The sequence below is a fragment of the Nylanderia fulva genome, unplaced genomic scaffold (genome assembly GCF_048542155.1).
Source record: "Nylanderia fulva isolate GAGA-0341 unplaced genomic scaffold, ASM4854215v1 Scaffold54, whole genome shotgun sequence".
NCBI lineage: Eukaryota > Metazoa > Arthropoda > Insecta > Hymenoptera > Formicidae > Nylanderia > Nylanderia fulva.
In genome coordinates, this window is record NW_028190632.1 from 301,575 (window position 1) to 403,293 (window position 101,719).

Genomic DNA, 101,719 nt, shown 5'->3' on the forward strand with positions numbered 1-101,719 from the left:
AATCTATCAATTGACAAAAATTTATGTTCTAAAATTAATATCTCTACAAAAAGTAATGTCCAATTATTGCGCGAATAAATAAACATTTTTATAAAAAATTAAAATTTAAAAACTTATGCAAATTTAAAATTAATATAAAATAAAAAGAAATAAAAAAATTTTAGTTAAAAAAACTGGGCGCGCTGCAATGAGTTTAAAAGTAACAATTTAATTTTAATATCATTAGAATATTATTTAGCAGCGCGCCCAGTTTTTTTAACTAAAATTTTTTTATTTCTTTTTATTTTATATTAATTTTAAATTTGCATAAGTTTTTAAATTTTAATTTTTTATAAAAATGTTTATTTATTCGCGCAATAATTGGACATTACTTTTTGTAGAGATATTAATTTTAGAACATAAATTTTTGTCAATTGATAGATTTTTTTACTTAAAAATACTTTTTTGTTTAACACTTTTTCACATGGCGCATGGACTTGGCATCTTGTTTATCTTTTTTTTTAAAAGATAAGTTTTTTATGGTACAATTTTACATTTGCAAATTTAAATTTTTATTGATTCATTATACGACTCTATATATGTCTGCAACTTTAATTTTCCACTGGTACAAGTTTCTACTTTCACTTGGCGCAATTTTTTTTTTATTTCATTACTTTTGTTACGATTGTACATTGGTTTATAATCGATAATTTTTCATACAATTCTATTGTACATGGGTTTGCAATGGATAATTTTTGTTAATGGTGTGCCCTTAACTGGTCGCCTTTTTTTACCTTTTTTTAAAGGTGAGTTTTTAGAGATTATATCATTCATTTTTGTATATGATAAGCATCTTTAAATAAATAAGCAAATTCAATTTTTCTGGCATTTTCTTATTTTAGGTACATATATATCCAATAATTAATATACAAAATTAAATATTATTCATCACACAATTTGTATCAAAATAATATATTTTTAAAAATTTATTTTAAATTTATTTAATCATTTTTATCATTGTGATTGTAGTGGCAAGGATTTTATTGCTCAGTGTCATTGCAAGCATCTGGCCTGTATATACCATAATATATTGTGTAATACATTGGCTAAGTATGACAATATGGATTTTGATAGATTCCCATGGAATATTGGAATTTTGTCGGACTTGCAGTCATCCACCACATATGCAGCCTACAATTAAAGAACGCATTTATTCCATATTATTTGCTTCCGTTATTGGCATAGTGCACATTTTTATATATCTCAATGCTGTAGATAGCAAAACATTTTGAAAACATCTATCTTTCTATGTTATCTGCTTTTTTGAAAATATTGCAGCAAATTTATTATGGCAATATGCTTGTCCTCCTGCAGTTAAAGAGGCTTAGTACTTTAATATAATCTTTATTATTTGTATCATATCCTTTTTCTTGGGAATTACAGCAATGCTTTTGTACTATATTGTCTTGCATCCCTCAAAAAGACAACATACTTCAAACGCACCAGTTCAACCAATGTAACTTTGATATTTATTTACTTTAAAAAATGAGAGATAAATTATACAATATGCAATTAACCTTATTTTATGACTTTTATAAATCTTATGATAAAATCTAACTCTCTCTTAATCTTTATTATGAAAAGAATCTCGGTATTATATGAAATAATTTCATTGTAATTAATAGTTTAACTTTCAAAAATTTTGCAAAATAAAATAACTCATACATTGTATTTCTACCATATATATAAAAAAAAGATAGGTAAATATAAATAAATAAATATATATTTATATTTATATATATATATATATATATATATATAAAATGTTGGATTTTTATTATATATATATAATTTTAAAAAATCTTTTTTATATGCTATTGAATTTTAATACATACAATTTTGATTATATGTATTTTAATTGATTATATTTATTAGTATTTTTATATTATCTTAAAAAGACTGCATATAATTATTTGTGCGACACTCTTATATGTATGTATAATTAATAGGGACCAACTACACATTTTTTTTTCCACTGAATAAAAACAATCTCAATATTAAAATTAAATTATAAAAAAGATACTGTGATATTTTATTGATGAGAAATGTACATTTATAATTGTATTAAATACAAAAATAAACATGCCATGAATTACTATATATACATATTTTCATAATTATCAACCTTAAAAATATAATATTGTTACCAAAGAAGAAAGCACTATTTAAAAACTCTAAAAGTTCATAATTTGTTAAATTAGTAATTAAATACTGCAGTTTGTATAATTTTTAAGCTTTATTCTTTTATTTTTCTTTATTTAATTGAATAGATATTAACATCCAATGTAGCATACAGATTAAATTAACAACCAAAGAAATAAATCTTAACTTTGAAATATATTTTTGTTTCTTTTAAATATCAATCAACTGGATTTTGTACTACTATTAATATGAATTCTTTATCTGGTGCCATCATAATTTTATGTTTTTTGCTACGTATGCGCAAGAAAGTTAAATCATTTGTTGGATTCAAGTCACGTACGACAGAACGAGCTTTATCTGACAATTGGCTTATCAAACTTGCGTATTGAACTGTTGTCGTATTATCTAATGTTGACTTTATAGGAATACCTAAAACAGATATAATTTTATAAATTTTTGTTTACAACTACAAGTAAATCATGTCAATGATCTCATGTAATACCTTCTGCATTCACCACTATTGTTCCAACTACCCTTTTATGAGACTGAATTTGTTTCATAGTTTCTTCAACCTCTTATAAATTATTTCATCGAAATTTATTAATAAAATTTTTATTTTAAATATTCCAATAACGGAAGCAAATCATATGGAATAAATGCGTTCTTTAATTGTAGGCTGCATATGTGGTGGATGACTGTAAGTCCGACAAAATTCCAATATTCCATGGGAATCTATCAAAATCTATATTGTCATACTTAGCCAATGTATTACACAATATATTATGGTATATACAGGCCAGATGCTTGCAATGACACTGAGCAATAAGATCCTTGCCACTACAATCACAATGATAAAAATGATTAAATAAATTTAAAATAAATTTTAAAAAATATATTATTTTGATACAAAGTGTGTGATGAATAATATTTAATTTTGTATATTAATTATTGGATATATATGTACCTGCAATAAGAAAATGCCAGAAAAATTGTAAAATAGTTCCTACAGCACTGATATTAGATTTATCTTGTTAAGCTAATCGAATGCTGCGATGATAACTAGCCATTGCCCAACCCATGCTCACAAGTGAGCTGATAATGCTACCTGCTTGATGTACAACTGAAAAAAATATAGAAGCTAATTAAGAAAATTATTAAAAATATATGCATACTCATACATAGGCATTTATATAATTGAAATATTATTGAAATAATAGCAAAATATCTGATTTTGTATCACAGACTGTAAATTTGCACATAAATTATTATGACAATAAATTTGCAAATAATAACATTAAAATTGAATGTAAAAATTGAAATTGAAAATATCTAACCCCGCACGCTGTCAATATAGCGGAGGGCAACTATTATTAAAAATATATGCATACTCATACATAGGCATTTATATAATTGAAATATTATTGAAATATTATGACCATAAATTTGCAAATAATAACATTAAAATTGAATGTAAAAATTGAAATTGAAAATATCTAACCCCGCACGTTGATTGATTGAAAATATCTAACCCCGCACGCTGTCAATATAGCGGAGGGCAACTATCGCCGTCTGTTGTAAAACGTGCGAGATGGACATTTCCAATACATGCATCTATTTATGTGTTGTGTACGTGTGATATATGTGTGCGCATGTGTTGTATACGTGTGAATACGTGTAGCACGATACTACTATGTTTGCGTGGTCGATGATGACAATGATGACGGGGACGTTTCTTAAAAGAAATTTTTCATATTTCGACTTTGCAATTATATATCTCTGCTTACAAATCACGTAGAGCAGAAATAAAGACACTTTTATTATATAATTCAAACTCAATCTATCGATTAAGTCTAGTATAAACTCGATTGCTTCAGCCGTTATTGAGAATTCGAAATATTATAAAGACTCAAATGTCCGACTCGCGTTAAGATACACGGTGTCTCGGCTACGCCCTTAACTGGTCGCGAGACACTACCGTGTCTCTTGATGTGATTATAAGAGAGATTAACGTGTGAGTAAAATTTTCAGAAAAAAATCGAAAAGATCTTTCCAAAATCGTCGAAATTGATATAATTTTAGTGAATTGCACTTGATGCTGCTGAAGGATGGCGAAATGGTCCCTGTGTTAATTTCATAATTGACATTCTCGTCGCGATAATTGAGTTTTAGAGTGTATATAGAAATAGACGTTTCAGAAATAAGTTAATTCATCGTAATTAGATAGCTTTCGATCATCGCATTTCATCTTTGCAGTTGAATTATTACGTATGTTTAAATAGAGGCTAAAAGGAATATTCTTGTAAGATGACATATAAGATTAAAAGCTGCTTTGATCTCGGGAAAAAAAAAATCTAATTTATTAATAAAGCCCTATATATTTTCAGCAAATTTTTGGTAAAATTTTCTTTAAAAATCACGATATTTCAATTTCGAGATCAAAGAGAGAAGCACAATTCGGTACTGATAGCAATGATCAGTCGGTCTGCTCGCGTGAGGTCTTAATAGAATGCGATTCTCCCGCACGTGGTGATAACTCTGCGGTACGACCGCATTAATCATGCACCTGCGTGCGACTCCCGCATCGATATTTCTCGAGGTCTGGCACTTCCTCTCGAGGTACTTAAACCGTCGTCTTTCTCGCCTATCGTCGATACGCTCCGTGCACTTTGTATATATGCCTGCCAGGCCATAGGAAAGGATGCACGGTTCTCTTTCTCTCGCGGTGATGCGGATAATCGCTTTGTCAGGCCATCAGCTACTTCCCGTCGAAGAAATACCCGCGCGTTGATTCCGGATTGATAACCGACAGCGGTTGCAATGGCGAATGCGAGACGATGAGGGGCGACGTAAACGACGACGACGTAGACGAGGATAAGGACGACGGCGGATCTACGAGGCGCGAGAGCGGCACGTATGCGAGGGAGAGCGCAGGATGAGTTTGCGATTAAACGCGATTATAATTAAGGATAATGGAGTTTCAGCTCGGGAGTTCCCGTCGACTCGAGTCCCTTATTTGCAGCTGGCACCGCTATATCGAGTTCCCGTCGTCAGCTATAGTATAGACGACTGTCTCTCCCTTCCTCTTTCTCGCTTCCTCTTCGTTACCATGAAATGCTTTTGGTCATCCAGAAATGCATATGCATATATGTTATATAATATATATATACACACACCGGTGCATACATTTATATGCATAAATGCTATGTGTTTTAGGAATGTGTGAGAGTGCGCATTTATTCATATATAGTGACGTGGGTGCAGTGGTATCCCATATAGCGACTTAGTCACTAATGAAGATCACCGTCACAGTTCCTTCCTCGAACAAAGCAATGGAAATCGGTCTTCTGGGACACACAGGCTTCCCCTTTCAGAGCACGTACGAGTGTGGTCGAGCGGTAACGTGTCCCGCGGGACAGCCGCTGGGATGGCCCAACGCGATTTTCAACTTGACGTAGCCCTCTCTCGCAAGATTTTTATGCACGGTAAGAGTTCGGCGAGTTTTCACGATATAAGTTTTTATCGAAGAGAATCGTGGTAGGATATTATTGTGTCCTTGTAACTAATAAAGTCAAATTGCGAATACAGAAAGAAGATTATGATCAAACTTGAGTTTTAATCTCTCTGTAGAATCAAGCTTCGATGTAATTTTACACATTAACACAAATTTTATATACAATTTCATACATACATATAAAATATTTCTGGAAATTTTCTAATTTTATAATGCGTGAAATAGAAGAAAATAATTTTATTTTTGATGCCTCCCTGTTTAGTTGTCTGTCAGCTCTTAAAAATTATTTACCTTTTTTAGAATTATCTCTGATTTGATAAAAAAAAATTTCGAAAATGTTATCTGAAATATTTTTATAGTTTTACTTATAGAAATAAGTTATTAAATATCTAGAATATTTATTTACAATTTGCTGCATTGATATTTTTTGCACTACTTTTCGAAAAATTTAATTTGTTAACTTTCTTACATACACACATATATATATCTTATATTAATAGTGAAATAAAAATTACAAGAATTCGTTCTAAATTGCTATTGCAAGTCATTCTTTGTAGTAATTGATTATAGAAGAAATCTGTTATTATCATGGAATAGATTTGAAATAATATTTGAAGATTATAGAAAAAATCCAGAAAATTATTGTTATAAATATGATGATTATTCATAGGTAATATTTATGACATTCATATGTAAAATAATTTCAAATTACTTTACCATTAATAAATTGATACGTTGTATATGAATATGTGTGTATGTGTGTATGTGTGTCAACAGCTTTCTACACAGAAATATAAAAATTTATTAGGCGCATTTAGTGTGATAAATGTAATTCAAATAATATTACATTATTCTATATTGTATATTGTCTGATTAACTCTATAAATAAGAACATTGGTTTCATTAATAATACAGAATAGAATTATGTCACTATATTTGTCACAGTTTGCTGACTAAAAAGATCGGATTGTACAGCATTAAGAAACATAGGAACACTATGCTGTCTTTGCAAATATTGCTCAATCAGACTGTTTAGGTTTGTGGAGAAGTCGGTTTCCAACATATCCACACCTTCTTCTCCTATATGGAAGAAAAGAAAATCATCCTGTGATTCTGCATATTGACTCAATAGCTTATAATAACCCTCTTTTGTTCGGTCCACTCTCCAACCAAATAATTGATAGCACGCTTGACGAAATTCCTGTGATGATGCCTTAAAAGCTTCCTTCAAGCGTGCTATCTTTATTTCGTGCGTTTGCTTCAATTCTACAATTTCTATATTGAAAAAAAGAAATAAATAGTTGCGCAAAGAATATTGTAAGTTAGATGTAAATATCGTTATTTACGTACCTTGCGTTTGCAACGATGATGTAGTCGCACCATAATTTCCTGATCCCACCTTGGTTCGAAGTTCCTCCACTTCTCGTAATAGAGCCGCTTGTTTTTCCTCGACTTGTCTCTCTGCTATTGCCGCGGGATTCATTGTGAAATGTAGAACTCGAGCGTTGCAATTGAAATCTCCCTTTAACGCTCGATGCTCGAGCTCGCCTCTCAATTGCTCGATTTCTTCTCTCAATTTATTACATTCGTTCTTCTGTGTGCCAACCTCGGCCGCTTCAAGATCTGTTTCCAACTTATTAACCAATTCCCTGAAATAATATTGAAAATATTTTTGTTATAAAATAACTTTTAATTTAATTAAATATTTGTGATATGTACTAGTATATGAGAGAATATACCTATATCCATCTATAGTGCGTTCTAAAGCCGGTATTCGTTCGGTCATCGCATTGTTGCTGTCTATCGTCATCTCCTTCTCATACAAGTCTAATTGTTGTCTGTAGCTGTCTCTCTCTCTGGTGACAAGAATCATCTTCTTTTGCAACCTGCTTACGAGCTTATTTAATTTTTCCTTTGATGATGTCACATCAGCAGCCAACTTCTTCGCATTCTCATAATTCTTTGCCAAATTCTGTGATTCTCGTAGCACCGCATCCAATCTTGATCTCAACTGACCTTCCTCTGCTCTCAAGTCCACCTCAGCCTGTTGAAGTCGATTCAGCTCTCGCTTTACCGCCATTGGTCCACCAATAATGCCAATTGTTTCGTATTCTTGCAAGCGAAGTGAAAGTTCGGATCGTTTTGCCTCCAATATCGCGACTTGTTGCTCCACTTTTTCAGTGTGCTCCAATCTATAATAAACCATGCATTGTTAAATAAATGTTAAATAACGTTTTCCAAATACATGAGAAATACCTTTTTGTCATATTGGCCATTTGCTCCTCCAAGAGTAATTTTTCTTTGACTGACTCTTTTAGAATTGTAACAGTCTTTTTCATCATATTCAATTCTTTCTCGAGATCATTCGCTCTTGCCGCTCTTCCTGCTAATAATTTGCCCTCTTCCCACAATGCTCTTTCTGACTCGACTTTTTCTAACTTAATTTTCATATTCTGCAGTTCCACATTTTGTAATTCATAGTCTTGTTGCATCTTGAGATAATCCTTCATCCTTTCCTCCAACATTGCTGCTTTAGTTTCTGCAGTTTCCAATTTCAATTGTAATTCATTTGATTCATTAGTATCTTGAAGAGGGGGAGATATTTCTTTTGCAGAAGTATTTCTCACATTCTCTGATAATCTTGCATTTTCAGTTAACAATGTTTCTATCTTCTTTTCTAAATTGTTTCTTGTCTAAAAAATGTAATCAAAAAATGTAAAAATATATTATGGAATAAAATATATATGAATTAATATGTAAGATTTATTAACATGTAATTACTTGGGACCATTCTTTTTCTGCAGTAGCTTGTGCTTCTCTTGCATCTTGGATTGTTCGCCGTGCAACATCTAATCGAACTTCTAACTGTTGAATGGTTTGCCTATCCTGTTCCACCTGGATATGTAAGAGACCTTTCTCCTTTTCAAAAATTTCTTCCATTTGTCTGCGTATATTGTGAAGCTGTTGCACAGTTGCCTCTTGGTGAGTCAATCTGGTCTTTAATGATATAATCTAAATGGAAATGTTTTTCATTAAATTACTTTATATTTTTATTCAGATTGTATCTATTTTATATAATTATATAGTGCACTTTATCATTTTTTAATATATGTATGTGCCATCTTACCTCTCCTTTCATACGTCGCCATTCCCAAGGACTACCTGGGATAGAATCAGATTGAGTTTTGTTAATTGTAGATGATTCAGATTCATCTAGTTTTTGTCGTTTTGGTGAGATAATGCTGTCATTACTATCACTGAATCTAGAACGTGTAAAGCTAGTTCCTGAAAATCGTGCCGATACTCCAGTACTTCTGCGATAGGATTCTGATCCAGAACATAGATCTTTTATTATATTAATAACACTTGTTGAATCCTGATCATCCATCTAGAAACAAATTACAAATTGCATTTTACAATAATATAACATTATTAACGTTTGATAACATTAAACAATATATTACAATTTCTATATATTAATAATACAATGAGTATAAAAATATAAAATTTGTTATTTTGTGATTAATAATTATTCTTATTTCTGTTTCTTAAGCTTTACACTATTTTCTTACACTTACCCTGTTCTTTTTTATATCTTTCACACGAATTAACAGAATATATATGACAATAATCAGATTATACCGGATAACATCAGCAATGTAATAACAACGTTCGAGCATAGATAATAAATTAAAGTGATACGATCAATCAAAAACAATTTGTTTGTTTGTCCATCTCTAGGGAATTTTTAGCCATATCCAATAGAAACCCGATGATGTCATCTCCTCGAGATCTGATTGGAGCATTTCAAGCGGACAAAATTTGCTCAGTGCTGCAACCTGTGAAAGAGATGAAGATGCATGTTTTGAATGCAGAATGAACTCTATATGAGTTCAATGATCTAAGCTCATTCAAGCTCGTTGCCAAAAATTAAAGGTGTCGACAGCGCGAAAGTGTGTCCATACTTGTTATATTTCTACGCTGCTATGTCTAAGAAGCACGACAAGGTGGACAACGGCATCGTCGCCGTGAAGAGCAAAGTGAGTAGAAAGATCGTTGATGAAGAATGACTTTTGTCGGATGTTCAATAGCGCATTGTTTAAATTGTTTTGCAGTTCGACGCCGACATCATCAGATTTTCCATCAATCGTAACGAGCCTGTGAGTTACGAGGAATTTGGCAAACTTTTGGCGCAACGGCATGATTTAGGGGCAGATTTTAACTTTTTAATTTGGTATACGGATACAGATGGTGATCTACTTCCCATCAATAATGATAACAATCTGGCTAGAGCTCTATTGGCCACCAGGTGTCTGCTCCGAATTTTTATACAGAGAAAAGGTAAAATTATTCACATATATACAGTGGTTTTGCATATATTTGGTGAATCTGTATGTATATGTTATATATTTAATTTAATTATTGTGGGGCAGGTGACGGAGCATGGGACAATGGATATGGGACAATAAAACCCAAAAATCTGATATCCAGTATCCTGGGTGGTACGCCAGGAAAGCCAAAATCTATTGCTATTTCAAATCCACATGATTTTAGGCAGGTAAGTTTACACTTTGTTGATTATTCTCTCATGTGCTTCGTAATATCAACTGACTTGGCATATAATTATTTTTGCAATCAGGTGTCCGCAATTATTGATGTCGACATACTGCCAGAAACTTGTCGACGTGTACGTCTTTTGAAACATGGTTCTGATAAGCCTCTAGGATTTTACATTAAAGATGGTGAAAGCTTTCGCATATTGCCATCGTCAGCTGGAGGGGGAATTGAGAAAGTTCCAGGTGTGTTTATCAGCAGATTGGTACCAGGTGGTTTAGCAGAGAGCACAGGACTTCTAGCTGTAAATGATGAGGTCCTGGAAGTGAATGGAATAGAGGTTGCAGGAAAAACACTTGATCAGGTAAATAATATTTTTTATAGAAATAATTTTTTATAAAAGCAATATATTAAATTATTAAATTACTAAATATAATTTGTTTTACAAAATGCATTTTAAAGCATATTTTTATGCTAATTTATGCAATTATATGCATTGTTGCTATTTGAGTAAAATAATTGGAGCACTCTTTGTAGCATATTTAAAACATTCTCTAAAATAATTAAAAATTGCCTTGTAAAAATGAAGTATAGGTAGTATAGGATATATTATAGTAATTCACCTATTTTTTATACGGTTATTTATGTATGGAATAGGTGACGGATATGATGATAGCGAATTCTTCCAATCTCATTATAACTGTCAAACCGGCAAATCAGAGGGCAGCGTTGGCTGCACCTCGCCGCGGTTCGTTCTCACGTAATAGTCAATTGTCTTCGGGAAGTCATCAGTCCACGCAAAGCGCTGGTAGCGATGAGGAGGCGGATGAGATTGTCGATCTTACAGGTTTGACAATGCAGGACGACGCCTCGGCGTCGTCTGCTCAACACCATCACTATCACCATCATCACCATCATCAAAATTACAGTCACGATCAGGGTGTTTTACATCTCTAGATTGATAATGATTAATTTCAAGGATTACCTTGGATAACGGATGGTCGCGCATAACGAAAGCTGAGTCACAATTTTGATCTATAGCAAAATTTACATATCCTAAATTAAAAATTTTTATGAATTATAATCTAGGATATATACATATATATTTATATATACGTGTCCCAAAGCATCCTTTACAACGCTTGTGAGTAGGTAGAGCATAGAAAACTGAACAGAAAAGTCTTATACTATTTTACGAAATTCACACTTTTTATTGAGTTAGTAATTAAAATATCTAAGCAAATAAGCGGGATGGCTTATACCTAAGCGGTATAAACAAATAAGCCATCCGACATGCCCACTTAGATATTTTAATTACTAACTCAATAAACATTGCGAATTTCGGAAAATGGTATAAGACTTTTCTGTTCAGTTTTCTGTGGCTCTATCTGCTCACGAGCGTTGTAAAGGATGCTTTGTATATACATATATATATATATATATATATAAAATTTTCAAATATTTTTCCTTAAGATACTACTATGCAATAATTAAAAATATTCAAACAATAAAAATTATTGATATTTTTGTATAATACACATAAAAAATTTTTTTTTTTGCACGAGTTTTATAAAACATTTTTAAGATAGGTCATAAGTGACTCAGAATTCGTTGACAGAGGGTTAAATTATGCTCAATTTAATAGCGTCCGCTAATGTTTGCTCGCGAGAGAAGTTGTCTAGGAATAAGGCTTTATACAGAAACACGTATACACGACAATAATCACGTTGATCCTGGAATTTTATGAAGTTTTTAGACAAGTTGATTAATGCGAGGAGTGTTTGTTCGTTAGTCAGTATAACAGTGTCTTCGACCTATAAAATCAATACTTTGGAATAACTAATGTTATTCTATGGCTTTGACTCTGAAAGATAAATATCATGCCTTGCATGTAAGAATCATAAAATCTAGCAGATCTAGTTATAAAGAATCGAGATAAGGTAAATGTACAGAAAAAAGTGCGATTGATTAAATCGATATTTCTGCAAATTCCAAAAAAAGAAATACGTGGGGAAGAACGTCGTATTTCTTATTATGAGAAACAGAGCAATTGTAGAATCATTGATCTTATACATTATTGTTATTCTAATGACGTTATATCTTATAGATGAGAGAGAAAGCAATGGATTATATCACATTGTATTTTTTTACAGTATATTTATACTCTAGTGCCTTTCACGATCGCATTGAATTTCTTCTCGATAGTTGAATGTATAGCTACATTGATCAAAATATTTTCTTTACATTTACGAATAACACTAATCAAGAGCAATTCAACATTATTAGTTTTAGAAGAAATTTGAAAAAAGGGTATTTTATTTCCTACATATAATCAAAGAATAATCATAAAAAAATTATATAAGTCTGAAATAATTAAATTCTCCTTTATTTTATAAAGTATTATTTATCTTACTTACTCGACAGATAATTTGATATCGACTGTATTATTCAAAGTATTATAATTTTTTCATTTAGTAATTAATTATTTGAAACTAATAATGTACTTAAAAAGATGGATGAAATGGATGATTTTTTATAATGGATATTTTTCAAATTGGGGTAATATTTACTGTTCATCTAGATGCTCATTAATGATACTTGATTGTACATAATGCACAGAAAAATGGGACTCAACAACTTTGTCTCGACTGAAAGGGGCCTTTATATTAATGTAAATAATGATCGATAATCTCATAGCAGAAAAATTGATATAAATTTTTTGTAGTCTGATATGATAACGTCTACAAAAAAAAGTGGCCTTACATTATACATCATTCCAGCTACTTTTAAAAATGATATAAGCATTCCTTTTTTTTATAATGCAGTCTATTCGTGTATCTACTTCGTCTACTCCCCACCTCATGCTTAGACTGTTGAAGTTTTTGAATTTTAATTTCATTTTTATCTATGTTATCTGTTATCCAATTGCAGACTGAGGAAATGCGTTTTAGGCGGGTAGGTATCGAATATAGAAATATCAGGAAAATAACGATCATATTTTCATGTGTAAAATATTGTTGTTTGTATATCTTGTGTGCCTTTATCAAAGTGGAATTAATGTTAGGAAACATTATTGAAATCTAATTATATGTATATTTACATCGTTGAAACGAGAAGAGAGCGAGAGTACCATTTTTAAGAAATCTATACTGCCTTCATAATTATGCGCGAATCTATTTTTATATGCACTCGATTCCACTTTTTCTACTTCTTAATTCGGAAAGACGTGTGTGAATGTGTGTATATATAAATATCTCCCCTAGATTATTCTCTATTGAGTGTCAGTTTATCGTAATCGCAAGATATCACTTGGACTTCCGCGATAAGCGCATTTTTAACAGGCCTATCGATTGCCAAATTATTAATCGCATAATTCCCTCGAATGTATCGCTAATATATATTTTGCATGTTTTTTTTCTTATTTCTCGAATGTTCTTATCTCTTAGCTCGGACATTCATATGTCACAGATCATGTATGATATTAAAAAGGGATGTCTTTCTTAGGGAAAATAGGTATGGTATGCGAGTTAGAGAGTGATTTTTCAACGAAAGAATGACTTAGAGAATTATCATAAGATGATCTTAGGTTTAATCTGTATGTATTTTGTTTCTCTAGACGAGAAATCATTTCTGTACTTAACCAAATAGAGTGCGAACTGGACACATTTGTAAGAAATTCTTTTTCATTCGTACTTAGTGCTTCATCGAACCGTAGTTGTTTACGTGGAGGGGTGTCAGTGCTAAATTAGATTTCATGAGATGGAATTAGATATATATTTTACGCAATAGTCGTGTAGTTCTTAGTATAAATAAGAGATACTTAATACATTACGAGGACGAAAGTACTTATTAACGCTGTAATTCTTAATGGCAGCTTACAAAATAAAGATATTTTATTGTATTTTCTAACTTACCCTCTTATTTATGCTTATAAAATTCCGTATAAAATTCCACGACATTTTCCACATGTTTCCTCTCATTATCCCGAGTATCGAGATGTCTCTTCTCGTTACTATGGTGTATAAATAAAATACAGTCAACACCAAAATTTGTAACCTTGCGTGGGTCATTTATTAAGCTTAAGGAAGAAACGAAAATCTTGTACATATCCGATCGTGAGAGGGATTTAAAATACCGGGGACAGATATGTCTTACGCCGAGCATGGACCGCGCATTTTTTTAGCGGGCAGACCAAGTAGTGGTGTACCCTTGACTTATGGGGATTATGTCTTGCCGAAAAAGAGATCGGAGGGTCGTTTGAAGTTGTACAATTCGTGCACGGATGTCCGAGCTTGGAGTCCAAACATCTTAGAGAGTACGCGTTACTTTCGCGAGCTCAACGAACATGATCCTGCGGTTTGTTTTCTTAATTATCGAATATTCTAATTTTCTTTCAGAATACACACCGCGACTTATTATTTATTAAAAATAAATATTTACATACTTTACAACGTATAAACACAGATATAACACATACATATATATATATATATATAATGTAATTATTTTTATATTAAAAAGTTCAGAAATTTTTTAATGAGCAATCTTGAAATATGGACCGTTATTGATTATGGAAAAAATAAGTGGAATGCTTATCATATTTATATTTCATGTTTATATCCCGTTCAGAAATTTAGCATGCATATTAATCAGCACATTATATCGTATTATTCAGCACGCACTTTTTATATACGTATTCATTAAATGAATTACATTAGCAAATAACAAAGATAGAATGCGTATTATACAGCCAGGAAGAGTGGTACCATTTAATGTGGTGATGGAAAATATGATAGGACTTACGGCTCAAGCCCAAAATGAGCTTCGCGTTGCGCGGCGAGAACTGCGAAAATATAAATCCCTGAAGCTTACTTCGGAACAACAGAAGTACCTGGAGAATTTCGTAAGTTTTCTTTTAAATAATGCGCATATTAAATCGCGCTAATCCTATACAGAGTCGGGTTTACAATAGTCCTCCGTTGCAGGACAAAGCTACCGTGGTAATTAATGAAGAAGAAATGAAGATCCAAGCTATAATAAGACCGCTCTCTCAGGAAGGATCGTTTAATGCAAATAAGATTGCTGCTTCACAACATTCCGACACGTATCTATCGATGTATTTTTGCCCTGATAGGAGATTTCGATACGGTAGAGGAATCCATAATTTTTTGCTAACTAATTCGTACGTTTCGAGAGAGAATCTGAACACAAAACCATTATCGGAAAATAATACTTACCTGATATCGCGCGTAACATCTTGCGATATATTAACCGAAGCGAGAGCCGCGCGAGGTAAAAAAAATTTAATTTCCAACATAAAAGTTATTTTACAAAGAATTTTCACTGGTCAAAAATTAAAATGAAATGTCAAACTAATTCTTTTTACGAAACAATTTTCTTCGGTCAGTTTTAAAAAGATGTTCAAGTATAATTTATATTGCATTTTGAGCTATAGTAAATTCTGCAGAGGACGGCAATCAAACGAGTGCTTGTATCGAGTACGTGGACGCATCTCATCAAGTGATGCAAGATGTTTGTGAAGTGGGTGTGCAAACAGACAAGTATAAAAATGATACCTACGATGAACAATCTGCCGACTCGTCGTCTAGTCAGTACTGTGAAAGTAGCGAAAGTGCATCTACGTCTGAAAGCGAGTTAAGGATGAACTTGGATTCCGAAGTCTGTGAAAAAAATCACAAGGGCGTAATTATTCAAAAAGACTCGGAAATTATCGTTTTGAAGAACGAACTCGGTGTACGAAATAATAATTGAATGGAATTTTTATCGAAACGAAATTTGCATGTAACAAATATATTTACACACAGCGAATGTTACTTTTTCATCTTCATTATTTAGATGAAGGAAGATGAGCTAGAAGAGCTACGAGAATTGAATAAGCATTTACAAACATTGTTAAAAGGAGAAAATGAGAATGCAAATATTTTAAGACATAATCTTAATGTAAATCGGTATTTATTATTAACTGCGTTAATTAAAAATTCGTGTAATTATTTAAATTTCATATCGTAGATCTTGCAAGAAAAGCTGAAAATAGTAAGCGATACCCGCAATATCGAGGTGGAAAATTTAAATACAAAAGTAAGACGTTTAATGTATTTCTGAAAAAGATGTATATATATAAATCATTTTTATATAATACATATTTTTTTAACTATGCTTTATACTATCCATTATTTAGCTTTCTTCTTCGGAGTGTCTGGTGGATCAGTTGAAGACAGAATTAAGTAGAAAATGTCAAGTTTGTTATTTCCAATCGCAAGAAATAGAAAAACTTAGGCAGGAGGTTAAAGATACAGAATTAATTTCCGTAGAAAACGAATCTCTTACGGTTAGTACACGAGATATAATATATCACGTAATATAATCGCTTAGAGAAATTGAATTTGACTTGAGTTTAATTAATTGCATATAATGCGCGTGATGAAACTGTGATAAATTAGCGGAAGGTGAAAGAGATGGAGCATTTATCGAAAGAGGCGGAAAGCTGCGGTATTGCTTTAGAGCAGGTGAAAAATGTCTGGCGGGAGCGGGATATACTTCAAGAGCAATATTGTGAACAAAGTTGCACGTTGGCGGATAGAGAAGACGAAATAAAACGACTATTGATGTTGATAAAGCAAATGTCTGTTACGGCCGACACTCGTGAGGTGCGTCATTTGGTCTAATCATGTCATATTCTCACAATTTTAATGTCAATTCAATTAGTAACAGGAAACAGATTTTTTTGTTTTTCTTTGAAAATGTCAGTACGTTGCTTTACTTTAAAGTAAAAGCTTTAAAAAAAGCTTAAGCTTTTAGCTATAAAATTATATATAATTAAATTTTATTAATTACAGACTTATTGATTATTGAAGCTATACAGAGAATTAGTTTTAAATGAAAAAAAAGATTATAGGAAAATGTAGAGACAATGTTTTAATGAAATACTTTCTTCTTTTTTTCGCAGGTGTAGAAAATAAATTTTACAAGTAATATATAAAATAATAAATATATAAAAGGGATTAATGTCAATTGCGCTTTGTAAAAAATGATTAGATATAAGATTGTGTCAATAAACTTGATGCCTATAGGTATACGGTAATCAGTTCTAATTCTAAACGTGAAATTGACTTACGGAGAAGTATACAAGGTGTATCTAAATAAGTACGAAAAATTTGATGATTCTTTGTCGAAAATTAAGAAAAGTTTCTTATATAAACATATACTTTTGTATTCCTTCCTAAGGAGGGATATTAAGTTTTTACTTTTTTTTAATGTAATAAATATCCTTTTTATTAGTACAAAATATGGACCAAGTTTTATTCTTTTTATTTGTCTATTTGAGAAAAAAAATAAAAACTTAATTTTTACTTCCCTTTTTAGAAAAGTGTAACTCAGAAAGGGATAGAGAGTATATATATTTGTATAAGAAACCCTCCTTAATTTTCGACAAAGAATTATCTAAAAGTTTTCGCACTTATTTAGACACACCCTGTATAAATAGATACATAGAGTAAAAATTGTGTTCAGGTAGAGATGAATGATGTAGTGGCCAACTTGAGAAATGAGATTCAGGTGAAAAACGAGAAGATCTCGCAGTGCGAAATGCAACTAATTTGCATGGAGCGGGAAGTCGGTAATCTGACTGACATGCTGACAAGTAGTCTGAACAATTTGGACGAGTCTAAGATAGCGTATGAGGGGATTTGCGAGTACAACAAGTGCGAGCACGACACTTGCTTAGACGTCCAGAGCACGTTGTCCGCTTTAAAAGCGTTCATAGCCGAGTTGGAGGAGTGTAAACTAGAACGACGCAATCGTCTGCGGGAGATAGCTAACTTAAAGGCTTATGTGGCATGTTACAGCCAAGAGTCCACCAGCGAGATTACAAACACAGATTTTGATACCGGACACGGATCGATCCAGCCGGCTGCAGGTATATTCCGAGGCATAAGTTTAAATAATAATGACGCGCATAGGAATTAATTCCACATTGGCGGATTGCATATTATTACATATGGATCGATATTACGAGTGCGTATTAATAGATGATCTGCGATGAGATACGTGCGCGCAACTATTGATTCTAATCAATTTCAATAATAATTGCAGAAGACTCCGCGTCGAGTAATTCCGGCGATTGTCATTCATCGAAAGAACTGGTTAACGTTCAAATTCAGTCGGATGATATTGACTCTAGCGCAATGTGCTCCGAAGAGTCGGAAAAGTTGGAATTGATCCAAGTAATTTCGTATGAGGAAATCGATCACGCCCTCGCTACGCATATCAAACATTCCATCAACAAGATACACGAGATATCCACGGTTCTTCAAGGTATAACATGTAAAGTATCTCGCGTACTTTCTTCATGACATCTCGATTGACAGTTTTTACCGATTAAGGCGCCGGGGATTATCACGTGCAAATTGTTAAGGGATACGCGAAGCAGCAGCAGGAGCTGCAAAAGAAGGATCTTGAGATTACGAAATTGAAACAAAAAGTTGCGGAGCATATGTTGCAGAGGGGAGAAGGAGATTGCATGATTCAAGAGCAAATAAGAAAGAGGATGCTGGAGAAAGAGAAGACGTTGGAAGCTGTAATAAATAAGAGAGACGCGGAGATTGAGAGACTGCACGAAGATCTTCTCGCGTTAGAAAATCAAAACGTTAATCTTTTCGATACAAACACCGCGCAAAACGAGGAATTAAAGACGCAGAGAGACCAGATGTGTAAGTTAAATCAACAGATGGATGAGCTACGGCAGACTATCAAAATTTTAAAAGAGGAATCGAATAATATCGACAATGTGAGGAAAGAGTTAGTAGCTTTGTTATCTTTACCATTAAAAATATTTGATCTGTATCTTTCTTAAATCGATATTTATTTCGGTTTGGTAGATTGATAGAGTTGCAGATGAAGAATAACGATCTTAAAAATAAGCTAACGCAGGCTAACGAGATTATCTCTAAGAACGCTGAAATAATAGCGGATCTGGAACGTAAGGACGAAAAGAATAAGATTGCTTTAACGCACGAAAGCATCAGGTACGACGCCATGATAACGCAAAAGCAGAGCGATATCGTGAAACTACAGGATGAGAATCAATCGTTGCAAGACCAGTTGAGCAAACTTGTAATTGAACTTGCCCGGAGCAACGACACGATTTCATTATTGAGAAGAGAGAGCGACAATATGGCCATGATAAATGTTCTGCAGGGGAATCTATCGGATTTAGACATGGACAAAGAGAAGCTACTGTCGAAAGTGGACTATCTGAAGAGCGAGATAGCGAGTTGTCAAAGTTCCACAGTGGACATCGAAAATGAACTGAGGACGATTTCACATAGAAATGAGATATTAAAAACGGATATAGACACTGTGAGAAATACTAACGATCAATTATTATACGTACACGAAGACACGAATAAATGGTCCTTGAAAGATACACTGTATACACTTCCTGAAAAAATTTATGAGAAAATTGTGCGCTTTCGAACGGAAATTAAAGAATACGATGAAGAGATGGAGAATTTACCTGAGCAACAGCAAAACGAAGAAATTTTTGACAATGAAAAAGAAGAGCAGCAGACGAAAGTGTACGTTGATGAGGTAAATATAATAATTTTACGAAATTTAGTGCTTTTATCGTAATGGCCAATTAGCATCACGAATATAATTTTAAATATAATGTTAACAATTTTTTTTCAAGTCTTGTCAACAAGATGAGAAATTTAATATGAATCAAAGTACGCATGATAAATTTGCTCCGATCACTCAAGAAGTAGATTGTAATACTGAGAATGCTGTGCACAAGTTAAGACTTCTTGAAGGACAATACGAGAGCAAACTGCATGAAATTAAAAATTTGATAGATGACGTAAAGCTGAGAGATTACGAAATAAAGAATCTTCAAGAGTGCATTACTTATCTGTTGCAGGAAAAGAACGATTTACAAACCAAAGTTAAAGTATATATCTTTTCTTTCTTTTGCAGCATTTTTCTTCCGAACAATTTTTCTTACAAATATTTTAATTTTCCGACAGTGCCAGGTGGAGGAATATCAGAGTAAATTAGCGTTGTTGAAGAAAAAATATGACAGTAGTTTGAACGCTTTTCGTAAGAGACATAACGAGAACGTTGAAAGATTGCAGACCCGATTCGAAGATATTATGAAAATCGAGAAAAGCCCGTTTGACTCGGAAAGCTGGTTACAGGTATGCGTGTGTACAAAAGGTAATCGATTAATACGCATTTTTTTTGTGCGTTGCACGATTCGTTATCAATAATTCCTTCTAGTCGCTGAACTTGAAGGAACTTACGGAACTACATAATCGAATCAATATTTTGAGCTCACACGCAGCTGAGAATACTGAATCAAACATTACGCACACCGAAACGAGGAATCATTACAGTCCTCGAAATAATTCCGAAGAACATAAGTTCTGTAATAAGTTCACTTTACATAATCAGTACAGGAGAGAGAATAAGTTTTTAAATAGAAAAGCAAGTAAAGATGAAATCATTTGCGAAAGTCTGAATACGGAAAATAATGATAAAATTGCTGTAACAGAATTATATTCTCGTGATTTAAGATTTAAACAGAAACATAGGTAATATATATATATATATATATATATTTATATTAATTTCGATAGAATATATGAGCCATTTATACTTTTTGCAATATATAAATGATTTAGATTTTTCGATGATGGAAGAAAACAAACGGAAAATATGGAATCGCCGAAACCTAAATCAGACGGAACCGTAAGTTTACAATAATTTCTAAATTATATAACATTACGTCCATTATTGCGTTAAAACGCACATGTGAAATGATACGTTGCAGCTTGATTGGCAGAGAGAAAAATTTATCTATCAATGTAGCATACATCACAAATTGAACAATGCTCGCTGATATCGGATAAAATGATATTTCATAATACAGAGATATTTTCAAACACAAATCGGATATAAAGCACGAAATATTTTATCACCCTTTTACCATTATTCTATTTCGTTATCCGCGCGCATAAATATATTAACTATGTATATTTTATAAAAAATCAGAGATTTAATTGACGATATTACTTTTTACTTATCTTTTTCTTCGTACGTATATATACTTATAACTTTTTTAATATTTTACCCATGCTGTTACTGTTTGTCTAATTAAAGTTATATCCATGTTATATTATTTGTAAAAAACGTATATATTAAAAAAATGAATTTTGTAATAAATGTACATTATATATATATAAAAGATGAGAGAAAGAATCGTTCTCTTTGTCTCTTCTTATATGCGAATCTTCACTAATATAATAATGTATTATATGATCAAACAACTTACAAGGATACATTTGTAACAAACATCTATTATTTATGATAATATATATCTTAGGAAGAGAAAGTAGAGCGAAATAACTCGACTTTACCCCAGTAACTTGGCTTGAAAGTTTCGCCATAAGGCAAATTTGCGGTGCACCTCATGATACCCTAGTTATGTTATGGGCACTGACAAAATGCCTCTTTGATCATTCCGAAAACAACTTAGCGTTGAAGAGAGAGCCAGAGAATATATGCAAACGCATTCGCGAAGATGCGGGTGGCGATGTGTATTTTGCTCCGTAAATCCGTAGATGGTAAATTACGTTCCTCCGTTCTCGCAATGCTGAGTTTGCCGTCGTTCCTAATGCACGAAGCGTCGGGTGCATATGCGCCTGTTGCGATATATTCCAGTGTTGCACCGACAACCCGATTATAACCAAAGGGGCGTATCTATAATTTCGCTTTGCCGGGAATAACGCTACTGTTTACGCGTTACTCCCATTACATAATTACGTTGCTTTGCGCCCGTCATTATTTCCTCTTCACTCGTATCACGCCTACATGTGCAACGCGCGGATTGATGCGCTTCAAACACTGGCAAAAGAAAGGATTAGTAATAACAATAGATTCTTTTCAGAACGAATTAAAACCTCAAGGATCAAGGCTCTGGCGAACTTTCTTTTATATTATATTGAAAATTAAAAAGTTGAGCTTCAGAGATGCGAATAAAAGACAAAATCTTCTTTTCTATTTAATTTTAAGTTGTCTTTACTTCATGCTTTTTTTTTAATAAGGAAACTCAGGTTACTCTCCTTTTAATAGCTCTCCTTTTAAAGAAAATTTATTGAATTTAAATATTTAACATTTTTTTCTCTATCAAACAAAAGGTAGGACTTTTAACGTATTATAAATATTTTTTCAGCGGCGTACAATAAATATGCAAAAAAAAAAAAAAGATCCCGCGATCGACTCCGGTGGATTAGCCGGGGTCACGGTTAATGTGGCTCTTGTCAGGGAACGATGCATTATTAATTTCACGGATAAGGGACACGAGCTTGCGAACTCTCCCTTCGCAACACTTTTGCCGCACACCCACGCACACATACGTAAATGCATACAGGGTTTGTCCGGAAAGTAATGCGTCGCATTTTTTTGTGACGCGACTATACATCGCAGAGCGATGGGACCGGTTGGGGAGGAAGGGGGGTACCCTTAGCTTTCCAACGGTAGGTCGCTCAATTGTTTCCATGCGCTTGGAGGGTTAGGACGGCTTATTCTGTGAACCTCTGCTTAGTGGTCGCGTCGAACTTGTGATGGAGAGAACGATAGAGCAACGCTATGCGATAAAGTTTGTTATTACGGCCTACCTGACCCGGATCGGTGTGGCAACGGTGCCGCAGCCGCCCTACAGTCCCGACTTGGCCCCGGCGGACTTTTTTTTATTTCCTCGGCTGAAAAGGGAGCTCAAAGGACAACAGCTCGAGTCGGTTGACAACGTACAAGCTACTTCGACGGCCTCCCTGAACAGCATCCCAGTCAAGGAGTTCCAGAAATCTTATGACGCATGGAAATCGCGTTGGCAAAAATGTATTGACGCAGAAGGGTCATACTTCGAACAATTTTAAGTTGTTTTACCTATGCGATCAATAAATTCTTTTTTAAAAAAATGCGACGCATTACTTTCCGGACAAACCCTGTATATAACGTATCATATATCTTGTTATATATTTTGTTATTCATTTTCTCTAATTTTCTTCCCTTAATTCATGCATTTCAAGACGTTTTAATTCCTACATGTTTCCTACTCCTCGAGGCGGTTCTCCAGCTCGAAAATAAACGCTTTCATTGTACAGCTTAGTCCTGGGTCATTGAGGATCCAAGGCGGCCTCTTGGCAAGGGCCAGGCAGGTACGCAGCCCAAGCACAGGTAGATCTCTCTCTCTCTCTCTCCCTCTTTCTCCTCTCTCTCTCTCTCTCTCTCTCTCTTTTCAGGGGTTGCGAGAAGGCAAAGCGCATACCAGGGGGAAAGGGTGAGTTTGCGAGCTTGCGCATTTGCGGGCCATCCGGCGCAGCCTCCGGGATCCTTCTGCGAGGCGGTGGACGCGCGCGTGTCGCTATACAAGCGGAGCTTGTCGGTCGTCTCCGCGCGTCAGGCACGTCGCAACCCCCAATACCGCAACATCGCAGGTCGCCCGCTGCGTCTTCCGACCATGAGAAGAGGAGCGTCGGGTGCCGTTACCGCCGGCCGTCAGCACGGGACGTCGTCTCCGCCGACATCGTTGCTCATATCAACGTCCCGGTTGTGCCTGAAATAAAAACCGGCTGGTTCGAAGCTTTTCGTCCGAATTTATCGTTTGTCTTCGCCGTCACGGAAAATCGTCAGCGAACGGAAGACTAGGATAGAAAAACCGGTGACACGCGCGCGCCGGTGGACCTTCCTTCTCCCTCGGTCGTAGGAAAGAGAAAAGAGAAGGGAAGAAGGAATATATATTTGTTACAATAGTTTGCTAGAGAGAGAGAGAGAGAGAGAGAGAGGGAAAGAGAGGGTAGTTATACGGCATGCGATCTTGAGAGTAGGCACGAACAGGTGGTGAGGCGAGATTACTCGCGGTGGATTTGGAGGAAGCTGGCGGAAAAGAGGGTGGATGAGAAGGAGGGAGAAGGCAAATGACGCGTGCGACGAGATACGCACGCAGGAGTAACAGGTATTGTGAAAAAGATATGAGAATATATTTGAACTTTCTTTCACCTTCTCTTCGTTTTCTTCTTTGGAAGTCGCTGATCATTTCTGCGGGAAAAGCAAAAATGATATCTCTCTTTTCTATATTCTCTCTGGAAAATTCGCCTTTCACAAGATTTTCTTTATTCTGTCACTTTTTCCCTTTTGTTATATTTCTCTTGCTAAATAATTGTTCTTTTTTCGTCTTCTTAGATTTTTGTCGATATAAAACTTTGGAAGAATCGACGATTTTTTTTCAGATATATATCGGGAAAAAGTTGTAATCCGTTTGCTAATGCAAATGGCAGGACAAAGTTTAAATTATGCAAAAGCACGAGTTGCATTTTTCTTTCTGACTTCGAAATTGAATGATTGACGCTTATTTTTTCCAATAACTTTGAAGTAAACGCAAAAGCATAATGCTTACAATTTTAGTGACAAATATCATGGAACAACAGAAACGGAGTAATTAAACTATAAAATTGGAAAACGCGGATATTTTTAAAATGATGCGTCTGGCGCGTGTTATAAAAAAATAGATCGTATCGCTAGGCGTATCGGAAAACTTCCAGAGCTACACGCGTGGCTTGCAAGCTTTAAATAAAAAGTTATCGTATAATGTGCAGCACACAAATATTTCCACTTGTAAACAGCTTGCAAATCTTTTCTCTATTTTAATCATATTAACTATATAAATGTACTTATAAACTTGTAAAACAATGACCAGGGTTTTTAATTAATTTGTCAAGCTCATATATTAATTATTGAATTTTCAGGAATGTTTTATTCATATTATAAATTATATAAAACGGGTAAAACGATAATATCGTAGAATATTTTTTTATTAATGCGTTCTAAAGCATTTCAGAGACCATATTTTTTGTCAAAAAACCGTAAATTAATTTTACTTTAACTTAATATAATTTAATTGACGAATTCATGCGCAGATTGATATCTCAAAATAAAAATTAATATGTAATATATTTATGTACGTACCCAAAGCAAAATTTAATTTGCAATCGACTTGATCGAGAGCAATCAGAATGGTAGACGGCTATCATTAGATTCGCACTTTCATTAAAGTTAATACTCGAGAATATCGATTTTAATCGTAAATAGTTTAATATCTTATTTCCGCGCGAGACTCTCGTGTGCCATCGCTTCAATTTTCTCCTTTTAATGCTCATGTTTTTGTGAACTTACAATAACTTACAAAATCAATAATCCTGAATAATCATATTAAAAAAAAAAAAAAAAAAACGTAAACCAATCAACAGATATTGGAAGCCAGCGACGTGATTTAGAATTAATGCGATCGTGATTAGGAAATTAGCTCTGATTATATGTCGTTTCGATTCAATTACCGTGAAACGACATTATGGTTAAACGCATCGATGCGTTTTAGCATATTTATGTAGACGCATCGCGGTATATGACAAACTTTCGTTGTGTATTTAGTAACGTGAATGATTTCGGTTATGTTGAATCGACTCGGTAACAATATTTACTCAATTAATGATTTATACGAGTTAACGTTATCAGAGCGTTTCACTGTTGAAACTCAATAACATATCATTGCCAGAATAAACAGCTGAATCGGACGTCAATATATTTTCATAACGATATATATATATATAAATACATATTACCAAATATTAGTATCTGTCAATAAGATTTATCTCTGTATAAATCGCGGACACACGTGGCCTGCTATTGTAAAAGCTGCAAACAATTTTGTTAATATATATAGAATTGTATAGATCCCCTCGAGCGATGCATTACTTATCGAAGAAATCTTCTTTCGTGTTCGCAGATGTTACGGCGCGGCTTTCGATAAATCCACGTAAAAGCTGGCGTCTTCGAAACCGATTGAGATACATCCTCGACACTTAACTTTAGCACACAAGGTGTTATTTTCTACACTATTGGAACCTAAACAAGGTAATCTGGACAATCATTCACTGCTGTGAAGATCAATGTTGGGGAAGCACCCTTCTGCTAACGACCTGTGATCATGCTCAGTCCCAAAATGCAAAAAACTGGTAAGACTTATTTCGTATTTTTTGTCACCTTTGCAGTTAACAAAATAATGGATAACGCGGTGTACGTAAGAGATTTGGAATTTCAAAGATAACATTTCTCGATTTTACGATAGCTATATTGTGCAATATTTATTTTAAATACGTATTAATTTGAAATGGAATTGAATCGCGGAAGAATATTATTTATAAATTTATGCATTTTCGTAAAAGATAATCTTGATCATCACTGCCGTATATTTATACAATAAATATGCGATGTTATTATAATGAAATATGATAAATGCAAACGCAATTTATAAATTAATATTTTAAATTTATTTATTTGTTATAAACAGTATAAAATTATGCGCTCTAAATGGAAAAATTAATCATAAGAAAATATTGTTCTCAATTATTATACTAAATTAAACAAGATTAATTTTTCGATGATATTTTTTCGTTTCAACAAACCGCAGTATTTACATTATACTAAAACCGAGCATATAAAAAAAAGTTTAATGTGTTCCCGATACTATATGGTATTTACGTTGAAAAAAGTTTGCCTCCTCTCATTGAAGTCTTCTCAATTGCGATAATGCTCGTTTTATGTAAATTCTTTGTTTGTTGGAAAATTTTTCATGCAATTTTCAAGATTAAAATTTTTTATCCGCATATTAGAAATATTAGATATATAGTTATAGCAAATAATCGGTTTCAATAACGGTTTTATCTTTTGCCCCATTTTATATACGCGCGTGATACGGGCAAGTATAGGAATTTCGTCGCCTATCCGCGGGAAACTTCGAGTTCGATTTGTTCGAGTGGAACAAAGTTTCCTAAACGCGCGGTATCTTTGCGCTAAAGTTAGCACATGATCATCAAAGTTTGCGAACCTATGAAAACGTTATAACCACGAATTGCGACGCGGCGACTTCTCGCAATTTACGTCATCACACACGTGTCGGTCGATCGAACCCGGGGACGACTTTTACGTTCGCACAGAAGCTGCAGTTAAGCCAAAGTTGCAACTGACTGAACTGAGGGAACCGCAGATCGTCACCGGAGATTGAAATCTCGGAAGTGACCCGAATGCAATGTATGCGCGTGAACGGCATCGCATCGTTATCACGCGATATATTGTACAAATATTAGGTTTGACAGATCAATCGCGATCGCGTTATAGAATTCTTTCCAATTTTGTAATTGCGAATTATTTATTTGCCCTTGCGAAATTTTTCTCTCTATTTTTCAAATAATCGGCCGTATGCTTTCAATTATAAGCTACCTCGTAATTTATTGGACGTTGATTCGCTGTATGAACAAACTGCGGCTCTGAACAGTATATTGTTTGCTAGCGAGCGCTTGTCGTCAGCGGATTATTAATATTTACATTCATATGATGCAGTAAACAAGATTCGCCTCGGTACTTTGGACGCTATTATTTTGGAATAGTGTGACAACTCAACGCATAATTACGATGTAGCGCATTACATTATGTGGTAAACGCATAGATATGTCCCGTATATAATTTTGCAATTCGAATATGTTTGCATGTGGTATATCAATTTGCTGTATAATGATTGTTGTGTACTTAGTAGATCTCTTCACGGGTAAATTTACCCAATTAAAATATTCTCGCCTAAAACTGCGACATGTGCAGCGTAAAACTAATAAACGTATACATATTTCAAATGCGCATACGTGATAAAGTGTAAACGATCAAATAATTTTGGTGAAAATATTTTGGCAAAATATTTTTTATAGGGAAAAAAGTTTCTCTCGTAAAAATTTACGAACAAATTTTGCTCTTCGTATTAATTTCATGTCGCAAAAGTGTTTGTGAAAATTCGCGCAATAACACACGTTGCATGTTTTTCGCGTTCCTTGCGTAGTTTATCCATTGCCTAAATCTGGGGGGACTGCTATGTATACATCGGTTTGAAGTGCTCTATTAACACGCGCTACGTGTCTATAATGTGTTACAGTGAGGGTAAATGACGCTCAGTTAGTCATGCTTTCGGAGAAAGCCCATTACGATCATTTGCTGTCAGGATATTTGCACAAGCGGACAGCTGATTCCACTAAATGGCAACAACGATGGTTCGTTCTCTACCAGGTCAGTGAATTGTTTACTAGGTTGTCGAAGATTGCACGCGATTTACTTTTTGCACTGCACTGCAGAAAAAGAAAGAGAGAGGAAAGAGCAGAATGATCTAATTTATGTGCTCGATATTTTTGAATCAGAATCTGAATTTAAATTTACCTACAATCTTCGGAGGATATAAATTACTTTTTTGATCTTTAATTAATTATAAAAAAATTGCTTTATAATTATAATCCATAGAGTGTGTGATTTTGCAATATTAAATTACTACGGTTTTTCTCAAGAAGTTTGCTCGACGGTGAATTGTTTGTTGGCATTATCTGAAAACGACATGATATTTTCAACTATTAATAGCCATTAAAATAAAATAACAATATCTAAGTTTGCGCGAACTTGCATAAAGCACGCTCCCTCCTCGCAATTTGCGGAAATTTCTTTACTGCTCACGGGGATATTGTTTCCTCGTGGTTGTTACAAACTTCGAAAATGAGGCTTCATTAACTTTCGCGGCGTTTCGGGCTAACCAACTAATACAATTAAGAAAAGAGGGCTCACGACATAGTTTGCGACAGATACTTCGTTATTCGACGGAGGCATTTATGCCAAGAATTTGGATCATCTCTTTCATCTCGCGCGCGTTTTCTTTTCCCTCCGTTCTCATATAATCCCTTAAGTCATAGGTAAATCGTCCCCGTTGTATAGTTTTTGTGATCATAAAGCCGCTCAATTATGACGACGACGATGATGGTGTACAGAGACGCGAAACTTGTAATTATTCTATTAAAGACACGAGAGTCGTGTCATCGCATCGCTAATGAAGTTTGAACTTTTTCAACAAAAGTTACGTTACCGTATCATCCAACCGTTTAACTAATTTTAGTTTCGAAGAAAAACAATCTACCGAGTATCCTGGGATTTCCACACTTACTTTTACCTTATAGAAGCCTCGGGGACAGCTTATATATACAAGAGAATAATGGATAGGATCGAATAAATACAGAAAATATCGCGGTATCTTTTTCCTTTCGATCAAAATAAATAAATATAAGAGGCAAAGTGAGATAATTAATAAAATCCGATACCTTAGTTGCTTTTGCAAAAGTTTGTCAAGTAAACGGAAATGCCGTCGCACGGTGAAATTAATTGTGCGTTTTGCTTGTTGCTTGTCGAAACTTTTACACAGATCGTGATAATCGAGTATCCTTTTCCTCGTGACGTTCCGAGTCAATAGAGGATAATAGAGATAGTTTGAGCTCTCTTGCGCCTTTAAACCGCCTTTAAAACGCGCTTGTTAAACTTATCGTCATCTATCTTGAATTACTCGAAGCTCAAAAAACTTCAATCTCGCTTGTAATCGATCTTTATGTGAGAAAATGCTTACATTCTTCTGAAAGAGCGCGAGTTTAAAAACTAGTAAAAGGAATGAAACTCTCGTCTCGTGCGCGCGATAAAAATGTACACGCCACTTCCGAGACAGAAGTTAAATTAATCTATAAGATTTGTGCTCCGGGGGTTTTTCTTCAAGAGTGTATATCTTCTCTCTCTCTCTCTCTCTCTCTCTCTCTCTCTCTCTCTTTCTCTCTCTTCTTATTTCACCGAGTTCGGTTTCATAAAACTTTATTGCGAAACGCGAGTGTCATCGTCACAAATTGCTTTTTATTTTATCGGCACGACGTACAGCACCTCATTTAATAATTTAGTTCGTACGTTTTCTGAAAAATTTACCGGCGCAGGTCGATTTAAAACTCGAATGCAATTGGTTGAGTGTTACACAAAATACGTACGAATGGAATTTCATGGTGTCAATGCTATTTAAAACGATGATCGGAACAATTTTATATATTGGTTGATAACGTCACGTTGTGACAATAGAAACATTGTTTTGGATTTGTATCACGTATCAAGAATGTGAATTTTACGCGGCGGATTATCTGGAATGTAACTAGCTTTATGAAATATGAGAGTATGTCGAATTACAATAGTCATCCATGAATTTTCTGTCGTGAAACACGAACGTAACTTAGAATTTAACGTAAACTAAATAATATTATTTTATACACTCATTTTATATAATATTAGCGAGTAAATATGTTGTAAATATTATATTTTATCACGTAGCTGAGCGTTATTTTCGCGTAGCTGAGCGTTATTTGACAACTTCTGTTTTTTACTCCTATAAATATTACAAGTTATTATTTCAAATGATAAATATAATTACATTTGAATTCAATTTTAAGTATTTAACAAACATTGCGGTTATAATTTATAATCATGATATACGACATAAATTTTGCGTCTACATGTCTGTACGTGCAGTTTTATAGAAATTAAAATTTAATTAGTTTCGAATATTTCTCGGAAAAAGTTCTTACTACACAGAAGATAGCTTATTTATATAACATTTTATCCTGCGCCCGAGCGAGGCGGTCTTTCAGTAGAAGCACTCTAGATGTGGTCAGACGTATTTCTGCTTTCTGCCGCTGAAGATTATGTCTGAAAAATTTAGTAGAAACTTTATCCGCATTTTTAAATTAAAACAGCTAAATTATATACGTATATTAAAATATTAATTTTAATATGCAAATTGTAGGAATGTAAATGTATAGCGCGGTTCAATTATGCCATGACATGAAATATCATCTTTCCAAGAAGAAAATATAAGAAACTCTGCAGCTGTTTATTTTTTCACATTTTTCCTCGCAAGGAGAGCAAGCTCATTCTAGATGGCTGTAATATCTGTTACAGAATTTGCTATTCTATTACGAAAGCGAAAACTGTTCACGACCCAGTGGCGTCGTTCTGCTGGAGGGCTGTTATTGCGATCGTCTAATCACCGCCAAAGGCAAAGAACCGGATAAACAGGTATGTGTCTTGGTATGTGCGCATGTAAACTCGCTAAGCAGCATACGCCTCCGTTATTTGCTGTTATAAAGTGCAAGAAATGTCCAATCCATATACGCGATAAAAACGTGAACATTAGCGAATTGAGTGCTCCACCTCCGCAAAGTCCGTCAAACTTGCTGCTTTTGAGCTTTTGCAGACGTAACATTTTACGTTGCCAAAGTTACATTTTAATCAAATCTGAGAAAAAAGAATTCCATATAATTGTCTGTTTAAAAGAAATTTTGATAAATTTTAATTCTATTTTTCCTTTGTTTCTTTTTTATATAGTTAATATTTATGAAAAAATTTTAAGAATATAATGTTACAAAAGATAATACTTAAAATGATGTAGTTTTCAGTCTTTTTCGTGTGATGATGCATTCAAATGTATAACGCATAATTCAAAAACGTTTATTTTATGATAATCTATTTAATGTCAAAGGCTAATGTGTCATTTGTAAGCACAAAGACACATGTTTAATTTTAAAAACTCATATGTTACCTTTAATAATCTACAGATGTTGATCCTGAGTCTTTTATTTTCCGTGCTATTTAATTTTTTGTATAGCCCAATGGTGTTTAAAAAACACGTTGCACGTTTTGTTATGAATGTGCATTTTTAGTGACACAATGTTCAATGTAAAAACTCCAACTTTTAACATAAAACTCTCGAACTATTATGATCCAAGATTCTCTTTACCAGGTAAATACAATAATTAACATCAAATGCGTTTAATTTTAAGTTAATATAAAAATACCATTAAAATTTAGAAAGTAAAAAATACACGAAATGTACAGTAATTCTTTTGAATGCAAGGATCAAAGAATAGTCGTTCTTCAAACTCTGGTAGATCCATAGTTATTATGGTGGATTTCCTATCAAATATTCGTGTACACAAACTTTAGGGGATACTAACTTTCTCGTTAAACGGATGAATCCGAAAATGCGCTGAGCAATTAAGGGGTTCATCGACGATATGTAGATGCGTGAGATGATAGGGATAAAGAGAGCGTATCGATTTCTGCAAAGGTCACGTGATTGCTCGTCGGCTTTTCCCACTTTTTCTAAAGATATATCGGCCGTTTAGTATTTTCTTTTGGTCTCGTAGACAAGGAGGAAGCTGTTTTTTTCCTTATTTCCACTTTCGTTGCGGCCGATAAATCGATCGCACGCGCCTGCTGCGAAAAATAATGCGAGGCTGCAACTTATTCAATCGCTTTAATAGCGCGCGACTTTGTTTAGCGCAATTATTGCAATTAATGCTGATGAAAATTGCAAAGCATACTGAATATTTCACTGATTCATAGGATTTATACGGTTTAGTTTTCGCTTTGGTTTGAAATCTGTTTTTAATGACGCTTTGACGTGAGATTCAACAAATGATTTCCATATAATGTCTTTTATTTCTAAAAATATTTTTCTAATTAAAATTTGTATAAGATAGAATGTTTTTACAATATATTATTATATGTGTCTGCAAATAAATAATGTACACTTGAGATAAACATTTTAATATTAAAATTAATATTATATTAAAATATGTTTACAAAAATACTCATACATACATACATACATATATATAAAAAGAAATTTAAGTTCAATTTCAGCTATACGTCCTTTTTAATTAGTTAAACTAGAAATGTTCAATTTTTTTGAGATTCAATGAATGGCGCGCAAACTGAAAATTGACTTGCAGTTTTACTTTCAGCGAGAGAGAAAGTACGAAATAAACATGAAAACCTTGTCGCGTCACGTAGTACTCGTCGCAAGGACGAGGACGTTGTTCTTCTCGTGTCCGAGTATATTCGTTCCATTTTACAACCCCCATTGTCACTGTGGCGTGGTGAGCCTCCTACTGGATGCAATGACGCGGGTCTGTTGTGCGTCTCTTTTCTAAAGACATGACGCGAAGATGCGCCTCTCCCTGCCGCCCATCTTTTTCACAGCTGGTGCAGCGGAAAATGTGTTTACTCGGCAAACGTAAATTATTTAAAGACCTAGTTGGCCGTTTACGAGCAAAGTGGCACACGTCGCGGGTCACAATAAAATGAAATTATCCAATACTTTGATACACTTGCGTGTTACTTCTTCATGATTTTCTCGTACTCGACTGGAAACTTATTCTGCCTTAAGAATCCAGTTTATTTATCTTCTGTGGATTATAATATACTTCTGAAAGTATAAATAAAGAATAATATATTTATTATGCGAGTTATACTTGAGCGACTTTTACATTAAATGCTCATTTATTGTCGCATTTGAATTGATACATACTTAATATCGACATAAATCTGGAACAATTAGCATCTGCTCCATTTAGCGCGGTTTAAATACACACAGCTGTCAAATTAATTATCAGAAATTAATGTCAGATGATAATACTCTTATTATATAAATAGTGTATGTACAAAAATTAAAGTACTATGATCTGGCATTAATTTCTGGTGATTAATTGAACAGCTGTCTGTACTTAAGCGCACTAATATATATATTTATATGTATATATATATATATATATACATAAACACACAGATATATATATATGGTTATGTTTATACATATGTACGTATGTAAAAATATTATTTTGATATTGTTTATATTTCATTTTACATACGGACAGTAGTGAACCGTATGAACCAAAGGGCAGCTATAGGGAGATTTTTTTACGTTATTCTACAAAATAGCGAAATTATTTTCGTTTGGTAAAATGTTGTTAGATTTGCCAGAAAACAATAGGATTCGAATAAATATACGCCGTGAATAATGGAGCCGCAAAAAATATGCATTTTTAAAATATATCGAATGCCGCAAATTGTAGAATGTGCTAATTCAAATGTATATTGTATTTTATTCGACAATCTATATTAATTGTATATTTAACCAGTTCTTCCCAAATTGTTTTACGCACAGTCCTACTGCATAATATTTTAATTTGTCAAATACAATGACAAATGATAATGCGGATCGTTAAATTAGTGTTTCGTGGATAAACGATTGGTATATGCAAATTATTCTGGCAATACACTCGCATTAAATGAGCTTTTCATTTCCACTTGGTTATTCTCGACGTAATGCGGCTGTTGGAATTAAGTTACGGGAAAATGAGAAAATTATGAAAGTACAAAGCACTAAGTTGAGCGAATAAATGGTCGATTCAGATGTATCGCGGTTTCAGTTGTGGACATTGAAGAATACGTTTCCACAATCTGTGAAACGCAATCTATCGCTTTAGGTTATCTAAATAGAATGTAAATCCTCTTCTTTTACAAAATAATTTTTTTCTATGTAGAAAAATGATCAACAACAAATTGTATTAATTATAATAGTGTTGGTTAAAAAATTATTGATTTATTCGTCTGTGACAAAAACAATCATCAATTCAATTTTAATGTCTCGAATATTAATCGCTTCTGAATAATTTTATTTAAAGCTATATGATTATTTTCCACACTTGAGAAATTTTTAAGGATTTTTCTATCGCAGGCTTTTTAAGTTTGCACTTTCTTGTGAGCTGTTGCGACCTTAGGGCGTGGACAAATGTGTGTCTTCTTATCTGGAAAACTACGTCCTGGAATATTCTGTCTTTGCCTGAGGTAATCGCTTTAGATTTTCTGCATTATCGAGCAATGTCGTTTCAATAAATGAGACATATTTTTCTTTTGTACAAATGACTCAGTTATTTTTTACCGAGCATTAAGCTCGGTCGACTTATATTTCCTGAGTGTCCCCCTTACATTAATGGATCTCGCGATTAGCTACCAATCAGAACGGTCATTTGGTAATAAGTTTGTAACACGATAAAGGGGAAAGTAATAGCGTTTTGATTAATTAATTCGTGCGCTCGCATTCGTGGGGCGCATCGAGCTCATTGTCAGCTTCGTTTTATTTCAAGCTCCATTTTTTGATTACCATGGTAGAATATCAAAGTTACACTCTGTGTAAGTATGAACACACACACACACACACACACATGTGCACAGTTGAAAAATAGCTTTTAATAAATTATATTTCCTACTGGCGCAGTGGTAACCGGAATGCTCTTTATTCGTTCATGCTTGCGAGGTCAAGGATGATGATGCTATATCGAGACAAGAAAGTTAAATCTGACGATTCTTAATCGAGCATTTTACATCTTTAAGTTTGTACACGCTTCTCCACAAAAATGCAGATTTATTTTGGTGTTATAACTGATCTTTAATTGCATAAGTAATGTTAAGTAGACGTTGTTTTATCATTTTCAAATCAATTTTTCACGCGACGCGTATATTTTATTACGATCCAAAAATATTTTATCCAATAGTTTATTAATAAAAGACAATTATATTTCTCTCATTTGTTTTGCATAGTTATAATATGTGATGTAATTTTGAAAAAATAAATAATTGAAAAAGCTTTAAGTATAATTAAATATATAAGAAATATAATGCATATATATACATAAAACATCCGCATACACACACAACGCACATAGACATTTTTTTTTCTCTCAAAATAGTTATGGTCATCACAAAAGAGATTTGTGGAAAAGTCTTTGTGTATTAAAAGAGAGTTAGAAAGATGAAAATAGAAAGCTTATATTTGATTAATTTTCCTTGTACAACTAAAACGTAAATCTTGCTTTCCACTTATTAAGTATGCCATCGGAAACTTATTATTGGATTTCTCTTTACTTCTCTCTAAAGGTTTCATTTCCTCCACTTACTCAGAATTTTTCAAACGCTTGCAAGATTTCCATAGTTTTGTCACAGAGTCAGTGTTATGCTTCTTAAGAAAAAAACTTTAGCATCAATTGGAATTTTTTCAACTTTTTCTGTTTATATTAAGCCAGAGCTTAATTTCTCGAAAGTTGTATTTATCTGAAAGTAGGTACTTGTCTATTATTCTGAAAATTTTGGTAATTTATATATGCGACGAATGCAATTTTGACCGACAATTAATCGCAATTATTTTATGCGCTTCCAATCCGCATGCATATTGTTCTCATTATACGTGCACCCTGTTTTAATTCTATGCTATAATATAATAAATTATTTCCTAACCATAATGCGTAGCAACACAAAGTTTGCTAATTAACATCGCAATGTAATTAATATCGGCGCGTTAACATTAATAACGATGTTGAACCCAGGATGAAGGATAATCGATATGCTGTAAAAGCGCAACGCGAAAAATTAACCCGGAATGACAATTTTGCCGTAATGTGCCAAGCGCAATAAAATTTTAAACTCGCCACATATTTGTGTCATTTTATTTTTCACTCGTCGCGACAATTTTTAGTCTCGTTAAGTGCTCGAAACTTGAAAATTTACTGTAAATTCAGCTTCTCTCGCGAAGTGACGAAATAATCGAAGGAGATGCGCTTGGCTTTAGAGAGAAAGTCAAACAAGCTGAAGAAAACCATTACATGGCCGGAAGACGATGAAAAATGAGAGAAATCTGTTGACGGCCGCACGTTTCTGTCGTGAGATTTTCACATATACATATGTTATCTAGGAATATACGAGTTAGAGAGAAGGCCTTCAACTTCTTCCCTTTATGGAATTGCAATTTCATGCGCGAAACTATCTCGGGAGGGTAGTTTCTCAGCCTTGAGGGGTTTTGAAAATATATTCAGCTCTTTGTAATTGTCCGTATTGTTAAAATATATACATCTGTGGAAGCAAAATTGTCCTGGGAAAAATCGGTTTTAGTTCAATATAAAACTATATTTTAGTATTCTAGAGCGAAATATTGTAATTTTCGATAACCAGACGATTCAAATACATTAACTCCTCCCCGGTTATCGAATCTCTCCGAATATAAAATAGGAAATAATTAATCTTAATCAAATACAATCGAATTTCTCTTCTGTCAATATTATCCGGTTAAAACCTCGCGTTATAAAACGTATATAAATCACTTAACGCGATTTATATGCATACCTATTTGACACAATGTAATCGCCGTGGCAGGTCGTGGCAAATTGTCCGTAAATTAATTTACGAAGAGAAGCTTCGCTACAACCGTCACGATGCTCCGTAGGATCCGAAAACCGATATGCGCGCTCATGATGTGCATGCAAAGCACGCGTCAGCGCAAATGTATTCGTTGCATTTGCGGCGCTTTAATTCGACGATTGCCATGCCAGGCGCGCGATGACAATTGAACAGGTGCCGCGGGAAAAGGCTCGAAGGGTCGCGTGTTGCGACACAGTCACTCTTTGCTCTCTCTCTCTCTCTCTCTCTCTCGGTCCCATCTGTTCTTATCGCGCTGATTCGCGCGCTGATAATACCACCATATTACCTCCATTCCTTCACCATCTCTTCCCTCGTCTCTCTGTGAAATTAAATCTAATCTAGTGAATATATAACGGGTTAAATTCAAGTCGCGCCGGCGTTGCAGAAAACTGACGCTCCCACGAGTGAGCGAGAGGTCAAGCGTGACTCGAATGCTTTTCGTTGCGCTTTTTCACGCGTCTCTGTGAAAAGTCAAAGAGCTCACGTTTCACGCACATAAATATTATTCCCCAGGTGCACAAATATTGGAATCATATTTGTTTATGCAGCCATTTTATTGTATGTATGTGATACATACACGAGAGACGCTTATATTTTTCTTGCATGTTTTATCGTTGGCATACAAGTTATTTCGTTTCATGAGATCGTCAAAACCGATCTAGCTGTAAGATGCATAAAAGAGAGGGCTGATTTTGCGAATTTGCTGATTTCCCGAACGAGGGATATTTCTATTTCATGAAAATATTTGACATTAAATATATTAAAGCTTTTGCACTTATCTCACGCGCCGATGATAGGGTTTCACATGTCAATTAACTTTTGCGAATTAACAATTGTTGAGGCCCGATACCTGATATCCGACGCGATGGAGTCACATCGAGCCCGCTAAGTATCGACAATCCGCACCAATGTATATCAGATCTATCAATTATGCTTCGCGATACTCTTGAATGAATCCATCACCAACCACGAAGATTAATGGACAACTATTCGAACGGCATTCACTGACCATCAATGCGCGACGATGTTGTTGAGCACTTCATCCAATCGATCGATACTGTTTGAGTTCGATCGACTTAATCCCAAACTGACACATCTCTTTCTCGTATGTGTGTGTGTTTGTACGTAAAATTAAATTTATATATCAATATAGAAAATTATGTTTGAATACTTGATATCTATACTAGACGATCGAAATTCAAATTTGTTTGCTTATATGTGTTATTTCTCATTTTTAAATTAATTCTAGGATTATCCAAAGTATTTGTATATATATGTCTTCGCAAGACAAAATTTATTTAATACAACTTTTTTAAAAACCAGTAATATTGCTCATCTACGCAGAAGTAATATGTAATTCATCAAAAATCTTCTTAGAAGTTTAATACGGTCGTAGCAATCGACAAGGTTCTGATTTGGGGTTTACAATCAAATCAGAACGAAGGGCGTACTCCGAAGAGCGGGATAAAACTCGCCGGATGTGCTGAATCGAAATACTAAATTTTACACCGGTCTTCCTGACTGTGCTGCTACATGAACACGAGCGGAATAGGGCCACCGGGTAGAAATGCCAGGATACACCGGCAAAAGGGGGTCAGGGGGGCATAACGTGCGAGAGAGATGGAGTGAAAGAGGGAGGATAGGAGAGAGGGAGAGAAAGAAAGAGAGAGAGAGAGAGGGAGAGAGAGAGAGCTTTATCTGAGAGACCGACTGTGGTCCGATCTCGCCTGTTGCTGCGCTTTAGTATGTATACAGATACACAAACACAAGTTGGTATATATATATATATATATATATATATACACATACCCGATGTTCCATCTGCTTCTTTCTATCTCTTCATCCTCTCTCTGTCTCCCTTTCTCCGTCCCTCTCTCTCTCTCTCTCTCTCTTGTTCTCCTTCTCTTTCGCATAAGCGTCAACCACCACCCTTCGTGTGTCCCTCCCACGGCCTTATTCTCACCCCGCCCTTCCTCCCTCTTTAGTTGCCGCGCTGCTTTGGGTTCGATGTTGCTGGTACCATCGTGGCAACTGGCATAGCATCAGAAGGGATGAATCGATTCTGTTTCCAGCTAAAAATAAGCTTCTCATGGGAGCTTACCTCGCGCAACATCCACGTCGCTTATCTCTTATCTTCGTTCGTCCCTTCTTCTTTACACTTCTCGTGCCTTCGCTAATTACATTTTTACAGATCTACCTGGAACTTAAAATCCAATTTACATACATTTTCTTGTGACATCTAGCATAACAACGTATATACGTAGCTAACGTCCTGTCATTTTCTCGCCGTGTCGTTAATTATATATGTCACAGGCCATTTTAACCATATTTTCTCGACATATCGTTAATTATACGTCACATACCATTTTAATCATATTTTATTAACTTTATTAATAGCTGGTTTCTTCCCTTGAAAGGTTATATGCATATTAGTTTATTTAGTTTCCCAATACTTAATTGATTATTATTTAATATTTAAATAACACTTCTAATTTATATCTGAAATTATTAGACAATTTTAGAAATTAATTTTTATTAATACACTGCAAATGCATTCCGATTTCTCTTATTCTTCTAATCCGTTCTAATTTTATGTGCCTATTAATACATACATTTTTTTTATTTGCTCTTTTAAGCCGTTTCTAGAATGATGATAAATTCTCTTAATTTTTTTTTAATCTCTTTCAATCTTCCTTTCATGACTCGATGAACAGTCGGATCAACTGCATCCGGCTTTTCCGAGAGGACACTAATTTGTGTTCAACATAGAAATAGATCTGACAGGACAGCGCTGGTGCATTGTGCAGAAATTGACAGAAAGTGCACAATGCCCGGCCATTTGGCAACGATATATCGAAGGTCCTTTGAGAGTTCAAACGCTCGTCAATTAAACGATTTTGACCAGCGAGAATGTCTCAGTGGCCACGAGATGTATTGTAGTTAAGATTAACGGCGGCTTGTAGAGAGAGATGTGGGTGAATGTCAGTTTCGCCCCGAGACGAAATAAATTGCGAATTTAAATAATGTCTTCAAACAGTCGACAGACTCTCGTGGAATTGCTCTTTTTCACATTCATGAAGCTTTATTCGTTATCATAGTTAATAGCGGTTCGCTATTAAGACATCTCTTTCATGGTTATATTAATATTGCCTATTATTTTACGAATGTTTAAAGAACATTTTTTGATGAATATCTCACTTCTTTCTTAGAAAAAAATATTCTGCAAAAAATATATCTTCTTTTCTAGACATTAAATATTTTTTCTACCTTATTGCATAATTAATAATATCAATAATTAATATAATGCGTATAATTGTGATAGAAATAGATTAAAATTGAATTGGTGCAGTTAAACCTAAAATTTTTTAAAGGCATTTGCAATTGCAAAATAATAATGTAGTGCAGAATAATTATACGCATAAAATCAAAATCACGAAATTAATTTTTCGCTTTAGCATTTATAAAATGCTAATTTTAGATTTCTAACTAAAAACACTAACAAGTAGAATATATAATAGCTATTTTAAGATGCATTGCAGAAATGTAATGTTATTATTACACACAAGAGTACCATATTACTGTACTTGTACTACAGTTATATGTGTATTTATAACATTTGCTACATGTGTGCGAGCAGAGTATTGCAGTTATAATTTAAATGACATACTATAATATACTAATGAACTAAAAAAGATTATATAAACTTTACTTAATATAATGCAAAATTAATACCTAATCAAAACATCACATACCAATGCTCAAGCTCGTATGACAATAAAAACAATGATAAATTATTAAATTAAGGCCATGTGTAACGAGCAATACGATATTATTTTATTATTGAGAAGAAAATTCTTAATTTGAAATAATAATTATACAAACGTTTAATTTATAATTTTTAACCTTTTTTTCACATACACATTAGTGGAATCCTATTATACAATTGAATAAATTCTTTAAATTCAGTTAACAAATATCAAATAATTTGGAGAGGATGAACATAATCATTGCCAGATCGAGGGACTTTCGTCAAATAACGATAAGTGGTTCATTTGGAGTAATGTATAAGTGTCACTCCAAGTTTTTATTAATAATTCTAATATATTTTATGAATAACCGGACGAATCATTCTGCTTCTAATTGGGTTCTTACTTTGTTGAACTATTTTAATAGTCTCAATTCATTGTAAATATATTTTGCGTTTTAACTATGACTCAACTATATAACTTATATTGACTATGTATTGCGGATTTTTTATTAGAATTTTATGTATTTATTTATTATCGTTATTTATTATCACTATTTTTTTGCGCACTGAAGAGGAGCAAGTAGAGCTCGAAACGTTTGTATAATTATTATTTCAAATTAAGAATTTTCTTCTCAATAATAAAATAATATCGTATTGCTCGTTACACATGGCCTTAATTTAATAATTTATCATTGTTTTTACTTAATATAATTTAATATTTTCAAAGTTTTGATTATGATACGGCTATATTATATTAATATTTGCTTTTATAATATGGATTACAATTGTAAAATATATTTGTCGTAATGATATTCTAAAAGGTAAAATAATTTTTTGTACTTTATCGATATAAAAAACTCTGGCATATTTAAATTGTAATCGTATTATAGATGCATAGATTTTATACTGCACAGATGTATTGTTCTACTATCTGTTTTTTATATGCGATTTATTTGTATCAAGCAAATAATAGAAAGATTATTTTATACAATTTATTTACATTTATATAAAAAATATATGTTATTTTAACCGTGAATTGGATAAATGTGGATAAATTTTTATTTTCATTTTTTTTTTAGATTTTATATTATTTAGAATAAAATATAAGATTTTTTCTTCAATCAAGATATGCACAGAATAATGTTACAGAAAACATTCTGTAACGTATACATTTTTGAAATGTACATTGAAATGTACAAACACAAACAATATGCATATTGGATATACTAGTTAAAGGAGCCCTTAATCGCTTAGCGTCAATTATAAATTGGTAGTAATACAACCATTTTGTTCAATTGATAACAATTGCATTGATTGATATTATATTTGCTTTTGAACAGCTAATTCTTTAACAGTGTTATTGACAATTTTATTTTTTATTTTTTTCAAATTTTCATCCGTTATATACACAACAATTTCAAATACCTTCATATTTGGTATATGTTTTTACCATTAAAAAAAATATATTTTTTTAAACGATTGTTATAATACGTTATTTGGTATATGAACGCGTAAATATCGCTAATTTATAGTGGAAATTTTTGTGCAAATTTAGGATATTTTGGCAAGAAAACGTTCGTCAACATGAAAGCACAGATGCGGGCGACCTGTATTTGATTTAATTAATTGAACGTTTAATGCAAACTGTTACAAGATTTCTCAATCCTTTACTATTTAGCAATGCATTTTTTATCGAATTTCTTGTTTTTCGCTTCGCGTTGAAAACATTTCATTAATTTTTTTGCGTATGTAAATACGAATTTATTAACTCGGTCAGAAATAATGTATACGCGACTACATATAATAGAATATTTCAGTATTTTTATTATTTTCACATTAATAAGTTCATGTATGCACGTACGTAATTTAATAACTCGCGAACGTTTTCACAAGCTGAAATTTTCATTATATTCAATACGAATATATAAATTAACAATATGAAAACGCTATCGGAGCTAATAATAATAATCAATCGCGTGTTTGATTGTTGTTTGCATTATTTTACGTATATCGCGTATATATTGGCTGATCGCATAAGCAGGGGCAACTTTGTGACCTAGAGAGAAAATATATTATTTTCCCCCTTTTTTTTCTGGTCAAATATTTGCCTGGGCATTCATCTCAATTTCTTTCTGACCGAGGGATCAAGAATGCCGGTGCGCGCAATTTACCTTTATTATGTGCGAAGCAAGAATGGTGAATTCGAAAAAGTTAATTAGGCGTTTCAGTATATTCTCGAAATGTGTACTTTTTGTCCACATTCATTTTTTTGCTCAATCTTCACTTTATATTAACATTAACAATTTTTACTTTGATTTGAGTGTTTTCATTAACGTAACTGAATTATATTATATCTTAAGCGGAAGCCTAAGTTGTCTAGTAATAGTAAAAGCAATTTCGAGCTTTCCCTGTCTCTCTCTCTCTCTCTTTCTCTCCCTCTTTCTCTTGCTAGCAGGAAACTATTGAATCTATTGAATCTATTGAATCTCTGATTGACGAGGTGAAATATATCGGAAAACAGTGTGTGGCTCGAATTGCAAGCACCTGCACGTCGACAGAGGCGAACGGCGGAAATATCGCGGGAGATATCGCAATATTCTGACGCGAATGATTTTATTGAGGACTCATCTCACGTGCGAAAATCTATAAAACAACACAAACATGTGCTGCAAATCACGCTTTGCGGTTTCGCGATAGTTTGAAACATTATATGCGAGAAATCCATTGAGCTTAGGGAATATAAGTTATATGATTCGTTATTAATAATTTCCAGTTTCACGTAGAAGTTCTTTCGTTTGAAAAACAAATAATTTACTTGTTACGTCAAGGGAGATTGTTAGACAATTCTTATTTTGTCATAGAATAATGCAAACAGTTTACGCGAGTTTTCAAAAAAGTAGAGTCTTTAATACAATCATCTACAAGCAGAAATTAGTTTTTGTAAGATTATTAAACGTGACGGAGTTGTAAAAAGCAAAGGGAATAGAAAATACTCGACTTGCAAACATTAAAATGTGTAAAGTTCATTATGCATTTTCTAATTTACAGTAGAACATTATTCATTCAAAGACACCGTTTTTCCCTTCGGCGTAATATCATCTTTTGTTTCTCTTGCTTAAATTTCAAAAACAGCAGTTATTTTCCGTGCATATTCCGCATACAATCTTTCCTTATTACGTTTTTGGTATATTCACCTTTCCTTTTGCGATAGCGGTCATTCGCCTACGTAGAAGTATCTTGTATATTCATTTTTTATTATTTTAAACTTGTTTTCGGTTTCTTATACGTGCGCAGCATATAAAAATTGCATTTAGACGGCTGGGCAATCCTCCAATGGCAGTTTTTACTTAAAAATTCAGAAGTGTTAGCACGAACCTTTCAACAGGGATTCGTACCAATGTAATATTTATGCTATACATTATACGCGCGAGGAAAAAACTTTCTATTCGTCAAAATGAAAATACAACCAATCGACAAATTATATTTGTAAAATTTACAAAAAAAATTATAAAATTTATTTTATGTTTTTAATTCACGAGTTGCCGTAATATCCTGAGGCTATTAAAAGTAGGTCAAATTTAATTCAGTTTGATACTTTTTGATACAAGGACCTTTCGCGTAAATATATATAATATTTTTAATAAATATATATAATATTTTTGGCAAGAAAGCATAATTATTTTTATAAATGTAAATATATACGTCAGTATAATGGAAAATAAATATAATATACCTTCTTTTTTTTAACTCTATTTTGACTATTTTATAATAAAATCATTTGTTTATATAATCTCTTTGGGCACTATATTAGTAAAACAATTCAATCGAGTTTTTTTTTATTTTGCTATATCAAATGTCTAAAGATCTGTATTTCACCTCTATTTGGGATATTTTATCAAAGAGAATTTGATCTTTTCATTTCGGTATATGTGATAATTTAACGAGGCCCAATAACTAATTATAGCATATTATTTGCAGACATTAAAATCTATCTGTATGCTTCGAGAATCGGGAAACTGAAGTTAATAAGGTGAAAGGGTTGAGATATATAGGAACGCAGAGAACGTTATTGTCTCTGTGCATTTCATCTGCCATTCGAAGCGAGACGAGCAAATGCCTGCTTATTAAACGAGTATTAAACTCTCAATAGAGATTACTATTAACGCGTTTGTGCAGTCTCTTTCAACAAGTAGGAGATAATTGGGAGCTAATGCGTATTTGCCATCGCATCCAGACTCAATTGAAGCGACAGATTTTATGATTCGTCGAAATTTACGTCATAATACGACTGTGAGGCCTCATGTAACGTTAGATTAAATCTAGACTTTGACATAAATCGAATGTATGGTATATGTTGAAGGTTCTCCGCTTGTGCAGAATGGCTGCATATTCCAATAATCTGCTCGTCGCTTATCGCTTGATTATTAGCAATTGATCATAAGAAGTAACGTAATAAAGATTCTCATCGACTAGAGGAAACTTTGGACGTGTAATATTCCAATGAAGATCAAATAAAATCTTTGTTCAATTTAGCTAGTTAGTTGGAATTTTTGATGCAAACAAAACCAGATAGAATCTATTACGCGCCGTCTAATAATCTAAACGCAAGTTGATACGAGTTTCATCTTGATAAGAGAGATAGATAGTAACTGGCAAGAGGATACTCTATGTCATCGTCGGATAAATTATCAGAGCAAGACGCGTTCTCTGTATAGGATCTCGACAGAAATTGTCCTTAAGTAACTGCGGATATGTGGCCGAGTAGAGTAAACTCCCCGTAATTTCTGACTCGCCGGTCGCATGATAAATCGCTAGCTTAGCGTTGGCTTATTGTGCATAGCCGAGCTGCGTAATTCGAACGACTTCTCTTTTAGTGTCAGCTATAATAATGCTAACGAATAATCCAAAAATTTATCAAATGTCCAGGATAGCTAAATGTTTGCGTGCGAGTAATTTTTACAAAATTTTAATATATAAATTATTAACATTTTTCTAAAAGCGATATCCTTTTATCCTGGAAAACGCGCACTAATTAATTATACTTTTTCCAATCTCCTTTATTTTTAACATTCGAAAAGTTTCTGAGATCTGTAATTCAACAAATAAAAACAGTTTTTTTGAATAGTATATTTGTTTGCAACTTCGAAATTAGTGTTTATAGCAATTTGTGGAATGCCCAAATAAAATACTATTAAAAAAACTGCCGGCACGTTCCATTAGAAAGTTCAAAACCGCATTGCGTAAACGTCAGTTATAGCCGAGTAAATTTCATTCGAATGAGTCACGCAGTCGTCAGAAACGCAGAGCTAAACTTTTCCTATGTGGTAGTCTCGAGAGCAAAGAGCTCGTCAAATACACGTGGGAATTACAGTACGTTTATGGCCTTACCGTTATTTTCGTGTTCTCAAGAGACCTTCCTTCAAACGCGCTCCTTTTTCCGGAGTTCTCGTATCACCATTAAATCCTCACGTCTTTTAAAAACGAGAGAAGAAAGTTACTCGAGCAAAGAGTCATATTGATCGATTACGACGTTCTTCTCGCAGGATGAGAGAGAAGGCGAATCACAATGACTGTTCAGTATCCATCTGCAATATTGTCATCTTTTATGTGATATTATTAAAGAGTAAATATAGTGCGTATTAATGTGTGCAAATTAAAAAGTTTGTATAATAAATTAGGCTTTTATACGATAAAAGAATATTGCGATAAACCTAAATACTGCAAACATTATAAATGTAATAGAAAATATAATTTATATAATTTATGACATTTTAATAAACTACTATAGATAATATCGATCTTGCGTCAAAAGTAGTTAAAAATTGCATTTTGGGTACTTGACTTCCTATTTAGGATATTTTTTATAATAAATTATTATAAACGATTGTCTATCCCGATACTAGACCCTCCCCATCACGTCAAGGTATATCCATTGGGGGATTATTTTATTATATATAATTTTATATATAATAAAATATATAATTATATAATTTTATAAGAATATAATTATATATAATTTTATAAGAAAGAGCATTAATTTACAAAAAGATACGGAGAATTTCAGTGGGATTTATGATCGCGTTCTTGAAGCTATTTAATATATTATATTGTCATATGTTACATATTTATTTATTTATTTGACTTTGTATTGACGTTTTAAAAATTGCGAAAGACACAGTACTCTGGTTTTCTATTTTCTCAACGCGTTAGTGACTAAGTTTTCTGCTAACAGTCAACATCTATTTTTTCGTGCTCACTTCTGTCAGTTATACATTGTTCATCAAAACAATGGTTAATTTTGTCGGGGGTTTGCTGTAAATTTGATTTATTGTATTAATCTGGTACGTAAACATATATATTTTTGTAAATTTATAATTATTTCTATGATTAAGCGCATTAAGAGTATATTTATATGTATATAATTGTTCATAGATTACTTGAAAAGGGCTGCAATGACAGCCGAAACGTTGTAATTTAACTAATTTTTTAAATAAATTATTGCCAGTCTGGTCGACTTTAAAATTGGAGGAGAGATTTTTATTATTTATTACTGGCGACTCTTAAGGATTATCATTTATAATTTTATATAATATTTAATACGTAATATGGATATACTATAACATATATGGAATCGTAAAATCGAAAGATTAGAATAAAGAAGAATCATGATAGGAATTGTTGGGTTAATAATTCATTTATGCTCGTATTATATCAAAACTTATATTAACAGATAAAATATATATTCAACTCCAAGCATTATTAAATAAATTATTCGCCAAAATCTAAAATCGAAGTATCAAAGTAGAAATAATAATTTATTATATTATTCTATATTATTTTTATACATTACATCATTTATTAGTATACATTATTTTTTAATTAATTAATTTTTTTATTTTAAATTTAGAAATTGTTTGTAAATGGAAGTAGGGTTAATATTAAAGTTCAAAATATTATAGTACATATATTATTTATTTTATTTTTTGTTGTAAAAAAACAAAATGGTGCGCGTAAAGCTCGCACGTGTTGTTTTAGTGTCTTAAAATGATGTTTCCTCCGGAATGCACACACACACACATATATATATTATATATATGTATATAATTCATAAATTGTAGTCTATAAGAAATCTCGTTCGGTGCTAGAAAGCCGACTTTACAGTTTATTATAAATTTTTATGATCAAATTCGAAATATATTCATAGATGCAAAAACGATGTTTAGAGTGCCTGATAATGCGGCGTTATATGCAAAAGCACTATCGCGAACGCAAAAAAAAAAAAAAACAATATAAGTCGGAAAATTAGAATATATGTATATTTTGCTAACTCTTTTCTACAATATTGTAAAATAGCGTTACAGTTAATTTCAGTTTAACGTAAAAAGTTTCAAGAAACATAAAATTTTTATATCGAATTTTAAAATAAATAATGTGCACAAATATGTGAATTTTTATTAATGTGGTCGATAATTTTGATGTATATCTTTGCGAGCGTAATTTCTTGTTATATTTTTATAAAATTTTCTTTTTACAGATCTTTTATTTCGAATAAGATATGTTATCTTTTTGATTGGATGTTAAATCGATAACAATCGACATGCAGCATGTTTAATTAAATTCTTATCTTTGTTTTCCTTCGCGTAATATCAGCAAAGTACTCAGTACGTGTGTGAGTAAGATATTCATTGCATAAATCTACATATGAAATAGGTTTTATTCCTATTTGTTTCGAATACTTGTAAGAAAACAGTAGAACAAGCGATTTCTGGCCAGCCCTGTTCGCTTTTATTGCGAAGAGACATTAGGTCAGTAATATAATAGCGAAAGATAGAATCACTCTTAATATTCATTTATATTTCCTGCTGGGAATGGATAAAATATTCCCCGTTTCGAATATATAATGGATTATCTGAATGACCGATATCTTTAGACATCGAAAATCGATAGTGCTAACTAATGGCGTTTCCATAATTGAAACTGTTCTCTGACTGTTCCGCGTTCAAAGTAATATCATAGAAACCACTTAGTCCGCTCGGACTTAGTCCTTCTCGGTTATATGGGTCATGAATATTCTCACTCGGATAGTCATTGTTATTACACCTGATTTCACTTACAATTGGCCCGTTGCTCATGTCGCGTGCGCATACGGACTGACAATGTATCGCGCGGAGCCTTTTGTCGCCAGTCACAATAGGATGTTACAATCAATGCAGACAAAATGTCCGCCCCACTGACCAGAGTTGTAGCGCAGAACCAGTTAACGAAGCTTAAGTAATATCAATGCGCTTTAATTAGCCACATCTCTCGTAAGCGCTCAGCATACATGCATGCCAATTATCCGTATGAGCTATTTGCTTTTTCAGCACTGTTACCAATTGTTTCAATATTTAGCTTCTCTTTCAAAAAACAAATCTTTCAGATACTGAAACTTTCACCAACATCAAGGCGCACTAATTGGAAAAGTTATATAATTTTGTAACATAATATATATAATTTATTTTATAACTGAGAGATTATTACCTATATCGCATTTTAATAATATAATTAATTCAATATACATATAAATTAATATTAAAGATAAGTAAATATTCGCGAATTACAATATTTAAAAGAATTTAATTAGATTTATTAATTATACAACAGATTTCGATTGAATTAATAATGCGATAAAAGAACAGGTATATACCGTAAGGAAGTAAGCAAAAAGAAAATTAATTCATTTTATCGTCACGAAATATAACTAAAGTTGTTATAAGATAACGGAATAAATTCTCTCTGCTTCTTGCATTTGAAATTAGTGATTATTAATTAAACGATTGATATATTACTACTTTTTATTATTTTAATACGTTTAATTTAATTACTTTAATTGATTTTACAATTTTGTATTTTATAACACAAACTCAATTTGAAATAATAAATTATATTCAGTTTGATGAAAAATTTGAAGCATCTAAACATAAGAAGAACATATGAAGATTCTAAACATAATTAGAAAAATAATTAATTAATCAGAGATTGTAAAGATAACTAAACAATTTTATATTTTTTTATAATTTTACAAATTATATTTTATAAATAGATTTTATAAATTATTATAATTTTTATATATACGTTTGATTTTTATGTGAAATTATAAATAATCGCACAGACTAAACATTTCGATAAAAATCTATTCATCGTTGCGATATAGTTTCGTATTATTTCTAAAAATTAATTAATTATTAATTATAATAATAGCAAATTATTTCTCAATACTTATTGCAATCTCGTTTAGAAAAGAAATGCAAGAATATACGGATCACAACTTTACTGCTCGAGCGAATAATAACAAGGCCATATAAACAATAACTTGCACGTTGTCAAGGCTGAATTCCATTTCATATGTATGTAGGTACTACTATAAAATTATATACATGATGTGCACTATGTCTTTTAAATTATATATTAAGTATTAATGAAACAATTAATTATTAATTAAATAATTAATATATATCACGTGACTTTTCATTACGTTAATCACTCGATATTTTTTTGTGCTTTGTGTCTTACCGCGCTCTTAATTAGTACATCGCGATACAGTACACATCGTTAACCAAAAGTTAATTAATCGTTAATTATTATAATCACAATGGATTATTTAAATAATTATTATACGCGATCTCGCGATCGCGTTTTGAAAAAGAATCCGACAATATACATATATAGAGAGTTCCAACAAGACAATAAAATAAAATGACAATAAAATAGCCGTGTCTCAATAATATACAATAAGAAAGATAGTCAAACCGTGTCACAATTAATTTGTTATCCTTTCAAAATGGTCAACATTTTTCATATAAATATTTCATATGACTTTTTGCATTTTAAATTAATTTTGATAATTAATTTAATATCGCATATGAAGAGTAACGCTTTACTTTAAAAAATATTATATAATTTATTTTAGTTTGATTAAAAAAACTATTTGTGTAAGTTAATTTAATATTATCATTTTATATATTCCGAATAATTTCCATATTCCAAGAAAATATTTCTCTCGTTAAATTTGAGATTTTTTTAAGTCGATGTTTATTATTGTAAATATGTGGGGCAAGAAAATAAATGACGAGCATGTGGCGCACGGTTTTTAATATTATTTTCTTAAATATTATACATATTTGCAAACTGAAACAACTGCAAATAAATAGATTTGATTATTATCAATAAAGTTAAAAAGATCGCTTTATTAAGTATTTAATTTGAATACGTTATTTATAAATTTTTCTAAATTCTCTCTAAACTTGTTAATTAATAAAATTGTCCAAGGCGTCAAGCAAACTGAGTATAATTAGTAATTTCTGATTGTGGCCTCATATGCGACGAACTCATGTTGGTACCGCAAATATTCAATCTGAACACTCTGTCGATCGAAACTGATGCATAATCCATTGCAGTTGCCCGGAGAAACCCGCCATCGTTATCGCATTCTAATGCGTCATGAGTATAATTAACGCTTCTATTTTACATCATCACCTCAAATTTTAATTAATTAACGGATTGGTTTTGTAAGCTGTTTCCAAAACCGGGGTATAAGCCGCAAACGAAAATTAGTTGATGCACCCGTTACGCACGAAAGAGGTGCTTTAATTTTAATTTTAACGTGAAATCTATCAGAATTTATTAATTTATTTTGCGCAAAATGTGGATTCAGAGAGCTTTATATTGTCCCGACGAATACAAAGAAAGTGACTGTAAATAAAATTTGAAAAAACTAAGTTAACGCTACTCAATGTAATTAAATTTATTCGCGTTTTAATAAACAGAAAAAATTAATAGGAAAAACTTGTAACTTCTCTCCGCTTTAATTAAACTTATATTTATGAAAACACACGAAAATAAATATATATAAAACGTATACTCTTTCATATTTAGTTATAATTTTCCAGCTGAATTAGTTTATATATATATATATATATATATATATATATATATATATACTATACAGGATCCTTAATATCGTTTTTCTTTCTAAAATGTTTGTAAATTTAAAATAAAATAATTTATCTTATTTACTTTGTGCATATACATACTAAAAGATAAAATTGCACGCATGACCGAAGTTAATGTGCAGTATCTATCTCTCGTTATATGTTATGAAAAGATGATTGGATATATTTTTCGTCTCGTTTCTTGAAAACGCGAATGCTTGTGGTATAAGAGAAAGAACATTTGCGTGGATGCGCTTTGCCAAACACGCTTCGTGAATAGATAAAAACGACCCGAGAATTTTCTTTGAGAATGTAAAGCGAGGTCCCCTCAGGAAAGACCTCGCTTCTGCGTGTTTCCCTCGTGGAATGTTGTCGGATACAAACGAGCAGACCCGGATAGAGGAAGCCGCTCGTAATGCACGCAACGTACGTTGTGCACATTCTAGCCTTTAAATAGTCATGTGAACTCTTTCACGAACCTGTAAATACTTATTTTTTTCCTTTCTCTACAACTCTTATTTTCCACACGAAGGAACAAAGATTGCATTTTTTTATTTGTCACTTCATGTTTTTCTCACGCCTTAGATACTCGAAATCATGTTGAATTTAGTGTTAAATTTATCCCCCGAGTATACATATATCTATACATCTGAAAACTGTCATGGAAGACCGCACACAAAATATATATACGGCCGGTGTTTGTGTTGCAGTAGTTTTGATTTACATGAGTTTCGCCACGTAGCTAAATGAAATCTTGATAAGGATTTGCATAGTTAATACTTCCGTATAAGAGAGCTATCGCGCAAATAAAATCCGCGGATGAAACAAATAATCCTATCGTATAGAATAAAAGCAGTTTGAAGTTTGAATAATGGCGGAATCGTGCTTTTTGCCGGCAATCCTCTCGTCATCCCTTCTACATCGGAGAGATAACTGAATTTTTCATCGTTCTTCTGTTACAGCATTGTTTCGCCATATCCTACAGAAGGGAGAACCAACGGCAATACGAGCTAAAAGCGGCCACAGAGACGGACTGCAAAACATGGATCGATGCAATACGAGAAGCTAGGTAACGAAGGTTCGCGGCCGAATCGAAGATTGGGCCGATTAAAACGACGCACGCGTCGCCCTGATTTATGGAAATTGCGAACTGCTCAAGCCTCGTAAATCGCCGTACGATTATTTCAATGACCGGGTGTGTAACAAGCCGCGTTTAAATTTCAAGCTCCAATTAAATTCGTCGCCGAATCTCTGCCACGCGACCGCTGATTACTTTTATATTCGCGAAAATCCGCGGAAAAACTTCACCACTGCACCACTGGCTTTTACAACGCGATAGTTACACACGCGAATTGACATCGACGTATACCTGAACATTCCGTGTGTTCCCCTTTCTCTCGTTAAATCTTTTTTTAGATTCAAATAAACTACACACGTGGCATAGAAAATATTCGATATTCGTTATCTATTTTCGAGCCGGCGCGAATTGAAATATCCTTGATAAAAATATGCACGATATAAAAGCATTGTGTATTTGATTAAATTATAAATGATTTGTACTTAATTTTCTGGTATATATTACATAACGAGAAAAAATTTTTCATTAATCCAGCCTATATATAAGAGCGAATGTACTTTCACGATTTTTTGTCTCTCAGTTTCACATATATATTTTTAATAGCTGTAATAAATTGTAGTCTTGAATCACGTGGTCGATTAATACGCGTTTATTTTATGGAACAAAAAGAAAAATGTACTTTCTTAAATTATTATAAATCAGTGAAAATGTCACTCATTAAGGCACTAACAAGATTCACCTAAAATCAGTAAGTATTGGGTTGACGGAGGACTAAAGCGTGACTATTTTCACTGATTTGCTTTTAGTGAAAACAGTCACGCTTTGCACTTCCATCTTATGTTTCACTGATTGACTCAATATTTTTTATATAATTAGCATTCAAATTTTAAATTATATACATATATATACACACTTCTTTAATTTTTAAGATGTCATATAAATTCATAAAGAATGAACAAGATTCTTAATTAAATTCAGATATTTCCTCAATCTCTTATATATATACATATATTACTAAAAATTTCTCTGAAAAATAATATAATGACAAGATATATTTTAAAATATCATAACTTGAAATAGATTTTATCGTTTGCAGCATACTTATAATTAAAACATTGCTAATAATAATACACTGATTTCATTTAAGTGAGTACAAGATAGGAATAACTCTGCAATGTATAATACAATTTGTGGCGCAATAATTAACTTTGTTTCTTAACATAACTCTATTTTAACCATACTTTACTGTAGACCTACACTTCGTCCATTATTCAGGAGAATTCTCTTAATCTCGTTGATGCGCTGATAAATACGTTTACGGACATCACATTAACATTGGATCGTTTCAGCTACTATCTCTCTATTAATCCCAGTCTTGTAATTTGCTTACATTAACGCCGAAATAATCTTCATCCTGCTATGAAACATGCTTTAAGAGACAGAAATAAACTGTAATAGCTGATTGCGGGGAAACAAATTTATTTCACCTTAATTGATACACGTTAATAATTAATATTAATTAAGAAAGATACAATCTGTTTAAAAAAAGCAATAAATTCCACAAAAATATAAAAACACTGTTATTTGAAAAAATTTCTATCTTTATTTTTCTTCTTTTTTCATAAAACAAAAAACTTTTCCCGCTGACAGTTTTGCAGTTATTTCACCTTTGCTTAGAGAAATGTGCATAGGTTACAAACAAGCCCATTTTTGCCGGTAATTTTTGTCGCAGGTGTTTCTCATGAAGAACGTGATCGTTCCATTGATGCTCGCAGATGCATCAAATGTCTCATCGTTGTGCTCCGCACGTGATAATATTACGCAAGAAAAAATGATCGCTGTTTTTACGTGACTCTCGAATTACTCTCGAATTCCTATCTATTATCAAATTAAATTTATACTTCATTCTTCATGTCCTTTCCGAATACCTTTCAGCTTTTTATTTTAATTGCTTTAATTGAAATTCGAAGAATTCTTTTTAATTTAATGAACAAGTTTTTAATTAATTAATTTATTATAGGATTTGAAACAAAAATTATTACATGTTATTATATTACACTATTTTTCAATTAAAATTTACAAATTTCTGACAAAAATCAAATTCAAATTATTTATTTCACTTTAAATATTATCATGATATAAAACATCGCAGACAATATGTTTACATGAAGATTGTTTCGTCTCTTGAATTATTTCACGATATAAAAGAAACTATATATTCTCTATACGATCTTCATTTTACGAGCTGGTTTATACATGTTCGCGGAAATATCTTCTCAGATTACTGTAACGTAAATTGCATAGATAATGATATCCGTGTTACTTCAGCAATTTTGCTGTATATTTGAAAATATAAGGTTGATACTTCTTCGAGTATCTCTTCTGTCACACAGAAAGGTCGATCGATAGCCATGATAACTTCTTCATGCAGCGTGGACCACGCTCGAGATTGCTTGTTTTGTGTAAACTCAAGCAGAGCTTCTCCAACACATTGCGAACTATGAATAAGTTTGTGCTATATTCTTACACGGCTTGTAGATTTACATGTACTGTTGATAAAATAATATTTAATTAAAATTTGAATCGGAGAGCATAAATATTAAGGTCTAAATTTTAAAAAAGAAATGATTGCAAAACTTATATTTTTATTGTATATAATATATGTATATGTAAAAAGAAATTGTACAAAATGTTCTCAAAAATGAAGTAATATACATTATAGATTAGAACATAGATTAGAATATAGATAACATTTTTTATATCATTGAATTCTAAATTTTTAGTAGTAATATCTTTAACATGAAAAATATATACCTGGTATATCAGCTTTCGTGATGTATCTTCTTGGAGAAGAGATATATGCCTTATTCCTTGCTTCGGATTTCATTACTCGTATCACTTTACTTTCGAAGTGATACGAATACTCGACTGAATAAAAATCCTGCACCCCCTTTTTAGTGAAAATTATGCTGACGTAGATGTAATATATGATGATAAGTTATACGAGTTAAGAAAAGAGAAATTTTAATGAAATTTGCACCAATCATCTGTTTGACGTAATAAAGTTTAGTAAAGATTTATTTGTTACAAGTTTAACTTTTTTAAAGAGAAAGAAAAATATTTGTGAAGGTATAAGCGTTATATATTTCTATATTCAATTTATATATTGAAATCTTTTAATGATTTAAAAATGTACTTTTTTCAAAGAAAAAGTTTAAAAAAATATAAAAAATATAGAATTATACTGTATAAACATGTATATTTTTGTTATTTTAGACCGTATAAAAAATATTTGAAAATTGCAATATTCTCGTTTTCAGTCGCTTCGTGACTACAAAAAAAGTCGTAATTTCGTTTCCGTGCAAAATTTCCGGAATGTGCACTTTATGCATTTTTCCAGGCCATGTACGATATGTAGCGCTTTATTTTTCTTTGTACAACGACGGGGCTGAGCTTAAATAACACTTTCAACCGTGACATACACGGAAATACAAACGCGCCGAATCGCTAACATGGTTTTCTTTTTCTTGGATATTGATTCTAGCTTCAACAAATTGTTGCTGCAAAAAGAGGAGCTTGAACAGAAGCACCTGCACCTGTTGCAAATTGTCGAGAGCGAGAAAACGGCTAAGTGGCAGTATACTCAGCAATGCGAAGAATTGGCATCGGAAATAAAAAAACTGCGAGCTGAGGTCAGTCATATTAGTCATATCTGTACTATTGTATATATTTGTGTGATGATATTTTTCGCTGATAATTTTAAATCCACTTATTTTTATTTCATTCACTGGTTACATTCTATTACTACTTCATAACGAGTAGATCAATTTTCTGAAAATCTTTTAATTGTCGGAAACATATACGAAACACTTTCATGTTCTAATAATTCGTATTTTAAAGTTTTATAATGTGTGTTGATAAAACTTTCGTATTATTTACTCAAAAAATAAGTAACTGAAGAATAATTTTAATATTCCTCACATGCAGCTTATACTATGCTTTTTAAAACACTTTTTTCCCTATATAAAATCTTCTGGAAATTAATAGAATTGCTTTTCATATTTCTGATTTGTCAGTTTTAATTTGTACTGACCTGATAATAAATATCGAAATACATTCAAGCGCATAAAAAAATTAAAATGTTATTGAAATTTTTATTTTAATTGGTGGAATGTTATTGGTTTCCAATCCTGTTATTAATTTTTCTAACATTTTAGTTTAATAATTAAAGTAATTATAATGTCTTAAAATTAGTTAAATTATCACTTTGTAAAAAATGTGGAAAAAATATTTGATACAAGTGTTCGTTCAATATTTAATCCAAGCTTTATTGAACTTTATCGCAGCTTGGTTTTCTCAAGAAATACAGGAAGATGTTTGTTCAGGATTATTTCCTCCATATGAGATTACGGATTTCGTTATGGTTATCGTTTCAGCTGTGCGCCATCAAAAAGGAACTGAGACCATCCATAGCGCCAGCATATCGTGCTCGACCGGCGGTTCAAAGAGCCATGTCTCAAGGTACCGGAAGTTTATACAGTGAAATTCAATCTTTCGGCGTTGTTCACGACCCCGCCGGATTTCCAATGGCAGATGCGCCCGGATTACATGGTATCTCAGAGGGTTCTGTTGAAATGCAGAAAATCAAGAAAGTCCAAAGCTTCTTCAGGGGCTGGCTGTGCCGTCGACGTTGGAAACAGATTGTTGAACAATATATCAAAAGTCCGCATGCCGAAAGTATGCGCAAGCGAAACAGGTATGTATATATATATATATGTAATTATCGCAACGTGATAACGTCCAACTTGTTCACAGGCTTCATTTTCCGATTAATGGTTTGTCATGTTTTTACGAATTTTATTACGCGAATTGAATTTCGCGGAACTGTACGCATGGCAACAACAAAGCGTGGAAATGAAAAGCAATATCGACAATTTCAAAGACATTTTAAACGACATAATTATTTTACGAGATAGAATTATGTGATTTGTCTGTTATATAATTTCGGGAAATATATTTTGTTTGTATAGAATTTTCGATTGTTCACTCCTGTCGTCAAAAGACTTTATTTTAATCGGGACGACCGGCATTCCTTTCATTCACAGCATAATAACGACATAATCACTAGTTATTGGTTTCATTTCATTTGTACTCTGCAACTGATATATATAGAATATATATATATGGTATTATATCATATTTCAGTCTGGTATTTCAAATGGTGGAGGTTGAGGAGGAGTACACAGAGCAGATGGAGGTTTTAGTAAGCTGTTTTCTGAGGCCTTTCAAGATGGCTGCCAGTTCAAAGAAACCCCCATGTAGTCACGAGGACGTGAATAGCATATTTTTGAATAGCGAGACCGTGCTGTTTCTTCATCAGATCTTCCTGAAGGGTCTCACTTCTCGTATGGAGAGCTGGCCCACTTTAGTTTTAGGTATGAATTTAAATATGAATCCATATATATATATAGTTGACGAGTCGTCTGTGTTTCTATAATATATTAAGCAATTCAAACAGAAAATAAAAATTCGTGATTTTCAATTTTTAGCTTTTTTTCTTTTTATTTTTGCAATATTAATTTATACCAGTATATTGTTGCATCAGTATTTTGTTAAGAGAATGCAACATTGTAAATGAGATGGCACACACTGATCTATCACGATATATCTTACACAGGTGACTTGTTCGACATGCTGCTACCGATGTTATCGATATATCAAGAGTACGTGCGTAATCACCACTATAGCCTTCAAGTGTTGACTGAGTGCAAGCAATCGTCACCCTCGTTCGTAGCATTGCTCAATAGGTTGGAGAACAAGACTGCCTGCCACGGACACTCCCTGGAGACCTATCTAACGTATCCTATGCATCAGGTAACATTTCTATAAAATTTCCATGTAAGAATACAATTTTCCTATATTCCGGGTAGAGAAAGAATTATATAAACATTCCTAAAAATCTAACATTGTATTACACTGCTGAGGAAGAAAGAGGAAAAGTATCGCTATTTAATTGTTTTATGCCACGTTCATTTTTTTGCGTTGTTATTCCCCTGAGAAATCAAATTTTTACAAAAAAAAACTATAAAAAATGAAGAGATTATCTCAGTGATACGAATACCTCTTCAGGATCGATCGATTATATGAAATAGTTTGAGAGCTTCCATGAATATTGCAGAAGGTCTGACGAGCTCGTAAAATAATAGGTTTCGATAGTGCAGAAAATATTCCATCGCGCCTTTCCGAAAATTCCGCATAACGCAGGAATTTCTTTCAGACTTTGATCGGAATAGAATACAATTTACGGCTACTTTAAATATATACGTAATGCGCATATGAGAATATTGTTATCACTGTAATCTAAATATTATATTTTACGCCGATAGTGAATTTTTAATTTCTATATTTTTCTGTGTCTCCCTCTCTCTTTCTTTTTCAGAAAATTGATAAAAATTGGTTTGACTTTTAAATGATGACTACTCTCTCCTAACTATTTTCTTTCTCTTTTTTGGATTTTAGTGGAACTTAAGCAGAAGTTCCTTAATCCAGCTACTTACTTTGCTTGTTTAGATTCCAAGATATATAATTACTTTGCACGAGTTATTGGCGCACACGCCATATGATCACGTGGAACGTAAGAGCCTCCAGAATGCCAGGCAACAGCTGGAGGATCTCTCGAGACAAATGCATGACGAGGTATTTGTCAATAGATTCTATATTAACATTGTCAGAAGACAATATTAGCTATATTAGCATTTGACAGAAATCTTAATTCTATTATTAATTAATTAAATGTATCTCGTCTCTTTTTGTTAGGTCAGCGAAACCGAAAATTTGAGGAAAAATCTGGCTGTGGAGCGAATGATCATCGAAGGATGCGATATTTTGCTGGACGTCAATCAAGTCTTCGTACGACAAGGCAAGTGCATTAATATTTTTTCTCCTTTATAAAAATTTATGTTTCAAAGACCTTTTTTAAAATAAAACTCATCTTAAGTTTTAAATTTTATTTAATTCATATATAGAGTCAAGCACAGTAAGTTTATTGAAAATAATCGAATCAATTTTATCTTTGTTCTATTTATCATAGAATACAATAAATTGTATTCAATGTCACAATAGAGAAAAATTGCTTTTATTTAAATATTATTTTTATATTATAAAAAAATAAGGTATCATAGATAGAAAAGTTTAATGTATCTTGTAGAAGTTGATAAAATTGAGACTGCTAGATAACTCACGCACGTTGAACGGCTTATCTTTGGCTGGGAAGCTCGAATCTAGACTTGATCGCTGTCGGTAAACCTTGTCGCCTTGCTATCGTTAAGAGTGCGGGAGGGCAAAAGCGGAAACGCAGGTTAAAGAGCGCAAACGCGTGGTTGCATTTTCGGAATCGATGACGCGACTTGGTGGCGTCGACATATTTTCGCACTCGGTTTCGCCTCGATCCTGCGCAATATGTTCTGCCAGGGCCGACGTACTGTTATACTACTGTCGGAATTTCGTTTGAGCAAACGTCCTTCATTAATTGTACGACTGGATAACAAACGATAGCAAAATATCATGCAGTTTCAGCTATTTCAAATTTGATCGGGATAAAGTCGCTCTTCTGACAATTGCAATTTAAAATATTGAAAAACAATCACAGTTTGATATAAAAAATTCTTTAAAAAAATACAAAAAATACTCGATAATAAGTAGAATTAAAACAAAACTCAAATCTGAGAATTGTTTATACCGTGTGATTAGAATTATTGTTAAAAAAAAATATTTAAAAAATAAAAAAATGTAAATATAAATTTAACATATATAAGATAGGCAATAAGAGCCAAATCGCGGATGACAGTGCGTTATTCTAAACGAAACTAAATTTTTTTCGTTAGAATTAAATACCTGTGCACAAGGCACCAAATTTTTACTTGGACCCGGCCAAGATATAAAATTGGAATAATCTCTACAAGAGATTTTTAATTCCATGTATCCCCTATTCCCCCTAAAGAAATAAAGTGCGAGAGAAAAATATAGATCCGAAAGTCGCAGAATCGGGAAACGAACCCGAGACCTTTCGCTTGCCGGGCGACTGCTCTTCCAACTGAGCTATTCAGATCCTTTCGATTCTATACTTTTCTCTGTTATATATATTAATGTTGGTAAATAAACGCCTTTAAGCCAGCGTGTATAAATTAAGAGTTTAACTAGGCTCTGTAATATAAATATAAATTTAACATATATAAGATAGGCAATAAGAGCCAAATCGCGGATGACAGTGCGTTATTCTAAACGAAACTAAATTTTTTTCGTTAGAATTAAATACCTGTGCACAAGGCACCAAATTTTTACTTGGACACGGCCAAGATATAAAATTGGAATAATCTCTACAAGAGATTTTTAGGGGGAATAGGGGGAATAGGGGATACATGGAATTAAAAATCTCTTGTAGAGATTATTCCAATTTTATATCTTGGCCGTGTCCAAGTAAAAATTTGGTGCCTTGTGCACAGGTATTTAATTCTAACGAAAAAATTTAGTTTCGTTTAGAATAACGCACTGTCATCCGCGATTTGGCTCTTATTGCCTATCTTATATATGTTAAATTTATATTTATATTACAGAGCCTAGTTAAACTCTTAAAAAAATGTAAGTTTAAATGAATAGAACATGATATTGACAGTATACGATATACTTTTCTTAAAAACACTTAAAGACGAAGTAACGCAAGATTATTTTAAATAGTAAAAGTCTCATATAAATCAGACGGGTAAACAGCTCGACACGACCCTGGCGCCCCTCGTGCTTGACGCCGCATCACATGGTTATCACGTAAACGTCTCTCGATCGCCAGCAGCAGAGTAGTCCCTCCCGCGAACGTAATCATCCCTTTCGGCCTTTCGTCGTGGCGACTAATCGGCCATCGCGCGACACCACGCTCCGTTCGAGGGCAATGAGCTAGGATTTCGTTCGGGATTTACCTGCGATGCGGGGGATGTTAGGCGGTTCGGCGGGACTGGGGGTCGACGAACGGACGAAAACAAGTGGCGGCCAATCCAAGCCGTTGCCATTTTGTCGATTCATCAATCCGGCGCATCGCGACGTGCGTGAGGATCACGGGTGTTTTGCGACGTGTTGCGCGAGTTCGATAATGTAGTTTCGATAGTGAGCAAGGAGGGACCAAGCAGTGTATGTGACGCTGGTACCAGGGACCAAGGGTAATCAGGAATATAAGAATAGCATTTTGCCTAACAATAAGTGCACATAGACACCGGCAAAGGATCATCAAATCGACTGTTAAAATAAGGTATGCGCGTGGCTTATCCCGTTCCTGGCGATATAGTGGCTCTGCACACGATCAAAACCGACTATATTGATTAGACAACCGTAAAATTGCTTTTCTCGAAAAATATCATGTACTTTGATTTATCTGTAGAATTATGAATATGTGGTATTTTAAAACAATAATTAAAAGCGAGGATGTTGTATAGATCTTAGGATCTGATCTCGATTATACCGATTTCACAATCCGTAGATAGATATCTTTCACTGCAGTGAAAAAAACTATATAGGGTCAGACAGCTTTTAAAATTATAAGGGTTTTAAAAAATGAATGTTACAGATGTAACAGTTCAGATTTCAGAGATGTTTAATTAATGATACAATAATTAATTGATGAAGGACATATATTTATATATAAATAATATAAAAAGATATATATACGAAATCTTGATTATTGTATTTAATTAGGCATTTGAAATAAACTGTTATGTGTTTGTAATATTAATTTTTTTTAAACCTTTATAATATCAAAAGCTGTCTGGCCTTATATGGTTTTTTTCACTTTAGTGAGAAACAAAACGATATCCATCTACAGATTGAAATCGGAATTGGGATCAGATCTCGACTTCGAAAATCTGCTTATATTTATAGCATCGAGAACTAAAAATGACGAGAAACGCTGATTTTAGCCTTTGTGGCAACGTCATTAATAACCTTGATGCTGCGGGCACAATATTGCGAATTTCGCATTCATCGCAGCAACACGTTCGCCGTGCTATTTTTAAACGCACGTCGGTGGCCTCCCCTAATTGTATCGATTATTTTGAGAAAGCGCGCGGGTCACCGGTATCAAAGCTGTCACGCGAGAGAAATGTAACTATTTTTATCGGCACGGCCGGTTGTTTCTTCGGGTTTCTTCGACGACATCAATAATAATCGCGAGCCGCATATTGAATCGCATGAATTTGATATATCGGCGTGTTTCAGGTTCGCTCGTACAACTCATAGACAAACCGCGCGATGCGCGAAGCAGATTAAGTGCTACTTTCGGCGGCAAATCCTCTGGCGACAAGGAAGTGCCTAGACAGTGCTTTCTCTTCTCGAATCATTTGCTGCTCACGACGCGTCAATCCGATGATGACGGCCGCTTAAATCTCGTCCCGCAGACTGGCAAGATACCTCTTTCCGATGCGGTGCTGATTGAAGATCCGAGCGAAGGTGCTGCAGATGACGATGGTGATTATTGATTTAATTAATGACCTGTTTCATTAACTTCCTTCAAGGTCTTTTCAAATTGTCAATGCACAAATGTTTTGTGCAATTCAAAATTAATGCCAATAAAAAAAATTACAAAAACTAAAAAGAGAGATGTACACAGAATTTGTTCATATAACTTCATAGGGCAAACGATCTTTCTTTATTTGACGTACTATTGCAATCTATTGCAATTTAAATGGTCTTTTATTATAAACTGTTGTCTGCGTGTTACGGAAAGGATTGTGAGAGTTTTATCGCGAGTCACGTCTTACTCAATTTATTCAGTGCTACTGGAGTAGCGAGCGTCAACTGATTTTAGGATTGTCAGTATGTTCGATGTCAAGCGGCATTAGCGAGAGCAGCGGAAGCGGCAGCGGTAGCGCGACTTCCCAATTGCAGAATCGCGACTTCAAGATTTTACTCGATGTAAAATCTGGTGGACCGCAGGTGACCGTTCATCTCGTGGCGTCTACTATGCAGGTAAATGTACATCTATCGAAAAAACTGCAAAAAAAAAATTAAAAATTATTTTGTCAAACGTTCTCTCGATCTTTTTGGCTATCATATAAGTGTTACATGATATATCGGCATGATGAAAAACAACTTCTTATAGGAAAAAGCAGCGTGGGTCAGCGATATTAGCCAGTGCATGGACAACGTTCGCTTTAACGATCTGCTCCACGGATCGTTATCGGACACCAGTTCCGTCACGATGCCGCAGTCCATCCGGAACGACCCGAAACTGTTCAAGGACGACGTGGACATCAGGTTCAGTCGTACTTTGAACTCTTGCAAGATACCGCAGATCCGTTCCGCGACGCCAGAACGTCTATTGCAGCGATTGACCGACCTCAGGTTCCTCAGTATCGATTTTCTCAACACATTCCTGCTGACGTACCGAGTGTTCACCGATGGCGTCACAGTACTAGAGGCCCTTAAGAAAGTTTTTTACGAAGCTGAGCCACCTGACGCGCAAATGCCCACTGGATCCCTCATGTAAATATGATGAATTGAGAAAAATTGTTGATTTAAAATTAATTTAGCTCTGCAACTGCAGTTCTTTCATGATTATTATCATTATTAATTGGAATTGTTTCCTAAAAAATATTTTTGCTACCAATTATTTTTGACGTTTTTATGTACATCATGTTTTATATTTATACTCTAGGTCTCTAGATGTATTAGGAGCAAATGCTAGCGAAATGCAATTGCACTCAGAAGAACGAAGAAGAAGTAGCTTTTCACCGAGACGAACTAGCGGTGCAAGTTCTGTATCAGGTGCATTGCTTTGTTAACAAAATTCAGTCAACAATTGATAATATATTAAAAGCACAATTTAAACTAGTTGCAATTTTCCAAATAATAATAGCATCTTATATTTTATATATACACAGGATACGGATCGGAAGTAAGCGATAGTCGTGACGCGAGGTCTCATGGCTCCTTTGACGCTAATATGAGTGGACATAATTCAAAGAGTCACTGGCGATCTGGTTACAAAAAGTGTAAGTATTTTCAGTCACATATCAGGTTTATAGTATACTATACAAAAGTTACGATAAACGTTTCGACTGTACGACAGTCTTTCTCAATATCTTAATAATATGTTAAAAAATTAATTTAGTCATTTCGACATCATAAATAAATACAACAATTATAAGATTATATGACGAACGCAGTACAAAATTCATGATTGTTGGCATGAGTTAGAGCGTCAGATGCTGTTATATTATGTAACGACACTGTGAACAAATTAATATATCCGCTCAAATATTACAATACATTTAGATTTTTAATAAATAGTATTAACTTACTTTTTTGTCAACGAACATAACACCTTTGTTAAAAAATCATTTCTTTTTACTTAACATAATCACAATGTGTACTTTTTTAAAAAACAAATCGATATCTGTATCTTACAATGTCGGCGCGCTGTATATATACCCAATTTTTAAGATGACGTAGACAATTTTTTTAGAATATCATAATAAGAACCGTCAAGACGCTCGGTGTCCTTTTTTAGGTTGATACTGTTGTTTTCTAAACATAATAATTTAATTAAAAAATTAAATTATGGAATAAAATCACCAAATAATTTATATAAAAAATGATTGCGTATTGAAATGGGGTTTGGATGAATTTTTCATATTTAGTGGATGAAGAACAAGCTCTCGGATTAATTTCCGAGGCGCCGGTTATAAAACGCAGTCCAACATCGCAAGCATCTAGTCCATCTAGCGCGCAATCTCCGGTCACGCCGCGAAAAGTCAGCATTCGCGTGGATAACAAGGATTCTGAAAACGACGGATGTCATCTGACGATACCGAAAGTAATAGCCGTGTCATCCAGCTCTGAAACACTTACAGGTATAGCTAAGAATTAATAAATTTATTAATGCTGCGCGCTCAGAATTTATGTATAATACTCGTATATATGTAATATGAGATTACATATTAACATAAAAAGTATGAATCCAAATAAAATACTTAGAGATATAAAGTTTTTGATAACTATAAGAAAAAAATATAAAAATTATACAAAAAATAATATTGAATTTTATACATATATAATATAAAAATATAAGAAATATCATAAAAAATATAAGATGGAATATAAGATGTTACAGTGATTAGTGCACCGTCTTCGCCCAGCAACTTGAGCTCTGTTACGCTAGTTGGTTCGACAGAATCCGGATCCGGATCAGATCCGAGTCCCCAAGAGGCAGGTACATATTCGCGTCGCGTCTCAGAAATCGATACACCTGTCGCAATGGAAGAGGATATAAGAGGTACAACCTCTTGAATTTTACAAAATTGTTGATCATTAGTAAGATTAAGAGACGTTTGTCTCTGTTTTGCTCTCTATTAAAAGATACTTTGATTAAATACGAATCGCGGTTGTAATTCAATTTTACAAGTTATTTAATTAAAATACACGTGATATATAAACATAAATTATAGAAGTACAATTTACTTACGACGACATACCACTACCATCGCAATCAGCCATGTCTGCCAAATTGGATACCCCGACGAAAATGCCTACTTCTCCGCCGAGCAAGGAAACGAAAACGGATAAAGAGGAACAATCTACGCCGAGCGACGACGAAAGTGTAAGCTCCTCTAAACAATCGCAGCAGAGTCAACAATATCCGGAACATAGGGCATCGATCGCTTCCGCTCCACCGTGTACCGGCCCAAGAAGCGGCTCGATCTCCACCATAACTTGCGTATGTGTGATACAAAATTTGTACATTTTTTTCAGAAATTTAATAAATTAAATTTAATAAATATTTCTTGAGCATTAATTATATATATGTTAAATATACGTTAAATTTTCAAAATGGCTCTAATTTTAATTTGTAAAAAAGTAATCGGAACGCTTTTTGCATGTAATTTAATAAACATTTGTAATTTTATGATTGTTTTGCAGAATTATTGGGCGAGCAGGCGATCGATGCACGAGGAAGTTTCTTCGCAGCACAGCAACTTTCAGCACGATGTTCAACAAGTGTCCAGCAAAGCTGGTGTGGTAATAACTAGCTTCCGCCAGAGTCATCGAAGGTTCGTTTTAATATTTTATTATGTACTGTATGCATTTGATCGTGTCTCTTATAATTTAAAGACGTTCGTATATCGATACAAATTATCTCTATTTCGTTTTAGCTGAATGTTGAGTGCCACAGACTTGAGTGGCGACTTCTGCTTTCTAACGCATGAAAGCTTCTTCTCGATATCATGTGTTTCATTTATCAGATTCACAGTTAAATTTATTTTTGGAGAGAGGAATTTAAAAAGAAATAGGAATAGTATATATAACATTTAATATTTTTTTGATAGTCTAATTAGTAAGAGAGATAGCAGATCATATTTTAACATAATTCCTCGCTCTGCAAAAATTTATTTCTCAAAACCCAATCTGAAAATTTCTAGCTATAATAAAATCATATCTATTTGTATGAAAAGAGTTGTAAATATATTGTAAATATGTTAAATTATGTCTGTCTCCTGTAAAAACCAATTTTATAATCTAAAACTCACTTTTATGCAATATATTTTTTTGATAATTTGTAAATATTTTAATGCCTTAATTTATTTTAATTCTTAATAAGTAAAATAATATGCTAATAATATATTCATAATACAAAAATTACCACCCCATTTTTTCCAAAAAATTATATTCTTATCACCATCTTCAAGATCGAATTAAAACGATCCCTTAAATTAGGAACATATTCCTGCTGTTTCTACTTAACTGTATTTCATGTATTGTTTTGTGTCATTCATAGCATTGGACCTGAACCTATCTGGTAAGTGGGCTCATTTTGAAAGCGTCATTATCCACTTGTTGCGTGTAGCATGGCTATATAATCTTCTGCTTGCTCTTAAAACAAGTCTGAAATGTCCACCTTGTGTTCTGTTCTATTATTATTTCTTATTATCAGAAATCTTTGCTTGAACTTTTAGAGCTATTAATTTCAAAGATCACGTAATCCTCACATGCATTGTTGTTTCCTTACGACTTAATTATTATTTAACATGAAACTGATGAAACTAACGCTCACACAACATCTCATCCGATCTTTGATTGTTTACGTTTATAGAATACATCCCTACAGAGCAAACGAGTGAATGGACCAAACGAAATAGAAATAGTTTTTACCCGATAGCCGCCTTGTGTCACTTGATATACGTGCTTTATAGTGCTAAATATTCCATAATGGGAATTGATAATTATTTCAGTGAATTTCGATTTCAATGCTATCTCTACATTTTTTTGTAACGTTGAACATGAACGACAACTGATGCATCTTGTTGATGCATTGCATTGCTCAATATCCAATAGCATCGAAATTTGAATTCACTTAAATCTTCAGTTGCAATACCTGTTACCAATACTTTATATAGCGGCACAATAGTGAAAATAGCAAATAAAAAAATCTGACACAACACCGCTGATTTGCCGATAGTAGAATTTTTTTTTTTTTACGAATATGCACATTGAATACTTATTATTCGCTTAGATCATTCACGACGTGTATTTTATATGAAACATAATTATAAATATAATTAAAAATGTATACAAAGATATAATGATCGCACGCTATGAACTCTTTCCTCGATTTTTCATCTTAATTTTTTCAACCCAACAGCGTGCTTGAGATGCATCGCGAATGACTTTTAAATTAAATTAAATTAAATTAAATTATTGAGACGAAGAACAATTCGTGAATGAGACTCGCGATATTTATTAATATTCATTATGGTTGCCGATACGTTGCTAAAATTGATCCCAAATTTAGGAGCAGCACGTCTACGGCGGCGACCGCATTCGCCATCGCGACCTCTGCTTCGAGTAATCCACCGGACAAAGGACCCATGACGGACGCGAATCGTAATCGGGACAAAAATAGGAGGAAGGAGTCGGTGATGTCGACCGCCGCGACGATGAGAGTGCTGAACGTCCTGAGACATTGGGTGTCCAAGCATGCTCAGGATTTCGAGATGGATCAGAAATTAAAGAATCTGACCATCGAGTTTTTGGAAGACATTAATTACAGCCCGAATTTGCTGCCGGCTGAACACAAGGCGGCCAGTCAACTGTTGAGATTAATTACCAAGGAAGAACCCGACACTAATAAGATCGATCTGAAGAAGCTGTTAACTCCGCCAGTGGTAAATAATGAGAAATCATGCATCCTTTTTTCTTTCTCCCTTTTTCGTCTAATATTGAATCTAATAATTATATATAATATATATTACATTATATATTCATTATTTGCGAAAAATAGTTTTGAAAAATGTTAAATTTATTAAAAATTTAATCGATTGTAATTTAATGTATCAATAATATGAATTAATTAGGGGAAAATATATGAATATTTTATTACAAATTATTTTCAGATTCAGAGCAAGGAAAGCATCGAGACTTTGTCTGCGCTCGAGATTGCGGAACAGATGACATATCTGGACTATCAAATTTTCGTCTCTATCACCAGCGAGTAAGTAGCAAATTACTCAATTGTATCGCTGCTGTTTCAACACATGATTTAATTTTCAGAGAATTTCTCGGACAAGCGTGGATGAAGACGGACAAAGCAACTCGGGCGCCTCATATCCTTCTTATGACGAAACGATTTAATGAGGTGTCGCAATTAGTCGTTTCCGAGATCATTCGTCGTTCCAACATGTCGTCCAGAGTTGCAGCTATCGAGAAATGGGCCGCAGTTGCAGATATCAACAGGGTTTTGCATAATTATAATGGCGTGCTGCAGATTTGCGCAGCGTTCACGAACAGTAGTGTGTACAGGCTAAAGAAAACCTGGGAGAAAGTTTCCAAAACGGTAAGCTAATATAATAATAAAATAATATGAAAATTTTTGAATAATTATTTCATTTTTCAAACAAGTAAAAGTTTGATAAGTGACTAAACAGATTTTTATATGTCGATGATAAAGATAAAACTAACTGTCACTGCAGTCGGATTATATATCTTAATTATAATAAATTTTCAGACAAAACAGACGATAGACAGATTACAACATATTGTCTCATCTGATGGTCGCTTCAGAAATTTACGGGATGCTTTACGCCGATGCGATCCACCCTGTATCCCTTACTTAGGTCTTTACCTCACTGATCTTTCATTTATCGAAGAAGGTACTCCAAACATTACCGACGATGGTCTTTTGAATTTTTCGAAAATGCGAATGGTAAGTGATATTTCTTTAAATTACTTTTTAAATCCTCGAATTTATTTTCCAATTTTTAAATCTTTTTGAGATTAGAAACAGAAATAAATAGAGAAAAAAAACAAAATTATTAAATAGAAAGAAGAATCTTAAATTTAAATTTAATTTAATGATGTCAATTATTTTATCTAAATAAATTTTATCTGAATAAAATGACATATTACATGTTTTTTGCAGATCTCTCACGTAATTCGCGAGATACGACATTTCCAACAAACCCCCTACAAGATCGAATTAATCACTAAGGTAACCAACTATCTGTTGGACACATCACTCCTATTGAACGAAAAAGACTTGTATCGCATGTCCTTGGATATCGAACCTAGAACGTCCAGGTTGAGTAGTTCCACTTTAGTCGGTCTGTCTCCTTCGGTCAGCCATTCGTCTACAAAGTGAATTTTGTCTCTCGTAAAGCATTTCAGCTGCATCTTTATTTTCTAATGAACGATCAAGAAATTCTGAAATTTTGAAAGGTTTAACTCTCTCTGTTACGCGAGCAGCCGATCCTTAGAACGATCGCAAATGCGACTCGTCGCGTTTTTCACAGCCCCGTCCATTATTTCTGTCCACTTCCGCTTATGACGTAATGTCCGACGTCCATTTTTGTTCTCATTTGCGTTTCACGTTTCGCAATATATTTGCATAAGCGTTAGATAAGTAAGCTCAACAATAATCTCTCGTCGTCGCACAGAATCGGCCTCTTTATTCGCGGAAGGGAACTTATCGCAATTGTTTGATAGGTATAGCAATTGCTACATAACAAATCTGATTAGATTTTGACGAAATATTCTATGTTACTAGAATTGCTATCTCTTCCATCTCTTTTAATTATTCTAATATTGATTTTTAAAGTTCTTAAGAGAGATGGTCCGGTCTCTCTCTCTCTCTCTCTCTCTCTCTCTCTCTCTCTCTCTCTCTCTCTCTCTCTGTTGTAATCCAAAATTTCCTATGAGGATATTAAAAAAGAAAATCGTAGATTTTAGTAAGAAGATTTAATAATAATAAAATATAATAGTAATACGAGAGTGTAGAGATTTCAGAAGATTGAATACGGCGGCGTAGCTGTAAAATCTGCTGATGATAACAGTACAAGATTAATAATGAGCGATGAAAGACATTTTCTTATAATTAAACCTAATTATGCTTAATGTTCTCTCTCTCTCTCTCTCTCTCTCTCTCTTTCTCTTTCCCCGTGTTGTTGATTCACGAAAAAAAATAATTCAAAGCGCTCAAAAATGTGATCAGTTTGATCTGTCCGCTAAATAACATATTTCAAAAAATATCCGAATTTATACACGTAGAAGCTGGCGTTGACATCGATCAAATTATCTCGGCAGAAGCAAATAGAAAAGCCGTCACAGATTTTAGTTTAACCCAGTTCAATCGAGCCAGTATTATTACGCGAGGCGTACATAAGCAGTTCAAACGAGTACCTTTAAGAAAACAGATGAGAAGCATGAGAGGTGAATGGAGATTGTATTTTGACAATCAATAGCATAAAGATATCGCTGCGTTTTCCGTTTCTAATTCTAATATTGTTGCTACGAGTATCAAAGCAAAAAAACAAACTCGCTTGTCAAGCATCTTGGAAACCAATTTTTCAAACATCGCAACTATTACTATTTTGAGAAAAAAATATATATTTTATTAATTATATTATAATCACATTTTTATTAATCAAAATTTGCATTACCAACGTTCTCTATAATTTTTGATATTTCGATTTTTGTATAAGCACTTCTTATCACTAAAATAATAGATTTATATAAATGCATCTCTATATAAAACTAACAAGAGTTTCCTCTGTTTGCCAAGCGAGGTAAATGTCTCGTATACACAGAGGGGTACACACATATCAACTATATAATATAATTCGAAATCAATGTCTCTCTCGCCCGCCTTTATATTTTTATTCGATATTTATATGTATAGCAAAGTACGACCAGGTAGTTTGGAAAGAAAACTGGCATTCTCTCCGTTAAGGTGCATTAAAAAGAAAAAAGGAGGCGAGGAATCTTAAGCGCAAAAAAATTTATATACATATATTATATATATACACACACATCTCTCTATATTTTTAACTTTACGTTTATTAAGAAACTTTTGGATGCGTTTCTGCATCAGCATACTTGACATTCCCGTCGTGCGAGGTGTATACGATCCTTTTGAAGCCCGAATACGGAAACCATATGTGTATGGTCCGCATGTGATATATATATATATATATATATATATATATATATATATATATATCACATGCGGACCATACACTTTTAATCAAGTGCATGATGAAAGGTTTCCTTCGAAGTGCCGCTCTTCGAAAAGGCGATGAGCAAAATATCCCAACTGCTCGCATTTACATCTCCAATATGCAAGTAGTGCAAATATATTTTAAGGCGACGTGCCATGCGGGTTGATGTTAGAACGCACGCACGGCACGTAAGCAACCAGAAGTTTATTCTCAAAGCATTCATAGTAAACCCTACAGATGCGATATACATGGCGATTGGGTGTCTTATTCATCGAAACGATAAAACTCGATATACCTAATGTCCTTTCGCGACTCCTTGTGTCATTGCCTTTACGCCTGCGCCGCTCGAAGACGACGTGCGACCAATTAATTGTAAATATATCGAACTCCTACCCGCGTTACTCTTGTCAAAAATGATTATCGTTAAAAGTCGATTCGACTATAATCTCCGGGTGTGATCCGCGGATCACGTGTGCATCTTATGCCTCCGGAAAATATATCACTTATGGTTTGCACACTCATCCTCATTTTTCAGTATGTGATACTATTATCTATAGAAACGTAGAATATACGGAAACGAGAGTAATTCTCAATTTGCATAATCGATCGATCTCCTAATAAGAAATTTTAATGAAACATTAAATTAGATTGACTAATGCAATTGATTATTTTAAATTTGACTAAAATTACATTTTTTTTTGTCGCGAGATTCTTTGATTGTTAAGTGGTCTAAGGACGGGTTAAACGTGCAAGTTGCGACTTACTTGCAGAATCTATCAATGATTTAATTGACGCAATTAAACGCATGTTGCGCAAGCGCAACATTAAATGTAACGGCGAAAATTATTTCAGGATCTTGTGTTCATGTGTAGATTCTTTTTGATAACTACAAAGCGTCCAATGAGAAGACAAGTATTATCCCTATTGAAAGTTCAAAGCTATGATAGAAAGGAGTGAAAGATAGAAAAACAGAATTCGCGAATCCGAATATTTGCGGATAATTTTACAATTAGACGGAGCATATCACTGTCACAATCAATATCGTAATTAATTATTAATGCCCTTTAAGATCCAAGTATTTCTGCGTGTGTGTTCGCTCAAGCGGCTATAAATTTCGAGATACTGCATGTGATACTTGCAGATCAATAGCTGATCTCATTCCATGATCATAAAATCGTGTTTAAAATGCATTATGAAAAAATTTGTGCAATTCAAATTATTTCACATAATTATGTAGATATTATTTCGGGACGAGTTTCTTCGATTTTATATGAATATAATTATATAAATTCGAAAAATATTTGACTCTTCACAATTCATCACTCTTTGACAATTCATCGACATGACACCGATATAACGTAACTGTATTTGAAATATTGAAATTTATGCAATTCGTGTTCTCGCGATTTCATTCCGACCGCGCATTGTCGCTATCTTCTCTGTGATTTTAATGCCAGTTCCTCTTACGACTGTGTTGTTGTGTCGTCGCGAACGATTCAAGCCAAGAGTGAGGAACGCAAAAGCCCCTTATATTGAACAAAAAGGCCCGTAAAACGAGAATATATCTATAGTAGTTATACTGGTTCAGTAAAATAAAAAATTAGATGGATGCTAGTGGTTTTTAATATATGAAATATAATAACTAACTATATGTTTTTTATGACATATGTTATATGTGAAAAAAATTGGAAACATTTTTTACAAATATTTTTATAATAGAATAGAATTATTTTATATCAAGAGACAGTTGAATTTCAATGAATTTGTAAAACAAAATTTTAAATTAGATTTCTGTATTAATTTCTATTCTAATTTTATGGAACGTTTGCATAATTTGCAAAATAAATATGGCTTCTAAAATTATTGGCCATTTGAAGAGATTGTCCATTTCTTATCAAAGTCTTGTGCCAATGTGAGGGAAAATTACGCGATAAGAGAGTCGACTGGATCGGCAATCTTTATTAGAACAACTTTAATAGCATTTCCATGTCTTTTTCAGATCATAGTCCGAATTATAGAGATAAAGAACAAATATTAAGATTATGCGAATAGCGCTAGCAGATGCCAATGCAACCAACTCTGAGATGTATAGTATGTTTGAAAGATTTATAAAATTCAGAATACTTCAACGTGTATCCGCGATTGTCGTAAATAATGCTGTAAAGCAGAGTTCTTGAATTTGCATTTCTCTTTTCCTCGTCTTCTACTTGCTCGCTCGCAAGACATCACAAGCTTTGTCGTATAACATGGAAGACTATTTTCTAATTCTAGAGTGTGAATAAAGTTATAGGCTACCGATCGGCTAACATTTTCTACGAATTGTTCCACGAATTATATTCTTGGTCTCATCTTCCAAATATAATTATTATATTCAAATATTATATATATATATATATATGCAAATATTTATTCTTTTTTTTCAGAATTATTTTGTTTCGTGAAATTTCTCATTTAAATATTTCTTAATGTTATTAAAGTAATTAACAAGCATCCATGTTATTCCAAAAAGATTTGCAACGATTTAAAGATAAATTGCTAGTTTAATTTTTAGATTAAATACAAATTTTAGATATAATTGATATTATATATTTATAACTGTAATTACTAATCTGTTATTATGCAGTTACATGACAGATACGTCTTTTTTACGTCATTCTTTTCTTGTCAAAGTGCCAACAAAGTTGTTAATTCCTCTGTTTCGGCAATCGTGCTTCGAGTACCTTCAAGCATTCTGAATGATCTCGTTTGGAGATAAAAATTGTGAATTTCATTAACGCGGTTTTGCACATACACTGTATACATATACATATTGTATATGCCATGTGTTTACGTGGCATACTGTGACACTCACGTGAACGCTATATATAGATATCGATATGTGTCACATACACTTCCTTGTATATAATTCTAGTTACATATTGAACATGCGTTGCACTAGGCAGCCATTATCGTTGTTGATAGATCTCACTATACGGAGAATGATGATTATCGATCGACGCAATTACTATTAATGTAATAAAACGCGCAGATGTAACATTGCATTATCGCGGACATACAAATAAGATATGTCATATTATTGTATCCAGTTAATGACGAGTGGGATATTAAGATCTCCGTTCTCGGAATCAGTGTAAAGATGCGGTACTTACAAGTACCTATCTAGTGTAATTTTGTGCCATTTCATCGCGTTAATGAAGCACATAGCGCGATATTCCTCTTATCTACGACTGTACTTTTAAGCTATCGAGAAATAAGCTATAATCGTAAGACAACAGCTTATCGAAAGAACGTCTCCTTGGAGACTTTTGTTTTGACCGTTGTAAAGATGTAGCAGAATTGACACTCATAATTGTCGACAAATTTGTAGAGTCTACTTAATTTTCCAGCAGGTGCAAATTCTCGAATAATAAAATTTCATTAACCGGCTAATCCGAACAGAATTCTCAAATTCTTCAATTTTACAGTATTCCAGTTTTGCGATTTATAATGCAAAAAGCAACAGCTTGATTCACATTTGATGACAGCTGCTTTGCATGGAAATGCGTTTGTTATATGCATGCAATTACAAAAATTACATTAATAATTGAAGGTATGATTCGGCGTTGAAGATAGAAAACTCTTATAAATTCTGCACGAATATTATAAAGAAGATACGCGAGAAATAAGTCCGAATAAAAAAATCACTTTAAATCTATTAACTCAGAAAAGAAATCTTTATATAATATGTACATTAATCTGAACGTAGAATTAGTCGAGCTATAAGCATTAAAGTAATACGCGGGAAGTATTTATTGTACTTTAGTCACACGATTTATGATGTTTCAACTTCCGTGAATGTAATTGTCGTTAAAACTAGGATATAATCATTACAACTAATTGCGGATACTGTAAAGGACCGTCTTAACCAAAGTTACCTCATTCCTTAATGTCGATGCGGCACTATATATATATATAATTGTCTACGCTGTTTTTATGTTATTTACTTCTTCTCGATTAGAATTATCTCGCGACGAGAACTAAACCGGTCTGAATCGCTAATTGCGATAGCACAGTTCAAATGTTCTACAGATATATGTCATAATATGTTTTAATACGATAAAATCTATAGATTTTGTTTTGCAAAACCAAAAGAATAAAACTCATCGGTAAACATAAGCGTAATACAGAAGAGAATAAGACTTGATAATCTTCCAAAATTTTTTTATTATGCACAAATTAATGACGGAAATGCAAATGCAAAGTTGAGCACATTAATCTTACAGAAATCTCTTAATTTTATAATTAATTTTGATCAAAAATATATTTCGATTATTTAATTATCAGTAATTTTTTTGTTAAAAATTTTTTATAATTAATTTAAATTTAGAGATAATATTTTAAAAATATCCTTTAGGAAACTTTAAGTAATCATCCTCGTACACGAATAAAATCGTGGATTTTGGAAGACTTTATATTACGTTCACATATATGTATATCTTGCGGGATTTTTTTTCGTTTACTTCCGATTGTACGGGTTAAGTGCTTACGAAAGCTTAGAGAAATTCACGACAGAAAGGATTTTCGGTAGGGAAATACCGTAAGAGTAAAAAGTTTTCTCCGTTCTATTTTTTTGAATAGTACTCAAAGTAGATGCGCGTATCGTTGAAAGAGAATGCGTAGGGTTTTAAAATCCATGATCTCCTTTCTTTTCCTACTTTAAATCTTCGCGTGCATATCTCTAGTCGTAACTCTTTAAGAGAATCTCTTGATATCCGCGGTATTTCATGTTGCGGATTTTCTTACTTTTCCTTGTTAGTGCAACGACGTGATTAAACGATAGATACAAATTATTTAAAAAATATGTATAATAAAATTTAAAAATTCTGGAAATTTATATTTGTAATTTTAATAATAATTACTTAAAAATAATTACTTGAAATTTACAATACTTTATGCAACGTGTTAAATTTTTAGACGTTTAAAAGTAAAAGATTTAAAGATTAAAAACAAACTTCCATACTTTTAATAACTGCGTATATATTTTCGATGCATTTCTTTTTTTTTTGTTTTTCCTTGCGCACAACTTTGCGGATTTATTTCCGATTTTCCTGACTGAAATCTTTATGTAGAAAAATGCTTGGTTTCTCTTTTCTGATTAGCAATTATTGTTAATATCTGTTTAAGAAAATGTCATTATCGTATAAGTGACTATGTAAAATGAGCGTGTAAGGATAAAATTGCGTGTGACGTGTACTTGTACGTGTGCAATGATGTTCCTTCGACTAAAGTAAGCCGAATACTAATCGATCACAAATCATCAGCTGGTTGTGAGTAAATGTTAACTAAGTATCAGTCATACCAATGTAGAGATTCAAGTGTGCGACGGTGACTGTTGAATAAGCTTGATTTTCGTACAAATGTAGATTACGCTAATTATTATAACTCTTCAAGATAATATGTCGATGAGTGTTTGCTCTTAAATATTGTACAAAAGTCTTTCGATATGTACATTTTATGTAGTTGAAGCCAGATTATGAATTGAGCTTTACATGAAATATCCGATAAAACAAAATTGTAAAAAAATCAATTTTGCGCAACAGTAACGTTCGCCACTTCCTCAGTACTTTTTTGACATATAGTGTAAGTAATTATTATTACGACTATATTATTATTAATCTTGTTCGGACAGAATCAAAAAGTCATTCGATTATTAAATCAAAGAAGAGAATAACAATATCATAAATAGAACGAAAGTTGGAACCTTAGCTGTTATAAATATAATATAATAAATAAAAAAATATATATATTATATATATTATACATATATAATATATATAAAATCTTGCTGTTGTCTTTAATTCAATCAGGATTTTAATGTTGTACATGTTTATAAGCATTATTGATAAACTAAATAGTTGATAATTTCGTTGTTCACAAGAAAGAGAGAGAGTAAAAAGGAAGGCTAATCTCTATTCTTGAATATTATACAGTAATCGTTAAAGCTGTCTATTGTCTATCAAATATTTTATATCTTCGATCTGTATACATTAAATAGAAAATATTCTTCTGTATATATTTCTCTCTTGTATTTCTTATTACTTGGTCTTATTATTCACATCCACACATTATACTCTATATTCCCTAAAACATAATATTTTACAAAATAATAATTATATAATATATTTTTATAAGAATATTCTCTTTCAATATCAAAAAATATATAATAACATTATATATATTTTTTTAAGAGCATAGTCCAACATGTACGTACAAATATGCATGCATATACATGTCACAAATATTTTACCTTTTTTTTATATATAAATTGATTTTTCATATATTATTTATTTTGTTAGCACGATGAACCAATATTTTTCCCGCAGAAACATCTTCGCGAATATTTTCAATGCACAGATAAATAATAAATCTTAGATAATAACAGTCTTAAATCGAGTAAGCACAATCGTATACTCTCATACTTCATTCGGATTGCCAGTGCTTTGGAACAAATTGCTACTTTGCTTACCGAATGTGCGGCGTAATCCGGCGTGTAATTGCGGCGACTAAGTGGATAACGAACCAAGAACCGTAACACTTAATTATCACAGCTGAACACGCGATATTGCAAAGTGGACCGTACACGGGACACTCGACTGCCATTAAACCGTGGTAAGCTCGCCCAACCGCTTCAGAAAGCGAAGAGTTCCTAAACTTGTGAAACTTGTCGTTCATATATGATTGCATTTATAATTGACAAAATAATCCTGTTTTTTTTCTAAACTTTGTTAAAAAATATATATAATGACATATATATTTGCATAGTTTTTTTATTTTAAATGACTTGTACTTTGCATTACTAAATTCTAGATATATTTTCAATCGTTGAATCGATCACTTTATTCGTATTTTTTAATTTTATTTTTCCATAACTTCAAAAAAGTCTGAGTTTTTTCTAAATAAATGCATCACTAAAATTTTATCAAAAATTGAACACGAAAAGCTTGTAAATATCTCTTATAAGAAGCTTTACGTTCTTATTATTCTAACATTCTTATTATTACATTTTACTTTCAGTTTACATATTGTAAGTGAAAAAGAAATACATGCCTGATTGTTTGCGCGGCTTGTTTGTGCAGCTTGCATCCCCTGGGATTTACTGAGAGAAAGTCGCACGAAGAAAATTGCGACGCATTAATTATCAAAGATTAATGGAGATTTTTCTGAGCGTGCATAGACAAAGTTTCATTCTTCGCGGGAGCGAACCTCGTCAATGAGATGGCTGTTTGGTTTCCTCTTTCTCGCAAGAGTGGCTTTCTCGCTCTCGCAGAAGCAACAAAACACCCTCCCTACCTCTCGGTTTTCCACGTTCACGCTTGTTTGCGTAAAACCATTTTACTCTGATGGCAACGCTTCGATGCGCGTCGCAGCTTTCAGAGTTATTAAAACAATCCATTTACATGCGGCTACACGATGGTTTTTTTCTTTTTTTTTTTTTTTGCCACAGCGACTTCCCTTCGCGGCGTATTCTACTCGGATCCGCGGTTACAGTCGCCCGTTCCAGCTGATTGCAGTGGCAATGCTCCCGCAGTAGTGACGCGACCGCTGACTGTCGTGAAAAGACATACCGTTTGTCTTGCGTCTTCTTGAGAAGCATGAGAGGAAATATGATCTTTCGCGCGTGTATCTCGTAAAAGGCGATATAAGTTGATAACTTTTGAGAGGAAAGTATAAAAATATTATACATATATCAAAGGTAAGTTTCTGTAACAGCGTAATGCGTAATGTGATGTAAATTATTAAAACGCACGAGTGAGCAATATAATTTCTACTTCCTCGCATAAACATTAACATTAGCATTTCGTGCGTTGTCTATATAACTCAAAGACGTGTATAATATATAAATTATAAAGTGTACAATTTCATTATAATCAGCTGAAGAGTATAAATGGAGTCGATGTCACATGTGTAAATTTCATTCCTCTACGCTCAAAGGATGAAATAGGACGTTTATGTCGTTACATAATTAGGTATAGTTGCTTTTACGTATTATACAAAATTTAATTTACAATATTAGTCTCTCTTTGACTGTGAGTCCAAACAACGCCATATATTTGACGCAAGCTGATTTGAAACGAGATAATGTTTCACGCGATGCCGTTTACATTTCTCTGACGTAACATAATAAAAGACGAATTGAATAAGGCGACATTCAACAATTGCGCGGATGAATATTAATTTTAAGAATCTCGCAAGAGAATCAAGCGTTCAGCAGAGACAAGACTGTACTTAATTAGGCAGATGTTAGGGTTTCCTCTGAAATGAACGTACCGAATTTATGATCCAGCTGTGTCTTCGTCACTCACCTCTCTACAGAATCTCCGCGAAATATTCACCAGAAATTCTCATAAAACTACAGATAATTCAGCTAAAACTATAATTCGTTAAAAATTTAATATTTTGATTTTAGATTGCTAATAAAGATGCAAAAAAATAATTATTGTATATATAACAAACTAATATTTATATAAATAATAGAATCTTATTGATTATATTGATATACATAAATTACAGATTGCATTATACGCGTGTGTGTGTGTGTGTAATTTGTAATTGATCACAAATTAAATATTATAAAAATAAGAATATAAAAATAATACTTGTATTCGATATTAAATCAAATGCTGATTTATTTCGACTGCAAATTGATATCGATTATCATTCGTTATCAGCAGCAAAATATTAATGATTCTCTTCATAGACTTCTCCATAACGAAATCAATGTCGCTGTTTTGTTCATTGCGGCATTTGAGAACGTGCGCCGCAATTGAATCAGCATATCATCGATGACATTGCGATTGTTCGTAAAAGAATACACGGTCTGTATTATATATAGTGACGAATCGATATAATATCGTTGATTATAACGAATCGTTCATTGCTCTATTATTTATAATCCCACTTTCATATTGCAATACGGCTTCATCGGTAATTATCAGCATGAGATTATCTCGCATGAATATAAACCGCCTATTGTATTGTTAACAATAGTCGATGGAAGTCCGCATTTTAATGTTATGTCAATATTATACTATGTCGACGCTCTCTTCCTCCCTCCTTCCATTCCCTTTTCCGTTGTTAACGATGATTCGCCGGTTTTCCAGTTTAGCAAATAGATACGCGTCCCTCTCGCGAATGTGCGCTAAGTACTTTCTTTCGTGCGTTAAATTACATTCATAGCCGGGAAATTTAACGAAGAAAATTTCGACAATTTAATCGAATTCCGTTGTCATTGAATTTCCGCGATATAGTCGACGAATCGTCATTGCCGGCTAAAAAACATTTCTATTCTAGGTGAAAAAGCACTTTTGTAAGTAGAATACGGTGAAAAAAAGGAACAGGAAGAGATTTTTCGTACAACATTTATGCGAACTCAGCGCGTTGTCATTGTAAAAGCGAAAGGAGTAAACTGTGTCGCTGGACCGCGCGTTGTCGGGTAACGAGAACAAATTGGACCATTATTAATTGCAGACTCGCGGCGGCGCACACTTTTAATTAATGCTCTTTTAATTAAGACCGTGATTATGATTCCGGTATAACGGGGACTCGTTCTGCACTCTCGTTTACATCGCGCAAGTATTTCGATGTATACACAACATGCCCTCATTTTCCGGTACCTCTTGTTTCAGTTTGATAAGCAATTACATATAGGCGAATTTCTTTTCGACTTGACATTTCAACGAGTACATAATAATGTGAATAAGTATGATATTAATAAGCACGAACGCGTGTTTCAGTTAGAATTCGATTTGGCGTGTGAGAAAAACCACTCGAAAAGTATTTCAAGTAGTACGAACGAGTGATAAGTCCGACGTTTCATCGATCACACGATTTTGATCGCACGAGTGCTGATAATCGCAATTTTTAAGCATTCTAGAACCGTGTAATAATTAGCGAAAGATAATGTACACCTGCTATTGTTAATTCCGTCCAATATACGTCGTATATATAAACAAATATAAATTTTAATGCGGTTACGCGTCATCGATGCGGCTGAATAAAATATTTTCGTTATTACAGGTACGTTCAAACATCATCACGTGTACGAATTGCATCCAAATGGAGATAATATTTGGAAAACATAGCTCCTGGCATTTTTTGCATAATATACAGAATTTAAAAACGAATTTCAGACGGAATTTAGAAACAATTTAAATCAGTTGTTCATAAAAATATCTTTTCTCGCGTTTTTCTGAAATGGGTCATACAAATTTATTTAATAATAATGGATTTGCTATTAGCGACACAAGTTGACACAAGCTAACATAGGTATCATTTTATCTTTTATTATATATTCCTGAATGTTGAAAAAAGACAGAACGATGCTTGTGTCGACTTGTATCAATTTGTGTCAGTAATAAAAAAGCTAATAATAAAAACTGAATGGATAAGAAACTATAAAAGATAAGTGGTAGACAAAAATTATAAATATCGTATTGTAACTGATATATCGATAATTTATATAAAGCAAGTTTTTTATGTAATTATCTCTGTAAGATTTTCTGCGCAGTCAAATATATACAAATTTTAAATTAGATTAAAATTCATTTCGTTATATAATAGAGATTAAATATTTATTAACAAATAAATATCTTTAGTCTCTCAATAATGCGTAGTATTCAAATTTGCACAGATGATAAAATCGAATTCCTCTAATGAGAAATTATTTCGTTCCTCCTTTTTCCCTAGCATTTAGTCGCGTCCAATGACTCGTCAATAATGAGATTCGAGCAGCGGCGGACCGATCAAACGGAAATCGGATTCGTTCGAGTGGGGAAAGGCAACACAAGCGTGCACGGTTTATAGTGTCGATGCGCTGAATAATTGTACTCGTAACAACTCGTATCCCGGGCACTTTAGTTTCAATTGGGCGTCGCTTATTAACTAAATATTCGGGTCGTGTGCAGTCGCGACCGCGTGTGCTGAATCGCGCATATATCGGCATGCCTCCGTAGATCGTCGGTGTCCAATTGTTTGTCCCCGTGTATATATCCGATTATCGTGGCCGAAACGCGCGGCCCCACGATGCTGTCTCGCATGTGCGATTTAAATGTAGATAACCCGCCGTTTTAAGGCTGCCGTGCAATTTTTCACGGCGCAGTTTTCGTAATATCCCCGAGATTTCCGTGCCGCAATTAGTGAGTTCCCACACCGTTTTCTGGAAAACGACGCAAAACGCGCGCGACTGAACGTAATAATTAAAAATTGTCGGATATTAAAAAACGCTTGCATCCTATTATATACGTATTATATTATATTTTCATAAGAAAAACGCTGCGCTTTGATTTGTATAAAAGAGCTTTTTCATCTCTGGGAGAGAAAATTATATTTATATTTATATTTTCTTTCTTTATAAGAGAGAAAAGAAGAATGCTCTCTTCTCCGTGAATATTTCTTCGCATTTTGATTTTAATATTTTTTGTCATTTGTTTTTCTTGATTGTTTGTTGAATATAATTTTCGCTAAACAATAAAAATTTTATAAAACATACGACGTAGTTATTTTTTTCTCTCTTGTAAAATAACACATATCTTGATATGCCATTTTTTAAAAACAAGCAAATCAATCCATCTCGATCGGATGAAATTTACGCGGTACCCCGCTTGCAAATTTTCGATTACACGGGGAGGAAAGTAAGTGGGGCGAGCCACCGTGACACCGTCTGTTCGCGAATTTACGACTCGTCTGACAGTTGAGGGGGGAAAGGGGAGGAACGTTTTACCGCTACATTTACATAGCAATCTACGAGCGGCACCTCGAAAAACGTAGGATTCCCGAGGACCATTTCGAGGCCGGCCATTTTACGAAAACATTGTATTTACAGCAAAAGTAGAACACCCCTCGCGACATTACGCGCGAGCGCTATAATTTTCTTGTTTCCCGTTTAAATGCAAGGCACGTATTGCCATCTTCCTCGCCTTCTGAAATCGTAAATGCGAGTGCGAAACACGTTTTCGTTTAGGTTACACCATAATTTATGAACTCACCATATGTACACGCGATGCTACGCGCGCGATTTTATAGACAAGAACAAACGTGCAAAAATATATACAAATATATATTTTTCCTATATTTCTTTTAAATCTAATATGATTACGCACGCAAAACAAAGTTATATTATTCTTTGCTAATAATAAAAAGTAAATAGTTCAATATTTCAATCTTTAACAAAAAAATGCAAACAAGAAAGTAGAAATTGTTGAAAGTAGAAATTCTAAAAGAATTTCGATCAAAATACCTGTGCTTCCAATAAACGCACGCACCCTTCACGCATCCTTCACGCCGCACATCTCGCGCGAGACTGACTGACAATCAGCTGATGTCCACCAGCCGTCAGTCTTCACAGTCACGAATAAACCGAGTCCGGCAAATCACCTCGTCTGACCGGACCCAATATCTTTCTCTTTCTAGATACGTGCGTCCTATACGTCCGCTACGCTGCACGTCTCACGTGAGACTGATCCCTACCACTCAAGATTTCGCAGCGATGTCGTCACGTGTCACGTGACAATAAAATCGAGCCTGTCGAGAGCGGAGAGTTGGAGAGCCAAGCAACAGTATGCGATCAAATTCGGCAAAGAGTACTTTGTGTATTTGACCGCATCCAAAATCTCTCTTCTTTGTAAGTGCCAAATATCAAGCACCAGAACCTACTACTTCTTACTAAGTCTTAACAATTGCAATATGTATGTATACAGGGTGTTCGGGAACTCCGGTGCCAACCGTTGAGGGGTTGTAGGGTAGGAAAATATGCAACTTTCATTAATAAACATGTGGTCTCCGACGACGCCTGTCGACGCCAGTAACTTTATTATTTTTCCTTCACAAAAAATGCAATCACAAAAGATGCTCGAAATGGCGACCTCCTAATTCAATGCAGGCATTACACCGCCGCACCATACTTTGCCGAACTCGTTCGAAAATGCCTGGTGTATGCTGGACGACCTCACAAGCATTGAAGATCCTCGCAGTCAGATCGTGCATCGTTGACAGGCGTCGTCGGAGACTACATGTTTATTAATAAGAGTTGAATATTTTCACCTACCCTACAACCCTTCAACGGTTGGCACCGGAGTTCCCGAACACCCTGTATACATATATGTATATATTTTTTTTCGAACATTGATAAATATCACGGCGCAGATAAAATATGTGATGATATGGCAATTATAAAATTAAATCTTCAATAAATCTCTCTTTCCTTTTCGCGCATTTATCGGATTCTCCGACGACTATGGAGAGAAATGCAATTAGCACAAATTACCGCGACGAAAGATAATTATAATTAGCAGACACGAATCGAATCGATTAATTGCAATTTTCTACGTTTGAGATACGAGTAAGTTCTGATAACGAATATTATTCACTCCACACTGATGTATAAACGCTAAACTGCGACAGCCGCGCGATTCAAATCATTTCATGCATCCGCACGCGGAATTCGAGATTCGTATTACCCTGTTTCGCTCCCAAGGCGCTTCCGCTATCGTGGCGCGCGGTCAGTACAGAAATTACTTCGTTATAATTTATAGTTCTGGGAATTTGCGTCCGGGGGAAGTTAATGCACTTTGCACACCATTTTGCGTGCTGTATCGGCCGCTGTAGATGCGCTAAACAGGGATCCCTTTTTGCGGCGACTTTAAACCGCTCGTGCACCACGTATATCTAATGGCCAACGCGTCGAAACATTTGTCGACCAATTTTAAGATGACCATCACACATGCCAGTTTATCACGTCCGCAACGTGCTTTATATATGCGCTCGAAATTATTAACATTTGTACAGCTGTGCGAATAATTCCACGGATTCTTTATCGCTATTCATTAATTAAGCAAACGCGCAACAAAGCTAAGAAATGTTCCGAATTCAATGTTGAGATTACATCATGATTAATTAATTTCATAAAATATACTGTATTTTGTTTAATTAATTTTTTTCATTAAATTCAGTTTCTCATTTAACTTATAAAAAGAAAAGCCACCAGTTATTTAATTTGGACTACATTTTAATTTGTAGCACATATTTTTCTCATTAACACAAAGAAGCTTGACGGAAACTTTACAAAAAATCTTCATTAATATATAAATAATCGTATTCATACATCAAAATGAACCCAAGATTAATTTAATGATTCACGTTAAATATAAAGATTCGAGGATGACAACCGTGTAAAAGTATTTTAACTCTTACCAAATAAAAACATGTGTCTGAAGAAAAGTTGTGTCGTCTGTACTAAAAGCGAAACTCGTAAACTATAGTGAAAAGTACAACGCCGCACCATTTGCCGAACTATCTGAGTGATTAAAACTTAATTGCCTGTGCAACTTATTACCGTCATGGGTGACTGGCTCGCTTTGCGCCTTTGATTCCACGCCGAGTCGCCGACTCGCGAAGATTCTCATTTCGTTTCCGCGGGTAATTCGCCGTTATATCGCTAACCGAGAACGAGATAAGACCGTCGCATCGGTTTTCGTGGCGAGAGCGCGGTCGCTGAAGATTTTCTTTCTGGATCGTCTCGTTGATTCTCGATGATCCGCTTTAACGCCGCACGCAAGGCGGAAAAGAACGAAAGACGCGGTTTCCGCATCCCTCTCTTTTCCGGATTCCCGTTCTCCCGCTTTTTGCGAAACCCGTCTAAATGCTAATTGGTGTCTCCGTTTTCCGTCCCCGCTCGCCGTCTCTTTCTCGTCGCAATCGTGTATCTGTGTACGTAATCTGTCCCCTCGGCGAGTAAGCCAATTTTTCCGAAGCAATCACGATATTACCGTCTGGCGGAGTTGCGCGGTAAATACCGAGGTTTATATTTGTCGCGAAATTTTCCCATGGAGATGGTAATAGAAAAGGCGGAAGACCCAACGTAACGATTTAAAATTTAACTAAGTTGATTATTTCATTGCATGTTAAATAATGGAAGATTATTACATAATTGAAGATTGCACATGTAATTCATAATAAACAATCTTATATTAGTCTGTTCGAGAAGCAATTTTAAAAAAATATTAAAACTGACAATATCTATAATTTGCGACAAAATTCTGCTTACAATTTTAATGCGAAACAGAAAAAATAAACACACATATGTATACACGAAATATATATCGAAAATACGCAGATATAATATAATATACAACAATTATAAATAGAATTCTGTCTTTAGTTTTATCTCGATTTATGAATCATTTAACAATGAACTTTTTCATTTTTTATTTCTTGAAATTACCATTTAATTACCTACATTTGTTAATTACTGCAAAGTCAATGCAGCGTAGAAATACTAATTACATTTATCGTAAACGATAAAAACTATGCAAAAAAGAAATAAAACAATATGAATAAAAAAACTCCATCTTCATCTCGACTAAGAGCCAAACGCGATGTTATTTGCGACAAATTAAGATTTAGAAATTTTTGGAAACTGAGGAATTTGAATCCTATGGTTGGGATCTCAGAAATTCCCCTTGTTCCTTCTCTTAACATCCCCTGTAAGAAAAAGACGAGAAAAATATTGGTCCGAAAGTCGGCTGAATCGGAAGGTCTCGCACTCAACCAAAACTGTACATATATCTAATAAAAACATTTACCGTATTAATGAAAAGATACATTAAAATTGGTCCAATGAGTTATCTTATTATCATAATGATTTAGGTTTTATAAAAGGATAATTTGAATTATTAAACTATTACTAGGATTTATTGTAACAATAAATGTGTACATTGAAAAATCTCCTATAGGTTTATTATAATAAAAAAAAAACTTTATTGACTCAATGAATTATGTAATTGAATTATGCATTGCATTTTATTATTATTAATACATGTAATCATAATTCGATAAATGATTTCATTACTTTATGATCACGTTTGTTGATATTATGAAATGATATGATTGACTACTTCATTGTATTATATTAATGAATTTTTTCATAGATTTATTAAAAAACTTCATTGAAACAATAAATTGTATAATAAATTTATTAAAAAACTTAATTGAATCAATGAATAATATAATTAAGTGACATTTTATATATTATTAATATTAATGTATATATTCATTAATTTGGTGAATTATTTTATCATATAACAATTACGTTTATTGATATTATTATTTATTTTTTTATTTATATTAATATATTATTTTAATATATTAATAATAATATATTAAATGTAAAGTAATAAATATATGTAGTTACAAATTGAATCAGATATACTGAGTTATAAAATATATACATTATTATTAATGTAATGTTAAATGTATATTTTTAAATGCGACATCAAAAGTTCGAAATTAAATAAGAAGTTCAAGTTAATCGAAAATAAAAAACACAACTCTAAAGCTAATTTTTGGATAATAGAATAAATACAAAATAAGAATTTTTATTCCAAAAGAATTTTATTCAATATATTATTCTGTGTAGATGTATACATTTATGTTACATGAGAAGATAAAATAACATACACGATTAATATTTTTATGCAGTTTTGAGATTTTCTATTAATACGTGAACTTTGGAAAAGGAATTATTAGATTTAATTTCAAAAAAATTCGATTCAATAAAATTCCAAAACATTAAACTTTCAGTCGGAAAACTAAAATTAAATACATGAAAACTTTTAAATAATATATCAACTGCCCTAAGAAAACTGTTAAACGAATACTTAACATCATCGAAATACACATAAATATCTGTTATTCTTGAAATATCTTCGCCAACACACATAATGAAGGGTTGAATGCATTCCTTTTTATTTTTGAGATTCATAAGATGATTCTCTATTTCTTGATGAGATTTACCAAAGTAAACAAAAGATTCCTGAGAATCTCTAATAGTAAATTTTATAGTACTTTTTTTGCCAGTCAAATCTTTTTTCACAATTTTTTGGGTTGGAACCAAGTAACCATGGAGACTCCAAAAAACTATTGCATCACGACCATCTATATACAAATTAAGTTAAATAAATAAAGAATGTGTTATACAAGTGACAAAATAATATAATATATTAAACAGCTTAATAATGAAATAAAATTTGTTACAAATTTAAAAAATTTTTAATTAAATTAATATCATTTACTTTCAGAAAGTGTCTCCTGTTTCAACATTTGTAGGTATGCTCTTATGGATTTATCTTTCACGTGATTATCTTTGCATAAAAATGATGTAAGATTATTTAAGCAAGTCTCCCACTTATTTAACAGGCCATTTCCCGTTTCGAATAAGACATTAAAATCCATGTCAATCTGTAAAACATTTTAAGAATCAATTCGCTTGTCAGTTCTAAATTTCCATTTAATTTAAGTACCAATCTAAAGCCAGATGGCTTTCTATAGAAGGGCCACTTTTCAAAAATAGCTGCCGTATTTGCAAGATTATTTATTTCTTTTAGTCGATGTTGGCCACATGCTCTCCAACAGTTGTCAAACTCTTCCAATGTCAGGCTGTCAAATTTGAGTGCATTAATGCAACTTTCTGCATCATTTTCTGGAACTAAAATATTGAACATTATTCCATGTAATTTTCAAACATAATAAGTACTTACTAAATGTTCTCTGAGTCCGTTGAGTTAGTTTTGTATTTTCTGTTTTTTTTGGTAAAATATGTTTCCCAACTACTGTTTTAATTGAAGATTTTAAATTGGAAAATTTATTATATAATTTTCCACGTTTACCTATTCGATAATATTCCTAAATATAAATAATTTTATAAAGATGAATATTGTAATTAGTGATATTGTACTTTGATTTTTTCAATGAAAAAATAATTAACTTTATCTAGTCATTATTATATATCTTTATATTTTAAATTTCAAATAAACTTACTAATTTTTCGGTAGGAAATCTTTCCAACATTGATACTACGGACAGTATTTTTTATAGTGCGGGTTCGATTCCCGATTCAGCCGACTTTCGGACCAATATTTTTCTCGTCTTTTTCTTACAGGGGATGTTAAGAGAAGGAACAAGGGGAATTTCTGAGATCCCAACCATAGGATTCAAATTCCTCAGTTTCCAAAAATTTCTAAATCTTAATTTGTCGCAAATAACATCGCGTTTGGCTCTTAGTCGAGATGAAGATGGAGTTTAAAAAAAAAAAAAAAAAATAGGAGAGCTGACTGACAAATATTCTTATTAATATGAATAAATTTCATTCGTCTCTTAACAGATAAAATTTTTTTCTCTTGATTAGCAACACACAAAATGCGAAATTATTGTGCCGTGGCATAAAACACTTAATATTTAGCCGCTACGGTAATTTCAGCCGATAATAATTCCTTTGCGTAATTACCGAACAAAAGTCTCTCAATATGATGAATTTTATCATGCTGAATGAATATTCGCGCCGCGGTCGTTCGATTAATGCAATGATATTTGGAAGCGCATGGTAGTCGTGTTATGATGTGTGCATAACCGTGCTAATTCGCCCATTGGCATTGTTGGAGCACCAAATGTGGAAACACTCCGAATGCATGCCAATTTCGAAAAAGAAATTATGAGTTCGTCGAGCTTCATATCGATGCATGCAATATTATTCGACAATCAAACGCATCTATTACTGTTTATTCTCGCATCTGATATTCTAATTGAAAGGAGAAAGGAAACAATTTACTAATCCGCACGCAGAAAGACTCGTATAATAAAATTAATAGCGAATTATTAATAAAAGATATATATATAATAAAAGTTCTGTGATTTCTATATATTTATAGTATTTTTGTAATATCAATAATGCTATTAAAGGAATTAATAATTCGTAATATATATTAATTCACATATAGGTTGTGTAAAATATTAAATAGATTTAATATGATTTAATATGGTTAGATAGATATTTGAAAGAAGTTATTAAATATATATATATTCACAGTTTCCGTTATCGATCATTACTCTTTACGAAAAAAGCTGCATGCGTGGTAGTTTGCGCGAGATTTATCTTCGCGAGCTTAAAATACGAGTTCAACAAAAACCATTTTTTTGTTGAGTTATATCTTGACGTATATTTATCGTTTAAACGCAAGTTCCCGTTTGCCTGACAAACAACAAGCACAGATGATTATATGCTGTATGTAAAAATAATGTTATTAAATAAATTCGATAAAATAATTAATTTATAAAAACTACACACTGCCAGCTAAACTTAATTGCCCTTTTGCTCGTGACATTCGTCATATTGTACCTTTGATCATATGAAATAATCATATGAAATAATATCCGATAGCAATTAACAAATTTCCATAATTTATAGAAATAATAAACTATAGGCAAACAATATGACCGAGTCTTTACGTGTTTACGTTGCTCGACTTGTCAATTGCCAGAAACCTTCATTAAATGTTAATGCAAATTCATTATTAACTCATGCTGAGGAATATATTAAATGATATTTACTCGGTGTTCCTCATTTAATTAATATAAATTAATAATATATCAATTCATAATTTATTTCTAATTAAGTTGTATGTTACTTTATATATACAATGGTTGATTACTTATTCATTTTATTTTTATAACATATCCAGAATTATATGTGCGTGCGCGTATGTAGTAATCCGATAATATTATTAATTATTAAATTAACGATATAATTTTCTGTATTATTTTTTAACGCAATTCAATACAAAACTCAATAAAGATTAATAAACAAAGGAAAATTTGATTATAAAGAGTGCAAGAGTACAAAGTATAAAATATTTAAAAATCAATAATACAATATTAATATTATATATTAATAACGCTATAATTAATTAATCGTCAAATTTTTCAATTTATATGTACATGTATATATATAACAAAAGGATGTAAAATTTTTTATTTCTCGAATATGTGGCGCAGTTAAAACATATTATGTGCAAAATCTACTTCGGGATGCCAAGGACAGCCGTTTGGAGCGTGCTGCCCTCGTTGGTTCAATGAATTTATTAATTGAATAATCCTAAGGTTTGAGTCGCTCAAAGACAAACACTTATCCTCGTCCCACAGCGGCCACCCTCGATCTCGTCGCGCTATATATGCAAATTCCGGAGCGAATTCGGTGTAATAGTCTCTCACTCGTTCCTCGCTTTGACCTACCCTTTCTCCTTCAACCCTCTCTTCGTAGCAGCAAGAGAGCCTCTTCCCGAAGGGAGTAACGAGCTAATGCGAGCGCAGTTTAGGCGGCGCCGACCCCAATTTCGTCGTGTCCCTCCCCCCCTCCTACCCCCGCAAATTCATTAAGCAATTGTGATTTCATCCGCCAGCGCACTTTTAATGCGCGCGTTCGTCCTCGCGTATAAGACCTTCTCTTAGGATCGGGCTCGCGACGTGAGCGTTTCGGGTCTTAGCTTCGGCGATATATCGCGGGCGTACGTGCTTTTCGAGTCGCGTCAGCATCCCACGGGAACGGCATTCCTGATCTCCTTCGATCTCCTTTCGCGCTACTTAACGTCGCAAGTTAGTCAGCCTCCGAAGCGGATCTTTCGATTTTCGCGAAAATTGTCGCAGTAACGGACAAGCGGATAAACAGCCTCGCACCTTTGCTCGTAACTCTCTGACTAATACCGTAACGTCTCCAGAATATGCATAGTACAGTCTTCGAGGATACATTTGAGCTCTCACGCTCGGGATTACATCGTCGCGTCATGAATATTCTGCGAGCAGCTTCCGGGAATCGCGAATACGCGCTCGCTACTTCCTTTTTTTTCTCTCTCTCTCTCTCTCTTCGGCAAGCTGAAGACGCTAAAACGCGTTAACAGGTTGCAGGAAACTAGGTAATAGAATTCATAAAATTATTAGGCTAATTCTGTGTACGTAGGAAAATGTATTGATTAATTTTGCGAAGAAATCTTTGAAGCTATTTAAAATCTCTCAAGCAAAATATATATAATTAATATTATATAAAATATAGATATTATATATAATTAATATAAAATAAAATATATGTAGTATATATAATTTTTTATAAAGACAATTTTACGAAAAGAAATTTGAAATCTCATTCGAATGATAATTCTATCTGGTTAAAGACGTAAGAAAGTTTTCGTAAATTTATTCCACCCTAAACCAAAGCAAGATTACAACCCTTTATCCTCTCACCATGAAACGCCTTCTTGCATCTCGTCGCCACGTTGCGTTTTTATAATTAAAAGCGCGAATGTGCGACGAACTACGCATACGATTCGCAACGTATGCGAATGCGGCGCGCATAAATCCGGTTGTGCTTTCTGCAACGAAGAAAAACTGTACGCTCAGCGAGAAAAAGCGTTTCGCTCTAAGCTGCGGGTCCTAGGGGTTATACGTGTTATGTGCGAGTTGCAGCGCGTGCTCACCCCGGCGAAACATAAAATATTCATATGCCAGCGAAACATTATTTCGGAGTTTCGACTTAATTATTTTCGGAGGGAGGCGAGAAAGACCGGACGTTTCGCTACCCGGCCGGTTTTGAGCAACTGACAAGCGACGGGGTATTGTCATAATGAGACCACGAACCGCTAATTACCACGCTAGATAGTCATGGAATATATATATGTATATATATATATATATATATATATATATAATATATATATGAAAACGTCGGGCACTGCGCAGCAGCCAATGAATCTATTCATTGAATATCCGTGAACAATCGCGTTATATCTAAATATATAGCTATCAGTGCGATTGCGAATGATAATGCGGAGTTAGCGACGTAATATGAGCATTTATCGGGGGTTTAATTGAGGATTTAATTAGGGGAATCGGTACGTTTATAAGCAAAATCGAGGAAGGTAGGAAAATTACATCACAGAGTGAATTTTCGCATGGAAAGAATTTTCACTATACAAAATGTTAATATACACACGACATTCGCGTCGCTCATTTTCCGGTGCTAATCACAATGATAAATAACCGAGCCTTTAAATCAAAATGTTGAACACTGTACACGCGCGCATGCAAAATGTAGTGTCACTTGTGCGAGGCGCGTATATGCGTAACCTATTGTAGGGTAATGAGATACTTAAATATTTTACTAATACAAATGCCAACCCAATTACGTATCCTATTTAATTATGCCATTAATCTGACGTTTTTATCAAATATTTTCATTTTGCGAAAATTTTTCGCGAATGTAACGATATCTGTCACTTTGCAACATATGAGTAGTTTATTGTTGATTGACGTATATAATATTAGTATACAATAATATAATAATATATGCAATAGTATGAAGCCAAAGCAATTGTAGATGCAACGAAAGCTCACCTGTATTGTGTCTACAATTATCGTTGACATGTAGATGCTTAAGCAAATGTAAAATCCACTTTTGCCAGCAAACTTAAATATTACGCGCTGTTTGTCTTTTATGTTGTTAAATTGTTTACTTGTTAATAAAATATCTACATATGTTATACAAACATCTTACACCTCTTTATTATTTATTATATTTTATAAATCTTTATCGAGTGCGCACAATTAATTATTCAGAATCTATATAATTCAATATACGGATAAATATATATAAAATTGAAACATATTTTTGTACTAACATAATAATATAAAAATGTAATTATTATGGAAATATTTATCATGAAGATAATTAAAAACTGAAAAATAATACGTATCGATGAAACGCATTAATGAAGATTGTTTTCCTTGATTCCACGATTGGTAGTTTCAAAATATACGTTTGCAAATTATTATTAAATGCGGTATTTCAAACTTCCAGATATTGTATTATGAGAGTTGTACAGAGGGAATTATAAACGTGAATTTTTATAGGTTTACATGATCTCCGCGAACTTGCGCGACACGAATATGAATATCGACGTCAATATTCCATATTCGGATACATCCCGATTCGATATGTTACGAATAAAATTTATAGCCGAAATTAGTAATTTACATGAACTTTGCGCGCCCCAAATGTCGCAAACGTTATTACGCGTAACTGATATCTTCATTTAAATTTACAACGACAGCACTTACGAGTTACGAGACGAAAATATGTACGGCATAATTAACGTATTTAGTCGGAGAATGAACATCTCTCGTACGTTTAATGTTATTTCTGTTTCTAATTTCGACGATAACGAAGACTGACGATTAGATTCGCTCGTCTTCGGACGAAGAATGCGAGGGTATGTAATTAGCGGACGTTAATTTTGTATAGAGTTATATCCTTTGTTGGCGCATACGTGTATTATGTGCATTGTTCACATAATTACCTCGTGCACATACAATATACAGTATAGTCGTGGACGTGTAGGTAGGGCGTACCACGTGTCCATTATTGCGATGTTAACTCGATGGCGAATGCCAAGCGCATCTTCTCAAATGCACGCATCTCAGATAGATCAAAAGACCGTGATACTGAATCTTGGATCCCGGTAACCTAGCCCGCAAATCTGACTTTAGAACTAAAACCGCATACAAACCGCGGCAAGAGAATAATACACATCTCTGTAATAGAAACTTCTCCATATATCCGGTAGTCTCTTTCCGATTAATGACGCTAGTTAGAATTGATAGTCTTACGAATTTTATCCACGGAATTAGGGATTAATTTGGATGCAATTTTATTTTCTTCGCCCATTTTTTTTTATGTAAAATGATAACAAGCTCTCTCAAGCGAAATAAAAATTGAGGAATAATTAAAAGCTCAAATATATAAAATAGTTTTTATTTTTGCAAGAAGAAAAATGCCATATTCTACGTCCAATTCTTAATGGTGAAACTGCCAAGAGATCGTGTTTCTACTGACATCACTACGAAAAATAGGTTGCGACTTGTCACTCCTAGCCCGAGGGCATTATCTGTATACATTAAGAATATTACTTGCTTTAATATTTCTCTTTTTGAAATTCTCTGAATTCACATCTAAAGATATGAATTTTTTTAATTTCGCAGTTCTAAGAGTAACAAAATTGTAACATATATCTATGGTATGAGATATCTTCTTCTTTAAAAATCATAAACACAAGAAATTGCAAATTTTTCTTTATATAGAAGAAAGAAAATATTGCGCAATGAAAACACATAATGGAAAAAATATTCGCAAAATCTAAATAAGAATCGCTGCTTTGAAACTTTAAACAATCTTTTACATCGTAAAAGATATAAATTAATTTTATTCAGATATCACAAGATTTAAAAGGAAAATTAATTGTATAATCCGATGTTACGTCTACTATACTCTTTAATACTCCATTTATAATTCGACTGACAACTCTTTGAAGCTAAACAGCTCGCTTTGAATGTTGCACAATCTTTTTTTATCTGCGTATAGAAAGTATTGCGGATAAACGATTCAACCACCGAGTTCATCTTTTTTTTTTGCTATCTTTGCGTATCATCTACGATAACGTCATTTGTGATACACCACTGTCGCTTTACGAGCAAATTATTAATTGTGACGTCTCACATCAATGCAACGTGCCATCGATAGAAGCGACATCATAAAAAGCTGTTGTCGCAACGGATTACGGTAACATTGGAGGCTTTTTTTTTTAGAAAATTCAGCACGCGCTGCGATGGAATACATTCGAGCATTAATATAATTTCGAACGAGCCCAAGTGGATTTACGATTGTGGCACGTCCTGAAATAGCCAGGCTTCTCTCTCGCTACCGCTCGCAATCTCGCTCTTTATGACACTTGTTTACGAACGTATTTAAGCTACTATGATTTAGTGCTAGTGTTGTTGGCCATTGTGAAACACGATTCGAGAGTGGAATCGACGCGGATTGCTTTTCCTCACTCGCGGTCGGCTAAAGTTGAATTATTGCTACGTTACAAAGTGTAATAAAAACCGGTAAATCCAACAAATGCCAGCTATGAAACATTACGTTGTATTAGCGGAGAAATGAGGGCAAACCAATTCGCTACTTTAATTAACATTCATCATGACAGTCCGTTCCGATCGAATCGGAACGTATAGCTCGAGCGCGAGAAACTCTACCGATATTTTTCAACTATATCTCAATGGATTTGCATTCTATCTCTTCACTGCTTGATTTTGAATTCTTTTTATGTTTACGCTGAGTGCACAAATGTAAAAGCATCTTTTTTTCTTTAAATATCTTCTTTCATAGTCGATTAGCGCCTTTCAAATTTCTATTTTTATTTCTACGATTGATAAAATCCAAAATTATGAAAGAAGATTTACGTATTAATATATATAACTAATTTAGCTATTAAAATGTAGGGTTGAGTCTTAATTTTCTTATTATTAGAAATTGTATAATGAATTTTGTTGTTCAACTTTCCTCAAAGCGCAAAAAAGGAATGATATACAGGCAATAACTACACGGAAGAAATAAACTTTCCTTCCATCTTTCGAGAGCCGCGCAATTGTTTAACTTCTCGGTCACTCCCGGTTAAAAATCCGAGAGCTACTTTCCTGAAACCGCCTGAAACAAGCGGATACTCGATAAGAAACATCGAGAAAGAGTTCTCGCTCTCTCGCGGACACCACGCTGCAAATCACGATTGATTTTACGGACGTGAACGCTGAGCGGATTAACGTCAGGCGCAATCATATTTGCTCCTCGAGCGTGTCCACGTGGTGACCTAGATCGATCCTAATCTGGTCGCGCCCATTCGATTGGGAAGAGAAGCAAGGAGGGGATTGCATCGAAATTGTTCCCGTTGGCAACCGAAGCCGGGCCGGCCGGCGACCCTACTTCAATGGATCCTTTCGCAGGTTGCGGCGTGGTCCGCTTAAGTGCCACTAAGTAGGTACGACATAAGATATGAGAAACGACCGACGTGTGTATTCATCGACCGTGCACACCTGAATGCCCGACGTATCTATCGAGGCGCGCACAGCGAGCCGCGTTTATGCAGCTATCCTGGGCGCTGTTTATCGACAACGGCTGTATACGAGACCGGCTCACGGGATGCAAATGACCCCCGTATATCATGTTGAGAGTATACACATTCATAGACAAAGGACGGAGAGGATACTTACCTATAATGCACGAACTCGGTCAGCGCAGCGGTCAAGATATGGGTTCTTCGCCGTCGGAGGCTTCTTAAATTGCTGTTACGAAATTTCCGACAAACTTGGGAAATGGGGAGAAATATCTAAGATGAGAGCAGGTAGAATTAAAGATACTTTCGATATTTCGTAGTAGTAAATAAGTTGTAGTAAGACGAATGGATCAATGTGTTCGTCGTTACTGGAAAACAATAAATTATATAATTACTGGAAATACTCTATAAAAAATAATAAATAATACTGGAAAACAATATCAGCGAAATATAAGTAATTAAATATAAAAAAAGCAAACGTCGACATGTGAAATAAATAAATAAAATTCGCATTTTTAATTTGTGTGCAATAAAGAAGCTTTTCATGATATGGCAACATATCAGTCCGCATTTCGTACACACAGACAGAGCGGAGTTAAACCTATAAAATGAATTCGACCAAAAATCTGATCGTTTAATTAAAAATACGATGGAAGTCGAGGACGGAACGTTATGCAAATAAATGATCCAATTTCTCGCGTACGGTTTTAAATGGCGGGGAAAAAAAATCGACACGGTCGCAGTCAGCCGGGGGTTCGCGGAATGAGAATCTCCGTATGTCTCCCACAAATAATCGTTATTTCTTCTCTTTTAATTGCCTTTAGGAATTCTGGTACAATTGGATCCAACATAAACGATAAGTCGGTACTGCTCGTTTATATATATATACATTAACGGTATGTTCGTTAGTTTAACATCGTTCGAGTAGTGTCGCTAAGAGCGTACGCTGATCGCTCGTGTGCTAACAAGTAATTGATCTCGTACAATCGGGTTAAACTTACTCGCTACCAGTCCTTCACGTTCATTCGCGACTCGGACGCGAGTCAATTAATCGCCGCCCGCGTCCGAGTCTGTATCGCTTTTATATTTTTTTCGGAATATACAGAAGCAGGATCAGCGGCACCCGCGCGTACGCGAAAGCCATTTACAAATACTAACGAGAACAGATCTCGTTTGGCGTATAAAAAAAGCACGGGGGAATAGTGTGGCAGGATAGAAGGAGCGTGGAAAGAGGGAGACAGGATGTGTGTGTGTGTGTGTGTGTGTGTGTGTATGTATGTATGTATGTATGTATGTATGTGCGTGATAGTGGTGATTTTGCAGAGCTCGTTCTCGTGATTGGCGACGATCGTTTCGTCGGGAACTCTTTCTCCAGGAACATACAACCACGTCGCGCCTTCTCATCTCATTCGTCAAAACGGAGATCTCCTGATCGTCTTCAGAGGTGCGCTAAAATTTCATCGCAATCTGTCGAGTCCAGCAAAAGTCAAAGAGATTACTCCAGGTTTTTTTTTTACTGTACTTTAGTCAAAAGGTATTGTAAAATTATTCTTTGGAAGAATTAAATTTTAAAATATAATGCTTTGTACTTTTTGGCCCTTTAAATAAGGAGAAAATGTGAATAAAAATATTGGCGTGTTTTGAAAGACTTGGAAAGATTTAAACGACAGATTTCGCAGACTTCTTACGCACTTCTGATTCACGCGAACAAACTATAAATCGATAACACGATCGAAAACGATCTTTTTTATTTACAAGGCTGTGCGCTGCATTTGCGTGAATCACTTTTCTCGAAAATCGCTTTCTAATCTTTGATCCAATGATCGATTTGCACAAAAATTAAGTGATTTTTTAATCTCGACTTGTGTCGACCAATCAATTTATCTAACATAATTGTCTAAAAACAATTAGTATAAATTTAATTTAACAATTGATATTTTATAACCTTTCCGTTTTCCCGAGATTTTAATTAATTTATCATCTTGTTTTGGTGGGAAAACTCACTTGTACAAAGGCGCGTCCAAAATTTCTTTTGGCAGACCATGATCATCGCGAGACTATCCGCGATTATAGTTGATGGATGACAAAAGTTTCGTGTAACGACTGCGTTTTAGCTGACGAAGCACTCGATTGATCTAAGAGTGTGAATTAGTAAGAATTGCATCGTGGTTCTTAGTCGAATAGAGTTACAGCGATCGTTTATCGTTACATTCAAAAAGGTATGTACAGTACGGCTATTCGTGGGTCGATCGCGCTGCTGATAATGCATATCTGACGTGTATCAAGTTCTAAAAACGACATTCGGCACGAAAACCGTTGCTGCCCGATAGAAAAATAGAGCAAACAGAGATCGTCGAGAAAATTTTCTTTTATATTTATTGTTACATTATCTACAAAATGTTTATATTGTCAATGTGACTTGGTAGCTGGAATATAAAAAAAAACAATGAGATAATTTAAATTTCAAAATGTATGGATAAAAGAATAACCGAAATAAATACAATCTATATTAAAATGTAATGAAATTTGAAAATTGCCTTCAATTTGTTGTCAAATTTTCTAGATAACTGTCTGTAAAATGTATTTTTGGAAGGTATTTTTATCTTTATTTTAGAAGAAGATTTATAACAAACTATTGTACTTCAATTTAGAAGAGAGAGTTTACAAATAAGCTCACTTGTCAATAAGTTCACTTGTCACAGTTTGATGCATTAAAATTACAAATTTTATCATAGTCGATCATAATTTCTGTCATTCTCAACTTAAAATTAACTCAAATTATTTGAATTTATTAACGCAATATAAATAAAAATCTATTTTATACGTAGAATAAAAAAAAAATAAAGTCAGCAGTTGCATATATGTATTTATTTTTACCAGAGATATTTGATACTTTTCCAGTAAATCCAATACGTACAAAATGAATGCATTGCGATATGTTTGCACTATTTGTATCATTTTCTCTCTACTCGCTCACCAAAAAAGAAGTCCCGATAAACCATAAACAAATTCCCTCTTCTCGATTTTTCCGAACATCGATAGTCTTTCCGCGCACTATAAACCTTTACCGAGCGATGTCATATGATTTTGAGAAAATAGTATGCAGTAATTTATTATTCGGAATGATGTCATCCTATGCCCTTACGTATTATTAGAACGCAAACACGTCTCGGATTCTCTATACGCTACGATCCGACCCACTGCAATTGGAGATCTATGGAGACGTATACACGGATAGACCAGTACGATACGACTTTTGTTAATCACTTAAAGCTTAACATTATCTTAACGAGCGCGAATC

The 101,719-nt window shown here is 33.5% G+C and overlaps 5 protein-coding genes and 2 long non-coding RNA genes across 13 annotated transcripts; 3 read left to right on the plus strand and 4 right to left on the minus strand.

The window, feature by feature from the left end:
- Positions 1–2,036: 2,036 nt before the first annotated feature.
- On the minus strand, positions 2,037–2,828 carry LOC146721155 (dynein light chain roadblock-type 2-like). The gene is made up of 3 exons (XM_085487357.1): positions 2,816–2,828; positions 2,684–2,755; positions 2,037–2,610 (listed from the first exon to the last, which is right to left on the minus strand). Exons 1-3 carry the CDS (start codon positions 2,826–2,828, stop codon positions 2,399–2,401), a joined length of 297 nt encoding a protein of 98 aa, XP_085343483.1. The 3' UTR covers positions 2,037–2,398.
- Positions 2,829–2,989: 161 nt separating this feature from the next.
- LOC146721156 (uncharacterized) lies at positions 2,990–4,146 on the minus strand. The gene is made up of 3 exons (XR_014925773.1): positions 3,680–4,146; positions 3,146–3,301; positions 2,990–3,018 (listed from the first exon to the last, which is right to left on the minus strand). It is a non-coding gene; the product is annotated as an uncharacterized LOC146721156 (long non-coding RNA).
- A 591-nt stretch (positions 4,147–4,737) lies between these two features.
- Positions 4,738–14,147, plus strand: par-6 (partitioning defective protein 6). Its single transcript, XM_029305317.2, has 6 exons — positions 4,738–5,663; positions 9,434–9,732; positions 9,808–10,033; positions 10,126–10,250; positions 10,332–10,610; positions 10,904–14,147. The coding sequence occupies exons 2-6, from the start codon at positions 9,679–9,681 to the stop codon at positions 11,201–11,203; spliced, it is 984 nt and encodes a 327-aa protein (XP_029161150.2). The 5' UTR covers positions 4,738–5,663; positions 9,434–9,678; the 3' UTR covers positions 11,204–14,147.
- Mad1 (Mitotic arrest-deficient 1) lies at positions 5,775–9,363 on the minus strand. The gene is made up of 7 exons (XM_029305316.2): positions 9,271–9,363; positions 8,820–9,080; positions 8,474–8,704; positions 7,949–8,385; positions 7,432–7,884; positions 7,043–7,341; positions 5,775–6,967 (listed from the first exon to the last, which is right to left on the minus strand). Exons 2-7 carry the CDS (start codon positions 9,078–9,080, stop codon positions 6,615–6,617), a joined length of 2,034 nt encoding a protein of 677 aa, XP_029161149.2. The 5' UTR covers positions 9,271–9,363; the 3' UTR covers positions 5,775–6,614.
- A 76-nt stretch (positions 14,148–14,223) lies between the features above and the next one.
- Positions 14,224–21,429, plus strand: LOC114946699 (uncharacterized). The gene is made up of 17 exons (XM_085487364.1): positions 14,224–14,602; positions 14,997–15,149; positions 15,232–15,538; positions 15,714–16,000; positions 16,103–16,207; positions 16,277–16,345; positions 16,446–16,595; positions 16,708–16,914; positions 17,777–18,182; positions 18,359–18,580; positions 18,649–19,063; positions 19,144–19,855; positions 19,956–20,213; positions 20,290–20,460; positions 20,543–20,856; positions 20,947–21,013; positions 21,096–21,429. Exons 1-17 carry the CDS (start codon positions 14,393–14,395, stop codon positions 21,162–21,164), a joined length of 4,122 nt encoding a protein of 1,373 aa, XP_085343490.1. The 5' UTR covers positions 14,224–14,392; the 3' UTR covers positions 21,165–21,429.
- Positions 21,430–23,670: 2,241 nt separating this feature from the next.
- Positions 23,671–78,672, plus strand: LOC114946683 (ras-specific guanine nucleotide-releasing factor 1). Of its 6 annotated transcripts, XM_085487384.1 has the most exons (27): positions 23,671–24,278; positions 26,106–26,334; positions 27,719–27,812; positions 28,299–28,429; positions 31,163–31,279; positions 52,978–53,084; positions 56,638–56,785; positions 57,530–57,849; positions 58,299–58,528; positions 58,771–58,967; positions 59,664–59,789; positions 59,910–60,012; positions 63,351–63,599; positions 63,940–64,100; positions 64,234–64,616; positions 64,789–64,898; positions 65,015–65,125; positions 65,774–65,986; positions 66,238–66,408; positions 66,581–66,849; positions 67,053–67,183; positions 67,909–67,929; positions 68,923–69,295; positions 69,524–69,621; positions 69,681–69,963; positions 70,135–70,332; positions 70,549–78,672. In XM_085487384.1, exons 4-27 carry the CDS (start codon positions 28,325–28,327, stop codon positions 70,765–70,767), a joined length of 4,443 nt encoding a protein of 1,480 aa, XP_085343510.1. In that variant the 5' UTR covers positions 23,671–24,278; positions 26,106–26,334; positions 27,719–27,812; positions 28,299–28,324; the 3' UTR covers positions 70,768–78,672. The 6 variants fall into 6 exon arrangements, with proteins under 6 accessions (XP_085343510.1, XP_085343506.1, XP_085343509.1 ...); XM_085487380.1 differs by lacking the exon at positions 27,719–27,812; XM_085487383.1 differs by lacking the exon at positions 27,719–27,812 and having other exon boundaries at positions 66,626–66,849.
- A 10,404-nt stretch (positions 78,673–89,076) lies between these two features.
- On the minus strand, positions 89,077–90,374 carry LOC146721157 (uncharacterized). Of its 2 annotated transcripts, XR_014925772.1 has the most exons (4): positions 90,193–90,374; positions 89,956–90,140; positions 89,728–89,893; positions 89,077–89,590 (listed from the first exon to the last, which is right to left on the minus strand). It is a non-coding gene; the product is annotated as an uncharacterized LOC146721157 (long non-coding RNA). The 2 variants fall into 2 exon arrangements; XR_014925771.1 differs by having other exon boundaries at positions 89,956–90,374.
- Between the last annotated feature and the right edge of the window lie 11,345 nt (positions 90,375–101,719).

Bases quoted from the DNA above. Each gene is read 5' to 3' on its own strand.
- LOC114946683 (XM_085487380.1), top strand. From the start codon at position 26,307: ATGCTCAGTCCCAAAATGCAAAAAACTG. The intron at 58,529-58,770 runs GTATGAATTTAA...TATCTTACACAG, and splicing joins CTGGCCCACTTTAGTTTTAG to GTGACTTGTTCGACATGCTG. The intron at 66,409-66,580 runs GTACAACCTCTT...CATAAATTATAG, and splicing joins AATGGAAGAGGATATAAGAG to AAGTACAATTTACTTACGAC.
- LOC146721155 (XM_085487357.1), bottom strand. The intron at 2,611-2,683 runs GTATTACATGAG...TATCTGTTTTAG, and splicing joins AATAGTGGTGAATGCAGAAG to GTATTCCTATAAAGTCAACA.
- Mad1 (XM_029305316.2), bottom strand. From the start codon at position 9,080: ATGGATGATCAGGATTCAACAAGTGTTATTAATATAATAAAAGATCTA. The intron at 8,705-8,819 runs GTAAGATGGCAC...ATTTCCATTTAG, and splicing joins GGCGACGTATGAAAGGAGAG to ATTATATCATTAAAGACCAG. The intron at 7,342-7,431 runs GTATATTCTCTC...ATATTATTTCAG, and splicing joins CGCACTATAGATGGATATAG to GGAATTGGTTAATAAGTTGG.
- LOC114946699 (XM_085487364.1), top strand. From the start codon at position 14,393: ATGTCTTACGCCGAGCATGGACCGCGCATTTTTTTAGCGGGCAGACCA. The intron at 16,001-16,102 runs GTACGAAATAAT...TTCATTATTTAG, and splicing joins TTTTGAAGAACGAACTCGGT to ATGAAGGAAGATGAGCTAGA. The intron at 16,596-16,707 runs GTTAGTACACGA...GTGATAAATTAG, and splicing joins TAGAAAACGAATCTCTTACG to CGGAAGGTGAAAGAGATGGA.
- par-6 (XM_029305317.2), top strand. From the start codon at position 9,679: ATGTCTAAGAAGCACGACAAGGTGGACAACGGCATCGTCGCCGTGAAG. The intron at 9,733-9,807 runs GTGAGTAGAAAG...ATTGTTTTGCAG, and splicing joins TCGTCGCCGTGAAGAGCAAA to TTCGACGCCGACATCATCAG. The intron at 10,034-10,125 runs GTAAAATTATTC...ATTGTGGGGCAG, and splicing joins AATTTTTATACAGAGAAAAG to GTGACGGAGCATGGGACAAT.